Raw genomic sequence first — 144,179 nt, 5'->3', positions numbered from 1 at the left:
CCCATTTTACCCTTTCCCATTCCCATTTTTGCCCCATAGGGCATAATCGGAGTGGGGAAGGCGCTAATTACGCCACCGTAAATTATGGTGGCGTAATTACCACCATGGTCCCTTAGCGCCATGGATTTTAACGCCTGCAAAAAGCAGGCGTTAATATCACCATGGCGCTAAGGGACCTTGTAATCAGGCGTTAAGGGTCGGCGCCGTTTACGGCGCCATTAACCCCTTAACGCCTGATTCGTAATGAGGCCCTATATGTGTTATTAGGATTGTTTGTTGCATTTCTATGAAGTACTAACATTTGCAAACACAATTGGTCTGTACTGTGTAAGTATATGCTGTCAACAATTGGTGGTAATTGAAAGAGATTATTCATTGCTACATTTGTGTAGCAACTTACACCAATTATATTTGAGAGTTTAAATGGACCAGGTAATTCTGTATCTGAGTGATTTTTTTGAGTTTGTCTTCCTTCTTTGACGAAGTACCTGGTTTACTTTCCCTAATTGGTTCTTTTTTGCTTGTGGTACTTGCTGAAGTATTAGTTTCTTTTACTCTCTTTGGAGGATTTTCAGTGATATCCTGTTGTATTTCTGTTTGATTTAGTTTACTTTTACAACATTTTACTTTTTGTGGAACAGGATATGTTTTTAGATGGGGGGTGTATAGTGAACGAAGTCCATTGTATTCTAAAACCCAAGGAATATCAGCGTTTACTTTACTTGCATCAAAGTTGATTAGAAATAGACCGTCAAGTGTACATAAGCGTGATAGTGCTACGTAGCTCACGCCTTCTTTAAAGAGTGTGTTATCAATGTCTATTAATGCTTTGTCTAGGGTAAGACCTTGTGATTTATGAATGGTGACTGCATATGCAAGAGTAAGAGAAAATTGTTCTCTGCGTACATACATGTCTTTGAAGAGAAGGAATTGAGCTGTTGAGCCACCCATCCTTTTTACTTCTGAAAGTTTGTCAAAGAGAATATTGATAAACTGAATGTTGCTGTCACGTGGGTATGTTTATAAGCCAACAACAGTACCCAGTGCTCCATTAACTAGACCTTGGTCCACATCCAGGTTACGTTTAAGCATTACTCTGCAATTTAAGGATAATTTTCATATTTTTTCCAAACCAGCTGTGTTGGAGATTGAATTTTCTAAACTATTTAGTCTTGTTGTGGCTTGCTCACACATGGGTAGTGTCATACCATGTACGCCTAGTTTGTCTGTGGCGCTAATTTCCATTATCGGTTGCGTTTCTTTATTTAACATTGTTTCATTGAACTTGAAACAGCTTGCAAGAGTTGGCATTAAGGCCATACAATTGACATTTTTGTCGGCTAATTGTTCCATAACATCTGTAGCACATACATTATCGTTATAAAGTGCATGAATGTGCCGGGTGTTAAATATTGCTTGTTCTTCTTGAGATAGTATACCAACTCTAATACTTTTTAAGATGTTGGCATAAGTGAGATCTGCAGATTGCTGCACATTTTGTGTTAATTCTCTGTATTGGAAATGTTGCCAAAGGTTGACATTTCCAATGCTTCCAACAGTTTTACAGCAGAGTTTGTGTCCTAATGTTTTAAAAATAGGCGCACCTTTCACTGGTGTCAATTGAAGAAGATCTCTGAAAACAATAATGTGTTTTCCTGCAAAGAGCTCTTCCTACTTTGTTTTGAGTACTTCTTGTAATCTGAGGTGAATCAAAGCCAACATTATGTTGGAGACCATGCTCACTTCATCTATTAGCAGCATTTTCATTTGTTTTAATACTCTGAGTAGTTCCATTGTAGCTTCTGTAGAAAGTTTGTAATAGTCTAATTTGTTTTGGTGTTCTACTGGCAGGAGTAGTAATCGGTGTAAAGTGACACCACCTATGTTGTAGGCAGCTAAACTTGTGGGAGCAGTGACAACAGCTGACAGTTTGTTGTTTGTCAATTGTTGAAGGAACTTACTGATGATTTTGATTAAGAATGTTTTGCCAGAACCAGCTTCACCACTGACATACAGTAGTATAGGTTTGTAATTTTGGCAGGTGCATTCTTTGTTTTCATGTTGTACACCATGTGCAATTTCTTTTGTCGCTTCTTGAAAAATGCTACGTTGTTCATTGTTTAGTTTTGATTGTAGTCAAGTTAAGTCTTCTTTATCTTCATACTGACACATGGTGTTTTCTACTTCTGTCATAGCTAATTCTGCCTCATTTGTTATTAGTGGCTCTCCCTTTGGTTCTTGGCTGCCTGTTGCAGAAGGTTGACTACTGTCAGGAGTGTCCTTATCTAGTTGAGCCTGGAGTTCTTCTTCGTGTTGCTGTTCATTGTGCAACATTGTTTTGTACTGTGTAAAGTTTACATCAGTTATAGAGCTTTCATTTACTTTGAAAGTGTCTTCATATGAGTCATAGTTATCTAGTATTTCTTCTTCTTTTCTCCATGGTTTAAAGAGTTGTAGCAGGGACATGTAATATCGTTCTTTATGTTGAGGAGTCTTTAATGACAATTTGATATGATTAATTAAATTGTGTTTGGTGAGTTTTACTAAGCTGCCTTCGCAATTTGTCACTCTGTATTTACCTTTATTTTCATCAGGTTTAATATTATTTTTGTATGTGAAATTTTGGGATATGCGGTATAAACACATTGTTTCCAAAGTGTTACTTCTGTTTGGGCAGTATGTGTCCAGTAAATTGTTTTTTTAAAATGTCTTGGCTGTTGGGATCATGTTTGGCTATTGTTTCTATATCTTCGTATGGTTTTAGAACTCTTTTTCTAGATTTAGCAGGACCAAGACTTAGCCATACTATATTTTCAGATTTTCCATACAGAGCAGTACCAGTTAAACGATCTGCTGCTTCATAGGAGCCACATTCTCTATGGGACTCTATGGGAGAGCATTTTTATGCCCAAGCTGTATAATTTCTGAGACAGTGTTTTGTCTGATGACAGGTCATTCCAGAGGTCTTGTAGCTCTGTTTTTTCTGCTTTTGTTAAGTATGCTGTAACATATCGTGCAACTGCAGTGGAATTGTCTGCAATGTACTGCACATCTATGTGTTTGTTCCATAAGTGGGCAATGATTGCATTGTAATCATTGATATATTTTTCTTCTTCTGTTCTTTTTATGTAATATGTATTTATAGGTGATTTACCTTTAACCCTATGTCTAACTGAAGTTGTTCACTTGACCTGTCTTTGTAAACAGTCTAGGGAAACCAAAGCGGCATTTGGTGTAGTATTTCCCTTTGTTTTTGTATTTGCGACAACAATATTTGCCACATTTGTGTCTTTGAAATTGTAAAATTTGTGCATGAAGATCACTATTTGTTGCTTCTGATGGAATTTCAATAAACTGTAAAACAGTGGCATCACTGTCTTGACTGAATTTAGGAGCACCTTTAATCCATAAAAGCATGTGGATATGTGGTGCTCTTCTGGCTTGGTATTCTTTTCTCCAAGAGAAGTGTTGCACTTCTCCGAGGGGAGGAGTAGTTTTATTACAAATAAAGTGTAACATAGCAATGTAACGATGGTGAAAATATCTTGAAGCATTAACAGGATCTAGAGAACAAAGTTCTCCAGGTGTTAGTATATCTATGTTTGTTTTGTTTTTGTTTGATATGCGTAGGAAATCATGTAAATCTTCCCATGCATATTCTGCACAACTTAATGTAACAAACCAAGTGGGTGGGCCAAGGTTTCTTATCATACAACGTACATCTCCATGACGTCGAAACCAGTACTCTTTAGTACCACGCATATTTGCTAATAGATTTGTAATCTTTGATTGTAAATCCTCATCTTTTTGTTGCACTTTTTGTAATAATTGTGTAGCTGACATATTCCGAAAGTGGGATCCTGATTTTAATGTGTATGCAACTCCGTAACATAAAGTTGCTAGTTCACTTTCAAAGAGTAGGTGGAATATGTATTCCACATTTTGTCTAAATCTGGGATCTTCAGAATACATCCGTAATGTGCGGCATTCTGATGCTGTTATTTGAATAGGTCTTACATCGTACCGTCCTCCTTTGTCAGTAGGAAAGAGTAGAGGAAAAGCATGTGCTTCTATACTTTTTTCCCATATGCTGATTGGTGATGCTTTCGTTTGGCGCATTTGGTACGTTTCTAGTGCATGTTCTACAGTGTCATTAGAGTGCAATGGGTGAATTGTATAATGGTCTAAAGTATTGGATATTGTTGCAGGATCTAGGAGCTCAAATTACCCAGCTTCTTGTGTCTCTTGAATTATTTCAGTGGTATCCTTCAAGTTGTCTTCAATAGTAATTTCTTTGTAGTATTCATTATTGTCTTTTAGATATTGCAAGGCTTGTCTAACTTTATGTAAATCTACCTGCCAATTTGTTTTTGTCTTTTGTAGGCACACCATTTACTAAGATAATTAAAGATTGCTCCATTGGACGTTGCACTCCTAGAGTGTGCACATTTTCTTTTAGATCTAATGGTAAATACACTACTTTTCCCCAAATACCTTTCACTAATTCAGAGGGAGGTAATTTTGCTGATTTTGGTTGAAGGCATATTATTGCCTCAAAGGGGTGTACTGTTTGAATTATGATGCTCTCATATAAACTGAGTTGTTGTAGGGGTATTGGTAGTGGACATAATTCCAAATTAGTTGTGATAGCATGTGAAGGAGTTCGGTTGTTGTCAAGTTCTGTAGTGCAGTAACTGCAAAGTATTAAGGGGTCAGTTATTTTGTATGTGTTTTCTGCTATAAGGTAGAGAGCTAATTCAAACCATTTAGAATCTTCATTGTCTTCTATGTTGTATGTTGGTCTACAGTTTTTGTGTTACTTTTATAAAAGTTTCTACGGCAACATACACACACATGGTTTAGTACTTCAGCAGATGTACTTTTAAATGTCAGTATTTCTTTTTTGTATCTGTGTAGTAGAAGGTTGCCATGCATAGAATTGTTGCTAATTTGCTTTAAAGCTATTTCATTCTGTAAGTGGCTTTCACTTCCAAAATATTTTTTCTGGATATAGTCGATTTCTTCAAGAAGGTCTTTTGCTGTACCATGTAGAAGAATATTATTTAAATTGGCTAGTGCTAAAGCAGGACTTTAAGCATAGTGCAGTTTATAGACTAGATTTCTTATAGTTGAATGATATTTTGATATAATGGAAGGTGGTTTTGCAAGTAGGTCCTGAAATACAGGCCAATGAATCTCCTTGGAGTCCTGTGTACTTGCGCACTGGACAGGTATCCAGATTTTGCAGTCGTTTAATTTTGATTTTGATTTTGTCTTTGCCTTTCACATATTGATTGAGGAAATGGCGTAAAGACTTGAAAGATTTTTTGGGAATCTTACACATTGACGTGCACGGCCATTTGTATACTAGTCGTTCTGATTCAGTTGAATGGAGAGGTAACTCTAAGTTTTCTGGGGATATTTTTGTAAGCAGTATTTCTTGTTCCATTATGGTATTATTAACTTTTTCATAACCTCGTCCACTCTATGCATGGCAATTGTATGTGTTTGTTTTGTTTGTATGCTTCTTCATTAAAGTATGGTTCTGTGCTCGTAGTGTGACTCCACTCACCTCCACAGATACTTAAGAAGTTATTTCTGTTGACATTTCGTTTATTGAGAAGTCTTTTTCGTAATTTAGTCATTAGTTTTGTTAGTGGTTTCATTTTGTTTAACACTAAAATAAATAACTTTCTTTTCAGAAGGATTGCACTGTCTATCAATGCTTCTAAGATAAATTTCCTACAATAGGTTTTAAGAGTTGAGCCTGATTTCTCTTCTGTTTTTATAAGATTTTGAAGGACTCTGTGATGGAACATTTTTGCTAAAATACTTTTTTTGGTATGCTTACTTTGCACTATATCAAGATTTATAGGAGCAGTTTTATCTGTAGTGGTAGCTGATTTTTTGTTAATTGTTTTGTGGTTCGTTTTACATTTTGTTAGAGGATGTAAAGTTTCTGTACTTGAAGCTTGTTTTGTTTCACTAAATGACTGTATTAGCTGTTTTGTTTTAACTTTTAACACAAATTCTGCTAGAGATGGATGCTTGTTTTGGACACTTCTATTTTCATTTGCTCTGCTTCTCCGTTGCTTTCTACAGACTTGATTTTTGGTAGGCATTCTTTAGGGTCTGTTGAAAAAAATAAAGAAGGTATGGGTTGGGGAGTTCCTAATGTATGTGTGCGGTGTGCATGAGTGTCTGAGTAAGATGATAAAGATGTATGTAATGGTGTGTGATTGTGCATTGGGCAACTACAACTAGCTTGGATGGGCATTCTTGATTTTATGTGCTACTAAAATGGGGTTCAGATGACAGTAGAAAGTAAGCTAGTGGTGTGAGTACAAATAGTAAATCTAATGGTATACAATTAAAACAGTTGTTTGTTCTATAATACCAAAATTCTAGGGGCTGAGTTGGGTCATTTGTGTGTCGAAAAATAAGAAATTGTGCGCCATTCTGCCTGTAAATCTCTGTTTAACAAATGGGGATTTGTAGACAGAATGGTGCACAATCTCTATTTTTAGGCCCAGAAATAGCATGAATTAACCTTACAGTGTGTTTGAATAATAGTATAAATAATATGGTGGTATTCAACTTACTTTTTTTCTGAAATGAGCAGGTTTCTTCTTAGTTGTTCTTTGTACTTCAAATGTGGCTGCTTCTTTTCAGGAGAATGGTCTTCACTGCAAATGTAAAGGAAACAAATTAGTAATTTTGTTTGTATATAGCACTGTTTTTAATTTAGACATTGGGCCTCATTACGATCCAGGCGGTAAGTTACCGCCTGGGCCGTGACTTTACCACCATGGCGTAAACTACGTTTACGACCATTGGTGGTTGGCGGACTTACCGCCCCATTCCGAGGTTGGCGGGGCGGTAAGTCCCCAATCCCCATTTACCCTTCCCCATTCCCATTTTTGCCCCATAGGGCATAATGGGAGTGGGGAAGGCGTTAATTACGCCACCGTAAATTACGGTGGCGTAATTAACTCCATGGTCCCTTAGCGCCATGGATTTTAACACCTGCTAAAAGCAGGTGTTAAATCCGCCATGGCGCTAAGGGACCTCGTACTCAGGCGGTAAGGGTCGGCGCTGTTTACGCCGTCGTAAAACCCTTACCGCCTGAGTCGTAATGAGGCCCATTGATTTTTTTAATTGACATTGACCGTCAGCGCCTCCCTCAAAACCATGAAAACTATTTTATTCACATAAGATGCGTCGCACCAGTTAAATACATATCATATGTTCTTAATGCATAAATTGTATTGTAATGACTAACTGTACCAACCAAAATATCATTTCTATGCCTTGTGGAATTCATAATGTATCGCTGAATACCACTATTTCTGTAACTAGGCTCTTGTAAGTAACAACGCCTCAATGCCACGGGCTGCTTGTGCACTATATAAATATAAGTAAATAAATAAATTAATACATTTTTATGTTTTTGTACAATTATTGTTGTTTGATATTTGAACATACTGTGTGTATGCAATTTTGTTTGAGTATGCTAATTCTTCATATTGTACTTTAAATATGTTCGTTCATCATGCTTTGAAAATGTGTGTGCAAAAAGAAATTAAATAGCAGATAGGTTTGGAAGTGAGAGTTGATTTTAGGAGATGGAAACAAACACAGTAAATTAATTTTATAGATTACACAAGCTAAAAGTCAGTTAATCTGTTTATATGAATCTATAAGAATTGTACATGTACTATACAGAAAACATGCATACCTGTAGGATGTGTTCATGCATATGGATAGGCATGCAGCTGCAAGTAGAAATCTTAGAGACTTGTACAGTATTTCTTGTAGAAGGTGCTTTCCAATGATATGACACTTGTACTCAGAGAGATTAACAGTACATTTGCTACCTCTCTGTGCTACTTTGGAGACAGAGCAACATCCAGACATAATTGTAATTCATTGTGGAGGGTACAGGTTAGGACATGTGTCTGGAATTTCTTTGCAATTTGCAATGAAAGAAGGACTTGGGAAGGACCAAATTCTCAAGTAATTTTTTCACGGATTGCGCAGAGACGAATGTGGCTTCGTTCTTCTTTATTTGGTCCACAAATGGAGAAAGCAAGACACTTTTTTTCTCAACATTATAATAAGAATCCCTTATACAGACATTTCATGAAAAGTAAATTCATATGTGATGTCATCAGTGATGTCATCAATGACATTTGTGATGTCATCTTTGATGTCGTGGGTGTTAGTCTTAGCAGTGCACGGTGGTGGCGCTAGTTACGGTTGCTTAGCTTACCATAACTGGCTAATTTCAGGGGTTTTTCGGTTTTACTTGGAACCATAACATCCCTTTAACAACGTTTTTTCACTGAATTTCATAGGTTTTTAGTAGCGCAACTTAACCATAACGTCCCTTTAACAAAGTTATTTTACTGAATATATATATATATATGCATATATATATATATATATATACACACACACACACACACACACACACACACACACACACACACACACACAGGAAATGGCAGGTCGGTCACAGAATATAAACACTACCATACACCAGTACATAAACACTCCAGCACTTGGTCTTAAAGTGCAAAAGAAATTTTTTGATTCAGGAGCAAATTTGTTAAAATTCAGGAATACTTCAGCATGGGCTTACAGCATACATGTAATACTGCTCAGGCTGTCAGCATTCCACCACACATTCAGTCTCTCTTGAAAATACTTTGTAAGGCAATCAACCTATTCTAACTGCAAAGCTTTCTTTTATACCTATGATCCCTATAGCAGTTTACTTCCTGTAATGATTCACTCTCTAAACCAGAGCTAATGCTTTACAAATCTGGTGGGCATTTCAACATGGTGTGCATTCTTACTAACTTTTTTAAGTCATACAAAATCGAAATGTTTTAAATTTCAGTTTAATTATACAATAATTATTTTATAATTATACCTACATAATTATACAATTTTTTTTTAATGTATTGATATACTGGCAGCCGAGTGGCTTTGTATATACAACATAAAACAGGTTAAAATTAAACATGTATTACAAACATCAATGGTCACATAAGAACAATTCATCATATAAAAAAGTACATAAACCGCTGATATGCAAAGTGATAAAAACATAAAGAAGGTAGCTAATTGCTCACCATCAGGGCACTTAACTGATTAAAACCTTGTACAAAATATCAGAAATAAACAATATATTGAATCATTAAAACTCAAGAGAACAATACGTTAAGAGTATCAGCGCATTGCCAATAAAATTTGACCATATAATACATTATTGTGATCACAACCATCTAAGAACATTGAATATAGAGAAGAGAGATCAGCACAATTAAAGCCACTAATGTAAGATTTAAGATAGCTGAACCGTATGCATTGCAGACTTTCACAAACAATTAAAAGATGCTCAATGGTTTTGATCACTTGGTCCACATAAGCAAATGTATCGTAAATCTTGTGCTATGCCAAGTCGGGTACCTTTGGTGATCAATGCTTCACTCATGTTAAATTTAAGTAGCAAGTATTGTCTAACTACATAGCTATCAGGGTAGACCACAATGTAAGAGGGTGTAATCAGGCGGCGATAGATATGTTCACAGAATGAAGCACTATTACCTTTGGTATGCAGGATGATTACATTTTGTTCCTTACTAATTGTGGTAGTCCGGATTTCAAACAACATTTAACAACATGCACTTCTGCCTCCCAAGATTAATTAATACACCCATCATGCCACTTTGCATAGAGTGAAAGCAATGAGCCTAACATGCCCAATGATTTGCAGTTATCGAGCGATCGGAAAGCATATAAAAAGCTCACCATCATGGTTCCACTATGCAACCTTCGAAGATGGTCATAGAGCATTACAGTTTTCACTGTAAAGTCATAGATAACACTGTTAAGTTCAAGTTCTAGAGGTATTCAATGGACAATGATTGTGGCATTTAGGGCAAACTACGCAATATAGAACTTTCCAAGTGTTTCAATGCTGTTGCATATTGGTGCCCCCAAATCTCAATTCCATAAAAAAATAGGCAGAATTCTGTGGAATACAATAGAAGGATTGTCTCTATAGAGAGACCTCCTTGGTAGCCTATACAATGCAATATTAAAAGCCACACAAGACCCAAAACTGTTAAACCAGTTCAACATCCGACTTTTCAAGAATAAATATTTTAACAAGTTTGTTTGTTCTCACCAATGTCATCTTTTGTTGAGTACTAGTGGCTTCAGCCCAAGCACATGTTCAAAGAACTCCAAACGGTCATTCTCATACATAAATCATGTCCTCATGGATTTACAGTTAATTGCACCCTAGTGGGCTATCTTTTAGCAGAAACGCAATCATTCTAGCTAGCAAATTTATTGCACAAGTCCTATTAAGACTTCATTTGATGGTGCATTCTCTCACATCAATTTCATTCCTGAGCAACTGTATTTAATTAAGCCCTAGTGGGCTATCTCTTAGCAGCTACTCAATTGTGCAAATTAGCTCTCATCACTTGTGCACAATAACAATACAACTAATATAGTAATATTCCGTAATGGTTCCCCTTCTGTGCAAACCAACTATGTTTTGTAAACAGGTTCAATGTTGCCCCAGTGGCCTAAATCATAGCAGCTACATTATTGTGCAAATAAGCTCTCACAATGTGTAATATATCAATACCTCTAGCACAGTACATGATTCTAATCCAATATAACAGCTACTTTGGCCCCACAACCCTGACTCATGGTAGCAGTATGATTATACAAAGAGGCTTTTATATTGTGCACAATAGCAATACTAATAAAGTGCATCCTTCAAGACCATTCTATCAGCTATTAACACTATTCTTTTTTCAAGAATAATTCTTTAAAACAGTTGTGTAAACATGTGACATACTTGCTATAATACTACTGTGAAACACCAAGGTTTCTCTAAGGTGCACTGCCTCCTAAATATGGGTGCTGTACAGTGCGGTCAGAGTAAAACCGCTATAAAACAAACACTAAGCAATTGGCAGCTAGGTCACAGAATATAAACACTACCATAGACCAAAACTCCAGCACTCAGTCTTAAAGTGCAAAAAAATATATATTTATTCAGCAAATGTGTTACAATTCAGGCAAACTTCAGCATGGACTTACTGCACACAGGGAATACTCCTTAGGCTTTAAGCATTCCACCACGTGTTCTGTCTCTCTAGCGGAGACTTTGTCAGACAATACACTTCTTCTGAATGCAAAGCCTGCTTTTATACATATGATCGTTATAGCGGTTTACTGTCTATAACAGTCACATAACCTCTTCTAAACCAGAGCTAATTCTCTACAAATGTGGCGGCCATTATAACATGGTGTAAATTCTTATTAACTTGTTACAATTGGGCAAAATCCAAATGTTTTAAATTTCTGTTTCAATAAGTATTCCTACATAATTATACAATATAAAAAAAAAACACAGATCCAAAACTGTTAAACCAGTTCAACATCCAACTTTTCAAAAAATAAATATTTTAACAAGTTTGTTCATTCTCACCAATAAAATCTTTTGATGTGTACTAGTGGCTTCACAGTTTATTTTGCCCCAGTGGGCTATATTTTAGTAGCAATTTAATCATTTTAGCTAGCAAATTAATTGTACAAGTCCTCTCAAGACTTCATTTGATGACACATTATCTCACATCAACTTCACTGCTGAGCAATTGTACTCAATTTAGCCCTAGTGGGCTATCTCTTAGCAGTGATTCAATGGTGCAAATTAGCTCATCAGTTGTGTAAAATAACAGTCTGACTAATACAGTAACATTCTGGAATGGTTCCTCTGCTGTGCAAACCAACTATGTGCAAAACAATTATGTAAACAGTTTTTAAACAGTTTCAATTTTGCCCCATTGGACTAAAACATATCAGCTACACGATTATGCAAATAAGCTCTCACACTGTGCAGAATTTCAAGTACTGTACATGATCCTAAACCAATACATCAGCTACTATAGCCCCAATTGGATGACTCTTAGCAGCAGCATGATTGTACAAAGAGGCTTTTAGAGTGTGCAAAATAGCAATACCGCTAACAAAGTACATACTTCAAAACCATTCTGTCAGCTATTACAGCTATCCATTTTTCAAGAATTATTCTTTTAAACAGGTGTGTAAATGTTTGACATTACTTGCTATGATACTACTTGTAAAATTCTTTGTAATTTTAAACCAGCCATTCATTTATATTTATGTTTACTCATTATTCAGGTGAATGTCTAAATTGAGGCCAAAAGGTTTAATTGTATTGAATGTTATAATCGACTTAGACTCAAGAACCCTTGATGTCTTTCTCTATTTCCTTTCCATCTATGTTGTGGTTTATGTGCTAAAGCAAATAATTTAATAAGAGTAGCATCGCTTTGATGCAATTCAGCAAAATGCACTACTAAAGGGTAGTTCTCAACCCTATTTTTTCTAGCCCTATAGTGCTACAGAATTCTTATTTTAAGCATGCATATAGTTGACGCTATGTAAAATGTATTACATGGGCAACTGACTGCATAGACCACATACTTGGTCATACAGTCTATTCTGCTATTGATGTACCATTTCTTATTTGTGCAGCTACCATAGTTTATGCTTCTCCCCACATCAGCATATTCACACATTTAACATCCTTTACCTTTCAAAAAGCCTTTATTGATTAGTGTATGAGAAAGCCATTGTTCTGTATTTTTCTTTGAAATTAGACCACTGGTTGAAATTATATCTTTAACTTTTATATTATATCTTTTGTATATATTACATGGGATGCGGTTGTGGCCATGTAGTTATGGTTAAATTGCTCAACCCATAGGAAGAGCACTTTTTGGGTGGCTGTTAACTTTTCCCCTCCTGGACGAATCCTCACAAAACTTTGCAAAACATTGCAATGCCCTGTGAGATTAGTTCAACAAAGTCTGGTGAGCTTCTGTCCAGCGGGGGCAAAGCTATAGGTGGGTCCTAAAATGTGTGTTTTTTCCCATACAAGCAATGGAAAGAAATTGTTGCTCATTCCTATAGCCCAAACCGCTGGATGGATTCTTCACCAAATTTGTGCCAGGAGAGACAGCTTTGTCCCGAAAGCGTTTTTTGAAAATTTGGTGTAAATCTGTCCAGTACTTATTTCTAAAATGGGCAGAAATTAGGTAAAAATTAAGTAGTGATATCTGGTCCGTGGACTCACTTTTGCTCCGCGGACATCATGCCACCCTCTGGGCCCATCATGGGGATTGGATGGTGAAAAGCATGAAGTGCGTCATATTTTTTAGAAATGCTCGCAATATTGGATCCGCGAACAGCGCCCGTTGTCTACGAACTTTGTTGTAAACACATATTAAAAAACACAACATTGCACTTGTCAATCCAATGAAACAGTCTCTGGGGATTGATGGATGAAAAGGATGGGATTGGATATGGCCATAAAAAACAAAAAAAGGGTGGCTTTTCATCTTCGATGTCTGCGAATGGCCTGGGACAGCCCTGTAATGTTTGTGAACATCTCAGATGTTTGTTTGCATCCATACATATTTTGCATTACAGGGCATATAACTTTGGCGCCATCAATAAAACTGTATGGAATGTTGTGATATTATTCCAGACGTGACCTTGAATGGTTCTACAAAGTCTGGTGTTGTTTTGTCAAGAGGAACACCATTGGCATTTTATGTCCCATTTTCCACATCTTCAGAATGTACAAATGTGCAACATGAACTCCTGATCTATTTGCAAACACCACCCTCCATAGCTGTCAGGAGGTCCAAGACGTATCTGTTCTGCATTGTCTTGAGTCTTAGGGCCCTTAGTTCCACCTTGATGACGTTAAACCCCTGTTCAGTATCGTTGGACAGCTGAATTAATTCCATCGAACTATCTGAAGCCACTTGGCGTTGGCTCTTGTCTGGATACTGGGTCGTTGGGATGCAAAGTACTTTTTCTGCTGAATTGTAGAGCTTATATTCTTCAGGTATCTGTGCCAGCAGCTCAGATGATTCATTAGCGATGTAATTTGATGCTCTTTTACTTCTGTGGGATGGTTGTGTCCGTAGAGCTCCTAAGGTGGGGAGCACAGTGTGCGCTTTGAGCAGGAGTCCCCCCTTTAACTTCTTGTTGGGTACAACCAGTAGGGCAGAATGCAGCGTTACCAGCAAACATTAGCCCCTCAAGTAAGGTAGGAAGAGCAAGTACGCTTGCCTGCCGCAGATCCAGTACTAGTCTATTAGTGCAGCTGTGCCTCTCTTGAGGTCGGGCACCATGACCGTTTGATTGCATTGTTCATTTGACCCACCAGCCACTGTCCCCTCACTGAAAAAGCAAAGTTCATTTGATTTCTGTGGGTGCACCTTCACTTGTTTCTCGAGGGCAGCGACCCAAGTTAGATTTGTGACATGTTATGTCCATGTTTTCTCGGATTTCTGCTCCACTAGTATTGCAATTTTCTCTGACAGCCCCAGGAGTCCTTCGGCTCTGCATATGTATGTTGTGTCTTACCACTCATTATTGACATATCTTCTTCCCTCAATCAGTAGGTGTAATTCTTTGAGACATTTAGGGTTGATCAAACTTGTTTTGCACTTTTGGGATCAGGATTGATGATTTCAAGATGGGCATTGAATGCCTGGAAAGTGCCTTTGCTCCTACATAGTGCAAGGTTCATCAGACATTGTGTTTCTATCATGGGTACTTCTTGTGGTATTAAGACTTTGGGTGTGCCATATGTATGCAGTATTAAGGAGCAAATGTAGCAATTCCCATTAGCTGTCTGCCTTCCCATCGCACTCATGCCGGAGTACCAACTGTTCGAGTGTTCGGGGTGTCGAATGTCTCCCACCACATCTAATATTAAGCCATGATATGCATCATATTCATGTTGGCGCGCTTGCCTTTTCTTTCTGTTGCTTTGCAACGTAAACTTTTTCCTTACTGGTATTGTTTCTTTAGTACTGTTAACATTCAATAGGGTTTGTCTCATTTCTGGCATCAATAATTTGAGTATTATGCTATTATATATTGTGGTTATTGTGGTTTGGGGGCTGCTACTATTTACACAACTATTATTATTATAACCTGTATCATTTGCTGGCATTATGAAAACCTCAGCTGTTGCCACTGAGATACTCACATTCATCCTTTTGTTCACATCAGGAAAGGGGATAGGGTCAACCTTAGCTTTTGTAGAGTACATACCATTAGAACTGGGGATACTGGGTGGCATTGCAGTTACATTTAAGAACGATGCAGTAATATTTTGGAGCGTTTTTGTTTCGTTCAACTCTAGGTTTCTATTGTTCACGGTTTTACTCCCATTCCTGGTCCATTTGTCTCCATGACCAGCCCAGATAAAAGATGTTGTCCAATAAATACCCAAAATAAACATACATCATAACTGTAGGCCCTAGTAACACTAATTCTATTCCTACTACTATCTAGATTTGAAGAATCTCTCAGTGGTGCCATCTCCATCATCGTTGTATTTACAGAAATTGGTAAAAACGGGGAGGGTACGAGATGTGGAGGAGAGGAAAAAGTAAGAGAGAAAGAGGGCGAGAGAGAGCAAAAGAGAGTTGTTTTAATTTCTGTAGCTCGTGCTCAAGCAGCGATGCAAGTACTGTCATTTTTTAGACATACACAAATATGGCCAGCGTAAAGCTACTTCTTTGAGGTAGTGTTATTGTTTTCTGTATGGGTGGTTACTGCCGTGTTCTGCGGTGCCCTACGAACATCAGAGGGGTGTATCCAATATCTCAACCCCTTCACCTTTACTGCAAGAGGGGTGGTAAACACCAATCCATAGGGCCCGTGGGAACAAGGGTTGTTCCACTTTCAGACAAAGATTCTGACATAGACCCATTCCCCAGAGAAAAATGGTTGGGTGGGGGTGGTCTCTGCTTGTGGGATAATTATGTTCTCCCTGTCCTCGGTGTGTGGCGGTGCCATTTATTTTAAGATGCATCTGATCGCACATGTGATTTATTGCTTGAACTCTTCACCCAGAATTGTAGCAGCTCTATGAGCATCTGATGATCTTCTTACTGGTGACAGGGGTGTTTGCATGCATCGGCCAGTCACTAGTTAGTGGGGGGACAAGTGGTGATCCAAACTTGGTTGTGTGCGCAAGTGGAACAGTGCCAAGTGCAGGCAATACACCCAATTCTTTTTTCAGGGTGTTGCATAGTTTGGAAAGTCTGCTTTTAAGGAGGCAATTGATCCTCTCCACCACTCTGTTTGCTTGTGGGTGGTAAATGGAGCACATACAGTGTTTCATTCCCAACAAAGTAGTAACCTCCTTGAAGAGTTCATTGAAAATATGTGTCCAATTAGTTCATTGAAAATATGTGTCCAATTGTCTGATCATAGGACATCACACCCCCACACCTCCAATGGGGAAAAACCTCTCTGACAAGAAATATTGTGGCACACTTGGCATCTTGGTGGGCACACAGCCAGCCTCAACCCACCAGGAGAATGGACACACCACCACAATTAAATATTGTGCCCCATTGCACCTTTCTCTCATATCTGCAAAGTCAATGTGCAGCTCATGGTAGGGACCCACAGGGCAGGGCATTGTTCCTCTCAAAGTTCTCATTGTCATTCCTGTGCTGAACACTTGACACGTTGTACATTGGACCACCATCTTTGCGAGGTGCTCCTGTAAATTCGGGCTAAACTAATCCTGCTGTAGATCGGCAGCAATGTGTTGTTCAGAACTGTGTGATGGAAAATGTAACTGCTCAAAAGCTGTTTATAGTAACTCCACGGGCATCACTACTTTTCCTGTGGCCTGCTGTCTTCACAAGAGATCCGTGGGTGATTGGATACACCCACGTCTGAGGCATAAATCCTGCTCTTCTGTGGGTGCCCAATGCTGAAATTCGATAATTTGTACTATAGGGAGAGCTGTGTATGCATCTATGTGAGATGTTGCAATGACCTATTCTGCTGATGCTGCCGCATCAGTGGCTGAGTTCCCTAAAGATATTTCATCTGTCTTGTGGGTGTGTGTTACGCATTTAACGACCGTCATCACAGAGGGCTCTGCAAGGGTAGAAATCAATGAGTTAAGTAAGGCCCTGAGTTGCACTGGTGAGCCATCTGTTCTTCTGAACGCTCTCCTTCTCCTCCGTGACCTACCTGCATGCACCATGATGCTGACATAGTCAGAGTCTGAATAGATGATAACTTAGCACCCTTTTGAGCCCCGGAGGGTTTCTATGAGTGTGACGAGTTCTGATGCTTGTGCGGAATAATGCCTGGGTAGTCTTTTCTTGATCAGTGTTTTGTGTTCTCCCTCTTTTATTCACACGACTGCTGCCCCAACATGTTTTTCACCTGTGTCCTGACCTGGTCAATTGAAGCTGACCCTTCAATGAAAAGCACTTCTCCTTCCTCTAAGGGGCTGTCCTTGGCTTTTGGGCTGTGAAAGTGAACCCCAATTTACAGGGACGCCCCTTAAATATTTTGGGGTACCCCCTCATCACCCTCAAACACACACCACTAGGGAATTAAAAGCCATGAGTCTACCTTGCAAGTGATACCAAAACTTTAATCTTTACAGATCATGAGGATTGGGGAAATTCCACCCAGCATTCTGTCCTACGTGGCTGGCTCTCAAGTTCTGAAGACTGATGCTGGGCCGGGGGCTTAAATACTCTTGACTTGGTCACTGGATAACAGCAGAGCTCCTTCAAAACTGTTCTTGCCATACAAGGGTTGCTGCAGAGTCTCCTGTGTTGCATGGCCAGGTTCCGTTTGGGACAAACTGCATAACATTATGCTGCATAGGCAGGATTACTTTGCTGCTCTTGTTTAGTATAATTTACTATGTTATAAACATTCATACATAAACACATCTTCACGCCATGCTCTCAGCACTTAACTCAATAAACCTATATTTGATCTGGTCCAGTAATTCCTACAAAAAAACTTGTTTTCCCATAGTATCCTGTTGTGCCTTGAATCTTTTTTAGTCTCCATTGGCTTGTGATTGACAGGAACAGCTGCTGAGTTACCTCGTACTCTCTACCAGCCTGCCTGTAGTATATATTTAGCACAGCCTGACTTTACCATGTGCTTTGAGCAAAGCTAACTTACATTGTAACAGTTTTCCATGTATATATCCATCTGAATAGTTGATTGCACTTATGTTTCAATCGTAGCTATCTTTATTTAGTGACCCTCCACCCCACTGGACTTTTGTAGTGCTTACAAAACAGTTAACAGAATTCTTGCCTAGTTCTAAAGCGGTTGGAAAGTTTGGAAATGAAGGAAAGCACTATGCTCCTTCCCAGCAGATATCATCAACTTTCCCTTCATATGATGCGCAATCATGCCGTTATATGTCTGCAGTTGTGCATTGCTCAGTGAGAAAAGTGAGTACTCGACATATAGTGTCACCATGCATCCCATGACAATTGTGGAAATCTTTTCAGTGGCAAAGGCTGCGGCAGCAAGAGCATATTTGCAAGCAAACTGTCCCTGCATGACAGAATTGAGCATATTGCTCTAGTACGCAAGTGGTTTTTGTGTGAGTACTGCTGTCATGAGTGCCGTTTGAGTGGCAAAAATGTAAAATTCCTGTGTGTAATCAGGGTTGGCTATGACAGGAGCTGTTGTAATCAGCTCCATCAGGTCATTGAAACTGGTCATCATTTCTGTTGTCCATTGTATTGTGCTGCCCTCTTTCTGCGCTTCTTTAAGGCCCTATAAGAGCAGTTTAATATATGCAGCATAATCCAAGATCCAGGCTTTACAGTAATTACATAATCCTAAAAATGTTTGTATTTCACTGTGAGTGGTTTGGGAGTGGAACACACTGTCTGGGATTATCTTTTTGCCATCCTTGTAGATAAGTTGCCCTACGTAGAGCACTTCCAGTAAACAGTACTGGAGGTTTTTCTGTCCACTTTGTACCCTTTCCTTGCTGGCAACTGTAGTAGTGCAATGGAGTCCCTTTGACAGCTTTGTTCGCTGTCGCTGCATTTGAATGATCATGCCGGGCACTTGACTATTTCCTAAACAGTATTCTGTTAAATATATTGGGGCTATCACGGTACCCCTAGGGCAAGCGTTGGTGTACATATCGCTTTCCTCATAGGGTCTAATGCCGTAACGTATTGCGAGTCTGGATGGGGAGGCACTGAGAAAAACGCATTCTTCAAATCTACCACTTTAAAATGGGTGGCCTCATTGGTAATGCTGCACAAAATGGATGCCGGATTAGGAACAAGTAGAACATCTTTCTGTTCAATGTCATTAGGGGGTCTCAAATCTTGAATCATCCTCCAACTGCTCCCCGTTGCCTTTTTAATTGGATATATAGCCATATTGCAAGGGATGGCTGTGATCCCTTGCTGTAACAGGGCCTGCAGTGTTTCCTGAATTCCTTCTTCTGCTTGTCTGGACAGGGAGTATTGCTTAACCCACCGGAGTATTGCTCCTGGTCTGAGTGTTATTTTTACAGGTGTTAACTTTTTAACATACGAAGTTCAGGGCAATTTGTAGTTCTTGGAATCCGATTTCCACTGAAACACTGCGGTAACGCGAAGGTGCGGACGGGCAAAGCCAGTCTGCGGAAGTACAAGTAGGAATCCCTCTAGGCAGCCCAGTATTGACAGATTGTGCATTTATATTTAGATTGCTCACTGCTTAGCTTTCTGTTTGTGATTGTATCATTCATTTTAGATTGTTTTAAAAGTACTACATTGTTTTCTGTATTCTGGTGCACATTGTGTGTGCGAGCATACTTACAGCTAGAGACATTTTATTTATTTCTGTCTAAACTTTACCTTTTCCTGTGCGATTAAAAACAGAGTATGTCCTCTGCACGCACGTAAAACTGCAACTGGAATTACAAGTTCCAGGTACTTTGTAGTTCTTGGAATCCGATTTCCACTGAAACCCTGCGCGAACGTGCAGGCGCGGACAAGCAAAGCCAGCTTGCGGAAGTACAAGCAGTACTCCCTCGAGGCAGCCCGGTATTTATAGCTTGTGCATTCATGTTTAGATTGCTCACTGCTTAGCTTTCAGTTTGTGATTTTATCATTCATTTTAGATTATTTTAAAAGTACTGTGTTGTTTTAACAGTTTTAGGGTAAAACTCGTATTCTGGTGTATAGTGTGTGTGCGAGCGTACTTACAGCTACAGACACTTCTTTCAGTCTAAACTTTACCTTAACCCGTGCGATTAAAAACAGATTCTGTCCTCTGCATGCACGTAAAACTGCAACTGGAACTACAAGTTCCAGACACTTTGTAGTTCTTGGAATCCGATTTCTTACTGAAAACCTGCATGCACACGCAGGTGCGGACGGGCAAAGCCAGTCTGTGGCGAGCGTGGCAAGTGTTCCACTGTTTCCTTATGTATTCTACAGTTAGGTACCTCTCTATTAGTATGGGCATCAAAGAAGTATTAAAGACCTTTGCAAAGGACAGAGAGCTATCCCTGGCGAGGCTCCCGGAACTTGTGACCACCATAGTCACATCTCAGCCTTCAAAGTCGGAAGAAATGGAAAGTGCCGCTAGGAATAGAGGCGCGGCCCCCACTGGGCCTCATAAGACGCCCATACATACCATTAAAAGCAAGTTGCAATAGGGCAGATACTCTCTAGTGGCCCCTATGAGGAAATAATGTATAACTTGAGAGGGGGGGTGTGGGGGGTGTGGTAGCTGCCGGTTTTTAATTAGAATATACTTTTAGTAATGTATGTTATGCTATTTTGAACAAGCTAGATCAGTATTCTAAAAAGTCACCAAAAACCCAACATGTATTCTTCAAGACATGTAATCCCGTACTGAGGCCAGTTTGGAATAAATCACAATCCTGTTCACGGTCTCATCGGTATCAAAAATGATACATGAATTTAATTACATATTATGAAGTGCAATAAAATGATAATAAGACAATTAAGGTAATACATATCATTTCGCTATGCAGGTAAAAAACAAAGACAGTATGCATGTACAAAATGATCCATATCAAACCTGGACGTTGGTCTCAGAATTGTGTGTCATCAGATTATTTACATATAAACAGAAATGCCTTTACTTTGCTGTTGAAAGAACCATCCAATCGGTTCAAATGAACAAGAAGAAATGTGTTGCAATGTAGGTATTGAAGTAAATAGGTAAAACTCAAAAAAGTTAGTAACAACAATTATACCAAAGGCAAAATAAAGCAAAAGAGAAAAAACAGACAGACAACCAATGTAAACGTCTAATGGTGAACAGACCCCATCTTGTAGTAATTCTAAATGGATGGATGTTCTAAATGTGAAACATTATTCAAAGTCTGAGAAAACAAACAACTGGGTTGATGTCGTCTGGATTAGAGTACTTATTTGTTGTGGACGAAAAGGAAAGGGTATGTTTTCACATTAGTTTGTTAATGATCAATCCTATGAGGAGATATTGCACCGGCTCAGCTTCCGGTCGTACCAGAGCCACAAAAAAAAAAGTAATCTAGCAGCGGAGCAAGTAGGAGTTGTGGTAAACAATAGTGATCTGGGAGATGGCGCGCTTAAAAAGAAAGGGCAGAATATGCTAAAAATCTGTCTCTTGAATACGCGCTCTCTGAGCAAACATGCGCGCAATATACATGATTTGATTCTAGAGGATCTTCTAGAGGAAGAACTAGATATGTTGTTCCTTACAGAGACATGGCTAAAGGATCCAATAGGCCTGGTATTTGACAAAGCAGTACCGGAAGGGTTTCAAATACATCACAAGAATAGAGAAAATGGGGTGGGGGGGTTTCCCGTAATTGACAGAGACTATATCCGTTTGTTCAAAGCAATGGTAGTATGTACTGGCTGTCAAGCACTACATCTTAATTTCACTCCATCTCCAAATGAGTGCATTAACCTGATAGTTTTATATAGGCCTCCCTCCCTCACCTCGGACTTCTGTAGTGAACTCACGCAGCAGATCAACATCTTGAAGTCAACAACTCAGCCACACTATTAGTAGGGGATTTTAACAGGTGGCGTGGGAATGTGTTAGACAAAGAAGCCATTTTACTTGAAAAAACTTTGAAAAATATAGACTACCTAGTAAAAAACAATGAAGCCAAACTTCCAAAGGTAACCAGTTAGACCGGATTGTTAAGCATAATCTTAACACCAAGAACATGCTAACCTCTCCATGTATCTGGTCAGATCACTTTACAGTTACCTTTGAGGTACATTTGCAAAACCTCCCCAAAACAATCAAGAGCCCCATGTAAAAGCACAAAGTAGAAATTTCAAAAACATAGGGCCTTCTCAGTTGGAACCATGCTTAAAAATGATAGCTGAAAATATTTGAATGGAAATTTCCTGTGAGAGTATGCTTAAAATCTACTCCGACCAAATTTTAAACCTGGTGGATCAGTATGCACCTCTCAAGTCTAAACTGGGCAGGAAGAATACCACTCACAACCCTTGTTTTCACAGTGAGCTTCGTAAGCTCAAGATTGAAAAAAGAAGCCAAGAAAGGAAGTGGCAAAAAGACCCATCGGCAGCCAATAAAGAACTCTGGAAAGAAATGAATGCGAAGTATAGAAAGAGCATCAGTAATGGAAAATCTAATCACTACAACGATCAGATAGAAGCTGCCCCGAACTCTACAAGCAAACCTTTCAATATTCTAAATTTGGTAGAAAAACTGAGGGCTCTGCCCCCCGACCCCATTCATGCCATCGGAAGAGGATTGTGAACCAGTGCAGAGGGCATTCACTGAGAAAACTCAGAAGGCCAGAGAAGCCATCATTAAGGCTAGAGAAGCATCTAGTAAGTACTCTCCCACTATAGTTGCAGATCTGAGACAGAAAGAAATGGAAAGTTTTAACTTCCACTCGATCTCTGAAAAGGAGATGGTTAAAATGTTGTCAAACATGAAAACATTCCTGTGCACCGGCACCGAAAATATATTTCTACCTAAAATAATCCTGGATAATAAGGAACTGTTTGCCGCAGTTCTGACTAAAATAGTCAATGCCTCATTTCAAGATGGTAAAGTATCTCAATGTATTAAAGAAGTTACCATCACGCCCTTGGTCAAGAGCTTGGCCTGGATCCTAAGGACTCTGATAATCTGCATCCAATCACTAATTCTAATTTCCTTCTGAAAGTCATGGACAAAATAGAAACCACACAACTTCAAGCACATGTTGAAGCAAATGACATTCTCCATGAGCAGCAGTCGGGTTTCTGTGCTGCACACAGCACGGAAAGGGCTATGCTAGATCTTCAGAATTGTATGCTAGCTATCCATAACAAGGGTAAGACAGGGATTTTAATGTTATTAGATATAAGTGCAGCCTTTGATCTGGTTGACCACCACTTATTACAGCAGGTCCTGGATAAAAGGGCAGGGTGCTCTCCGGCAGCACTGGCTTTGCTGACATCATTTCTGGCAGACCGTAAATCAAAAGTGCACTGGGGAGATAAGTTCTCCAAGGTGGCTCACATAAATTCTGGGGTTCCGCAGGGAGCTAGTCTGTCCCCTCTACTTTTTAATCTCTATATGAAATGTTTGTGTGAGTTATTAGAAAGCGTCGGCGTATTTTTCACCAATTATGCTGACGATACCCACCTAGTGTTGGAGCTGGAGCCGGAAGGAAACCATTCACTTGACAATGCCAAGATCTCAGAGGTATATGGCATAATAGAAAATTGGATGGAGGGCAATTGGATGTGCGTGAACAGTAATAAGACAGAACTGATGATTTTTGGCTTGCGACTAGCACGGGCAAAGTTAGGAGCAGATTATGAGTACTTCAATATCAAAGTTGTAGTGCAGGTTAAAACCCTAGGGATGATGATGGAGGTGTCCCTGGGGGATGAGGCCCAGGTGAATTACTTGCATTAAAACAATTTGTATTTCCTTTGGCTGTTGAGAGCCATTCACCTACTCCTAAGTGAGGACAATTGTGCTACCATCCCGAGGGCAATCATGCTATCATGCCTAGACTATGGCAATCCATTGTTGCTTGGGGCCTCTAAGAAGGGTTTCTAGGCATGTTAGATCATGAAAAACAACCGGTACATGTCATCAAATGGATGAACAAGAGAAATCACATATCTGATGGTAGGGGAGCTTTGCACTGGCTCAGGATAGAAGGGAGGATTCTCTTCAAATCACTGACACTGGTGCATAGATGCCTGTATGACTCTGCCCCAGCTTACCTTAAGAAAATACTCATAAGATATACCCCTAATCGGACTCTGAGGTCAGAAGCTCAGGCCAGTATTCACATACCCTCTTTTAAGCGAGCACACGGTGCAGACAGAGCTTTCCCAGTTCGAGCGGCTCAGCATTGGAACAGGCTGACAGAACATTTGCACTTGGAAATGAATAATATAACCTTTAGGAAGCTCATTTGTTCAAATAAATCTGCCTATGGGTGTTGCTCCAACATGTTATTCCTGATGTTCTTGTCCCGTTCTGTTGTATGTTTTATCTTTTAAGCACTCTGATGCATGCATGCTGCCGGCAATATATAAGCATACAAATAAATAAATAAATAAATAAATAAATAAATAAATAAATAAGGATTGTGCAGATTTGTGGTCCACAAATGTGTAGGGACATATTGCAAATCACTTTCACGGAAGGGAGGTGATCCACTAACAATAGTTAGGATGGGGCTTTGCACTTTTCTCTATTGTACCATTATGTCACAAGGTATACAAATCTCAAGTATTATTTCCCCATCATTAGTACCATCTTCAAAAAGGTCCTCGTCAGTCACTTCTTGTAGAGGTACATTGGGTTTGATAGACAACACAGTGCACCATTGGCACCGTGGGGGTCAGTTCCTAGCACTATCATCCTTTTAGCAGATACAAGCAAGCCTTCCAAATCTAATGACAGGACTGTGCCAGCTACCACTTCGAGAATCAGCACAGGTCGAAAAATTAAATATGCAGGTACTCTCCATTCTATCCTGGTAATCTGGGGAAAAGCTTGGGCAAGTACTCTGATACCATAAACAAACATGCTTGGGTTGACAGGGATCTCTCTCACTACCATTTCACTGGCCACAGCTTGTATTACTAGCATCGATCGGAGGGAGCACATGCCAGGTCTGGCAGAGGCAATCCCCCTATCTGTGAATGATATTGTCATGTTCAGTTTGCTAAGCTGATCCCTCCCCAGCAAGATAACGAGGGAGCTCTCAGAGTAGAATTGGGGTGTTTGTACAACCTTCCCTCCCACCTTGATGTCTAAATTGTTTATATATTGAACCGTTAATACAGCCCCAGAGAATCCCTGCGTTTCGAGAGTCTTTCCTGATAGTGGGAAGTTTTCTTCACTAATTCATGACTTCTCCGTACTCGAGTCCACCATAAAGATGAATTGCTTATTTCCAATCTCTGCACCCAGAGTGGTTCCTCTTCTGGAAGTACGGTCATTGACAGTACAGGGCATGCAAGTGCTCTCTGTGGGTTGTCCTAATCAGGGTAGATGTCTGCCCCTGGGAATGGAAAAGGGTTCCCTCCTACCACTGTGGCTCCCTGGTATGGGGCTGCTGCTCCATTGCTGCTCAGTTGGGTGCAGTAGCAAATGGGTGTCTGCTTTTCAGGGCTTGTTGGTTGGGGTGGGGCTGATGTGGTCGCATAGTCTGTTGCTGGTGTGGTGGGTGGTAAGGGCCAGGTTTTGGGGAGGCAACTGTGTATATGCCTGACAGATTTTGTACAGGATTAAGGATGTCCCCTGAACAGACCCTTGTGGGCTACCTGTGTGGAGGCAACCATAGGGTTGTTGATTGTAATTATAATTTCCTCCCTGCCTGCTGTGGCATTCCCTTGAAAAGTGTCCCCATGGACCAACACTCCTTGGTCCTTGGCCACCGAATCCCACTTCCCTCTGCCCTCGGGAACCACCTCGTCCTCGTTGTGATCCTCCTTGCCACTGGGGCCCAAAAAGTGTTGGTTTTCTCACCACTGTCCTTGTCCATTATCTGCCCATACCGCTGCCATCCTCACTTGTGTGGCAATGGAGGCACATCCATCCTCTACCATGTGGTCTGGGGACAGTACTGCCGACAACGCTGCTACCTTCACTAGTTTATTTTGAACTCGTTTTGCTTCCTCTGCCTGCCTCCTCTGAATAGTTTCTTTGTCACACTCTTTGAGCCTCCTACAATGGTGCACTCTGATACTTTGAATCTCAGGCATTCCCTTTGACTCTGACCCAGCTATTTTATCTAGAGCCTTCTGCACCTCCTTAGGCAGCCCTCTTTTTACAATAAAGTAAAACAAAGACTTGGATATATCCCAGGAACTGCCCGATACTGCTCTCCAAATCTCTTGAATTCTAAGAATATACCATGCAGTGTCTTCCAAATCCCCCATTGTGCATTGCATTATCAATTGTAAATCTGGTGTGTCCGGGAATGTCAGCCGCAGTGGATCCCATAATCGAGCTCTAATCTTATTGAGTGATGCCCCATGATGGGCGTCATTGCTCAGTGTCACTACCGGGTACCCCGTTTTAACCCACACTGTCTCTGCCTGATCTCCTACTTCAGCTCCAAAACACCTTGTGGTGTGCTTCTCAAAAGCATAAATCAATTTTCCCACTCCTGCAGTGAGTTGTGGGAGGGTCTCGAGAAGATGTCTTTTGTGCCCAAAGGACATAATGGTGTCGCCCTGCGCTCTTATGAATTAAGGGCATCCTTCCTTTCCCTCCCTTTACAACACTTCCCTTTTTCTTTACCAATGCTCTTCTATCAAACCTTTCCCTTAACCTTCCATCACATAGACTTTCCACTCTTAGTGTAGTCGTGGGCGCCTGCTTGGCACCTCCCTCTATGTCTTCCTTTGTGTCATCAAAGTCGCTCCAATATTCCTCATCCCCTCATCGGGACCCCACATTCTAATACCCCAGGGTCCGTTTCTCCCTCCCTTTCTACACGAACAGCTCTTATGGGTGCACTGTCAATTCTGAAGAGGAAGTCACCTGACTTCCATTCGTCCCTGGGCGGCTGTGGGGGTGTTCCTGGGGGCAACATTGGAAAATCTGCCGCCCGTGTTGTTTCACAGGCTGCTCTCAACCTTGCCAATTCTGTATGTGTGGTGGCCAATGTCACCTCGAGTTCTCTCAAGCTCACCCCATATGGTTGGACACTTCAGGGGTGCAATAATCAGTGGGGGTGGGCCGTGCTTGGACCAGCCACCATCGTACCCCCGGACACATAGGTTGGGTTTGTGTACCCTTCTGCTGGCCTTGTGGCGAGCGGATAAATGCCCTTCATCTCCCCACTTTTCCCATTCTCCTCTGTACTCATTCTCTTACTTGTGTCAGGTGTCGCCCTGTTCCCCTCCGGGGCCTCTGTTTCTTCGAAAAGTTCCAGAGGTTCAATATTTCCCTTCTGTTCTTTAATGGTCTCCCCTATATCTTGCAGTTAAATACACAGACATATGGTCCAAGGCGCCCCTGTCAAAGGACCCCCCACTCTGGCCAGCAGTGGGGCATTCCTTCTCCTTTAGTCTCAGTCCCCCATTGGTTGTGGTACTTCTTGATTGTCACACAGTACAGGGGCAGGGCTTTACAAATATGGTCTATGGGTGCATCTGTCCTCATGACTATGCCCAGTCAGTATTGTGTGTCGGAAAATGTGCTAGTACATTTGTGCCCACAATGTAGTCCAAAAATGCAATCTGTCCAATATCACTTTACAACATATGTACTATAACGGTGTCTATACTCTCAGTCAATACTCTCAAAATGTTCATAACAAAAAACATCAAATTTGACCTTTTCCCCCATTACAGCATCTTCATTCACCCCCGTACACACTCCCCTGATGTGCTCACACACACACACCATCGATGCCCCTCTTGGGCCTCCTATGTACATATAAGAATGGTTGTGGCAGTGCACTGTGGCTGCCACCTTCTCCCCTCACTCGGGGGGCTCCCATATTCCTTTTTCCATATCCTTAATATATGTTAAAAAATAAAATGAATACAAATGGCTATAAAAACTTTCACAATCAACAAGTCAGCTATACAGTTACTTCCATTCACTGCGTGTTCAACTGGTTCACACTGCTACACATCCCCACCCGAACATTGTTATTCCTTGAAGAATGGGTTTGCTACCATGAATTGCGCACACAACCACGGTTATTAGAGCTCCTTGAGCATTGTTTAATACAAATATCCTTTTCTTGAATATTAATATGTGGTGTTTCTTTAACTATTGATTATTATTTTTTGTCAATGCATATTGATTTTTTGTGTTGGATTACTATTACTTCTTTCGACCATTGACCACCCCAACCCCCCCTTGCTGTTCGGGCCTGTTGGCTTTGTTATATTTTGTTGGATACATATGATGTTAAATAGGTACATTTGCAAAAAATTATGGATTTGACTGTGCAGCCTGGAAAAAGAGAGTTGAAGCTCGAAACACGTGTTGGATGTTTTTGATTTGTATTAAACAATACTCAATGAGCTCTAATAATTTTGGTTGTGTGCGCAATTCATGGTAGAAAACCCATTCTTGAACATTTTCTCTGACATAGCTACCTTGGCAGGGTAACTACAACTTGCTCCCATTTGCAGCCCGATAACACACCCCAACTCTGGGTAGGGCACCTAACCTCAACTGTCCACCACTGCCAAAATGTCTTAACTTGTTATTCCTTGCAGGCTACACTCACGCGTTCACGTTCTTCCAAAAGCCTGTGTTCACAGGGGATCTGCAACAAGCCTGGGCCTCTCCTTGGGGCCGTACCCTGCTTTAACGAGCAGGCGGGAACTCTGCAAAGATGCCACCCACAAAGGCAACTTAGCATACGCGTTTTGGTACTGGTCACCGTAGGTGGGCACGGCCCTTCCGGAGAGGCCGCCTGGATACCTCTGCAAGTACGGGAGCTATGGAATCACATTGCAAGGGTCACCAAATGAAGGCGACTCCCTTCTACACACACTCCAGAATAAAGACAACCCACTAGGGAAATAGGTCAGGAGATAGCGTTGCAATGGTAACCAGATTTAATTGTACAGAATACAAATATTAGCAAAGGACTCTGCTGCTCGAGAGTGCTCTCACTATTACAGTCACAAACAGGGGCTTAACAACCCCAAATGTCATAGAATACAGTACAAATGGGTGTCACTGATTGGAGGCACCCTACACATGAGCCTGCTCTATATGGGATGCCAGGCAGCAGGGCCGGTCTTACACCAGATTGTACCCCAGGCGGGAAGCATCGTTGGCGCCCCCTCGCCCCCAACCTGTGATCTCATGCATGCGTCATGGGCTGAGCAGCGGGAGTGGGGACTATGAGTTAACATAAATGTCAATGCAGGCATCTGTTGAATTTCATGAACCTCAGAAAACAGCAATAAGAGAGTCAAACCCGGACAGGCCTGGTTATGTTAGTTTGCTTTTGCTCTTCATTTTTAGAAACAATGACCAGTTTGCTGCTGTGACTCAGGTCAGAGAATCGACAATTTCAGATCTACACTAATGTCATTCGTATGACCTCAAACATTTACCCACTCTTAAAAGGCGGTGAACTGGTTTTGAATAGTGTTACTCAAACCTCCAAGAACAGGCACCAGCAACATAACCACTGATAGCTGTGCAAGCCCGTCTATCTCAGCATTAAAATACATTGCATCAAATATTTCTCGGGAAGTTAAGTATATTTAGGAGGGCCACACGTAAACAATATCACTACTCCATGTGAGTGGTAAAGTCTACTTTAAACATATGCAGAGAGTTGACATGCATGTAGAATTCAACATAGCTCCCAATGTAAATGTTGGAGAGGTGGCGTTCTAAAATTATGACATTACAATGCAGACTTTACATTGAAACACACTGCAGTGCATTACCGCGGCAGAGAAAGGACAGTTCAAGTATTGGAGTTTGTTTCGCTCATGCTCGTGAATTCTCAAAATTCTTAAATGTTTCCTTCGTGATCACTCATTTTAGCTCCTGACAGCACCATGAAACTGTAAGATCGCAAATGAAAATTATGTCTACCATCCCAACATAAAAACAAAAACAATCAAATTCTTAAAGGGTGCAAGGCAACCTTTTCTTGGGACTCGTTAAGTTTACTTTTTGCAAATTACTAGTCGCGTGCTGCTTAAATAACGGTGGCCCGTGCACATTGTGCAGTGTATAGTCAAATTTAATTTCAAGGGACTTGGAGTACTGCGGGTATCAGGGGCAGCATCTCCAGTGTACCCCAAGCATAGTGCGCTTTGCCCTCCACCCCCAACCCCCAGCTTTGCAGCCCTGCGCTTTTTCACATTCTCCATTATGGTAAAGAACATTGCCCCGATCTTAGGAGAGAAATGAACTATGCAGAAGGAGCTGCCTGCCCGGGGTGTGTTTAGCTGCTGGTGTATCAAATGCAGAAACGGGTGGCATCAAGAGCCCCACGCTCTGAAACATCTTTTGCGCACTGGTTGGTCACACGACAGAAAGTGTGAGCAGGTGATTCCCCAACACTTGAACCATTCTTTAGAGACCTGGCTTTGATTAATGTGGTGTTAGCTAGTCATGGCTATTTCCCAACGTTTGTGTTAAAGGAGATCAGAAGCTGCACTGTGTAGGGTATTTTAAAGGGCATGAATTGATGCTACAGCATGTCACCCGGACTGTAACAAAGAAAGTGAAGCATGCATTCTGCAGGTCTGGGTATTTGCATTATACGGAAGACGGGCCAACCGTCCATGGAGATGGTTTCTACTGTAGTTGCCGAGTCGCTTTCCTAAGCCAGCTGCTGTGCAGGCTTCGCTCAGCTTTTGGTCCAGCTCCTGCATCCATCCTTCTCACCATCATTCGCAAGGCGCGTTTGTGTAGGTGTTTGTTTATCTCGTTAGACTAGCGTGATTGCTATTCCAAACAAAAGAAGCACAACGACAAAGAAGAGTATAAGACAAGTCTGAGCGAACAGTGAAATGTATAAAACAATTGCACTAAAATAGAGTCATCAGTGCATGTCCAGGAAAGAGGGAACGATGAACAATATGCTCGGGAGATGGAACTTGGGGCCGTAGTAACCCCCAAACCGGCCCAAGCGTGGTACCAGCCACCACAGCCTAGCCCTCGAAGTGATTTCGGCCTGGCTAGGGCCGAATGGCCGACGGACAGACCAATCCACACCGCTGGAACTTGCAACTGTCTAAGACCTGCTGACTGTGACACTCTGCCCAGGTCTTCCGTGAACTGGCCCTTTGATCTCCTGAGGAGAGTCCACCACCAGTGCTTGCTTCCTTTTTCATGACTACTTGAGCCTTGACAAAAGTGTCTAGCTTTGTGGCCTCCAGAGGCCGTTCTTGGTTGGCCCAATCATCTCCGCAATACCATTTTAAAATAAATAAAACACCTATGCCGCAATAGGCCTCACCTGCGAGGAAGGGAGCAGGAGGAAAGAAGTGTGCTTGCCTTGGCATGCTGTAGTTATTGCTGGCCGGGGCCGACAACACCAGCCAGCCCCAATCAATCCTCACTTCACTGTCAGTGTCAGTGCGCGCGCAAAGCATGGAGGTGGGCACGCTGCACATGCGCCCATGGCCCTGGTTGGCGCCAGTGGCCCCGGCGCCACCTGGGGCTGGGGTAAATGAATAAAGCAACAAATGTTGCTCGTTTATTTGCCAATTGCCCTGCCCTGCCTGAGGGCTGAGTCTGCAGCAGTGCCAGTGGTAGAATACATGTGTAACACGTTCGTATCCTAACATTATAAAAATGAACAGGCACATTCACTTTTATAATGTTAGGAAACAAACATGTTACGCGTGTATTCTAGCACTGGCACTGCAGACTGCTGGTGCAGCACCGCCTAGAGGCTGACTGACGTCAGGCAGCCGCCTGAGCTGCCTGATGCAAAGACCGGCCCTGCCAGGCAGTAATTGGTTAGTTATTTCCCGTCGGTCTGGATCCACATGGGTCAGCTGGGCTCATCCTCGCGGTGAACGTGGGGGCACACATTAATACATTGGTTCTATCTGAGCTAAAGATGCTAAACCGGAATATTAACTCATCGTGGGAGGGACCTGGGAGGCACAGGAAACAGTGCCAGGGGGAAGGAGGATGAAATACAGTCATGCCAAACCACACATTCAGGGCTTCATTGATACTGCAGTTCCCTCACTCAAGGTCTTCACCCAGGGTTTTGATAATTAATGTATCCCTCCCTGTAACTCTTGTTATAAGGGATATGTTTTTGTGTTGGAAAGAAATACAGCCATGCATGCTTAGATCCTCTGTTTAGACTTGATTTGTGTTGGGACCTGGGGGTCGCTTGCTTAACAGGGAATGCAAAGGTGTGGGGGTTGAGTAAGTGGTGTGGGGCTGGCTCTGGCCTGGCTAGATGGGGTTTAGCGGCCTAAAGGCAGTTTAGTGGTGATGAATGGACACAGCATGGAGCCTGGTGTTGTCTCAAGCTCTTACAGGGCGCATTCCTGTGGAAAATACTAAGTATTTGCAACACCGGAGGAACAAGGGTAAATGGGCTTCTGTGGGAACAGCATTAATGTGGATTCAGAATGTTGTGCAGAAATTGGGCCTTGGGAACCAGGAATGTGACCAGCACAGGCCTGCAGTTTATCCCTTCTGGACCTAATGCAAAATGGAGTCATGGGATGTTGGTTCTCTAGGTCCGCGCATCTACCACTGAGTGCTATAGTGGCCCTACATGTTGCCTGATAGTGCAGATTGCTCCACCCTTGTACATTATATCACCTCATATTGTGTTTGCTTTACCAAATACTCTAGTGTCAGCAATTACTTAATATGCAGGTTGTCTTTCACAGCGTCGATAAGCAAACATGCATAATAGAAAGACGGCTGACAGAAATTAATAAAGCTCCCTGACAAACAGCCACTGTCCTTTAACACATCAGAAACTCTGTTGCATGTTGGCCACCTTCAGTTTCATTAAGGACCCCACCAGTGACCTTAAATCACTGCAGCCTCTTTGTGGTGCATAGGCCAGTAACTATTCATGTGTGGGTGGCTGCTGCTGGTGCATATGTTTGCATTAAATAGAAGATTGTTACATTCACAACTCTATACCTCCTGCAATGTTTCCAGATAAAACAACATTCTTGGACATAGAGCGCTTAACTGCACTTTGAGTAAATCCAGAAATAATTGTTGTAAACATCCATTGGTGGCTTTCACATTTAACAGGTCACTTTCCAGTAGGTGTTCATTTTTTATTTCCTGTAAATACATGCAAATACATATGAAGACATCTACAGTCTCAATTCTCATAGGTCAGTTTATGGGTCCCCACCCATGTTCCTCGACCATACTGTCTTTGATATACTTTATCCTCCACTTGCAAACTGTTTTGTCAAAGATGCTTCTAACACAAATTGGACACCCCTCTCTAAACTATTCCATTTTCAAAAGGGGGCTGTTCCCCAATAGTATAGCCCACAATGTTTTAGATACACGCCATTGCAGCCCATTGCCAACCCTTAGTTGTGTTAGTGCTGTATCACTCGCATAAATTCTACAACACATTTAGAGCTCAACATGTGACATATTTTACACAGCAAATTATCCGTGTACGAAATTTCGGGGATCATCATTTGTATGTCCTGAGCACCATCTGTGAGAGTGTTGTTTTAAACATGTTTTCACCACTATGGCCGTAAAACCTTGGATGGCCAGGATATCAATCTAGGTAACAGCCTATGTGGCCGTATCATCTTTAATTTTATCAGTCTCCATTAGCGAAACACAGGCCTTACATAGGCTATTATCACAATCCCATGGGTTTTCAATTTGGTTTGAATAGCAAACACAATAAATATTGATAGTCTTGCTACAGCCTGGGTTTCCTCACTGCCATCCACTTTATTGGTTAGAGGCTGTAAACAAAACAGTTATGCATAGTTTTAACTATGACTAGTTCTTACATCCTACATAATACAAATGCCTGCTTTAAAATATAGCCACCAGATAATATGCCATTCGATACGTGAGGCACTTAGACCCCCGTTTTTCCTGAGGACCCAATGGGGAGGGGTCTCTTTCCGCCCTCATAGCCGCATCCACATTTAAAACCATAGATTCATAGTCATTGTCTTCAGAGTTCACTTCACACACGGATGGTTGTCCAGGGACCATGCTGAATGGCTGGTACAGAACCACATTGTTATCATCCCAGGTACCCATTTCCAGATTAGCAACAGTTATGGGCACATGCTCCATAATGTTTTGAATGAACTCTCCAACAGACTGTCCCATGACAGTGACAGTATGCGGTGGCTTGTTGCCAACAGCTAGTGTAGCAATTTTCTCACAGAGCCCCCCAGCCTTGTGATCTGCCATCAAGTCCTGGGCATCTTTCAGCTCATCATGCCACATATGACAATAAGGGGTATAACTATCCTCTGAACTCCCAGGGCTTGCAGGGGGTGTGTTCCCTTTGTCGTAACTGTGGTGGTTCATAATCATCATTTTCTAGATACCAAGCATGAAAGCCCCTGGGAAGCTGGAAGAGCGCACGCGTTTCCCATGCCTACCACAAAAGCTATATAGCTGTGTTATAAGCCCCTCACCCAGAGTTAACATAGCCGTAGAACCGCCTCAGACCAATTTATAGAGCGATCATGTTTTTATCAAACATTCTTGGGAATCTTCAGCTTCCCAAGATTGAAACTATGGGTCAGGTCAAATCAGGAAGGCAATACAGAAAATATAGATTATTAATAGTGGTGTGAAAAGAGCCTCCAACCCCCACTGATGTAATTGCGCGAAGTTCCAAACTAATTGAAATTGAGACGCTTCCTTTATAAGTTTCTAATTCTGTCAACACCAACATTTTTTGCCCACACCAATCATTTAGTAGATGACATTTCCTGCCAGTTTAAATTGTGGCTAAAAATCATGGCACATATGTATGCGTGTATATATTTGTTCTGCATTGAAAATATGCATAACTATTTGCACTGAAATGTATTACTGATAAGGTGAATTTAGTAGTAAACAAAACACATCTAATACATTTGCATGTCATTCACGTATTTCCAACTTTCCCAAAAAAGCTCAAAATGTTAAAAAAACTACACTGGTTCTAATAAATGTGATTGGTAATTGCCGATCTTTCAGAATGGAAAAAATGAACCCTCACACAGAGGAACAAAGGGTATATCTAGACGTTTCCAAACAAGAGTGATGGAGGTCTTTAGTCAATCATCACTTCCAGGATAATCACAAAAGAAAAACAGGGCGTGGAAATGGTACACATTCTATCTTGATGCCTCGTGTGCATGCAATGCTTGTCTATCCAATACCTTTTTTGACCTAGAAGTAATTGGTTTGCAAGAAATAAGTTCAGCAAACAGTACTTTATAAAATTACGTCTTTCACCTACTTATTTGGTTTGATAGGTATCCGTTAGTTGAATTTGCTTTTCAATTAATGTTTGCAGAGGAGATACATGACTGCACCTTCAGAGATCCATTTATTGTGCCGTTATACCTTTTGCATACTTAAATACCTGTACAACCATATTTTACAGATATTTAATGTTTCCTGCAAAAAACTTTAAGTTTTTAAGTAAACATTGAGAAGTGTGTGAAGGCAAAGCCCTGCAACTTCGAAAGCCCTCAGGTTTGATGGCCTTCCTGAAATACAAGTGGCGTATAAGATGTCTTTGGTTGTCTGGGATTTTTTCCCAGAGGTTGTGGCTTACCTACCTACTCATTGTTCCTCAGCTGTGTGTTTTTTTCATAAGTGCGACAGAATGCCATCTGGTGAGGGAGTAATGGCCTGAGCTTTTTTGATTTGTTTTAAATTCTTTTGTTCGTTCGTTCGTTCGTTCGTTCGTTCGTTCATTCATTCAATAATTCATTCATTATTAAAGTTTATTTCGGAAATCCATATTCCATAAAACTGTGCAATGATATTTCATAAACAAATACATAAAACAATGCATTCCAAAGAGATAAAAGATTATATCGGCTAGCATACAAGTTTAAATAATATAATAATTAAAATGAATACTTCAACCATATAACCATATACATATTAAACATTCCTAATGGCACAAACAAATCCACGTGCAGTCTATACATGGCTTTATAATAGAGCCAGGAAACAAAAACATTAGTAAAAACAATAAAATCAGATCACATGTTAACATTTACCTCCCAGATTGAGTTCCTGTCTCAGATATTCCAATAACACCCAACATACACTTGGTGATTACATTTTTAAAACATATAATAAAGCAACATGGCATTGACGAACGCCTTGCACATTCAAAATCACAAGAAATATTCTGTGTCTTGGTAGAGAATAGGTGGGACAGAAAACAATATGTGCAACATATCCTTCACTGGTGACCCACATAATTTGCAGCTACCTGAGCCATTCAAATTGGTCCATAATGTAGTCACCACCATCAAAGGAAGATTGTTGAATCTGTCCCTTGTTAGGCTTCTTTCTTTAGTCCAATTGGTCCATGTAAGGCAGTCCTGTAAGCCATATGAAAGTAAAATGTTATGCTGACGATTGGAAGATTTTAGAAGTACTCTCTCTTCTCTGTCACAATCCCAAGCTACCACAAGATGGTCTTTTAGATTTTGTTTACCAGGTTTATGAATATTTGTGTGGTTACTAAAAACAGGCCCTAATGTTAAATGGTGATATAGCAGCAGCTGATTTGTTCCATTAGCATAATCAACAAAGTACTGGTTTAATTGCCAGATTATCTTCAATTATGGCAAATGTAGCTGCTTATGTGTGGTTTAATTGGGGGCAGAAATGCAAGGCCCAACATTTTCTTAGAACATTTTCAATGATTTGCAGATTGAATTGGTCAAAATAGCCGATATTGCTGAGCCAGAGCTGGCCACAGTGACTGGTTTAGTGTTGAATACTGTTAAACCCAATGAAACCAATTGGATTTTACATAATCTCATGAATCTGAAAATGCTTGCTATAGACTGTTGCATTCTCCCTACCTGTTTGCAGGCATGTTTTTTTCCGTGAACTTGGAGGAAAAGTACACTCCCAAACAGCCACATCAATTGACCCAACAGATTTTACAATCATTTGTATATATACCTGGTTGTTTTAGCTTGGGTTTGTCCTTCTGATATACCATTATGGACGGTTTGCTGGCATTAACCTGCAGGTCATGTGAAGACATACAACTGGTATACTGTGTAACCAAACATTCTCTGGCTCGAGCAGAACATCCCAATATCACTGTATCATCAGCATAAATTAGTGCCAGAAACAATCTATTCCTGATCTTGGGAGTGTCCATATGCATGCTAAGTAGTGTACCAGATAAGCCATTGATACACAATTTCAATAATGTGGAAATTTCTGATTCTGAAAGGAAGGTTTGCTAATCAGACACTTCCTTCATAAATGTTCCAAGCCAAAATTATGGTGCACATATGTGCCTTTGCCGAGATAATCTCCTGGCATCCTCAGTTCTAGTGCTCCCATGGCACAGGGCAGGTTCACATGTCTAACATGCATTTCTAACAGCTGCTGGAACACAAAGTGACAGCAGGCAGAAGTGGAGTTGTTAGTCTGCACATCTGACACCCAATATAATAATTGTGTAAACTATTCACCCCAGTGGCACACTAATGTGTACATATAAGCCATGGAACACGTTTTTATTAAAGAATAGAAGGCCTCACCTATCCCTATAGCTACAATGAGGGGTTTCCCTAACTTCAAAGATCACAGACTGATGCTTGTCAGGATGTTTCGCAAAAATGTTCCCACCACCAAACCTACACCACCCCCTCCACTAAAAAACTAAACAACGAAAGGTTAGCTTAATTAAATTTGCCCCCAACTATTCTTGACTTCTGGTGGCTGGTTTCCGACCCACAACCAATTGTCTCTTTGGTTCTCTCTCTCTTTTGTTCAGGTGTCAGTCTGTTTTTACATTTTCCAACTGATTCTTTTTATCATACATTATGTGAGTATGCACAGTGCAGGAAGAAAACTGCAATGTAGATAATGTAATATTTGTTGTTTGGGGGTTATGTTTTGATTGTGAAACTGCAGACTTGGGGGGTATAATTGTTGAGTGGTGTTTAAAGTTTAAAAAAAGAGCATTGAAGAGAGAGAGAGAAAACCAGATACCTCCGTCAAGAGTTGGGGAAGGTCATGCAACAGGATGTATATTCCAGCCTCTTTTGGGAGGCGTTAAAGGAGATAACTCATATAATGGGAAGAAGTTGGGTAGAATAATGTTTTTGTTTTATGATTGATTATTTGCCGTCATTGTTTCTGTATACAATATGATGGTAAATGTGTATTTGTTTGTGTGTGAGTAGCATAGAGGTTAGGTTTGTTTGATTAAGAAGTGTTGTTTATTTTGAATGGCATTGTAAGATATAGTTAGGATATATTTTGAGATTGCGGTAGAATAGGATTATTGTGTGGTAGTAGGGTCTTGGGGTATATGATAACAGGTGGGAGAGTGATTTGATTTAAGGGGAAGCAAGAGGATAAGGTGAGAGATGCTGCTGGAACAGTGCCCATTGAAAATTGATAAGTAGAATATTGTGTTGTATCATGGATTTATCGTTAGCCCAAGCTGAAATGGCCCAGAAGTTGTGTTGTATGTACAACATATTATGGGTGATTAAGAGTGTGTTGAAGGTGTGTAGGTGTAGAGAGGTAGAATGGGTATGAGGTAAATGAGGAAAGGTTTGTTTAGTGATTATAAATGGGTGATGTGTAATGTTCTTTATTGACAATATTTGAAGCCTTGCAAAAGTGAAGTAATTACAATTGGCATGTTTGTTCTAGATTTGTGAGTCAGATTGCACAAGGGAGGGTGAAGGGACCACATGATGAACATGAAAGGAAGGATGGGGTTGACTAGAATATGGAATATGGAAACAATGTGTGTGTTAAATTGTCACAACATATGGTATTGTTTCGTATATGTGATGTGTAAGTTAACAAAACAAACTATTGTTTTTGTAGTTAATGTTTGTGTAACATTAAAGCATAAAAGGGGAAAGATTTAGTGCCCCGCTGTATGTTGGATGTCAGCTGGATTGCAAAACTGCAGTCCTGGGGAAGGGGATGGGCATCTTCTCACAGCTTACTGGCAGACAGAGATCTGCATTCCTGAAAGAAAGGGAGGGAGAGTGTACTATGGTGAAGATAGATAAGTTGGCATAGGTGCTTATTGCTGGCTCACCACACATTTGGAGAACTGTAAAATAACATTAAACAGGGGACATCACTTATGGTTTAATGAGTAGTTCTTGCAATTTTAAAAATAGGTATAAATTACGGATTTAGAACCCAGTAGGAAAATCGGCCAAGTAGACACACTCAATGCCCTAAAGTCCACAGCAGGGGTATGTGGGAAGAAACTCACACCGATACATGCATACAAGTACTACTGTTCATACCCATATTGACACACTAAGGGAGATGTTTTTTATGCAGTGTATATATTGTTTCAGTTGGTAGGTATTGGTTGTTAACTGGGATGCAAGGGAGGGGAAGGATGGGGAGAGTGGATTACGGAACGATGGACCTCTTTTTATTATTGGCGACATCCTGGGCACAAGGTGTGTTTATAGGATAGTAGATTTGGGAGGCACACAGGAAATGTGAAATTATACGATGGCTTTGTTGTAGCATGTAAAGGGGGGGTGACAGGTTTGGATGGAAGAATTGATCATTAAAGCAACATTTATCAGCAACAAGTGAAGCACTTTGCACAAACATAGAGAGAGATACTTGAGGAAGGAGGAGAATTTTTGAAGTTCAGGTATATTTCTGGACAATAATTGAAAACAGGGAATTGGCTTGTACCATGATTTTAACAACGCCATGACGCATCAACAACTGGAAGAACTCTTGAATGTGCCAGCACATTTGTTTATCAGTATCAGAGCAGAATGGATGAAACAGAAACAAATGTCATCATATTGAGAGTACGATAATAAGGACATGCAGGGAGAGTGGCGCTTGGAATGGAACAGGAATGTCCTGATTGTTATTATATTGTATGCTATAGCCTCCCTGAGGATGTATTGGCACAGTTATGAAAGGTGTTAGGGATAGAGGAGAAACAATGGCCTGAAATATAGAAACATATTGTTGATTTTTGTATGTTGAAACAGGAGAAGGAAAGAAAGAAAGAAAGAAAGAAAGAAAGAAAGAAAGAAAGAAAGAAAGAAAGAAAGAAAGAAAGAAAGGAAGGAAGGAAGGAAGAAAGAAAGAAAGAAAGAAAGAAAGAAAGAAAGAAAGAAAGAAAGAAAGAAAGAAAAGAGAGAGAGAGAGAGAGAGAGAGAGAGAGAGAGAGAAAGAGAGAGAGAGAGAGAGAGAGAGAGAGAGAGAGAGGAAGAAACATTGGAAAAAGAAAGTAGTAAAGATTGCAATGAAAGAGGCAGTTAATATTAACACTGGTGAGCACAAGTACTAGCAAGTATACCAACAAACCGTACCAACAGGATATACTACAGGGATAGGAGAACAGGTATTATCTCAGTGGGAGGGGGAACTCGCAAAGACCTAGGGGAAATGGAATTTGACATACATGTGCAGAAGGATTTGATGGAGGGATACCTAGATTTGGTGGATATAATGTTGAACACGTGGAAAGAGAAGGCATTTTGCACAAACATGCAGAAGTAAAGGGGTACCACCTTATGGTTTTGTCAATTATGACCATAGAAGGGGGCCAGCACATCCCACGCCTATGTTTCTCCCAAAATATTAAATCATATTCCTATTATATTAGCATAGCTTCAAATTCACCAACAACAACCAAATGCCCTGCAGGCACAGCATAAGAGCACATGCTGAGTTAGCACATGTCACATCCAGAGTGCTTTTCGATTTCTTTCTAAATTACAGAGGTGGGGATACAGGGAATAAATTGACTCACAGGACAACATGCACTGCCACAGCCAAAAGGGAGGGGCTGCGGGTCAAGGTGAAGTATAGAGGGTAAGAGCATATCTGCCAGCACAGAGAAAACAATGTAGTAGAGTAAGTAACAAAAGAAGTATTTTATTTGTAAATTGGTGAATATAATGCCATTAACACAACCAGTGATTTGTATTATAGATTTTAAAAGATCATTATGCCAGATCCAACAAGATCCCTATAGGGCCTCACCAGTATATAGCTTATTAATGTAGTATGAAAGTGCCTCACAAGGAAAGCTTTATTGTTGGACATTAAGGGGAGGTGGCCAGAAAGAAAAAAGATAAGTAATTGTGGAGACGAAGGGGATGTGTTAGTTGCCCTACTGACCTTTATTGGAAAGAAGGAGGTAGAGGTAAGTAGAGGTAACGTAGTGATGTGCATACATATATTTTGGTTTTAGATTGATAGCAATTGTTACATATTTAGTGGGCTTATAGGTGAATTATTGTTATGTTCAGCTTGGCCATATGGCATTCCAGAAAAGCACTTTTTGAATGCATGTGGTACGTAATGGAGATCCATGGATCTGTTTTTATTTTGAGTATTGTTTTATAGATTAAAAAGGTATTGTGTAATGGTTGTGTTTTAGCAAAGTGACAGATAATTATTATAGTTAGTGATAAGTGATAGGCAAACACATGCACAAAGGACATCAAATGTTCTAGCTACAGCTCCAGTGTTAGGGGTATAAAAGTAAAGATATTTTAGGGAAGTAACAGAAATTGTTAGATTGATATTTTTCCAGGACAAACACAGCAGGAAAAGAACATGATCAAACGGAGTCTGTATTAGAGCTAAAAAGAACAGCACAAAGAAAATTTTGCAACAGATACAACCTTGTCAAAACAGGTCTGCCATCCCCACTGCAGACACAGACATCTCAGTACCACAAGAAAAGAAGCTTCACCTGGTAACATACCATAGCAGAGATGTTACCAGCCCCATCACCTTACAGAAGTTCACGGGGACAAGGCCAGCACCCTCCTAGCAGGAGAAGAAAGGGGTTTTGGGGCAACAGATGGGAAGTATAGGTGATTGTTTTCATGGCTTTTCAGTCCTCATTTCACTTCTAGGGGAGAACAGCAAGTACTCGCCGATGAATGCATCAGGAAGAAAAAGCAGGAGTGTTTTGGAAGGAGAAATATGTTTGTATTGTTGTTCCTTCTTTCCATTTGTTTAAAGAAGAAAGGGGACTGTTTATCCCCAGAAGTATTGATAACCTAACAGGTTGTAATTATTTTTTAGTTGTTGGAGATAGTATTCAATGTCAGTATAAACTGAGTAAGATAACGTGTGGTGAGAATATGTGAAGGAGGTAGGATGGGACAGATCAAAATGGCATGTTGTGTGTGCTCTCTCATCCTACATGTCACAGGCACACCCAAGCACAGCACAGAAGGGACCTGCTTCATACATTTGGAAATGTTTAGATTTCGAGGGCTGTTTCAGGGAGACAAGGTCCACATGCACTGGGTGGAAAGACAGAAAGGAAGATGATAACAAAATAAGTAAGAGAGGGGGCAAGGTGGAGTGAGCTGATATTTGCCACAGGGTACACAGTGCCATGAAAAGAAGAAGGGCTAGTAAGGTTTGCTGAGGAGGTAGCAGTGCTTATGAATAACAAACATATGGAAGTAATGATGTCCAGGCTCTGACCTGGAGTGATGATAAATAGAAACACTTATACATCAAGGCACGCACCCAATCGCCTTTAGGTTATAGATGAAAGGGGACTAACAACCTGACAGTAACAGAGCATGTACAGGAGTGATCCAGCAACCGAGAGCGACAGTAGGGACGGTGATCCTAATAAAAGTATCATCGGCCCTGTGGGACTCAAGCATCTGCCCGACCCTCACCAAGTATTGCCGGCTATGTTTTTGCTAAACTTCCACAGAAATGGGGCAAACAATGCTCCCCAATACTCCCCCACCATCATGCCCCCCACTTTGATATTGTCCCCTTCACTGACCATCCTGCATTGAATATCCAGCTTTTTGAAGCGGGGCCCGAAGAACAAACTAAGATGCCCCTGAACTTGAAACCAAGAAGAATGAGCAGTATGATGACAGAATTGAAGATATTCCAACAGAGTTTTAGCAAGGTGGCTGTCGGTGGTACCTAACTTTATGCACCTTGCATCCAAGCAGCTGGCAAATAAGACCAAGAGAGGTCTATGTGTTTTGGGGTGGAGTAACGAGAATTTCATTTCAGGTTAACCACACTTCAAGCTTGATGTGACTGCGAAACCAGAGACGCGCAAAGTGATTACTAAGATTTGCTTTTGTAATATATATGCCTGGGCCCCCACATGGTTGTCTAGCATCATTCAAGTTATGATTCTCGTGGTGGCAACAATCACTCTTTGCGCATGTCAACTGGGGGTGTGATTATGTATGGGGGGAAAGGGAAAGTTTATGATGACACTTTTTGTAAAAAATAAAATAAAAAAAATAAAGGCCAATTATGCCAAACTTTTAACAAGAAGGATACATACACAAACACTGCAACATCACATGGTTGAAAATGATATTGGTCCTCTAGGAGCACTCTCTATGCCACCTCCCACCTTGGAAAGAGCACTGGGTTGGAGGGGCCAGAATGCATGGGGTAATATGAATATGGATTGTGAAAGAAGGGGCAAATGGGAGAAAGTTTGCAGTATTGATCACTTATTTGATTGAAGGGGGGAATGTAAAAAAGTAGCTCTAACTTTGTAGAGGGTAAGCATGTACAAGCTAAAGAAGTAATGCAGTAACGCCAAATGTTTACTTTGAGGGTGACATCATGACACACTCACAATACACCCAGTGTGTCACATGTCAGAGATCAGGGTACAGCACAGGAGAATACACACACAAAGACACACAAGGTAGATGTATTCTAGAGGTATAGATAAATGTGATGTGAGAGCATGGTGATTGTGCAACAATATTAATCGTATATGTGCATAGGTTTTGTTTTCATTTTCTAGAGCATATGTGTGCAGGACATTTTGGCACAAGAACATATAGGATTTTTTTGTTGTTTATTTTTATAAGTACAGGTGGAGCATTGTTAGGGGTTCTAGCTAGAGGGAGTGACAGGAGTAAAAAAGGAGTATAGTAAGGTTTAGTCCTATATGTATTAATGCACCACAGTGTGCCCATGTTTTAGCAGGCACAAGGCAGACTTGTTAGAAGCCATTATTATTAGTGTTTCAGAGGCCACAGTATTTCTGCTGACATGATGAAACAGTGGCGATCAGCTCATCAAGGTTGAGGAACACAGTATCTAATTAATTGTTGCTAAAGGAAATGTTTTTCATGGAAAGAGAACACAAGCCGGACACAAGCTGCAGTTCCACACGATACGTTTCAAGGGCTCTGGCAGTGAATACAATAACAAATGAGAATTAAATAGGAGAAATCAAATTCATCAATGGTGTCCTGCAAAAATGTTCTGACTTAATTTGGTACAATTCAAGGGAAAGGATGGCGAGGACTAGCAGGGGCTGAGGGGTGAGGGGCAGCGAGCCAATCAGAAAGATACGATTGGGTGTTCTGTGGTTGCAACAGTACCTGAGAATGTTCTCGCCTTGTGCCATCTCCAAACACAGGGTCCAATTAACAGGCATCTGTGTATATATGTTGTATGTTCAACTGTGCCAGCTAATCACAGCTAAGAGTGTTCCTGCAGGTTAGCAGAAAGTGATGTAAGTTTGGGTTGGGATGTTATAGCCTTTTGATGTTATGAAATGGGTGTTCTGGGTTTTGTTCCAGGAAATATGTCATCCAATAGAATGACCCCAATGTATGGGGCACTATAGGGGCCTGATAATGTTTCCCCAATCAGCTTATTCAACCTGCCCGAACATGTAATTCCTGTTTTGTTGTATAAATAGTATCTCAGCAGTGGGTGTCTCTTAGAATTCTTTCACCCAGTTCCATTCTATGGGACTGTCTGAATTTCATCTCTCAGCTGTGTTCGTAATAAAACAGGGTGTTTCTTGCACTGTGTATGCTGGTCTTTGAGTTACTTTGTTGTACTGCATTTGGATTAATTATCAAGATGCCTTTCTTTAAAATATTTTAACTTATGACCAGCTTGGGATATGGCAATGGCTGCCTCTTCCTCTCAACCCCGGTCTCCTTTAACATATCTAGGATGTCTCTGGGCTCTTTTCCATATAGGTGTTAGAAGGGGGAGTATAACAAGGAGGATTGTTGAGTTTAGCACACTGCATAAAGTGCCCAGGGTGTTATTAGGTTCCAATTGCATCCATCTGCTTCCACCAGTTTGCGTAGAATATGTTTCAAGTCTGGTTGAAACATTCTATTAGACCATTGGTCTGTGGTGGTTAAACAGAGGTCCTTAAGCATAGTTTATGATATAAAGTCTATATGTATTATTAACCAATGTACTCACCTCCCCTCCACTCCAGGTCCGAGCAGGAGCTCCTGACCACCTGTGAGCTGCAGGAGCAGCTCCCCCACTTCACTTATCCCTGAAGGGATCGAGGTGAGCCCCTGTGTATATTAGGAGCTTTTCCATTGTAAATTGTTCCAACCACCGTGCCACGCTGAATATATTCCATTTTGCATTGTGCATCAGCTGGAAGATCTTATCCAGCCCCCTGAGGCCGCTGATTCCGAAGCAGCACATTTGCCTTATTCGATGCATTTGAAAAACACGATCATCGACCTTCTAAGATGGCCAACGTTGTTCAACTATCTGCTTTCCCAGTGCTCACTACAGCTACTGACATCTGATTGGCCAGCCTTCCTCACAAAGCCAATCGCGGGTCACCGGCAGGTGTTAGCTGGCCTCCAACTAAGGCTACCAAAAAAGGTTTCTAACTGAGCCTAGTCCTCACCTCTCCTCCACTCCAGGTCGGGGCAAGAGCTCCTGATCACCCGTTACCTGCAGGAGCAGCACCCCGACTTCACTCGTCCCTGGAGGGATTGCGGTAAACCCCTGTGTATATTAGGAGCTTTTCCGTTCTAAATTGTTCCAACCACCGCGCCACACTGAATATCTTCCATTTTGCATTGTGCATTAGATGGAAAATCTTATCCAGCCCCTGAGGCCGCTGAATCCAAAGCAGCGCATTTGCCTTATTTGCCACATTTGAAAAACCACGAGCATCGATCTTCTAAGATGGCCACCATTGTTCAGCTATCTGCATTCCCAGTGCTCACTACAGCACTGACATCTGATTGGCCAGCCATCCTCACAAAGCCAATCGCGGGTCACCGGCAGGTGTTAGCTGGCCTCCAGCTAAGGCTACCAAAAAAGGCTCCTGACTGAGCCTAGTTCTCACCTCCCCTCCAGTCCAGGTCAGAGCAGGAGCTCCTGACCACCTGTGAGCTGCAGGAGCAGCTCCCCCACTTCACTCATCCCTGGAGGGATCGAGGTGAGCCCCTGTGTATATTAGGAGGTTTTCCATTGTAAATTGTTCCAACCACCGTGCCACGCTGAATATCTTCCATTTTGCATTGTGCATCAGCTGGAAGATCTTATCCAGCCCCCTGAAGCCGCTGATTCCGAAGCAGCACATTTGCCTTATTCGATGCATTTGAAAAACACGATCATCGACCTTCTAAGATGGCCAACGTTGTTCAGCTATCTGCTTTCCCAGTGCTCACTACAGCCACTGACATCTGATTGGCCAGCCATCCTCACAAAGCCAATCGCGGGTCACCGGCAGGCATTAGCTAGCCTCCAACTAAGGCTACCAAAAAAGGCTCCTGACTGAGCCTAGTCCTCACCTCCCCTCCACTCCAGGTCAGAGCAGGAGCTCTTGATCACCCGTTAGCTGCAGGAGCAGCACCCCCACTTCACTCGTCCCTGCAGGGATCGAAGTAAGCCCCTGTGTATATTAGGAGCTTTTCTGTTCTAAATTGTTCCAACCACCATGCCATACTGAATATCTTCCATTTTGCATCGTGCATTAGATGGAAGATCTTATCGAGCCCCCGAGGCCACTGAATCCAAAGCAGCGCATTTGCCTTATTCGCCGCATTTGAAAAACCACAAGCATCGACCTTCCAAGAAACCCACCGGTGTTCAGCTATCTGCATTCCCAGTGCTCACTACAGCCTCTGACATCTGATTGGCCAGCCATCCTCACAAAGCCAATTGCAGATCACCGGCAGGTGTTAGCTGGTCTCCAACTAAGGCTACCAAAAAAGGCTCCTGACTGAGCCTAGTCCTGACCTCCCCTCCACTCCAGGTCGGAGCAGGAGCTCCTGATCACCCGTGAGCTGCAGGAGCAGCACCCCCACGTCACTCGTCCCTGGAGGGATTGAGGTAAGCCCCTGTGTATATTAGGAGCTTTTCCATTCTAAATTGTTCCAACCACCGTGCCACGCTGAATATCTTCCATTTTGCATCGTGCATTGGATGGAAGATCTTATCCAGCCCCCGAGGCTGCTGAATCCAAAGCAGCACATTTGCCTTATTCGCCGCATTTGAAAAACCACAAGTATCAACCTTCTAAGATGGCCACCATTGTTCAGTTATCTGCATTCTCAGTGCTCACTACAGCACTGACATCTGATTGGCCAGCCATCCTCACAAAGCCAATTGCAGATCACCGGCAGGTGTTAGCTGGTCTCCAACTAAGGCTACCAAAAAAGGCTCCTGACTGAGCCTAGTCCTGACCTCCCCTCCACTCCAGGTCGGAGCAGGAGCTCCTGATCACCCGTGAGCTGCAGGAGCAGCACCCCCACGTCACTCGTCCCTGGAGGGATTGAGGTAAGCCCCTGTGTATATTAGGAGCTTTTCCATTCTAAATTGTTCCAACCACCGTGCCACGCTGAATATCTTCCATTTTGCATCGTGCATTGGATGGAAGATCTTATCCAGCCCCCGAGGCTGCTGAATCCAAAGCAGCACATTTGCCTTATTCGCCGCATTTGAAAAACCACAAGTATCAACCTTCTAAGATGGCCACCATTGTTCAGTTATCTGCATTCTCAGTGCTCACTACAGCACTGACATCTGATTGGCCAGCCATCCTCACAAAGCCAATCGCGGGTCACCGGCAGGTGTTAGCTGGCCTCCAACTAAGGCTACCAAAAATGGCTTCTGACTGAGCCTAGTCCTCACCTCTCCTCCACTCCAGGTTGGGGCAAGAGCTCCTGATCACCCGTTAGCTGCAGGAGCAGCACCCCGACTTCACTCGTCCCTGGAGGGATTGAGGTAAACCCCTGTGTATATTAGGAGCTTTTCCGTTCTAAATTGTTCCAACCACCGCGCCACACTGAATATCTTCCATTTTGCATTGTGCATTAGATGGAAGATCTTATCCAGCCCCTGAGGCCGCTGAATACAAAGCAGCGCATTTGCCTTATTTGCCACATTTGAAAAACCACGAGCATCGATCTTCTAAGATGGCCACCGTTGTTCAGCTATCTGCATTCCCAGTGCTCACTACAGCCACTGACATCTGATTGGCCTGCCATCCTCACAAAGCCAATCGCGGGTCACCGGCAGGTGTTAGCTGGCCTCCAACTAAGGCTACCAAAAAAGGCTTCTAACTGAGCCTAGTCTTCACCTCTACTCCACTCCAGGTCGGGGCAAGAGCTCCTGATCACCCGTTAGCTGCAGGAGCAGCACCCCGACTTCACTCGTCCCTGGAGGGATTGAGGTAAACCCCTGTGTATATTAGGAGTTTTCTGTTCTAAATTGTTCCAACCACCGCGCCACACTGAATATCTTCCATTTTGCATTGTGCATTAGATGGAAGATCTTATCCAGCCCCTGAGGCCGCTGAATCCAAAGCAGCGCATTTGCCTTATTTGCCACATTTGAAAAACCACGAGCATCGACCTTCTAAGATGGCCACCGTTGTTCAGCTATCTGCATTCCCAGTGCTCACTACAGCCACTGACATCTGATTGGCCAGCCATCCTCACAAAGCCAATCGCGGGTCACCGGCAGGTGTTAGCTGGCCTCCAGCTAAGGCTACCAAAAAAGGTTCCTGACTGAGCCTAGTCCTCACCTCCCCTCCACTCCAGGTCAGAGCAGGAGCTCCTGATCACCCGTTAGCTGCAGGAGCAGCACCCCCACTTCACTCATCCCTGGAGGGATCGAGGTGAGCCCCTGTGTATATTAGGAGCTTTTCCATTGTAAATTGTTCCAACCACCGTGCCACGCTGAATATCTTCCATTTTGCATTGTGCATCAGCTGGAAGATCTTATCCAGCCCCCTGAAGCCGCTGATTCCGAAGCAGCACATTTGCCTTAGTCGATGCATTTGAAAAACACGATCATCGACCTTCTAAGATGGCCAACGTTGTTCAGCTATCTGCTTTCCCAGTGCTCACTACAGCCACTGACATCTGATTGGCCAGCCATCCTCACAAAGCCAATCACGGGTCACCGGCAGGCATTAGCTAGCCTCCAACTAAGGCTACCAAAAAAGGTTCCTGACTGAGCCTAGTCCTCACCTCCCCTCCACTCCAGGTCAGAGCAGGAGCTCCTGATCACCCGTTAGCTGCAGGAGCAGCACCCCCACTTCACTCGTCCCTGCAGGGATCGAAGTAAGCCCCTGTGTATATTAGGAGCTTTTCTGTTCTAAATTGTTCCAACCACCATGCCATACTGAATATCTTCCATTTTGCATCGTGCATTAGATGGAAGATCTTATCGAGCCCCCGAGGCCACTGAATCCAAAGCAGCGCATTTGCCTTATTCGCCGCATTTGAAAAACCACAAGCATCGACCTTCTAAGAAACCCACCGGTGTTCAGCTATCTGCATTCCCAGTGCTCACTACAGCCTCTGACATCTGATTGGCCAGCCATCCTCACAAAGCCAATTGCAGATCACCGGCAGGTGTTGGCTGGTCTCCAACTAAGGCTACCAAAAAGGGCTCCTGACTGAGCCTATTCCTGACCTCCCCTCCACTCCAGGTCGGAGCAGGAGCTCCTGATCACCCGTGAGCTGCAGGAGCAGCACCCCCACGTCATTCGTCCCTGGAGGGATTGAGGTAAGCCCCTGTGTATATTAGGAGCTTTTCCGTTCTAAATTGTTCCAACCACCGCGCCACACTGAATATCTTCCATTTTGCATTGTGCATTAGATGGAAGATCTTATCCAGCCCCTGAGGCCGCTGAATCCAAAGCAGCGCATTTGCCTTATTTGCCACATTTGAAAAACCACGAGCATTGACCTTCTAAGATGGCCACCATTGTTCAGCTATCTGCATTCCCAGTGCTCACTACAGCCACTGACATCTGATTGGCCAGCCATCCTCAAAAAGCTAATCGCGGGTCACCCGCAGGTGTTAGCTGGCCTCCAGCTAAGGCTACCAAAAAAGGCTCCTGACTGAGCCTAGTTCTCACCTCCCCTCCACTCCAGGTCAGAGCAGGAGCTCCTGACCACCTGTGAGCTGCAGGAGCAGCTCCCCCACTTCACTCATCCCTGGAGGGATCGAGGTGAGCCCCTGTGTATATTAGGAGCTTTTCCATTGTAAATTGTTCCAACCACCGTGCCACGCTGAATATCTTCCATTTTGCATTTTGCATCAGCTGGAAGATCTTATCCAGCCCCCTGAAGCCGCTGATTCCGAAGCAGCACATTTGCCTTATTCAATGCATTTGAAAAACACGATCATCGACCTTCTAAGATGGCCAACGTTGTTCAGCTATCTGCTTTCCCAGTGCTCACTACAGCCACTGACATCTGATTGGCCAGCCATCCTCACAAAGCCAATCGCGGGTCACCGGCAGGCGTTAGCTAGCCTCCAACTAAGGCTACCAAAAAAGGCTTCTGACTGAGCCTAGTCCTCACCTCCCCTCCACTCCAGGTCGGAGCAGGAGCTCCTGATCACCCGTTAGCTGCAGGAGCAGCACCCCCACTTCACTCGTCCCTGCAGGGATCGAAGTAAGCCCCTGTGTATATTAGGAGCTTTTCTGTTCTAAATTGTTCCAACCACCATGCCATACTGAATATCTTCCATTTTGCATCGTGCATTAGATGGAAGATCTTATCGAGCCCCCGAGGCCACTGAATCCAAAGCAGCGCATTTGCCTTATTCGCCGCATTTGAAAAACCACAATCATCGACCTTCTAAGATACCCACCGGTGTTCAGCTATCTGCATTCCCAGTGCTCACTACAGCCACTGACATCTGATTGGCCAGCCATCCTCACAAAGCCAATTGCAGATCACCGGCAGGTGTTAGCTGGTCTCCAACTAAGGATACCAAAAAAGGCTCCTGACTGAGCCTAGTCCTGACCACCCCTCCACTCCAGGTCGGAGCAGGAGCTCCTGATCACCCGTGAGCTGCAGGAGCAGCAACCCCACGTCACTCGTCCCTGGAGGGATCGAGGTAAGACCCTGTGTGTATTAGGAGCTTTTCCATTCTAAATTGTTCCAACCACCGTGCCACGCTGAATATCTTCCATTTTGCATCGTGCATTGGATGGAAAATCTTATCCAGCCCCCGAGGCTGCTGAATCCAAAGCAGCACATTTGCCTTATTTGCCGCATTTGAAAAACCACGAGTATCAACCTTCTAAGATGGCCACCGTTGTTCAGTTATCTGCATTCCCAGTGCTCACTACAGCACTGACATCTGATTGGCCAGCCATCCTCACAAAGCCAATCGGGGGTCACCGGCAGATGTTAGCTGGCCTCCAACTAAGGCTACCAAAAAAGGCTCCTGACTGAGCCCAGTTCTCACCTCCCCTCCACTCCAGGTCAGAGCAGGAACTCCTGATCACCCGTGAGCTGCAGGAGCGGCACCCCCACTTCACTCATCCCTGGAGGGATTGAGGTAAGCCCCTGTGTATATTAGGAGTTTTGCCGCTCTAAATTGTTCCAACCACCGTGCCACGCTGAATATCTTCCATTTTGCATTGTGCATTAGATGGAGGATCTTATCCAGCCCCTGAGGCCGCTGAATCCAAAGCAGTGCATTTGCCTTATTCACCGCATTTAAAAAACCACGAGCATCGACCTTCTAAGATGGCCACCATTGTTCAGCTATCTGCATTCCCAGTGCTCACTACAGCCACTGACATCTGATTGGCCAGCCATCCTCACAAAGCCAATCACGCGGCACCGGCAGGCGTTAGCCGGCCTCCAACAAAGGCTACCAAAAAAGGCTCCTGACTCAGCCTGACCGAGGCGCTGGGCATCTGTGAGGACCCCTGCCTGATCCACCATGCCAACAAAGGAACACCTTTGCCTGGAACTTTATCTCTGCTACCTCGACCTGGGTATACACTCATGATAACTCCAAGGTACTTTTTATCCCGCATGTTGAACATTACCTAGGAGCTACTACCTGTTCAGTGCCCAAAACATCCCTAACTGTGCTGTGCACTAGCTAAACTCTCTGCATCAACACTACAAAATGTTAAACGGTACACTTTGTTGCGTCCACTTACATGCTCAACTTTAACACCCTATCCCCCATTGACATCTCTCCCTCTACTTTGTACTAGCAAGCTATCGCAACAGCTGTCAGCATATCTGCCTCCTTAGAGTACTCCACTAGCCTATTCATAGGTCTCCAACACTGCCCGACTACAGAACATGCTGTAATTAACTTGGCTCATTTGTGATGAATATAATATTGAAACAATACTAGCCGGCATGATGTTTGGTATTGCCTCTCCCCCCGCAGCTGTCCCATTGTCAGACCCGCGCATGTGTGTGACTGCCCCCCTGCTACAGGGGTAGGCACCATGCATTCTCCCACTGCTGCACTTGGCATTGCAGCCACCTATGAGGATGTAGCCACCCTCTCACAGGATAACAGCCTCCTCCCTTACAGGTACACGGTCCTCATGCAATGCCGTAGCCGCCTCTGCTAACCACAAATATCCCTGTAATGTAACTAAGGACTCTTGTGATGGAACAAAAATAGTATGCATGTCATACAACTACCAACATACTCCTGCCTGTGATGTAAAATAGAAATTATGTTCGTAATGTAACTATAAGTATTCCTGTGATGTAACAAAGAAATTATGCTTGTAACGTAACTATAAGTATTCCTGTGATGTAACAAAGTAAGTATGCCTGTCATGCAATTAAGAAAAGTACCCTTGTAATGTAACAAAGGAATTATGCTCGTAACATAACTAAGAAAGTATCCTTGTTATGTAACTTAAGAAACCAACCCTACAACTACCCAATGTAACTAGCTCCCCACAAGTAACAGCGCCGCGATGCCTGAGGGCTGCCTATACAAATGTAAAAAATAAATGAATAAAATAGATGGTTGAAAAGGTCCCACTATATCCATCGTTATTCTTGAGAAAGAGACCTCAGTAACGGACAGGGGTTTTAAAGGTGCTCTCAGTACTGGGGTGTCCAAGGTCTTTTGGCATATCTTGCAGTTGACTATTTTGACATATTGCAGGTTTCAGTCACTTCTCCCAGGGGGGAGGGGAGAGCTATCCCTGTGAGGCTAGATAGTTGAGCATGCTATATAATACCCTCGCTGTGGGTAGAGGCAAGCAGGACCTAACGAGGAGAGACTCCCCACTTGGGGACATGGACTCTGGTTCCGATGAGGAACTTCCTAATTATTCCACATATAGCCCATTGCTAATTTAACCTGCTAGAAGAAAACATGAAGAACAAGCTGATGTGTGTTACTGTCATATAGAACCTCTGATAAAAAAAAATATGTATGTGGTAGAGAGATGAAGAAAACCACTGGAACAAAACTAAATACCAAAAAAACAAAGAAGAAGGACTTTGGCAATCCACCGGGAACGTCCAACAGTTGCATCTGGAATCTGAGAGAGGAAGACTTGGGAGAGAGAGAAGCCTGGGATTTCCAAATCAGCTGTGTGAGCTAAGCTAAAGGAAATGGAAATGCACAGCTTCCGATGTTGGGACGTAGCTGGCGTGCGAATCCTAGTGTGTTGCACTCAAGAATGCTTGAAGCAGAAGAAGTTCAAGGACTGGTACATTCTCCCTGGAGAAACCAAGTAAGAGTTGGTGGCGTGACCAAAACCTGGTGGACTTCAGAGTCCCTAAACCTCATGTAGTCGTGCGGCTTGACGTCCAGGTAGGGCTTGTAGGTCCTTTCCTCTAATATATATGCTGCGTGTGCTGGATTTTGCTACGATCACAGTTGTGGTTCTGTTGTCCTGCGGTCCTGTGGTCCGGCGACTCCAGTACACTTCAGTGGCCTTTGTTACCCCAGCCGTTCCTGCTTCTTCGGTTCCATGCCACGGTGCCTTGCAGCGCCTCACTTCGGATTCCATCTGCTGCCTCGGACCCCATCCGCATGTCGAGGTGGATCATCAATGGCCTTCAAAATGTTTGGATGGATACGAGGCTTAGGCATGTCGGCTGGAGGTCGGGGAGTCGAGGGGGCTCGGAGCACTTAAACAGCCCCTAAAACAGCTGGTAAGCTAACAAGTTAGCTAGTGAGCTGTTGTATAAGTTGGGATGATAAGTATTGTATTGTATAAGTGGGACAACAAGTTTGCCCTTAGGAGCATTGTCTATGGTCTCTGATGCTTAAATCCTGCAGTGGTGGCTTTAGTACTTTGCCCAGGGTTTTCACTGCTCTACAATGAGTAAGAAGGGTGGTGGAACGGACCTATTGTCTAAAAATATGGAGTTCACGGGTCTGCATAGCAGCACACAGGGAACTGGTGCTGTGGATTATGAGGACTCAATGGAGTCAATCTCTTCCTCCATGGTGTCCTCGCAATCTGAACAGTGGCCTCTGCTTATGGAAAGCATTGCCAAAGAGATTCTCCTTTGCACCAGCCCTTTTGACCTTGGTGTTCTTGTGGATGCCCTGGGTGATTAGGTGGTGGAACTTCATCAGACAAATCTGAGCTAGGTCTCTTTGATAATGGTGCACCCTAGCCTGCCTGTATTACAGCCCTTGAAATTGGACTTTGCATGCCAAGTCAAGCTGCAAAGGGAGTTGACAGATGGTGCCTCTCAAACTGCGTTCCCTACTGTGGAGCCCATAATGGCCAAGGGGCCTACCTTGGTGTCTAATGAAAAAGCTAAGTCCCCTAATGTATGTAGCAAAGGCTCAACACATGCTGTTTCTCATCCTCCCTGGTACCTGTGTCTGGCCTACAAGCAGTTAAACCTCCCTTATTGGTGTTTGAAAAACACAATGCTGTCTCTCTGTGGAATCTACAATCCCGTAAGTCACAATTTCCCAAAATAAAGGAACAGAGTATTCATGACTTTGTTTTGGATAAAAGGAACTTAGTGCTTACTAATATACCGAATGTTGAAGGCAAAGAGTCTAAACAATCATTACGTAACAAGGTACTCACCTGGTTACATCAGCGTACAGGTCCAGGGGCTGTTTGATGGTCCGATTTGCTGTTTCTTCGCAGGCTGGACATTAATGACTGGTGTACTCAACCCACTACGGATTGTGTACTGGTGGGTTGCAGGGGTAGCACCCTCCCTGCCTTCCTAAGACTTTGTAAATATATTCTGAGAGGATCCACTAACTGTGATTTGATTATGTAATGTGCTTGACTGCTGGGGGTTATCCTCTTGCTTTCCCTTTCTTCCATGTTATGCGTAAAGTCATGATACTATGTTATATTGTTAGTTGCCATGCCATGTATGTTTCTTTAGTGATTAATGTGAAGCTCTTTTTTTTGGCTTATGCTCATTTATTTGTTTTATATTGTTGGTTTTGTATGCGCTCTCACACCCATGAGTTTATGATGCGCAATATAAATGAAATAAAGTAAAGTAAAGTAAATGCTGAGACCACTTACCTGAAAGCACTGTGGAGCGTGCTGAACAGAGAGGAACCAAAGAGCAGAGAAGCCAACCTGACAATCACTGACAAAGGCCCCGTCTGGACCATAGAGCCAGTGACACGATCCCTGAGACAGAAAGGTAATAGGGAGAGAATTCCCTTCACTGTCCACTTGCCCTTCCGCACATCCCATAATCGCGTGGTTCCTCGCTACCCTTTGTTCACTGTGCTCGCTCCCTCACCAGGTTGTGGGCCCACTCGCGCACCCTGTGATCACATGGTTCCCTAGTTTTCCTGGAATTCGCTTGCCCCTTGTGTGCATCTCTACCTCGCGCCTTCCTCAATCACGTGGCTCCCTCGCTTTCCCTGATTACGTGCACTCACTCACCTCCTAGGTGGCGTGTTCTCCCACTCATCCCTGATCGTGCCATTCCCTTGTTATCCTTGTTTGTATTTTCCCACTCCCTCCCTAGGCTGCGTGCGCTTCTGTGCATCCTTCGATCACATGGTTCCCTCGCTTTCCCTGATCGAGTGTGCTCACTTGGCTCCTTGGCTGCGTTCCAGCCGCGCACCCTGGAATCGCGCAGTTCCCTTGTAATCTTGGAATTTGATTGGCTCCCTCGGCCATTGTTGCATGTACGCCCACACATTTTCAATCACGTGGCTCCCTCGATATCCCTGATCGCGTGCGCTCAATCGCCTCCTAGGGTGCATGTTCTCCCACGCATCCCTTGATCGCGGGTTCCTTCGCTGTCCTTGATTGCGTGTGCTTGGTCATCCCCTAGGCTGCATGTACTTCTGGGCATCTTTGATTGTGTGGTTCTCTCGCTTCCTTGGTCATGTGCGCTTTCGGACCTGGGGCTGCGTGCGTTCCAGTGCATCCCTCGATTTCGTGCACTTCCTTGCATTCCTAGACCAGCCATGCATCCTTGCTCCCTTGCCGGCCGTTACCCTCATGTTCCCCTACCCTCTCCCTCCTCCCAACTGCTTCCCTTCCCCTTTGTGTATTACTCTGTGTTCTGCTGTGCTCTTCCTACTTCTAGGTTTCTTTGGTCGACTGCTCTGTTTTTGATGCCCTGTTATCCTGATTGTCATTTACACCCCTGTGTTCTGCTTTGCTCTTCCTTCTACTAGGTTTCCTTCATTGACTGCTCTGTTTTTGTGCCCTGTTACCCTGATTTTTGTTTACATCATACTGCCCTGTGTCCTGTTGTGCTCCTTCTTACTCTAGGTCACCTTCTCTGTTTATCTTTTCTCCTGATTTCTGTTCATATTGTATTACCTGCATTCCTGTTGCTTCTCACTAGTTCCTCTAGGTCCCCTCAATTGGCTCTTCTTTAACTTGGAGTTCTACTTCATGGTGGTCTCCTCACATTGTACTGCTTGCATCAATTTGCGCACCTCTTTTCTTCTAATTTACCTTGGTTGTCAGCTCCTTTAATTTGGTCTTTGCTATTGATTGGCCATCTGTTGTGTACACTCCTCCATCTAGGTCCCATGTGTACTTAGTTTGTTTATTATTTTTCTTCTGAGTTGTCATTTGTCTACTTGCTCCCTTCAGCCCTAGTGTCTCCTCTCCCCAGTCACCACACCTCCCTTCCCCCACCCTCTCTCTTGCATTTTCTATGGTGCTATCTGTCTCAACTATCTTCTCTAACTGCTTTACTATTAACTATCCTGCCCTTCTCACTATGTCTGGAGGAAGAAGTTCAAAAGGAATATCCTGGTCTCCAACCCAAGCCTCCCTATCGCTGATAACTACACCAGTGCTTCCTCCAGACAGAACATCACCGACATCCTCTTTGTCATTCCCTCTCCAGGCCTATGGACCCTCCAAATGGTCTCTGTGCTCTCTCCTTTTTCCTCTTCACCCATTAATGGTGGCACCCATTGGGAGGCCCTCCTGCCCCCTTCCACTTTAAGACCATCATTAATGTTTACCTAAATGCCACTGTCTTGGTCCAAGGCCCTCAGGCCAACCTCCTCCTTCTTGATAGATGCTTCCTGTGCCTTATCAACTTTCTTTCTTCCACTGCTGTCCCTTCTTTTCCTCCTCAGGCTCCTCTGCCTCCTCCATCCTCTGACACCTCTTCAGCACCCTCTACTGCTTCTCTGGCCAACATTTTGCCTCCCTCTTCCATCACCTCTCTGGCATCCTCCTCCTCCTTGCCTACCTTGACCTCTCCTCCTCCCTCCTCTATATACCCTCAGGCTCTTTCTACACTTCCTCAGGGCATACCCCAGAACTGTACCCCCCAAGGAAGTCTTTCAAAGATGGCAACCTGTTTCACATTGCCACTCTCGACTCTTGCTCAGCTCTGTCAAACACTCCTCTGACATCTGTCACCTCCTTGAAGAAATCAACCTGGATGTTCTCGATCTTACCGAGACGTGATTCACAGCCAGATCCATCACAAGTTTTGACACTCTCCTCCCTGATGACTACAAGATCCTCCCCCGCACCCAGAACCAACCATCCCGCTACGGGTGTAGACTTGCTCTCCCTGGAGTCGATCCCTGCTTCTATCATTCCTATACAGGATTACTCCTCCTTTGAGTGCCTTCTGCAGGCGCGCTCTCTCTCTCAGCCTCTCTCTCACTGGGACCACTATCTACTGGCTGCCTGGCCAGGTAACCTCCCTCCTCTTTGAGTGAGCAGAACTTGCCTCCTCCCCCTTGCCTCTACCTCTCAACCTCTCCTACTCAGAGACCTCAACATCCATCTGGATGCTTCCTGTCCTTCTTCAGGACTCTTTATCAACCTCTGCAACTCTCTCTCACTCTCTCTCTATTCATCCCTCTGGCTCGATTCACTCTGCAGGGCACATCTTGGATGTTCTGATCTCCTCAGACCTTCCCCTCTCTCAGCCTCTCACCAGTCCTCTCTCCTGGGTTGATCACTTTCTCGTTTTTGCTCATCTCTCACTCCCTACACCTCAGGCCAAGCCAACTCCAGCTCGGCCACCAACCGTCTTGGTCATCCGTCCCATGAAGCACATGCCAGTTGAGGCTTTTGCTGCCACTTTCTCTCCTCCTTATGCACCTTTGGCTGACTCACACCCTGACTCAGCCCTTTCTAACCTTCACTGCTGTATCTCTGACACTCTTGATGTACTTGCCCCTGTCATGAGGAACCGCTTGAAGCCCAAATCCAAGTGCAAGTTTTGGTACGACTCAGACCTTGTCACTCTTAAATGCAAGTGTAGAGTGGCTGAGAGGAAATGAAGGGGAAGAGGGACACCCTCTGACAAACCGGGCTGCTGCCTTCTCCAAAGTCAATACAGACTCTCTGTCCTTGCTAAGAGAGAGCACATGCAAGCCTGCATCTCTGTGACATCTAACAACTGGGCCAAACTATTAAAATCTGCAAGGAGCTGGCCAATCCTGCTGCAATCTCTGCTTCTCCTGTCCCCTCCCAGGCCCTCTGCATAGCCCTGGCTTCTCATTGTATTACTAAAACCCAGGACATCGTGCCCACCCTCTCCTCCTCTACATCCTCCACGTCCTTCCCTGGTCCTCCTACACCCATTTCTCCTCCTCCCTTCTCCTCCTTTCCTTTGTTCACCCCTAATGAGGTTTCTAGATAAAGTCTGATCTATGAAAGTCAAGTCAAAACAGGTTCTTCCCTGTTCTTCCAAAACCATCAAGGACCACATTGACACCCTAGCTCCAGCATTGGCCGATTTCTGCAATCACTCTTTCACCACTAGATCTTTTCCCTCCTCTCTAAAGCACTCCCTTGTGCACCCCCTTCTTAAGAAACCTTCTGCTGATCCCTCCTGTCCCGCCAACTATCACCTGATCTCCATTACTCCTTTCCTGGGCAAACTCCTGGAAAAGCTAGCCATCTCCCAGCTTAACCTTCACACTGAATCTGTTGGTTGTCTCCATGACCATCAATCTGGCTTCATAGCAGCCAGAAGCACAGAAACTGCTCTCCTGAACATCTGTGAAGACCTGCTTTCATACCTCTATGCTAACGGTCCTTCTGTGCTCATTCTCCTCAACCTTTCCTCTGCTTTCAATATGGTCAACCATGCCGTCCTGCTCAACCGGCTCCATGATAACCTGGGTATCACTGATCAGGCTCTTGCCTGGCTGACCTCCTTTCTCACTAATCGGCCATCCCAGGTCCAACTGGAGTCCTTTCTCTCTTCTATCTCACTCTCTTCCTGTGGTGTTCCCCAGTGGTCTAATCATTCTCCCCAGCTGTTCAACCAATACCTTGCACCTCTTGCCTACCACATAGTAGCCTTCTCCTCCAACTTTCAGTGTTATGCGGATGAAGCTCAGCTCTCATTCAGGCTCCCCTCAGCTGCCTCTACTTCTTCTTTCATTCCTGACTGTCTTCTGCAATTCAGGATTGGTGTGCTGCCAATGATCTCTGCCTTAATGCCAGTAAGACTGAGATCCTCCTCATCAGAACACCAGCTCCCTCCTTTCCTCTCACCCTCTGGCCGCCCACACTGGGCCGTCTACCTGTTCCAACCTGTAAGGCTAAGAAAATCAGGATCATATTCGGCTCCAAACTCTACTTCTCTCCTCACATCTCTGACGTCTCTAAGAAGTCAAACTACCATCTGTGCCTCCTCAGAGGTATCTTTCCCTTCCTCACTTTCCCCCAGAAGCTCACTGTCTCCAGAGCTCTGGTACTCTCTAAGCTGGACTACTGTAACAGCCTCTTAATAAATCTTCCTGCCTCTACTCTCCGTCCTCTACAACTCATCCAGAACAGGAATGTGAAACTTGTCCTTGGCCTCAAGCCCAGGGATTGTATCTCTCCAGCTCTGAAGTCCCTTGACTGGCTCCCACTGGTGGCAAGGATCACGTTCAAGACCCTTTGCACTGTCCACAGGGCTTTCTGGGGCCTGGGACCACACTACCTCCAACTCTCTCTTCCTAATTATCCTCATTCTTGAGCTTTTTACTCCTCCACCTCCAACTCTCTGAGGGTCATTTGCTTTTCCAAGCAAAGTGTTGGGGGCAGCTCTCTTTCTTCAGATGGGGCCTCCCTCTGGAACAGCCTCCCTGCCTCTCCGAAACTTGAGCAGAACCATCTCTGGTTTCCAGAAGCAATTCAAGATCTTTCTCTTTGCTTCTGCCTTATTTCTTCCTCTTCCTTGGTGGTCACCTGTTTGATCCGTGCACTAGTCACCTGGTCACATCTGAATTCGGGCCCAGGTCCCATCCTGTCCATCTGCAATCCTGCACTGCCTCTTGGCTCACCTGCACTTGTGGTCTGTATCTGTAACCCTACAGTCCCCTCTCTTTCACTTACTTGCCATGGGTTGGTCGGACTCTTGTTTCCCCTTTGTCACGCACGTCTCCACCCTCCCACCACCCTCGGCACTCCCCCCCCTTCCTGCACTTGCGTGATCTGAATGACACAAGGCCTGGTAAGATCGTTGTTTTGTCCTCCCTTTTTTATCTCCCCCTCGTTGTCTTGTTGTGCCTAGCAACTCTTGTATACAAGCATGTTATAAATGCCATATCATATCATATCAATATAGCAGCAGACCCAGGTAGGTGACCAAGAATAATGAATGGAACATTCATACTCATCTCAGTTAGGACCAAGGGCTTCATTAGAGCATGCCGGTCCCGTAACAACGGTGCCGGTAAGCCTACCGGCACTATTGTTACATGACCAGCACACTCTGGAGGTCATTGCGAGTGCAGTGGTAAGGGGTTAACGGCACTGGTAAGGATGCTGGTGTCGTGAACCCCTTACTACCGCATTCCGAGGTACCTTAGTGGGACCCACTAAGGCCAGCTGGTAAAACTAGCCGTCCTTAGCGGGAGCCGCTAAGGCACCAGGGAGCTAATAACGTGCCCGTAATTTACGTGCCCGTTATTAGCCCCATCCCCATTCCCATTGAGCCCTATGGGGGCTCGAATGGGAATGGGGAATGGTTTTCTGAATGGGGACTTACCGGTTCCTCCAAGGTTGGAATGACCTGGTAAGTCCCCATTAAGAGAACCCGGACCCAGACACGAGTTTGGAGGCAGCCATGGCGCTAATAGCGCCATGGCTGCCTCCAAACTCGTAATGACCCCCTCTGAGTCTGCATGCAGCTGCCGTCCCAACAGCCTGGTCTGACTGGATGGGCAGAACGACAGCCCCTTGCAGACTTTTACCATTATTTACGGTGCCAGTGCCTCCGTGTTCCCCATTCCCATTGAGTCATATGGGACTCAAATGGGATTGGGGAATAACATTTTTCTGGCGCCTGACTTCCCTGAACAGCGGGGTTAGAATCCATCACTTTTACCGGCAAGCCAGGTGCCAGAATAATATTCACGAGTTCGGCGGCAGCCTGCCGGTTTTACCGTCACGGCTACCGTCGGACTCGTAATGACGCCCCAAGTATTGGAAGTATATAAGAGAGTGAAAATCATTACTGGAACACTCATACTGGTCCGAGTAAAGGCCAAGTGTTGGAGAAGAGTGAGAATAATTACTGGAACACTCATATCATACTCGTGGCAGTAAAGACAAAATGTTGACAATACCTAAGAAGAATGAGAATCAGTACTGGAACACTTATATTAGTCCAGTCGAAATTATAACTGGAACAAGTCTATTCATCCTAGTCAAGAAAAAGATTGAACTTTGAGTAGAGAGAAAGTCTCAAGTTTAACTAACAATGGAAGAATAGAACTTTCCTAGGGTAAAAGGGACAACCTGCATGTAAAATACACCATTGAAAAGTTGAAGAGCCCAATATCTGAACCATACGACTTGTTAAAAGTAGTTACCCAGAAATTTGTAAGAATACCTTACTAAAGTGAACTTGCTGAGAAACCAGCCAACATGAGAAGGGAGTAATTCTGCTCTTCCTTAGTTGTTTTTGCAGTGGTAGGGTCAGGTTAGATTAGTTTGGACAGTGGATTGATCTTCCGTTTGGCCTCACTGACAACTGACAAGCACCATAGTTTATTTTTCTTAGGTAGGAACAACCTGTAGTTTAGGGCAAGTTAGGAATAGTCACTTTTATTTTAATAAAGTACATACCTATAATGGAAGACCAGAGTTTATGTCCTTCCGCTGACCCGCCACACTTCATAAGCCTTAACATCGGTGTAGATGAATGGGCAGTAAAACTTTCTGAGAACCTGATCTTTGGTTTTGTCCACCCCTTGGTGACTAGCCGTTAAGTGCGAATGTGCCAAATCCATAACTATCCTACTATGGTTTCGAGGAACTACCAGTTGGCTTTTCACGGTGCCATCTTGCTCCCTATATCCTCAATATAATAGGCCCCTTTTCTTGATGAAGAATCCATTCTGATCCACTCCTTGATCTTCTGGGACAGCACTTTCGAAGGCCGTGGCAAGATTTGAATCAATCATTTGGGCAAAGGCAATATTTGGTAACATGGTGGTATCAAACCCCACATTTGTAGTAGGTGGGGTTAGGGTTTTATCAGCTTCCTCAGCCCCTAAGGAGCCTTGAAATGTTTGGGACAGATGGTGTACTACCTGTACAGATGTTTTCAGGGTTTTTTCTGAGGATTCCTTGGGCAATGGGTTGCCTTTCCTTTACAGTGTAACACTAGACCACTTAATTGTGAGGCACTACTTGAATCTCACTGCAATAGTCTGTGGAACGACCCCTGCAGCTACATCAAGAGAATACTGCATACCTAAACCATACTTGGCTGCCAACCTAAGATAGCTTCCTTTGGAAAGGGAGATGCTAATCCCAATAGGGATCAGCCATCTTTCCTTGCTTGGTATTTAAATTGCATGGGCGCAAGTTCACAATTGCATCTAAGTGTGGCACATGCTATCATTCACATTTCTATCTAGATGTGATGCAGGCTAAAGTTCAAAATTTCATCTAACTGTGGCGCAGGCTAAAGTTCACGATTCCATCTAAGTGTGGCACATACTATCATTCACATTTCTATCTAGATGCGACACATGCCAAAGTTCACAGTTTCATCTAAGTGTGGCACATGCTATCATTCACAATTCTGTCTACATGCAGAACAAGCAAAGTTAAGAATTCTGTCTAAGTGTGGCAACATTCACAATTCTATCTAGATGTGATGTGGGCCAATGTTCACAGTTTTCTCTATTTAGCATTGGCTAATATGTTAATATATAATGCATGGCAACATTTATAGTCCAGACATAAATAGATTTAGGCTGCTGGTTACAAATCTCTCTAAGTATGCATGAGATAAGTCTATTGCAGTCTACGTTCTGGAAAGATAAGGTAGAGTGACGGGGGCTTTCAGGACTACAGTAATTACTCTATACCCCACCACTGCCATGCTTACAGTTTTTGTTGGTGTCTTTGACCTGCTGGTTTCATTGGTATCCCCTGCAAACACCTGCAGGCACGTCTTGGAGTCCCCAATGTAGGAGCTGCCCTTTGCCTTGGGGCCCTTAGCCGCAGGGGCTGCCGGGCAGAGGGCTGCCCTAGGGAAGGCTAGTTATGACTGGTAATCTAGCTATCAGGGAACAGGGGCAGATGGGGAGGCGGGAGCTGTGTGCAGGGAGGAAGCGAGGACACACGGTGCACGAAAGGGCTGGGTGGGACTAAAATAACAAAAAAGGATATCAACAGCAAGGCCAGGAGGCTGGGCCAGGACTCACTCGCATGCAAGCACCGGGACCTGAGGTGGCGCGCAGGTGCTGGCAATACACACCAGGCCATCAGGACTATTCTGTCAGCCTATCAGGGGACGGGGCAGGCAGGGAGGCGGGATCTGGGTGAGGGGAGGAAGCAAGGACACACAGTGCACGAAGGGGCTGGTGGGGACTAAAACAACAAAAAAGGACATCAACAGCAAGGCCTGGGGGCCGGGGCCACGACTCACTGACCTGCAAGTGCCGGGACCTAAGGTGGCGCGCAGGTGCTGGCAAAACACACCAGCCCATCAGGGCTATTCTGTCGGACTATCAGGGAATTTTTTTTTTATTTATTTTACATTTATAAAGCGCTCACACAGCCCGAAGGCATCGAGGCGCTGATACAGGAATTGTTTGTTTTTCTTAGTTGCGTATTTTTTTTGTCTTAGTTACGTATTTATAACGCGCTTAAACACCCAGAGGTTTCTAAGCGCGGACCCGGGGATCAAACCTGTTGTTGCTTCGTGTCGTCTTGCTTCCAAGACGCGCACGCTGCCGCTGAGCTATCCTCCCGGGACAATGGGGCGGGCTGGGAGGCAGGAGCTGGGTGCGGATAGGAAGCGAGGACACATTGTGCACGAAGCGGCTGGGGGTACTAAAACAACAAAAAAGGACATCAACAGCAAGGCCAGAGGGCTAGGGCGAGGACTCACTCACTTGCAAGCGCCGGGACCTAAGTTGGCGTGCAGGTGCTGGCAAAACACACCAGGCCATCGGGACTATTCTGGCAGCCTATCAGGAGACAGGGGCAGGCGGGGAGGCAGGAGCTGGGTGCGGTGAGGAAGCGAGAACACACGGTGCACGAAAGGGCTGGGTGGGACTAAAACAACAAAAAAGGATATCAACAGCAAGGCCAGGAGGCCGGGCCAGGACTCACTCACATGCAAGCACCGGGACCTGAGGTGGCGCGCAGGTGCTGGCAATACACACCAGACCATCAGGACTATTCTGTCAGCCTATCAGGGGACGGGGCAGGCAGGGAGGCGGGATCTGGGTGAGGGGAGGAAGCAAGGACACACAGTGCACGAAGGGGCTGGTGGGGACTAAAACAACAAAAAAGGACATCAACAGCAAGGCCTGGGGGCCGGGGCCACGACTCACTGACCTGCAAGTGCCGGGACCTAAGGTGGCGCGCAGGTGCTGGCAAAACACACCAGCCCATCAGGGCTATTCTGTCGGACTATCAGGGAATGGGGCGGGCTGGGAGGCAGGAGCTGGGTGCGGGTAGGAAGCGAGGACACATCGTGCACGAAGCGGCTGGGGGAACTAAAACAACAAAAAAGGACATCAACAGCAAGGCCAGAGGGCTAGGGCGAGGACTCACTCACTTGCAAGCGCCGGGACCTAAGTTGGCGTGCAGGTGCTGGCAAAACACACCAGGCCATCGGGACTATTCTGGCAGCCTATCAGGAGACAGGGGCAGGCGGGGAGGAAGGAGCTGGGTGCGGTGAGGAAGCGAGAACACACGGTGCACAAAGGGGTTGGGGGGACTAAAAAAAAAAAGGACATCAACAGCAAGGCCAGGGGGCTGGGGCCAGGACTCACTCACCTGCAAGCGCCGGGACCCAAGGTGGCACGCAGCTGCTGGCAAAACACACCATTTGTTGGGAAGCAGGGGCAAGTGGATCTAGGTCATCTGGCCTAAGCACTGCCCACCTTTCAATCACCTTAAACTGTTTGCATCTTCCTGTTGGCCCGCCCTTTTCCCATACTTTAGCAGCCCTCCATCCTCTATCCTTTACAGTTGGGGAGCAGGTGCTAGTAGATCTAGGTCACCTGGCCTAATCCACAAACACCTTCTTAGCCCTGCAACATCTTTTCTGCTCTTACCTCTTAGATCAGAGGTGTCTCGCAACCAGGCAGCCAAAGTGAAGGTTAGATGAAGAAAAGGACAATTCCTGTTTGGACCGGGAGAACCCGGGTCCGAACCCATGATCAGACAACAGGTAAACACGCACCAACATGTGTTATCCCCCTCCATCCCACAGAACATCCCCACCATCACCAGGCAATGCCAAGGTCATCAATATCTCCCCTCCTCTAAGGCATTGACTCTGCAATGCAGCAACCTCACCCACATCAGCCTCATGCCCATCAACACCACCTTACCGTCCACAATACGGTCTTTGATGCTTGCCAATGTCTGCTCAGCTATCACCCATGCAGCAGACATCACCGACCTCATAACTACACATGCCACCTTCATCACCAAGACCTGGCTGACACCCAACTCCACCTACATCCTTGACATCCTTGTACCCAACGGCTACATCATCCAACACAGAGACCAGCGGAACAAGACAGTCGGAGGTCTTGCAGTCTACACAACACCTTGTGGCCCTGCACCAGACTTGACATCGACAAAATTGGCTCCTTCGAAGTCCTCTCCTGCCTTTTTCCGCTGTCCCCGACAGACACAGTCACCTTCCATCTCATGTACTGTAGGGAAGACATGGTATCACAGGTATGACACTGACACAATGGATACAATGTATAAAACATTTATTTGAAATGTTGGGGTTGGAGAAAATCCCATTTTGCCCTACAACTAAGATGGGAATAGTCTCGACCATCAAATGATAAACAAAACAGTCCTAGTGGAGTCTGTCAACTCATAATGGCCCATGCTAACAAAAACCTAATGCCTGCCCTATTTCTTGTACAAAAAAGTGAAAAAAGGAGAAATGTATGCAACGGAAAAATCAGTGCTCGAAAGAATAAAGGTAGTTGACCCAGCTCTCCTCCTCACATTAAACCTCAAAGAGTAAAGCTGTCCCTGTAGGAAGGATGACACACTCTGGCTCGGTTTCCAAAACTTTAAGCAATTCCAAACTGAGGATTGAGGCCCATATGGCCATCCAGGTTAAAGTCTCTTTCTTGACTTGTCTTTCAAAAAAGTATTTCAACGTAAAGTTCACAAAGGGCCCCCTCTGCCGGGCTCGGACCTTACAGAACAAAGTTCCTGTATGTTCCCCTCTGTCTGGCTTAGACCTTACAGCACACAGTTCACCTAGGTCCCCTTCTGTCGGGCTCAGACCTCTCATGTCACAGTTCAACACAACCTTACAAGGGGGCTCCCTTCCCCAGGCTTTCGGATGTCAATTATTTCAAATGTGCGTGGCTCTTTTCACAGACCACCACATTACCATTTCGACTCAAAGTTCACATTTACTGTCGCTTAATTCACTTTTGCTGTTTGTTCACTTTAGTGCTTCAAACAATGTACCTTCCACAGAGACTTTAGAATGGGCTACTTCCTTTCAGTGGACCAGTCCGTTACCTATTGTCACTGATCTCAAAGCTGCCTTTTACTTCAAAGTTCATTCACAGGTCTGCCTTTCTTCGCATCTCATCAATATGCTTGCAGCCTTCATTAGTGATATTATGTTGCTACTTCATTCACTTTAAAACACATCAATCACTCAGGTCACTTGCCAACTCACTGTGTGTGCTTCTTTTTTTTATGTTGCTATTTCCAGTTTCATGAGTCAAGGTTAGTACCACAGGCTTGGCCATGCCTCCCCAACTCCGCCATTCACCCGAGAGGGTCGCTGAAACACAATGTAATCTTCACTTGTGGAATATGGCCTTCTCCATATGTCTTTCACGGTCTGTCAGAAGCAATGGCCTCCAGTAGGGAAGCCTTGGGATTTTCGGCCTGCTGCTCTCGTCCCTTGGTCCGTTGCTCTGCTCCAGTAGGTGTGCGTTCATCTCAGAAGTTCTGCTCATACTTGTGTTCTGCCTTGCTCAGAGTGTGTCTTTAGGTGTTGCTTTTTATTTGTGTGAGGAGAGCTAACTGGTATCAGGTGTATGCACTTAGTGTAAAGTTCCTGACTTTCCCTGACCCGATTAACGGAACATGTCCGGTGCAAAGTGAGAGAGTTAGTGTGGTTATCCTCAGACACCCTCTTCCTCTGCCCAGTGTTTGTGTAAAAAGGGTGGGGGATGGGACTTCAGAAAATCCTATCAAATAGGATGCGGTAGATGAACAAAAAAGGGGGTATTACTGCATCTCACCATCAGCTGTCCCCCCACTCCCTGAAAACCCCTCACCCAGGTGCTCCTCCCACACTGGTCACCCCCAGAAACTGGATCCAAAAGTGAATGTCGAGTCCGGGCCACCTGAATGATAAGTTCCCGAAGACTAGCGGGTGAGACACCCTTTGTATCTCACATTATAGACAACCTAAACCCAACACCATCTTCATCAGAGATGTCATTGACCTGATATCCAGCATGTCAAAATGCAAACAATATTTTCCTAGGAGACTTCAACCTCCCAGGCAACAAGGCCACCAAACCGATGAAGGAAGCTCTCCTCAGCCTTCTCGACACTCTCAGCCTCACACAGCACATGAAAGACCCAACACATGAGAAAGGAAACATCCTTGACCTAATCATCACTGCCTGCACTGCCTACCCTCCACTACAGCTCTCCTCTCCTGCTTGACTGGTCTGACCACCTGGCTGTGCCTTTCAACATCCTGCATACCACCCCAGTCAAGCAATCCCAGAAGAAACTCAGCAGGCAAACCATTAGGTCCTTCAAGAACTTCCCAGTCAAATCCCTCCCAGAAGACCTTGCCAATCTGCTCCTTACATGGACCAAACACCCCCAACCGAACTTCATCTATCTACTGAAAGCACTCAATGCCGCTCTCTCGGCCTCCATCAACCAACAAGCGCCTCTGAAACAAAGCACCTGCAAACCGAAACAGTCAGCACCGTGGAACAAGCAAAAGCTCAACCACAGCAAAAGAGTCATCAGGAAACAAGTGAAAACGTGGTGCAGCTTCAGGACTGCATCTGACCTGCATCGATCAACCCGATCATTGGCTTGACTCAATGGAGACAACTGATTTGCACACAGATTCGATCTGCTGGAAGCCATTGACTCAATCCAGCAGAATCATTATCTCACTTCTGACTTAACCGCCATTTGGAACTGTTGGAAGCTATCTATTCAACCATCGCAGCCCTAAGGGAGCCCTCACATCAAACTGAATTAACGCCTGATTTGAAACTTCTTGACATTCTTGACATCTGCTTGACAGCAGCAAAAGGACTTAAAAGCACAGCTCAAGGCTGTAGAGCACCCACAGAGATTAACTAAGGAATTCTGAATGGGCCATGTCCCTCCTGGTCCATTTTAAAGGAACATAATGTTTTAAACCCTGCTTCTATACCTTGCAAAGGTAAAGGCTTGAACAAGGGACATTTCTGCTAATCCTATTGCCTGAGCACCACTGCTTATTAAACCAGAGTCCTCATTCACATCACAATTCTGCATTCTATGCCTTTATTTTACCGGGGTGGGTTTTTACTGTTTATAATTTGTATGATTTTATTTTATTGCTTTTAGCGCGGATCAAGCATTGTATGCAGTAGTGCATTACTTTTCCTGGAGAGAAGGCAGACTTTGTATTCAACTGCAAGGTACTGTTTACATGCCTCTATTGCTTTGCAGAACTGGGGGATTATAAGGGCATTTTGAACATCTGCTGGAATGGAATTCCATATGGTCATTGCTGGAGAAGGACTGTTTGCAAGTCTTCTCTTTAAGGGCTAGCTTACACTCAAACCTTTTGCTATTCTTGCCATATGAGGCATGAGAGCCTCCAGAGGCATGGACTTTATTCAGCAAATATCTTAGTGCTCCACTAGGGATTGATTTGTAGATGATACATTATTAAAGTTTATATTTGTTTGGAACCTTAATTAGGTATTCTGTTATTTAAGATCATTTTTACTGAAGCTGTTTGGGTTGTTAGTGTTATCAGCTCCAATCCCGCCTGAAGATGTATCCTGCCCTCAGCCCACATTACCAAAAGAGGCAAATGAGGTGTACCTTTCAGGCTGTGCCTGCTTCACCCCTACGATTGTGATCTCTGCTTGTTTAAATAGTACTGTGGCGCTAGGTAGGTGATTTGGCCACTACTCATCCCTGTACTCCTGCAGAGCAGTAGTCATTTCATCATAGTAAGCACATGCATATGTGCCCACTGATTGCTGAGCTATGTTTCCTAACCGGCGTGATCTAGTGGATGTCTTTGAGCAGGTATTTTTGAGCCCTCACTGCAGATGGCCAGGTCAATAATCCATAGTCTCTTGAAATACACACCTACTTCTATTGGGCACAATAAATTGCTTTCAATCTGGATGTGATGTGGTTCTTTTTGTTGTTTGTTAGGATTAATCGTGCTGCTCTATTCTGGACGAGTTAAAGGGATTTCAAATAGCGATTCAATAGTCTCCATGTTTGGTGCTTCGACAATCCGGCCTTGTGAGAACCACTGACCCTGTAACATCCACTTTCTGACTAATTCATGGAAGGGCAAGATTTTGCACAATGATTGAAGTTGAACGTGGTGTACCTCTTGGTGATCTAAATCTGTGGCTGGATTGTTATTCTGGGATCAAAGGATTATTTACCCCTAACAAAGCAAAAAAACATAATACCCCCAGTTTCTTTTCAGTTTCTTCTGGCACATAGGAGGGTGTCCAAATACTGGGGCTGTGCAAAAGAAAGGTTTAGCTGGGCCTAACATACCTTTTTACTATCTTTCTGGTATAGAATTCATGTTGCAACTGCAAACTAGGAGCATTTGAATATCAGGCGGCCACTGGACAGTGTGTGAACTTAATTTGCTAGATTTCGCTTTTCATTGCATAGTAAACTATGACATTGAATAGGACCCGGTAATCCTCCTTGGACTAAGCAACAGTAGTCTCTTTGCTACCCTTCCACGTTACTCTATTTTGCATGCAAGTGTGGCCTTTGTCCATTCTTTATATTACTGCACTGAATCTGGCCTACCCACTAAGAGAGTACAAAAGAATCATGGATTTCCTTCAAAAGTACTGAGAGACTCCATGGTGGACTGATTTATTTTGATTTGATGTTCTATTTTATATTCGAGAATATTTATTTTAGTCAACATTTTTACAGCACATTTATTGTATTTTAATACATATTTTAAGGAAGATTTGACTCCCTCTCATTGCACATATGAACAGTTGATTTGGTTGGTTAGGTCACTCCTTTAGTTACATAGGTCGGAAGACTTTTACAGTGTTAAATGCTTGGGATTAGAGGTTGTGCCGGATCCTTTTTAGGCCTCGCCAACAAATATTACATCATGACACATTGGACCCCCACCCCCTTGATGCTAATCCCAATTAAATCACTTTGTCCGACTGTGCTTAGTAAATGGGCATGCTACACATCTCGTCTGACTTTTCTTTGTAGAGGTGGGCTGACTCTCAAGGAAAATATTAGATACTTCAAAAGTCTTGTGGGTGTCAATGTGTGAAGCCAATGAGCATTGTCAGCCAGTGGGATTGGCCTGCATCTGACTCTGCCCATGTGCCTCTGTCTTTATGAAGGCCTGTCAATTCATTTTCTAATTCCAAAGAGGGCAGCCTACAGCAGGTTCTTCAATACATGAGTTCTCCACAAAATAAATGAGGTTAACTTTGGTTTGTACAGGAAGCGAATATTCACACAACACACACAACTGACACACCACAAACAAGTAGCACACACACACACACACCTTAAGCCCAATGGTCGAGAGAAACACACACACAGAAAACGACATTGCCTCATACCTCCCTAGCCCCTCTACAAAAACATATTCACTTTTGCCTACGGTGGCGAACTTTGCAAAATAGTTTTGCAGAACACTTTAGATGTGGGGGCGCATAAGAAGCAGGTTGTGGTGTGTGCAGGCCGTACGTGGTCATTCGGACCCCTTGTTCTCCACTATCCACTTTTACGTAACATGAGTGGCATAGACATTTTAACAGATACATAGCACAAACAAATACAACTGTAGGATTGTTATGCATACAGGAAACTGACTGGCTATATGGCTTGAACACCCGCCCAGGGATTTCCAAGGTCCTATGTGGCAAAATACCTAATTTGCATACACATTTACCTGACAGAAAACAACATTCAAAGGAGTGACATCATTCTTTGATACTCTAGAACATCATTGTTAGTGACATTAAAATAAGTTTCCATGTGTAAGTCAAGAGAGAGCTACATTTGTGTTGTGCAGTATATAAATAGGCGCTATCATTATGTATGTAGTAACTGTAGTCTTTTAATAGCAAAAGTTAAAATATGCACCACTTCCAGAAACTCCGAAATTTGGTAGTTTCAATATAACAGATTGAATATTTTGCCCAGGACCACACACTCTGCTTAACTGGTGACACCAGGATTTGTTCCCAGTCTGCTATTTAAACACTTGACCGCATATCTATTCTTCCTTCTAAAGTTTGATAAATATGTTTTATGGTTTGGATTTCAAGAGCTTAAAATGTTTTTTTTGTTCAAGCAATGCTTTGAAAAGTATACACATTAAGCAACTAAGCAGACCAAATATAGGGCCTGATTCATGGAACATTTTCCTATGGGATCGCGCCATTATAACACACTTCCATGAATCAGGCCCATAAATTGGTACAGAAACAGGTTGAGCAAAAAGAATAGGATTATAGATTTCATTTCCACATCCTTAAAAGAATATTACGGTTACATCCTGAAAACATGTGTGAACCTAAACGAACTTCGTTTGGGTTTTAAAACTATTTGCATTGAAAGAAAGCATAACACATCTGCTTGAGTCATGGCACACAACATGCCGCGTTACGCTCCCCTCCTATGCATTCAAACATTCACACCTCTTAGTGGCAAGAGCCCTTCCTGAGGCTCCGAGTGCCTGGGAATTCAGCCTCTAATTGCTCTTATTGTATTGCGTGGCTAACAGAGAACAGGGTCTCGGGATAGTGTATTGGTTTTCCTGCGCTTTGAACTATTTACTCGAAAACTTGTGAACTCTGAGCCATGAATGTGTTAGGCTTCTGATAATGAGAAAAGACAGAACGCGGGGACTCTTCGCTGACCCCAACAGGCTGTGTGCTGGGCGCGGGGCACGTGTGTCCCTTTACATTGGGACAGTCCTGCAAAAATGGGACAGTTCAACGCACTACTGGTGCCCCTCCCGTACCTCACGCTCACCACTCTGCTGACGGCTTCCTCCGCTCCTTACTGTACATCCCACTGTACAGTGTCCCCCTGTGCCCACTGTCACTAGCACGTCGAACCTTCTCATTACATAAAAGCCAAAACTACTGGCTTTTTCTACATCTCCCTAGCTTCGAATTTGGCTGACTTGATGCACCGTGTTATGTGTACAGTCGCCTTTGACGTGATAACAAATGCCAAGGAATTGCAATCCAGTCCATGCCTACATGTGCCTTCCATCACCGAGCTTCACAACAGGGCATGCACAATTTGTCCGGGGAGGGCAGTCAGAATATGCAGTGAAATGGCTAAAGGAAGGCCGCCTTCATTTCCATTGCCCAAATAAGATTGCCTTTACATGTCTGTTTACTCAAGGGGAACATTGCCGGGTTTCCCTAGCAACCGGCGGCTGACAGAGCGCCTGCTGGACCAGCCTGGCCCAGCGCAGAGCTGTTCTCCAAGAAGCAGCGGGCGCCGCTGCCGCACACCGGCTTGTCACAATGCCTGCACGGCGCCGCGTTAAAGAGATGACAGCCTGCTTCGTCATAGACGTTAAGGAGTCTTTTTCTTGTGTATGTGTGGAGAACGCGATTGGTCTGGGCTGTCATTTTTGTGATGTGGTTTCATGACAATAATGCTTAATGAAAAAGTAGCCGGGAAATATTGTTTTTGGCACCATGGGTGACTGGAGCGACCGAGGGAGGGAGGGACGTACAATTGTTTTGTTGCTTGCTGGGCCCATTTAGGGCTCAGTATGTCACAGTCGGTGTGTTGTTGATGATTGGGATGCCTGGGGCTAGGCAATAGGTCTAGGGAAAGGGAAAGGGATAGGTGAGGGTTTTGTGTCAGCCTTATTTTTACTGTATACTTTACTCAAACATTGTATGCAGGGATTCCATCAGTCTATTGGTCTCCATTGTTGAAAATGTACAATGTCTATTTCAGACACCCAGCTATACATTTAGGTTTTGGCTCATAGGTGTCACTTTAGTGACATCTATTTGAGCAATAATTAATAGTCTGGCAGGGACATATTATCAAAATGCCAGGGGTAGTGGAAGTGACATCACACGACCCTTGACCCCCTGATGACATCATAGGAAGTGATGTAATTTGACCCCGTACCCAAGTGCATCAGAGGAAGTGATGGCACACGACCTTCAGATTTCTCAGATGCTTCTAGCCCGTGTTTCCAAGTGCTCTCAATTCAGCCAGATATTTGAACTGAGGCACAGAGAAAGGCATGATTTGTCCACAATTACATATTTAGGGAATGTCATTTTCCAGATTTGATGTAGAGTCTATATGTGAAACATACCTAATGCAGTATTTGTAACTGGGTAACCAAAATAATCTCTAACACAGGCTACAGCTAGTGTATGAAACATCTATAGTTACCAAAGTTTATTTATTCTGTGTGTGACTGATCGTATGAAAGAAGTAATTAGACAGGGCCATTACCGAAATATCTACTTTCTGATTGCCAGAGTGTGCCTGAACTGTACAAACTCTGTTGAAACTATCTCTACATAAAGCATGGCTTTTACGCCTTGTCACATCATTTCAGGAACGAAATGTAATTATTGCTGATTGTAGAGTGGAAACCTACATTGCTTACTCCGCTAGACTTGAACACTTAAATTGTTATCTAGTACCGTAAAACTCTTTTTGAGGGACATTATTATCTTGTAGCACATCTATACCTTAAAAAGTTTGAATTCTACGCTCCAGCGTTTTCGTAGTTCTTTCAAATTACATTTCCCTGTGAGCGCCGGATTTATATTTGCATTTTCGGCATGTTAGCGCCGGTGTGTTTCGGCTGGTCTGCGCTGGTCCGCATTGGACATGGGGAAGGGGTGCCTGACTTCCTCTCTGCTTCTTCACCCAGGTCAGCCCTGTTTTAGCACAACTCAAGTCCTTATTTCTTTGACTATTGGACATGGGTATCCTTCATGAAAACACTCCCAAGGCAGCAACATGTGAAAAACAAGGAATTACTGTGCCCATGGGAACACTAATCTCTACTGCCAACAGACCTCTCCTTAAAAACGCTCCGGAAAACAAGCTAGGAACATCACACTCTGCAAACATGAAACTAACGTCTGACACTCTAAAATGATCCTTAATCAAGGTCCCTACCTAAACATTCTCTCGATATACATGATTATATCCTTGAAAATGAGATTGATATTTTATGTCTCAATGAGACCTGGCTACAAGAAAGCAGTGGTTCCAGTATTGATTTGGCAATCCCACAAGGATATAAGATGATTAACAAAAACCGCTTACAAGGAAAAGGGGGTGGAGTTGCCATTATTAACAGAAAGGAAATTGGCATATTTGAATCCCAAATTGAATGTCTGGGATGCAAAGCACACCTTGGTAAAATAACCCCTACGGCCAATACCTGCATTAATATCTGCTTAATGTATGGGCCACCTACTGACATGCCCTCATTTAACATAGACCTTGTATCTCTACTTAACACATCAAACCACCCAAACTCCTCAATTATACTTTTAGGAGACTTAAATCACTGACAAGGATACGTAAAGAACAAAGAAGCTGTCGAGTTAGAACAACATCTCACTAATGCAGGACTAACTATTCATAACGACAAACCAACTCACCCCAGAGACCACATCTTAGATTGGGTGGCAACCCAAAACATAGATATATGCAACTTTAGCACCAACCCATGCATCTGGTCCGACCACTGTAAAATTGAATGTTCTAGCTCACTACCGGCAGCTAAGAAACAGCAACGTGAACCACCTAAGAAAATCTCTAATCAAAACTACAATAAAATCAAAGCAGAAGCTTTAGAGATTTGTATGCAAGCTATCATGAATTAAACCTCGGTCTCAGATTCTCCAGATAGACATGCAGATCGGTACAACATTAGAATCTCTAAAGTGCTGGAAGACTTTGCACCACCAAAGACAAAAACCATCAGGGATCACCCAAACCAGCACAACTGGTTCATGGATGATTTAAAAACCATAAAACAGAGAAAAAGAGAAGCAGAACATGTATGGGCAAAGGATCCAACCATTGACAATAGAAATATTACAAGAAAAGGACTCTTGAGGCTAAAAAAAAATACTGTGATGCACAAATAGTACAGGCAGGCCAAAATATGAATAAGCTCATTGAACTTTATAGATCGTGGGAATAACCCAGAGCCCTCAGTCAATGCATCAACCCTAAAAAGAGAGACTGTGAAAAGGTACAAGAGGCTATACAAAATAAAGTCCTTCTGGCCCGGGAAAAAATTCAAAATTCACAAAAGACCAGAACGACTTCTCTAAAACAAGAAAGCAAAATAAATATAGAGAAAACTAGCACCGTGCCAATCTTTAGCTTTCAAGTGATAACTACGGCTGACACCTTGACTATGCTTGCAAACATCAGACCCACTACTTGTATTGGGCATCCCCTCCCATCTAAGAATATACTCAATCATACCAACATCTTTGCACCATTTCTTACACGTATCATAAATTCTTCCTTTTCTCATGAAACTTTACCTACCTCAATAAAGGAAGTGGCTGTTACCCCTATTGTTAAAAAACAGGGCTCAGTGCTACAGACCCTTCCAACTTGCAGCCAATAACAAATACCCCTTTCTTATTAAAGATACTGGATAAGGCAGCTACCATCCAACTTCAGGCTCATTTTGAATCTGCTTCTCTGTTTCACTACAAACAAACTGGCTTCCGTCAAATTCACAGAACCGAAAGTTCGCTATTAGATCTGCAGACGCAAATGTTAAGATGCATGGATGAGGGTAAAATGGGCCTCCTTATTTTATTGGATCTCTCGGAGGCGTTTGATCTTCTTGATCACAGCAGACTACTGGAAACATTAGCGAATACCAGTAAATGCTCAAACCAAGCCGTGCTATGGATCAGCTCTTTCCTATGTGATATAATATCTAAGATATGCTGGGGTATTGTGTGTTCAGAACCTATTGCTATCAAATATGGAGTACCACATGGGGCTTGCATTTCTCCCATCCTGTTTAATATCTATATAAGACTACTGTGTGATAAATTGGAAAAGATGGGTTTCCATTTGACTTACTACGCCAATGACTTCCAACTTGTCATGGACCTTATTGGTGACCACACAAAAGACCCAACAACTCCAGGAGTGGATGATTGAAAACTGGATGTGCTTAAATAATTCTAATACAGAGCTCATGGTTTTTGGATCTAATCAGGCTAGAAAAAGACACAATCAATCCTATACTGGCTTTATGATTGACACTTGTGCCATCAAGGTAGTGGAAAAAGTAAAAACCTTAGGCACTCTATTTGAGGCCTCACTTAATATGGACGCAAATGTCAACTACGTGACAAAAAAATGCACATTACCATCTCAGAATTCTTAGGCTGATTAATTGTGAATGTGAAACTTTAGTCAGAGCCATTATTATGTCCCGGCTGGATTATTGAAACACCCTAATGGCCGGAGCAAGTAAAGAGAACATCAATAAGTTGCAGTCAATTCAAAACGATGCTGTGAGAATAATTTACAACACAACTAGAAGGGATCATGTTTCACACTACCGTCGGTAGCTTAATTGGCTAACCATAGAAAAAAGAATCACATTTAAGACGTTAGCTCTCACTCATAAGTCTCTGTATGGAGAGGCTCCACAATATCTGAAACAAACATTGAGGAACTACTCTCCTAGCAGGACTTTGCGTTCAAGCACCACACATCTTCAGACTATACCTCAAATCCAAAGAGCCAGAGGATCAGGAATATCCTTCCCCAGTATTGCTGTAAGTAACTGGAATAAACTTCCTGTATCTATGCGAGCAGAGGTAATTTATGGTGCCTTCAGAAAAAATCTGAAAACCTGTTTGTTTGAATAAACCAATTCCACAGACTATCAACATTCTATATGTGGTATGGTGTGCGCCCTGATGCCTGTAGGCTATGGCGCGGTAGAAATAAATAAATAACAGAAATAAATATAGATCAATGAACACAGAAGTATGAGTTAGCTGTGGCATTGCTGTGTTAAACAAGCTAAAAAAGCACTGACCTGGGAGGCTTGCGCTGCTGTCTACACAGGAGAAACATGCTGCACTAGCAAGGCCTGAAAGTTAAATCATTTACCAGAATTTAGTATTAACAAAATTCCCTGGATATAAATGTATCTATGAGTCAGCTACATATACAACAGAAGAAACCTTCTTGGCTGGTCTGTGTGCACACGAGTGCACCTGATAACATTATCTTTGCTGGAGTAGAATACCTGGGAAAGGTTCTTTCAATATACCCAAGAACCCCACATAGTTTTGATTATCTAAGCGTGGGACTGGGAGCCGACGATTTACAAAGAAACCACCATTTAATGTAATATCAATGCTGCACACATAAATCCATGGCACCACACAGTTATTTTAAATTGAAAACATCCATGAGTTGCTCCTCACCAGGAGACTCGCTGGCAGTCTTCGAGGCGTAACACTGCACACTACCCCTTTGTCAGACCCAGTGGTACCCAATGGCGTAACACATACTTTGGCAGCTCCCCCGCACGCCATGCTGTGGGGCCCCCTCAAGCTTCTGAACAAAGCAGAGGGAACGCCACACCCCGCCGGTCCGGATCACCACATGTTTTCAATGTCCATGATGATTATGCAGCTGGAAGTGAAATAAATAAATATGTTTTTCAATCAAAGCTTAAATGTTTAACGTAAGATAGAAAGAAGGGGGTGGTGCATGGTATGCAAATATACCAGCCACCAGCAGTGGCTGGTGATCTGTTTTATGGAGGGTGTAAATATTTGCCACAAGAATGTGAACTAATGAAAATTTGTTTGGGGTGGTGTGTGTGGAAAATTCATATCCCTCCCCAGAGAACATTTTCTGAATAAAGGGTTAAAATGGTGCATTACACAGCACACGTCTGGGAACATTTGGGTAAAAGGCCAACAATTTGGTTAAACCGCCAGCAGAGTTTAGAGTAAATCATTACAAAAATATATATAATAGATGCAAGTCACCAAAAGTGCACAGGGAATTCCCCAAAGTATTTTCATATCGGTCCCTGCAATATATGGCAGGATAAAAAATATTTTTTATGCTGGCTGTGGCCATACGTTTCCATACAGACTCCACCACCATATGCTAGTATTCCCACATAAGACCATACTCATGTTCGCTGTAAGATGTTTATGCACTGGGCACACAATTGGTTCTGCCAATATATACCAGCACTCCTATGTAAGAACAAACTCCTGTTGGTTTGGCCGTTAAAAGTGACATGTCACAATATGAAAACCTGTCAAAAACTGGTTCCAATGTAAGCCAGCCTAGACCCTAAGAAGACGTATCATGCTTGATTCATCTTAGATGATCAGTTAATAAAAAGTAATGCTACAGTAAAAAATATACAGGCCGCTACACCAAAACATCAGTCTAGTGAGTTACTTATCATCCTTGCTTTTTTAAAGATGCAGAGGAATAAATGGCATGCCACAGTGAGCAATGGCTAGACTCACTGCACCAAAATTCCAGTCTAGCCAGGGAATGACACACATGAACTCGGCTCTGCCCAAAAATACCAGTAAAACATGCAAAGTCAATAAAGCATGTGGCAAATATGATCCAGTGATCCCCAGTCTCCCACGGCCTTAAACACACATGCATCTCCTTTTACCAACTGGTCATTCACCCATACATCCCCACTCATATTCACTCACACAAGATTCACCAAAAAGGCACCCACTAAACCCCACCCAGGACATTCAAACACACACTACCACATATATACTCATTCACCCACCAGTCATTTACTCACACCTTCTCTTACATGCACTCATTGCATTCTTCACACAGGCACACACCAATCCACTCATTGCATTCCCTACACAGGCACACACGCATCCACCCAGAACATTCAAATACACACATCACTTCTCATTCACCCACCAGTCACCCACACCTTCTATTACATCCATGTGTTGCATTCTCTACACAGGCAAACACCCACACACTCAGAACATTCAAAACACACATCCCATCACATCACTTCACTTCTCATTCACCCATAAGTCACTCACCCATTTTCTTACATGCACTCATTGCATTCTCTACACAGGTACACACCCATCCACTTATTGCATTCTCTACACAGGCACACACCCACCAACCCAGAACATTCGAAAACACAGACCACTTCTCATTCACCCACCAGTCACCCCGACCTTCTATTACATCCACTTGTTGCATGCTCGACACAGGCAACCACCCACACGCCCAGAACATTCATAACACACATCACATCACTTTACATTCACCCTCCTGCCACTCACACCTTCTATTACATCCACACATTGCATTCTTTACACAGACACACACCCACCCAGAATATTCAAAAAACACATCACATTACTTCTCATTCACCCACCAGACAAGCACACCTTCTCACACATGCAAAACACACATCATCTTACGATAAAAAACATCTTACCTTTTTCTTGCAGCTTTGCTCCGTCCGTAAAAGGCCCCTCAGCTCTTACGTGCTGCTCAAAAATAGGAAACAGGAAGGTGCGAGAGCTTCCTGGTTCCTGTATGTGTTGCTGAGAGAGAAAGGGTTGATGCTGAACGTGTCATGCTACACCAGGAGACCGTGTTTTTTGTTAGCAACATTTTGTTTTACAAAAATTAGAAGTTGGGGTTGCAAGGGAGTCCCTAGGGGTTGCAACTGCAGGTGCCAGGGGTCGCACTTGTGACCCCAGGCAACCCACAAATGACGTCCCTGTTATCTAGATTGTGGTAAATGGTAAATATGCACTCTCTGGCATTGTGCACTGTCTACATTCATGATGTGTCATTATTCACTCTTTCTGTGTGTTTCTGGCAGCGTGACCACCTTTGAGGGTAGGGAAGCGAGCACACTCCGCAAGACTCTGCCTAAGTGTCTGGGAAAGTGGGACCTCACTGGAGTGAACCACTGGATTGAACTCCCCCTTAGAGGACAAGGACTCTGGTTCTCTCGAGGAACTCCCTAGATCAAACTCCATCTCTGCATATATGGGACTTCCTGCAATCAAGAATGATATACATTTGGTTATTATAATTATATTAGTATTTTTATTATGTGCTTAATACTGAAGAGGTTTCTAAGCATGGACCTGTGATTTTAACCTGTGTTGCTCTGCATCATCTTGCTTCCAAGACGAGCCTGTTGCCACTGAGCTATACTACTCATGCATGCAGTCAATGCGGGATCAAACATATCCTGAGAAGGAAAAGCAGATTTCTCTTTAATGAGAGACATGTTGCACAGGAGCATACGTATACATCTGGAGGAGAGCCCGCCCCCCTACCTCCTTTGTATTGGAGACATAAGACCGTGCCTTGTCTTGCACAAGCTACTGTGCCAATAATGCAGTGAGTATTTGGAAGGAGATATCCATTGAGACAACCCTATCGAATGTAACCTTGAGTTGATGACAGCGTACAGGAGGAACCCCTGGAAGGAATATGAGAAAGAGCTAAGAAAATGAACTGATAGCATCATATGAAAGTGTGCACGACATCCCGAGATACTGAGTGAAGTTGATGTATGCATTCTAGAGGACAAACGACGAAGTAAAGAATCGAGTGAACTATCAAAGTGGAAAAGAAAAAGATTATGCGTTAACAAAGTGCTGCAGAAATGCAAGGTAGATCAAGTCATCCTAAAGGCTAGCAATGAGTAGTGAATAGAATGCAGTCAAAGCGACCATTGCATAGCAACTGGACATTGCTATCATGAAATAAATAAGCCAGAAAGCATGAAGGGGGAATGACAAGCTGCGTTGCAGTAGAATGACAGGAAACTGTGTGGCAGGGCTCTCTGGCCTGATGTCAAGATCCTAGAAATCGAGTTCAGCTATCTTCTCTGAAGAGAACGAGTGTGCAGATGATGAATCTTCTCACGTTAAGGTGCAAGAAAGAATATAACGGATACCAAGTTTTAATTCATTAAAAGCATTTAAAAGCTACAGAATGGACCAAATTGTGGTCTCTTGTCACGCGAGCCAAGGATGGAAATAGGGTCTGAACTTGGTGTTCCAGACATGATAGCGAGTGCCCTCACTCCTGTGCATTCCCAGGATGAGAATACTCTGCAAGGCCAAGTACAAGACAATTTCATGGCAGAAGGCATGGGTGATGAGAGATGTTGGGTTAATTGGGTGGTGAGGTAGCTCCATGTCTTATCTCCCTGCACCTGGGTCTAGGCTTACATGCTGCTAAATGAACCAAATGTTCCAGACTTGGCATAAGCATGCCAACAAATTGTATTAGTCCGTATAACGAAGGACCTTATAGTATAATAGCTTAGAAGTCCAATGAAACACAGTCTAACTATTTTTACTTAAATTACATGTTTGAAGAGGTAGGCATACGTTGTCCACCTGATAAAGGACAGCCAATAACAATCCTATCTCCTATATGATTGCATATCTAGATATGTGCCTTAACCAACCACGACCCTTGATAGGTTTTTTACTATTGCCACGTAGTATGATGTCACTCTCACACATAATGGAGTATATGAATCATATTCTCTGTTGAAATCATTGAGAGACTGAGCATACGTCCATTGATGTTCGTTGTAACCTCCCTGTTTTAGATAATTGATGATAAAACAGTAACTTGACATCTTCTTGAGTTTGTCTGTTTATTTGGACTCTGTAAGGTACTCATGTAAGCTGTAATACTCGAGACTCCACTGTAATCGAGGTGGTCAGGTCTGGACCATAAATATGCACACGGCAGCAACAGAGGACAGAGAGAACAGGAACCGTGACAGACTCAGAATTATTCTGGTGTAATCCCATCCATTAACAGATGCACGTTACAAGGCTCAGTGTACTTAAATGAGATGAGTGGATTAAAGAGGAGTAGAGATTATGGTATGCAGGGGAATCCCCCTGATGTGATTGCACCTTGGAGAGGCAGAGCTAAGGTAAACCGCGCTGCCCAGGACTTTCAAAGAGGCAGAGAAATTGGATTTGTGAAACCAGAAGGCCAGCAAGAGAAGCAAATGAGAAACAGTTACCAGAGCCGGGACAGGATTCCCATACCTGGTAGTGGCATGACCAGGAACATCTCATGGTGGGCGTGTAGCCCGGCGAACGGTGAACAGACACTCGCAAACAGGAGCGCCATAATCTCCATGTTGCCAGCATACGTAGATGAAAACAATCTACAGTGAAACCGAGAAAAGAATGCCTGTGAAAGCAACTGCGAAGTAGTCAGACAACAGAGTTGGCAACACGAATGAGTGATGAGTCATGCAAAGTTGCCTTGCATAAAAGGTGGTAATGGGGTGAATGGCAAAAGCAGTAGGTGCCGGGGCAATACTATATGAAGAGAGAAACCCGTCCCAGTTGTAAGGACGACAAAAAACGAACAATAAAAACAGTTTGACTGCGAATATAAAAAACACCAATTCAAAATGTAATTTGTAGCGGGTGATCATCCAATGCACTTTATTGGGAGACAGGTATAGATGGCCACACAACAGACAGCTTAACCCTTCACTTATAACTTGCCCCCTCTTAACTGTCTCCAAACCCTGATCTCCTGGGTTCAAGACCACCCCTGTGTGCCTCGCTATGAAGATGGAAAGGATAGGGAAGATCAAGAGGTTAGGGCAGGCAGGTCACACAAAGACCCCTAAGGAGTAAATACAAGGTTAGAGTAACTAGAGCGCAAATGGAAAGACAGACAAAAGGAATGATCGTGTATGGTTCTTCAGTTGTTATAAGTTAACTTTTCCTCTTCCAGTAAACCAGTAGATTTTTTAGGTATTTTATACAAAAGGGAGAAACCACAAAACGCTAATTCCAAGTTAAAGAAAAGTTAGCAGCCATGTTGCTAAAGCAAAAAATATAAAAAGAGTCATTTAAATTAAAAGAAATTAAGTCTTTAATTAAAAAAACAAGTTATAAAGACCTTACTTGCAAGACAACCAGGCCAGCATTGTCTCATGGTCCTTGCTGCTCTCTTGATCATCTTTATTCTTGCAGTCTGCTGTGATGGTTCCGATGGCAGTAGGGGGCAGGCAGCAACAGTGTGGTGGATCCCCAAAGTCTTTATGTTGGACTGGGTTGCAGAGCAAGCAGCAGCTCAGTACTTAGATGCAGTGTGGGGAGCCCTCCCCCCCACAGCCCCACGTCTCTGCCAGGTGTGGACAAGGGGGACCAGGTGGGCCACCTGACAGGGCGATTGCCCCTCCAAAAATAGGCAGCCCAGGAGGGCATAAACCAGTTGGCGCTCAACTGCTGTGGAGAGCACCGTTAATTCAATGTGCCCCGGGGCCCAATAGTGATTATAGGCAACTTGGGGGACTGTCAATGATGTAGGGAAGTACCAAATTGGCTCCGGCTAGCAGCAGTAATGGGTGCAGAGTGGAGAGCCTCCAACCCTGTTGAAGGATTCTCAAACTGTCAACCGGCGTACTGCTCGCACCGGTGACAGTGGGCCTCATTACAACTTTGCCTGTCTGGAAACAACGGTGCCGGTAATCTTACTGGCACAGTTGTTTCCGGACTGGCAAAGTACAAGTCAGACCCTGCTGAGCACAGCGCCCACAGTAGGCAGACCGCCATAGAAGCACCGGCAATGTTATGAACGGTGCAGGTGCTTCCGTGGTCCCCATTCAATATGGGATCCTATGGGAATGGGGCCCAACATTTTACCGGTACCTGACTTCCCAGATTGGCAGGCTTGGAATCCCCCAGTTTTACCAGCAAGCCAGGTGCCAGTAAAATTTACAAGTCCGGCGGCATCCTGCCTGCTTTACTGGCACGGTTACTGCCAGACTTGTAATGAGACCCAGTGTTTGTTTTTTAGAGCAATGGGACCATCACGTGAGGGTCTCTTACTCGAACGTTTGTTCCATTCACAGGTCCCCAGTGCAGCTCTTGCACCAGAGATCCGATTCTTTATTCTTTTTTTATTTTGGGATCCCAGAGGCAGCTTATCATGTGTGGGATCCGTTCTATAATTCCGCTACATGGGATACAAATGAATAAGGAGTGGTGGGGAAGGATGAGTGGGGGGTTAGAAAGGGGGAAATGGCCCGGGGGATGAAGCAAGACAGGGGGAGGGAGGGGAGTGCCAGGCAGTCTTGGAGGAAGACTTAGAAGGGAACGTAGACACGGGGGTAGTGGGCTGTTCTTACTTGAGGATAGTTGCAAGGGTGACATATACTTCATAGTTGGGGAAGAAGTATGGGGAGTGTTGGGGAGGTACAGCAGGGAGAAAGGAAGGGGCACAAAGGGGGAGAACTCAAGTTGGGAGTTCTATTGGATGTCAGAACTGGTTCACAAGATGGATTGGGCTCAGGAAGGTGAAGGTTGGGAAACACAGAATGAGACAAAGACATAGAAACTGGCAGCACAAATTTGGAGCGTCACTGCATGAAAAGGTGTATGTCATGGAATGGGAACAGGATGAACGACTTGCTTAAGAGGAGTGTAGTCTTCCAATACCTGAAGAGGCACAAACAGGATGTGGTCTTAGTCCAAGAGACCCACCTGATGGGAGAAACATGTAAGATACAGACGAGGGGTCTGTACAAATGTGTAGTGTATGTGGGTCTCACCAGAGGGTCCAAGGGAGTGGGTATACTCATGAAATGATTGCCGGTGTTAAAAGTTACTACAAGATTCAGAACAGACGGGGAAGTGTAGTGGGGTTGGAGCACTACCTGGGAAAAAAGGTTATCTCCTTTAAAGTCTACTCCCCACCAGTAGTGTTGCAGGATATGCTAGAGGAGGTGAAGATAAGGATGACAGGGGGACAACCAGGTCTAACAGTGGTTGCACAGACTTTATCGATGTGATTACACCATCAATGGACACAATATGTAGAGGCTTCCTGGATGCAATGGAAATGGTAGATCTTGGGAGGGAGGCAGACCCAGAAATGAGTGAATTCTGACTCTCCTCTGCCTCTCACAATTCCATCTCTAGAATAGATTATGTTTTCACATAAGAAGCCGGGGCAGACAAGATGAAGAGGGCAGATTACTTAACCAGGGGCATATCGGACCACACACCAGTGACATGGGAAATTGAAACCCATTGGCACATCTCGAAAACCATCTGGAGGATGAATGCCTGCCATCTACAAGATGAAAAGGAAGGAATGGTGCAGTACTTTAGGTGTAATGAAGAGACAGTCAGGTCCAAACAAATAGTATGGGAAGCCTACAAGGCAGTACTGACAGGAGAGCCATGGCAATTACCACCACAACATGTAGGGAAAGTGAAAGAGAGCCTGAAGAGAACGAGGCCAGCGTGCTAGAGTTGAAAGCAAAGCTGTGGCAGACACAGTCAGAAGAGGTGGCATGGGAGCTCAAAAAGGTGAAAGAGGAGTTTAGAGGGGGGCCTGTATCTACGAATTGGTGGGCAAAACTGAGAGGCTAATGGCCTGGGTGGCAGGGAGGGAGGGAAGGATGAAATTAATAGTGTGGTCTATGAAATTAAAAGGAGGAAGGGGGAAGAAATAACATGGGAGCCCATGGAAATTGTGCACGCCTTTGCCTCGTACCATAGGCGGCAGTGCGCGACACAGATATTTGGGCAAACATTGAGATACACGACTTTCTGGATTGGTTACTGCTGGTCCATATAATAGGGATAGGTGTATAGAGAACCAGTAAGGGACATTGTAATGAGATGTGAAAGTCCGCCTTATGTCCCCCACCACTTGACACCACTTGACATCCAAGGTAGGGAAACCCGATTCTATCCCCCATTTTTCCATTTCTAAAATTCCATTATGATTATACATAATTACCCATAGATCACAAGAATAAAGAGACTGCTCCTCCTCAAGAAACCACGAATTTGGTGTCACAGACATCTCTAACGAAAAGTAATTTTCACATCTCCAACCTGAAGCCTTGAAGGTGAATGACTAGATTGGTGTCATGAGAGATGATATATTTAATTGAGCATGATTTGTATAAATCTATGAATCACAGTAGAGTAACCCATTCTATACCTGTTTTATCTCACAAAACAGATCATGGTGAAGATTGAGTAAAGAAATACAGTGGAACATTTGCTCCAAATGAAGGGGCTAATGTCCCAAAACACATTGATTACTCGTACTAAATGAACAGAAAAATGTCATATAGTGCACATATTTTTCATAGGTATTTGACATAACTCAAATTCATTAATTGTATTGCGATTAGAATGAATATATGTATTGACTGTAAGTTATGCTGATTCCTATAATAACAGTTCTTTGATAAATGTATGAATGAATCATTTTTCCTTAAATTTACGTTTCAACTACATCATAAATACGGTTTGTTTAACAAACACAAATGGTGGGCTGGGGACGCAAGTGTTCCACAGTTTGTGGATACCGGTTTCTTTCACTTATTGGTGGTCCAAATGACTGAGGAGCAGAAAGGTGCTCTCAAGGGGGAGCTACAGACAGAGGAAATAAAAGAGGCAATGGTACAGTTAGGGAGGGGTAAAACCGCAGGGCCAAATGGATTCCCATTGGAGCTCTGGCTGAAGCTGAAAACAAAATCCTGGGACCACTGTGGGAAATTCTCCAGGAAGGAGGGAGAAGGAAGCTCTCCCGTCGGACCTTCGGGAAGAAACACTAGTTTGATACCTAAGGAGGAAAAGCAGAGGGAACTATGTGGGTAGTATCAACCCATTTCATTAATAAACAACTGTTTGAGTAAGATCATAGCGAACATAGTGAAGGAGGATCAGTGTGCGTTCATCCTGAATGGATCCACTAGGATGAACATAAGGTGCCTCCAATTAGATCTGGTGCAGACAAAGAAAACACAGCAGACACTTGATATCATTGTATTTGAATCCCAGAAAGCATTTGATTCCATCGAGTGGGTATACCTATTTTTGGTGCTGCATAGAATGGGCTTCCGGGATAGTTTCATCAGGTGGATCCAGATACTATGAAACAGCCTGGCGGCTCGGGTGCAAATCTGCGGTATGGTCCCTGAAATGTTTGTGCTATAGCGCAGTACCAGGCAGGGGTGCCTGCTCTCCGCCATGCTATGTGCAGCACCAATGGAGCTGCCGGATGGTTGGAATAGGGAAGAGCCCAAGCTAACTGGATTTCCGTGGCTAGGGGGAAGGGGAGAATGCATATCCCCAAGAGTCATGGCCATCCTGGAGGAATTTGGGTCATACTCAGGCCTGAGAATGAACTGGGACAAATAAATCCATCATCCGATGGATTGGGCAGAGCAGAACCACAGAAGGTACCCACCGCTTACAATGAACTTGAATGGATTTAGGTAGCTAAGGGTGTTTGTCCAGAAGGTCCAGATGTTTTTTGGTGGCTTCAACATTTACGTAGCGATTTTGAGGTTTGAACAAAATGTTAAGCAGTGGCTAACCCTACCGATCTCGCTGATGGGAGTTCCTATCAGAGCAGAAGACTCCCAGCGTCAAACTTAAAACACTGTACAAATTCCACTGAGTAGGGAGACTAGGTCTCCCGAATTTAAGACTGTACTATTGGGAATCCCAATAGTCCTTAGTGAATGGGTGGACATATCAAGCAGGTAAAGACCTCCTGCAGACATGACATTGAAGCTAATGGGCAGGAAGGAGTGGGAAAGCCTCCTATGTGGGAAGACTGCACTGTTGGTAAATCTCCCTGTGCAATAGCAAAAGGAGTGTTCCAAGTGTCGAATGAAATTAGGAAAAAAATGATCTTAGGCCAGATTAACCGGACAGACTCAAAGATCATCGCAAAAACGACTTTATTATCAGTTTCAATAAAGCAGGGACACCTGGCGAACAAACAAATTGTAGCTCATATACTCTCAGCGCATTTCCATTACACAAAAGGCTTTATAACGATGTATGTCAGCACATGTGAAGAGACCATGATTTTGTACATTCTGACCTTTTATTTAGTGCTATTTGATACAATTATATCGTGGGCTATTACTCCTCTTGGCCTCTGGAGACTCTGTTGCTCCGTCCTGCATGTAGTTTCTGCATCTTTGATTATTTAATATGTGGCACCCACAATTCTTCACTCCTTTACTTATTCTATGAGAAATATGACTGAATTACATGGCTTATCCTCTTTGACTCCTTTAGTTCCTTGCAATTGCTTCTTACACAGGCATCTTTGATCCTGAGCCAAGCAAATACCTGTTGTTCTTGCACATAGCTGTATTCCAGCACCTGTCATTTCTGCAGCATTGGTCGTTCTCCTAGTGGCTTCTCACTTACTATAATACGATTCCGGCATCCATTATCTCAACATGGCTGCTTTACTCGCGTTACATTAGCAAGCTTCTATGTTGTCTTGTCTACCTTGCTTTTCTGCGTATAAAAATCTACTGCATCTCGTGTCAGTTATCTTCTATGTGTATATGGTTTGCTTCATGTTTGTATGTATGTCAACCTAGTTGCTTCAGTTACATCTTCATTCTTCAGACTTCAGGTTTCATGCATCAATGTATTTTCTCTTCTTCAAGAAGTCACTTCACACCTGTCAAACTTTACTCACAGTTCTTCTCTGTCCTATGGTGTCTACAGACTCATGTCTACCACCTCAGTTTGTGGGTACATTTTGTATGCTAGTCTAATTGCATAACATCTTTCATACTTTCAATGTGATATTGGGATGATACCAGGTTTCATACACAGTGTTCTCTTGCTACTCTTCCAGTATGATGGAGGTGAGAGGGTGGGCTCTAAAGATGATGTTTACATCTGCCTCTATACAGTTCCCCCCTCTGGTCGAGTCCTCAACCACCTCCTCAATTTTGTTCACCTTTTCCTCACACTGTGGTTTCTTTCGGAAACCATATCTTTGTCACCCCATCAGGTCACCTGCATTATGTATATGTTAATCCACACATATGTACATCCAGGTCATATTGCACCACTCCCCAGTCGGTTGACAGAACTCCCAATGTCCCATTTAGCTCTTATGATCCTTGGGATAATAACACATTGTTCCCTGGGGTGCCAGTTTACTTCCTTTCAGGTGCTCACGGGTGGTGTTTTTGGTCTCTGTGTGCTCATCAGCCACAGCATTGACATCGATCATTATCCTCAACCCAATAGCTTTCTTTGCGGTCTTCTTCCATTGTCCTATGATTATTCTTCTAAGACAGAATTCCAACAATACTAACACTAGTATTGCTTCAAACAATTTGAAGGCATTTTCCATCAAGGTTGGAACCCATTAGAACAGGGATAAAAAACAATTTTCATCTTTGGTCTCATCTACTTCTAACAACATTTTTCGTATGCAGAATTGAAACAGAGTTATTGCTTCTGTCAGGGTTAAATTTTCTTCATCATGGGCAAGTGTGTATGTACAGCAAGAAGGCTAGATCTTGGAACACATGCCCTCTTCCATTGCTGTAATTAAGTTCAGGACATTCCTGTTCTGGAGGTTCATAAGTCTGATTATCTTCAATTCTTCTTTAATAATATGAAATCATTATATTGTCATATTGCTTGTAGAAGCTCTCATGTGGTGATTTGTAACCACTTGGCGTTCACTGCAATTTGAATTCCTAGCATAAATATGGCTGTAATAATTATTGCCGTCCTACTGAATAATTTGTGCTCATCTGGGATGCTGTGATAAGTTTCTATGGAGTTTGCTAAAAAATAGTTCTCCCTCTTCTGCTGGATGAGGTTGAGCAACCTCCTCTTGCTTTCGTGTGTATCCTTTTCCTGACAGTTGTTGATATGAATATCACTTTGGTTGATCACCAGTGCCTGAACATGTATTATCACAATAGAACATATTTGTCCCCAATTTTTAGTTAGCTTCTTATAAGCGTTGGTTCCACAGGTCCAACAGTGGTCCATCAACATGGCAGTTCCTCCTTTCATTCCTTGTACATCAATTATTTGCTTGCATCCTTTATTTTCTTCAACTCTGGTCAGACCGCTGTTTCTTAAGCACAGTGTTGCATTCTTCATCAGCAGTATGGACACAGGCCCTGCTTCATTTGCAACGCATTTTAATAATTTCAAATACTTAGCCCATTCCTAGCCCATTCCTAAAGACATTAATCATTTACTATTTGCACTATCTGTACTGGTGCTGTCATAAATAAGTGTGCACTGCATCCTAACATTACTTCTTCCCATTCTGTATTGGTGGCTACTTGTCCATAAACCAAAAGCTGAGGTCTCTCCCAGCATCCTGGAAATCCTGTTTTTTCCCATGTGTCTGCACAATCCAGTCTCTTTTGTTTAAAAATCCTCATTTGTTCTCCCATCAGACCACTGGATGAGTACGGGAGCATTTTGCTTTTCAAACTTGGGCCTTTTATCATCTTCTGTGTTTTTATGTAAGCATCTTCATATGGGAATTTTCTCTTTGACATACATTGTAGGGTTGTCCATTTTCCTTCAAATGGTCCTCTTGTCATGCATGCTGCTAGATGACTGAGACAATTTGCATCATGTGTAGCTATTTCTCTTGCTATAAATGTACTGGCTGTGACCATGACATAAGGGATGAGAGAACATACATAGCAACTCTCATCTGATTTCTCGTCCCCACTTCCTTCATGTGCTGATACCACTTGTTATTTAAATGGGCTGAGTTATCTAGGTATGTATTTATATCCTCATGATCTTCTCCAACATCCACCTTAAATCAGTTAATTTGCTCGGAAATATCAGGGAAAATATCACGCATGCTTGTTTAGCAATAGAAATACATGTCTCATTGTTGGGCTCTTCATCTATATTGTTAAACATCATTTTGCGAAATCTATAAGCATAAGAAAATAAAGACTGCACATTGAAAAAAACATAGCTACAAGGTAGATTGCAAAATAATTAATATGTGTTACTACATTTTGTGTATTAATAGGTCTGCTTGCTAGCATTGTGTCTTTCACAAACTGGAAAATGGCCATTCTTTTTTTTATCAACGTATAATTCCTGTTACTCTTTATATTAATCACACTTTTGAGAACATAAATTGTAATATTATTGTAATGATGAGGCTGTCTTAGGATTTCCAAACAAGGTGTAATATTAATGTAGTGTCGCACTTCAGCTGGATAGGATCGAAGTATATAAGTGAAAACAGCATACAAGAATCTGTGCAACGATATTGGCAACATAAAATGTTGTGTGCTCTTGTGCATTGTCTCTTTAACCTAATAGGAATATTTCTGTAAACACTGCAAAGTTTGTTCATTTCATTTTAAATTTTGGAATAGTCGAAAGCTCATATTGTTTGTATTTTGATCATTCTTGTTGGCTCTTTGTAGCTGATCTAGTCTGCATTTGAGTAACTTCTTCTCTTACTTCACTGTCAACGGATGCCAGAGGTGTAAGGATTTCTCCTTTGCAAGGCTTTACATCAGTCAGATGCAGCCAGGCTTGTCTTCCTTGGATTTTCACAGCAGTGGGGGTGGCCCATTCTACTAGGTACGGTCCTTCAAAACAGGGATTATTCCAAGTGTATCCCCTGGATACAAGCTATGTGGCTTTCACAGTTCTACAGGACTGATCATTCTTGGCTGCTGTCTTCTTCAGTCTTTGTTGACCCTTCCGGCCGATTTTCTATCTGTTTGGAAATAAAATAAACACTACCAGTCATATTTTTCAAACAATCATGAATCTCATACCCTAATGTTTTTGCTACACTATGGGCATCAGTTCATATTTGAGTGGGAGGAGCAAGGAGCACTCTCATGCAGCATCCAGTCACCAAGACATGAGTAGTGAGGTGGTGATCTGAGCCTGGCTGGTTTTTCAATGGAGCAAGGGGAAGGCAATGCAGCCATCACTTCTTCAAAGTCATCTTTATGTTAGCTATTATCTCTTTAAAGAGTCTGTTCAAACACTCACAAATACCATTCACAGGTAGGTGATAAGCAGATAAAAACATATGCTTTATGCCTAATAGAAGAGTAATTTGCTCACACATCTCATTCACAAAATGAGGCTCATTATTAGACCACAGGATGGTACATACATCTAGGAAACACCTCATGTATGAGAAACCTGGCATCAAATGTAGCATTGGGTTCATGCATGGACCTGCCTCAATCATCTGGATAGAGGACACACTACTGCTAGCATATATCTGTAGCCCTTTCATATTTGCAACACATCCACATAATCTATATGCAGATGCTGAAATGGTCCATTGGGCGGAGTATTGCTCCTCTCACTGTTTACAATTTACAGTAAACTGTGCAACGTGTTCTAACAAATTTGTTGAAAACCGGTCTTCTGCAATCATGGCAGCAAGCCTCTCTCTGGTCATATGTGCAGGATAATGAAGCTGAGCCAGCACAACTCTCAACAATGCTAGAGACATAACTGGCTTTCCAGTACTATCTTATTTCCATATAGCCTCTGTGGGGGAAAAAGAACACCCCCATCTTTTCCATAAATCCTGTTATTCTTGTGGAGCTCAACCCTGTAGCTAAATTAATTGTACAATAATATATTACAAACTGTGTTCATCACCATGCAATGCTCTGACATTTGTTTAACTATTTCTAATTTCAAAATTAGAAATATTCTGCAAATATACTGCTCTTTTCACTTTAATGTCTGCGGCTTTGTTAGCGCAAGACATGCTTGCCCTCTTAGTATGGGCTGAGCACTGCACCATGGTGATAGTCAATCGGAGCTTGTGTACCTTAATAAGGTTGTCCAATAGCAGCGCATGTTGCACGGGTGTGCCATCTGCATGGAGGAAGCCCCTCCTTTTCCAATGTGACAGCACTGCATGAGTCAGAGTACACTGTCACCTCCTTATCCTCATATCTCTGAAGCGTGGCAATAAGCACAGATAATTCTGCAGCCTGTGCTGAACAATGTGAAGGCAATCTTGCACTTGTCACTACTATAAATTCACCATTCTTTTTTAACTTCATTACTGCCAATCCTTTATGCCTTTCTACTGTTGTTCGGTTAATTTTTGAAGGGCCTCCAATGAATAGAAGTTCTCCCTCTCCTAAAGCGTTTTCTTTAATGTGGGGAATATCATCATAAAACAAAGTGCATGGTTTCCAATCATGTACATAATCCTCCTTCTCTACTGGTTCTAATATAAATGTTGCTGGATTCACTACTCTATATCTAACAATTTTGATGGCTATATTTGAAATAATCACCTCATAATCTGACGCTCTTTGCATAGTCAATGTGCTTTTAGGTTACTCCAAATTGGCAAATAGGGAATGCTCGAAGAATAACATTATTGAGCACCCATTGTAAAACTTGCAACTGTTTCGATTGCAAAAGTAGCATCAGCTAATGCTTGTTCGCAAGTGTAATGCCCTCCGATTACTGGGTCTGAAATACCACTGTAATAAGATAATGGTTTTTGACTGTGTCACAATGTTGTCTTCTGAAAAATGATTGCTGTCATTACCACTCCATTTGAATGCAAGAATAAATAAAACCACTCTTTATGATCTGGAATCCCCTACCCTGAAGCTGTTTAAATTGCCTTTTTCATGTCTTTGAATCCGTCTGTCATCTCAACATGGACATCTCATCTGTCCATGTTATCTCACTTTTACCTATGTGTGCTTCCTCAAGTCCTATCAGAAGTGGTCTAATATATATGCTCTAATTAAAAAAAAACAGGCCCTGCAATAAATAAAAGGCCTGCAAATTGCTGCAATGAGTTTTTATGATTGCTTCTGCTCTCTCAGGTGACACTTTTGGCTCTTGTTTAGAGATTAGCTGTCCAATATACAGAACTTCTTCCTGGCAACACTGTAGTTTCTCTTTATCCACTTTGTATCCTTTTTCTGCTAATACCGTCATTAGCTGGACTGAATCTTCTTTGCATTTTTCTTTTGTTTGGCAGCAGACTAATATACCATCTACGTACTGAATTATTGTACTCCATCTGAAGAACCCTATTAAAGATCGATGGGGACTCGCAGTACCCCTTTGGTAATCTTGTATGTTTCCATCACTGATTTCTATACGAAAAGGAAGTGTAAGGAAGGCATGGTATCAAGTAGTAGACACAAACACAATAGATACAAATTTTGAAAAAGAAATTGGGGGGATTTTGGTTGGGTTGGTAGAATTCCTAACTGTCTGTAACTCTAGTCTTGACCATTAAACAAATAACAAAACAAGTCAAAGTCAGTTTATTCAATATAAAAAGGTCTATACAAAAAAAAGGAACCTTGCCCTCCTTCTCAAAATGACAAATGTGTTAACGGAATACAAAAGGAAAAGAGTCTCTCAAAAGAAATGTCCAAATGACTTACTTACCAACACCCTTCCACACCTTCAGCATCACAGGGTCTTGAGAGTTTCTTAAAAAGGATTGGTGGATGGCACAATTCTAACAGTCGTGCACACTCTGACTTGCCAGTACAATTCACCAGTTCAGGTTTGGGCTTCAAGCTTCTGGTAGGACAATCACTTCTTTAGGCTTCGTCCACCTTGTCATAAATATACAGTTCTACTTTTGACCTTTACTTTCCCATAATTGAACACAGGCTTCCCTCCCCCAAGCTCGAGCCTGTCTCTCCTTCACATTCACTTTCTCACGTTATCACAGTTCTGCACAGGCTTCACTCTGCCTGGCTCAATCCTGTCTTTTCACATTTTCATTTTATCACACTATTTTGCAAAGGCCTCCCTCTGCTGGGCCTGAGCCTGTCTATATACCTTTTCACTTTATCACACAGCTCTGCACAAGCTTTGCTCTGCCGGGCTGAAGCCTGTCTTTCTCTTTGTGGGGGTTCCCTTGCACACGTTTAGTCTTATGTATTTTTTCCATGTCCAAGATATTTGAAACTGCCAGGCTTGACCACTTCGACCTCTCTTCAAACAATTCTACAATCACCAATCTTCCTCATCTTGCAACACCAATGTCTCTTGGTACTTGTAGTTTCTTATTCTCTTCATTTTGCCCTCTTGGCTACTTTCAAAGTTCATATGCTTTGCCCTCTTGACGTATTCAGAGTTCTCATACTTTGCTTTTCACTTATTCAACTTTCTTTCTGGATTGGGGTTCGTTTCTTGCCTTTCGTTCCCATTGTAATACACTTCAACTCAGAACATTTCACAGAGACTTTCGAATGTTCGATTTTGCCTTAGAGGACCACTCTGTTACTTTGGATGCTTTCCTATTACAATTCAGCAATTGTCCTTTCCATTACACGTTTTATCGGCACACGCGCAACATTCAACTTTTGGGCTACAGTAACTTTTGCTTTTAACACAAACTGGGCTTTTGTTGCCTACGATAACTCACCAGTCATGTTAATTGCAGTAGTGAAGGTCATTATCAACGCCTCCTGTATTCCACCCAAACTCTGCCGTTCACCCAGGAGAGTTGCAGGCCAGTTCCAAGCACCTTGAAGGGTCCTCTCTTCCGCTCACTCGGGTTCAGTCTTGGAATGCTTACAGCTTCCCAAACGTGTTGAATCCTTGCCTGGTACTCTCTTGTTCTTTGCACCTGTGAATCAGCCCCTTGGCCTTCCAACTTCCATAGCCTGGTTTTCATCAGCCCGAAAAGAGCTGTTCCTTCTCATACCCAGCCTTGCGTGTCTGTGCGTGCCACCTTTTATCTTGACAGGGAGTATTAACAAGTGACAGGTGTGTATAGTTTGGATTCTGTACCTGACTCTGCCTGGCCTCATTACAGGGACGGAGCCATTGCGAGTCAGTAGGGGTAATCTTTCTGGCCTCATTCCTCATCTTCCTCGTCTCAGTGATATTGTCAATGTAAAATGGGGAGGAATTATGGGAGCTGTAGTTTCCCATAAAATAAGCAGGGATAGCGGTTAGATGGGTTGTGGAAACAGGGGGATACCATGTCCCACCATCAGGTGCTTCTCCCCCTCTCCATGAGGACCCACTACCCAGGTGATCCTCCCTCGCGTGTCCACCCCCAGGGTAAGGATGCAGAAGTGATGGCCTTTCCCTTGCCACCTGAGTATGGGATCCCCAGGGACTAGGTTGTGAAGTCCTTGTGAAAGGGAATTGAAAAGAAAGCAATTTTAAATCTACTGCTCTGAAATACTTAGATGTAATAATGTTTAGTGGACGTAGATCCTGAATAAATCTCCACAGCCCCCGTTGATTTTTTTACTGGGTTGACAGCCAAGTTACATGTGGAGTCTGATGCTACCTGTATTCCCTGCTGTACTAAAGCGGAAATGGTTTCAAATATACCTTCATCTGCTTCTCTGAACATTGGGTACTGTTTTGCTCGTGGTAAAATTGCTCCTGGCTTAAGGTTAATTTGAACTGCTCCTGCTCTAGTCAATAGACCCATGTCATATGGACTGTTGGTCCATACAATGCTTGGCACTTTTTCTAAATCTTCCTGAAAAAATGATGATTTATTTCTTACCAATGCCATTCTCTGTGGTATTTCCCTATTCTCAATTTTTATCCAATCGCCAATGGCTTATGTAAAATACGAGTTCATTGTCTGAATACTCATCTCTGAACAACCTTTATCTGTCAAGTCTGTCAGTCTATACCCTTTGTCAAGAGCTCTTACTGTTCTCCATGTTCTCCCTTCATAATCCATCCCAATAATAACCACCCTTTCTTCTCTTACTACTGCTGCCTCTTGTTCTAGGGGAACAACCTGTCCTTACTCATCATCCATAGGTATTTGTGGCCTAAACAAAAATTCATCAGGTATCCTCAGTAATTTACTGATCAATCCAGTAAGCAAAATAACAAAATATTTACTCCATACAAAAAACCTCTGGGTCTAAAGGGACACCTCGTAATGCTATTTGGCCTGTAAATGTTAATATAAACTCTCTTATATTCATGTACTTTATCGCTGGAGTTGTACATATTTTCTTTTTTGTCAGTAAAAGATATTGGGAGTCATTCCAACCCTGGCGGTAGGGGGTTAATGGCACCGGTAAGGATGCTGGTGCCGTTAACCCCCTACCGCCACATTCCGAGGTCCCTTAGCGGGTCCCACCAGGAACGGCTGATCCAACTAGCTGCCCTTAGCGGGACCCGTTAAGGGACCAAGGAGCTAATAACGGGCATTTGCGGGCCCGTTATTAGCTCCTTCCCCAATCCCATTGAGCCCTATGGGGAATGGTTTTCTGAATGGGGACTTACCGGGACCTCCAAGTTTGGAATGACCCGGTAAGTCCCCATTCAGAGACCCCGGACCCGTACCCGGGTTTGAAGGCAGCCATGGTGCTAACAGCACCATGGCTGCCTCCAAACTCGGAATGACCCCCATTGTCATGTTAACTTTTTTCATTAAGTCACATCCTAATATAATAACCGGTGGCTGCTGAGAATACAATAGTCACATAGATACATCATGTTCTCCAACTGAAATTGGTAATTTATCAGTAAAAGGGACTAAACTCATAGCCCCAAAATATCCCTTTGCATTCATGGCAATGCCAGACATTGGGTACTTTCCCTCTCGAACAATGGAACGAGTCGCTCCCGTGTTTACAAGAAACAAAATTGTCTTGCCTCCGAGCGTTACCCTAACCCTTGATTCATCTTGGGGTCTGGTGTCACAGATAGTACTGAACACATCAGGTTGCTATGTGGGCTTTCCTATTGTGGATGTAAATTCATCCCTGTACCCGTAAAAGGATTTCCTCCCACCACTGTCACACACCCTATCCTGGATGTAGTTGTTTGTGGGACTACTGAAATCTCATTCCATTTTGGCATTGTTGACTGTTGTGTCTGTACTTGTGTTTGCATGGTGCTTGCTATGGTTGCCCTTGTGGCGACTGTAATTGCAGCAGAACTTGGTGCATTTGCTGTGTTTGCAGTACACATGTCTGATAAAGTGTTTGATCTTGGGCATAGTACTTGAGTGGTTCTGTACTATACTGTGAAAGAGAGACCGCCCCGTCTTTAAACTCACCATTTTTAATGCATGCCCAATCTACTTCTACAAGTATGGGCCATATGTCCCATTCTCCCACAATTCCTACACTGTTGCATTTGTCCTCCATTAAATCCCTTGAGGGTTTTGAAATCCACCTCCTCCTCCTTCAGGTCCATTCACTCTACCTCGTGACCAAAAATGGTACCTGCCTTGATTTACTGGGTGTCTTGCATTGATGGCTGTATAGGATGTAACTCAGGTTTGCCCACTGCTTCGCCGCTTGTCAATACTGCTCCATCTGTGGCAAATTGACATTTGTTTCTGAACTAACTTTGCTTCCTCAAGTTTTCTATTCTCAGCTTTTTTCTTATTCTTCTCTTATAACAATCTTCAATGATGTCCAATAGTCAACTGTTTTTCTGGCCATGGCTTTGCTTCATCCGTACTTGTTTTATCATCTGCTGTTGCACTGGCTCTGGCAGTCCCTGACATGAAATATGATAAAATAATGTTACTGTTTTATCCCATGATTCACTTGTCTCAAGATGTCAACGTTCATGAATCTCTGGAATATAAGCAACAGTATCTTCATTCTCTCCCATTGTCCTTGTCATAATTGTGCCCATGTCTGACACATCAAGATACTGTATTCCAAGTGGCCTCCATACGTCTGCTCTGCAAATTTTAAAAGCCACTCCATCATGTGTTGTGCTTTGTGCTGTCAAACTCGCATATCCAGCTAGTCTCTAAATGTCATCAGCTCTCGCCCCTAGGATAGCTGCAAGAAGACCTTTTATGTCCGCCACTGATAATGTCACTGCATCATCTTTTCTAAAATCCATTTACCCGCTCCTGCAGTCAAACTAGGTCATTTGCATGTTAAATTATCCTTATCCATCTGCGGCCACGTTATATATTGTGGTTGTCCTCTTCCTTTCTCTCATAACGGGAATTGTGTGAACCCTGTTTTACAATTGTAACCACCTATGCTTCTTGTCTTCCAGGTGGGGCTAGTTTCACCCACTTGTCTTTGTCCTGACAATTACCTCAATCTACCTACATAAGGTGGGGACATTTCCCCCCATAAACTGTGATCATCCTTGTGGTTGTTCGGGATATGAAATAGGTTCACGCTCTCTTGTTTTCTTTCCTTTCTTTGTCTGTCATCATTATACTCCAATGGTTTTAACTGTTGTTATCCCTTTCCTCATCATCAAGATCTAATCTGATTAGGGACTGCATTCTATCATTGACCATCATTCTGTCATCTGATCTATCTCTTGTTTCTCTTGGTGGGGATTCTTTGATACTCCCTCTGGTCTCATAAATATCTTTTTACCTCATATGTCTATATAATTCGGTAATAATTTTCCCTATGCCTTCTGCCTCATGCTTATCAGCCCATGTGGGTGCTCTAGGTATTTCGTGCAGCTCCCTGCAGTGCTGTTGTGACCTTCTCTCTTTCTCCCATCATTCTCGTTTTTCAACTGGTATTACACATCTATTAACAATGTGATCTATTTCGTCCTCCCTTTGTCCTCTACTTCTTTTAATTTCCTTTTGTTCTTCCTCTTCCCATTTTCTCATCTCCCTCTTCTCTTCTCCCACAAACTATTTCAATCTCTGTGTTTCTATTTAATCACATTTCTTTTCTTCCCCATCTTTTCTCTTTCTCTTTTATGTGCTCGTCATACCATCTCTGCTTTTTATTTTTTCTTCTCATCTTTGTATGCCCTTTCTCACTCCTTTTCCTTTCTTTCCCATTCCGCTCTTTCTTCTCTTTTTTAACTTTGTCGATACCCTTTCCGTCTAACTTAAGAAATATTTGTCCTCCCATCCAATCATTCTGTACAAGTGTCACTTCAATGGCTTTGTATTTATATCCTTTGTGTCTCTTGGTCTCTTCTTCTATCTCTATCATTCATTCCCTTCTCTTGTTACGGCCCTCCCTTTAACTACGTCTGCGATGTATATGCGTTGCTTTTTTATTTATTGTTATTAATACTATACTTTATTTGATTTGGTTTAATCATTTTAACCTTTTCAAAACAGATACATCATTTCATTAGAAGTACACTAATTCATTACATTCCAGTTACATTCTAATTACAATCAATAGGTTAAAACAGTAAAACCTTTTTAGAAAAATTAAAACTATGTTAATATTCTAGAAAATGTCATCATTTTCCTTATACTACATTTTATATTCACACAAGTTAAGATACAGCTGTTATATTCAGTGATATATAATCTGCACTAAATATCTTAGACCACATTTCAACTTGCGAAAGTAATTTGAAACTTCCAAAAAATGTATAAAAGCTATCCTTCCAAGATTGCAACAGGGCTAGGCACTCAGTAAACAGATGTCCTAGAGTTTCACTCGCCAAGACATCACTACAAAAGTGGCATGTATTGTTTTGTTCACAATCATTGGACCTTATTCCCAGGGGCCACAAGTAAAAACAAATTTGTGGCAAGGCATTCCGGTAGTTTGGCTAAGGAATCATTAATAGATATTTCAGAACTTGTTTCCTTGCTTTAAGTGTACAGCAGCCAATTTTAACTATTGTATATTTTTGTGATATGTCCCATAGATTAATCCAATCCAATTGATATAGCTTCCTCTTTGAACTATCTGGATTCTATAACAACATTTTTACCTCAATATCAGGTTTAGACATTTACTAGTACACAGTGATCTTTCCAGAGGTTAAAATAGTTATCCTGGCCAGAAGTTATGGCACCTGTTATTATTGGAATGAGGGCGTTCTTCCGTTCTGCTTGTAGTAGGCATTTCCTGTATAAAAAGACAGAGGGCCTCATTATAAGTATTGCGGTCCGGTAACAATGGTGCAGGTAACCGTTGTTACCGGACCAGCACACTACATGTCTGCGGGCGGGTGCCGTCCCACCGACCAGGGTCAGACCTGGCGGGCGAAATGGCACCCGCTTGCAGACTTACACGGAAGCACTGGCACTGTTGCCCACAGTGCCAGTGCTTCTGTGCTCCCCATTCCCATTTGAGTCCTATCGGACTCAAATGGGAATGGGTATTTACATTTTCCGGTGCCTGACTTCACGGACCACAGGGGCTGTAATGCCCCAGTTTTTCATGAAGTCAGGCGCCGGAATAATTTGAAAGTCCAGCGGTAGCCTGCCGGTTTTACCGGCAAGGATACTGCCAGACTTAGAATGAGGCCCAGAGTCTGCCAATCTACCACTGTTTGCAGTGATGTTATGCAGAGTTCATACCTGATCACCTGCATTGGTGTGCTCCCTGGAAGACCCAAACAGATTTCCAGAATTTTCCCTCAAGAAAATACCATTTTGGTTGATCAGATTTTTTTTAGAGCGGACACCATCAGTGACCACCAGTATTACTTTTTGCACATAAAATATCAACATTGGTTTACATGAGAATTGACAGTATTTCCGAAATAGGACTTTTGCTTGAGATGTTAGGTTCAGCTAGTTATTTCACACATCATAATTTGTATGGTGTTTCTCCCAGACTCGTGTTAATATTTACCCCTAGGTATTTATATTCTTGAACCACTCCCAACTTGTCACTTCCGACCCACAATTTATATTTTACTAATTGTGGTTTATTTGTATTTGGGAGTACTAGGATGTTTAACTTAGTGGTATTAACTGAACGTTGATTTTTCGCTGCATAATTTCTGGGGCTTCCAGCTGTCTCTGCAACCCAATTAGTCTTTGGTCAATGACCACTAGGTGGTCAGCAAAAAGCAAGCATGATATTTTCACATTACCTATCATTGGGAGAAATGAGCTTGTGGATTCCAGTGCTTTCCCTATATCATGTATATAGAAGTTAGAAAGTATCGCTGCAAGGGCAAAACCTTGTTTCAGGCCCCTAGAAGTTGGTATCTCTTCTGATAACATCCCCTCTTGGTTGAGTCTGACTCTTACTGAGCTCTTAGTATATAGCTGTTGAACAAATAATAAAAGGGGTGGGGGACAATTAGCATTTTTCAGTTTCTGACACAGTACATTTCTAGATATTAGGTCAAATGCCTGCCTGAAGTCGACAAATGCTAAATAGATATTCTGGTTACACTTCAGAGCCTGGCATTTTAATGCTGATAATGTTATCAGGTTTACAGCTGTACCCAGGCCTGATACAAAGCCTGATTGACAGAAATCCATTACCCAACTAGTCTTCAGTCATTTTGTCAGTTTTGCCAGGACCAACCATGTGAAGAACTTTCCTGGGATGTCAAGAAGGGCAATAGGCCAATAGTTGGTAGGATCATTCATATTGCCCTTCTTGAACAGCGGGATGACTGAGGTCTGCCATGAAGGTGGAACCACAACCCGTCAAAACTATTTTCTGAAAAATCTAATAAAGAGTTCTTGCCCATTCCTCAAGGTGCGTTTTTAGAATGAGATTTGTTAGCCCATTTCGGCCTGGAGCCCTCAATGAGCTTAATCGCTTAATTAGTGTTGTAATGTCACTAGGCGTAAAGGTGATTGAGTTCAAGTTTACATCATCCCTTGACAATAAGGTAACATCACCAGCATTTTTTACAAACACTTACGAGAAATGTGCTATCCAGGTAGTTTTGTTGGTGGTATTTGGGATAGTAGAGGCAGTGGCATGTAGGGAGATGATTTTAGCAGCCTCCATATCTCAGAGCTGGATTTAGAGATTATAGTCATAAGCATTTTTTCACCTGCTACTTGTTTTAATCACACTCGATGGTAATATAGTTTGTACCTAGTAGGCAGGTTAATTATCAGCTCAATCATGTTATTAGGCCTTAAACACATAATCTTTCTTACAGCTCTTCTTTTTTAATTTTTTTTAAGCTCGGACAATTGGGTCATATCTAGATTTGTGTGTTATCTGAAATCGGCCTCCCTTTTTTTATATTTGCTGAAAGACCTGTAGGGCATCCGTATAGGTTTGTTGTTCACTTTGAACAGGATTCTGCATATCATGGGTCAGGAGTTCATTCACCTTTGACCATCTGACTCTATTCCTCTGCTGAAGTTCTATAGGGTAATTGTAAGATGTACTCTTTTTATTGAAAACTAGTGACCACAAGATCACTAACATATCGTGGTTGCTAGCTATAGTGGGGTGTATTTCAAAGTTTTTCACTCTGGGTAGCGCCTGTTCTGATACAAAAGCGTAATTGAGGATTGCGATTGATGATTATCTTGACCATATGGGTGGAGTGTCACTCTCTGATGAACCGTTTAACATTTTAAAACCTCTCATCTTCATTAAGTCCATCTATGATTTAGCCCCAGTTGATAGCCTGGAATGTATAACTCCAATACATTTCAGATTTAGATCTCCTACAATCAGGGACATGCCTATGTTGTTGTCTTGGGCAATCAAGTCAAGGATGTCTATGGTTACATGCAGAAAGTGGATATCCAATGCCATCGTGGGATTCCAGTATAGATTTAGAATCACTATTTGAGATGTTATGGTATTGATAATTGGAGACTCGGTGAGAAGAGGCCTAAGCTGTCAACTTGGCATTCATATCTAATTTAGCTGCTGTCAGTAGTCCTGCTGAGGGTCTTCCCTTACCGTGATGAACAGCTGGTACCCATATCAGTTCATAACCGGGAAAAGGTGGTTCTGTCAGCAGCCAGGTTTCTTGTAAGGCAATGATTTTGACATTTTCTAAAGGACCTATATTAGATTTATCTAGTAAATGCTTATGGCCTTGGGTGATCCAACTCACTAATTTAATAGTATGTGCATGAACTTGCTTTCGGCATTAATTTTTATTTTGAGTGTCCATTTTGTGAATTGCCTTCGTTAATCATGTCCAATCGGAATGATTAGGTAGCTGATCATTTGATTCGATATATACGATTCTAGCTAACTTGCCTGAATTGCCACTACAATTTGTGTATATGTCATCTCTATTAGGATAACTATGCTCACTATGTGACTTATCAAAGTCTTTTATGGCCACTGTTAGTTGTTTCACCTGTAAATGGAATTCTGCTTCTCTCAGGCTTTGCGTTCCTTCCATATTAGGACTTTAATAATCATGTAAGGAATCATTGGAGTAACAGTGTCCATAGCCCGATTCTTCTGGAACTGCAAAGTTTCAATGTTGCAAGATCTAATTAGCTGCAGCTTCGGGAAAGTTTTAAATTAGGTCATTAGAGTGGTTCTATTTGGAAAAGGATCTCCTCCATTGAGATTGCTCATTTTTACAGTCAATTGATCTGAAGGCATCAAGTGGGTAGATCTGAGTTTTTACTGCAGTTTGTTTTTCTGTTTTTTTTAAAGATTTCTGCTCTCCTCTAACGTGAGAAACTGCGACTCATCATAGTCACTCAGGACATTAAGGCTAAGATCATCTAGTTGATAGTTGTTAATGTCTATGTTGTCACCTTCAATAAGTTCCTCCTCTTCATCAATTTGTGGTGGATAAGATGAGAGAGAACATGTCAATAAGTTCATTAAGGCCACCTCATCTAAAGTAAGAATAACAATGTTTTCATTATTTGCTTTGTTACTTTTGGAGTCCAGTGCTATACCATGTTCAACCAGATTCTGCCCTGTTTTAATTTTGGATTTAGTTTTTTAATTTTGGTGTTGCACAGGTGTTGTCAATTACCCTATTTATTTTGTGGCACTATTAGATCTATATTGTTTGGTTGCTTGCTGTTTTTTTTTGTAGGATTCGAACCTTGGTCACTTTAGGTTTCCTCCTGTGCCTTTTTCGGATTCTAAAAACCTCATACAATGGTTCTTCTTCTTGCGTGGGGCTGGCACAATTATATTACTTGTATCTGGTATAATCTCTTTGGATTCGAGTAATAATTGCTGGGTAGTTGAATTTTAATCTGATTGTAAACTCAAATTATCAACCATAGATATATGGGGAATGGTCAAAGCTTCTGTCAACATCCATGCTTCATTAGTTTGCATACCCACATCATTTGAACATTTGAACTGATGTTCCATTGGTTTGGTGTTATTTAATGTATTTTTCGATTTTAGTTTTAGGATATTTCTATCCTGCTTCATTTCATGGGTTATCTTATTGATCTTTGAACACAATAGACTGGAGATGTCTTCTTGTACCGATATTTTACAGACAAGTGTTTCATATAGTTTTGTTATTGCAAATAAGCCATTGTTTATGGCATTCAGGGTGATCTCTTGAGATAGTAGGGTAGAGTCCTTAAGCCAAGGATGGCCTTGGTGTGGGTTTTACAAAATATTCTTGCGAGGATGTTGACGCATCTATTGAGGTGTTTCTCTGGTTTAGATAAAGATTTGGGGAATGTGAGAGGTTTCATTCATTCCTCATCTGCTGCATCTCATTTTGGGTTTCAAATAATATACTGGTTTCATTACCTTGGCTAGTGTTGTGATACATATGATTTATAATTTAACTTTCATTTTGTTCACTGGGTGGATGTTGGTCACTAGGCACTGCCACTTTACTTATGGTTATGATTTTGTAATACTACCTGTGAGTACAACATGGGGCAATCGGAGGTGTCGGCAGCATAGAACTGAATCTTTGTTAAGGCGGGGGTTCAATCATGTCTTGTTCTAAATCCTTACACTTTTCATTTGTTGTTTGTACCTTTGGATCAGTTAAACAATGAACACATTCTTCTATCGTTATGGACACATTATTAGGTCCACCTTGGGTACTCACAGCCAGTAGATCGACATCGGAAATTGTGGCATTTGCTACATCGATCCAGACATTTGTAGCCTCTCCAGCAGGATTATTCACAAGATTCAATGGGGATTCATATCCCGTTCCAGCGTTGTGGTTTAATTGACACTTTTCTTTAGAGGGATTCACACTCCATAATTGTCTGACATCCATCGTGAAGGGTTTTGAACGTTTCATTTTTTGTTTCATATCACTCTGTAATTGAGTGATGTTTCGTTTATCCGACTCATGAAGCTCACTTTCCCCCAAGTCTTGTTAATTTTCCAGCGGCATAGTGGTGTTAGTTTATACATCGCCATTCACAGCTGCACTGAAGAAAACAAGAGGAGGAGTCTCTCTAGCCACAGGTTAGAATAGTGGCGGACAAGCATTCCCAAAAAATCACGCTTCTCTATGGCAAAGTGGGTGCAGCGAGGGGTTATGCGGTTGACTGTGCCATGTGTGGTGCAACCAAGTCAGAAAATAGCTAACAACACTCCTCAAAGCACTCGTGCAAACGCGCGCACATGCCTGTTGAAGTAGGCATGTTACAATGGGGCGTGGCCTACACAATCCAAGGTTTAACTTGAACGGTCTTTGTGTGTATTTCACACTCATTGCAGTTCGGGAAGAAAATCAATACTTAAGCAGAGTAACATGCCAGAGCAGGAGCAGGCAGCCAACAGCAATCCTCAAAGCACTCACTTGATTGTGTTCTTTAGTCTTACTTTCTTCTGTACTGTTTTCACTACTATAAGTGGGGGAGCATATATCAGATTAATATACCCCACCACTGCCTTTAACTCTTTTGAAGGATAGAGTCCCTGTTTCTCAACGTCTGTACTCTTTTCTTCGTAAGGTGAAAGAGGAGCAGAGAGCACTTTGCACTCTCCATCATGCTGATTAACCATTAACTCCATCTCAAGTGTGTCTTCTCGCTCACTCTGATACATTTTCCATAGCTCTAGAATAGCTAACCTTTTTTGTACATTCTTCCCTGTGTACACAGTATGTAAGTATGTTATCATGTGCTGCAATACTGTTGTTGATTGGGAGCCCTCTTCAGGTCAAGGCATGAACATTTTGTCAGCCGTGCCTCTTACCCATTAAGCATGATATTTCCTGATCTTAGGTGTGTACCTCAGTAATGTGTTGCACAAATGTAAAAGAGGCATGTCCTCCATGATGACAAGTTATTTTTAACTGTCAATGCTTACTGGATCTTTTATTCTGCTATTACTTTAATTAATTATATCACAACAATCAATTTGGGGAAGCATCTTCAATCGCTGCCCATGTCCCAAAAGAAATTCTACAATCGATGTTCAAACCTACACAATAATATTCTCTTTGCTCTTTTATTAAAGTTCTATTAATTCTCGCTATCCTACTATCTAATAATTGAAAATCTAAGAATATTATTTTATCTATCAATTTTCAACTGCTTCCCTCCTATAATTGATTGATTGACACAAATCCCCTGTTTTTAAGGTCTGATAAACGGCTAGATTTTTACTATTGTTCAATATTTCTAGTTGTACAACCTCTTATAACAACTACACTAACAAACCCATAAACCCAATAAAATGTGCACAACAATTCCTTCAATCATCTTTCTTTACTGTCTCTAGTAAAAGTATCTTATCTCTGTTTTTTCCCATTTTGGTGTGTGTTACATATTCTTCAAATCGGCCTTGCCTCAGCAATACCTAAAAATACCTCAACTTAGAATGTAATGAATCACCTTCTATCTCCTTGAGAATAGGAATGGAGGTAATCTCTCTCTCTTAAAACAAATCCTGTTCTTCTTTTCTTATTATAGATTGTCACACTTGTAATGAAATCCCACCCCTTTTATATGCCACTCCGATGTTCTACTTACATCTGTTGCTCAGTTCGAGCCCATTTGTATCGACCCTTCCCCATTCGACTAGTTTGCCTTCAGTCTGCAGGGCGCCCGTGGGGGACCGAACAGGAATTTCTTCAAAGAGGCACGTGCCGACCATCTTGTTTCTCCATTCTCCATAGCAAACTCTGCTATCATTTGGCTAATGGTGGAAGATGGCAAAAATCAGAGAGCATGGATCGGAACTATTCACACCGCTACCATAATGTGCAATAGCACCTGGAGCATTCCAAGTGCTGAATGGGATTACCAAATAAATGATCTCAGGCCAAAATAGATAAACAGACTTAAATAATATGGAAAAATGTTTACTTTATTATTAGTTTCAATAAAGTAGGGAAACCTGGCAAACAAACAAAGTGTAGCTCATGCACTCTCCACATATTTCCATTACGCAAAAGGCTTTATATCTTGATGTACGTCAGCTATGACATCATCCTACATGGCAAACAGTAAAAACCTATCTTGTGGAGGAATAGATTAAGGGAAGATATACACCTATAGTTCATATATGTGTTAGTATCATCATTGGCTGCCTCTTCTCTTGTTGGCACAACTTAAACAACCTCTAACCACGTAAAATAAAGATGATAGCACAAAAACAGCAGCCGATAGGCTTCTACAACAATGTATGGTTCATCATTACTTAGGCCCACATGATTGGTTGGCACTCTCTACCAACCTTGGAGATTAGCAGCACATAAGCATCAAAAACCTGGCGCAGGGGAACAGCGTCAGGCAACTGACCTCCTTAGATAATTAGCCTACCATCTCTGATCAGTTAGGCCCTTAGCCAGTGGTCTTCAAACTTTTTTGGCCTGGGTCCCCCTGAGCAAAAGTTGGGCAGGCCACCCCCCCACACAAAATGGCAAATGGACAGTATGTATTGCGCGCTGTCACTGCACCCTACTTCCAGTATAGCCCCTGGGCTCCCCCACCTGCTCCGATCACAGTCGATGGGCTCCCTCATCCCACTCCTACCCAGTCCCTGGGCTTTTCCCACCCCATCACATACCCTGGGCTCTCCCCCACCCTGCACCCACCACTATCCCATGGTTCCCGCCCATCCTGCTCACACCACATTCCTTGGGCTCCCCCCATCCCGTTCCCAACACAGTCCAAGGGCCAGGGGCGGCTGGTGAATTTTTTAAGTGGAGGGGCATAAGTATTTCCCCCAAAAATGCCATTGTGACCAAGTGCAGTGAGGGAGCCCGAACCAATCAAGGGGAATCCAGGGGGATTTTCCCCATGAATTATTTTTAAAATAAGGGTTAAAATGTTGCATTGTAGAGCATACTTTTAAAATAGAAATGGGTAAATATCCAAACAGTTTGCAATTGGTGCTGGGTGGCCCTGGGGGCAGGCATGGTATTTTTGACTGGACATCTATGTAAGAAAATACCATCCCTGTCCCCTGGGCTCCACAGTGCCTCAGAAGGAGAGCTAATTTTGCAGGTGGGTAGGGGGATTGTGCAACAAAGGCATTTAGGCATTTTTAAAATGACTTTGTTGTACAACCCTCCTTTCCCCCTCTATACACCGCTTGCCAAAATCAGCCCAACGGACCAAAACAAACTAACACACACACACACAAACACACACACACACACACACACATTCATACAGCAATCACTCTATCATTTGCACGAGCATCCATCACCATACACTCAGTCATAACACAAGCATACACGCATCCATACACATGTTTAAATAAAAAAATAATGAACATAAACGTACCTTCTGCATTGGCCTACATGTGGGTGCTGAAACGCCCTGCTCCAGGCTGCTCTGTCCGTATGTGCGAGGAGGTGCGAGAGCTCCCCCTCGCACATACAGACATGCAGTGCCCCAGCCAGAATTCCCAATGAGCTATGCAATGCTGGCGAAGCAAAACGCTCCTGCACTTGCATGGCTCAGTGAGCATGTGCGGCTGGGGAAATAAACTGAACTGTCAAAGGGAAATAATATTTCCCTTTGACAGTTCAGCCAGCCCAGTAGCACTCCTTCAACTGGAAAAAGCAGCTCAGGGAGTGCTCATTGTTTCACTGGGTTGGCTCCTTAGCGCCTCCATAATGGGTGAGGGGGCCACTGGGTGGGCGCCCCCTTGCCATTATGGATGAGCCGCCAGGCACAGACTGGCCTATAGGCAATAGGGCAATGCCTGTAACAAAAATGCAAAATACTAGTGTGGGCCAGTCAAAATTGGCCACCTTTTTGGCCAATGTGGGCCAGTTCACTATGCAGTTTGTAATTTTGACCATTGTTGCTGAATAAATATTCTTTAAATATCACAATTTACTTCCATTTTGGCACAAAGCACCTTCTTAGTTACTATTCAAACAGTCTGTAACTAAAGGAATGAATATCCATTTACAACTGTGGGCCACTTTTTCATTGGTGCGTGAGACAGTTTCATGCTTCATCCCTACCATGGGAGCTGCCCCTGCCCATTTCTTCCAATCTAAAAAGAAAAAGAAAAAGTAGAAAAAAAATATTTTTTATTTTTAAATTTCATGCTGGGCTCTCAAGGACTCCCTGGGATGCAACCGTGGTCCCCTGTGGGCACGCGACCCACAGTTTGAATACTGCTGCCCTAAGCAGAGGCATCCTCTTTGTAGTTGACCTTGCTGGCTGCTGTTGTCTTCTGTACTGAACCCACGGATGGGCCCTTTTAAATCAGTAACATGTCATACAAGGATGGGGATGCAAAATAACTCTGACAGCAAATAATAAGGCCGATTCAGGAAGTTGGCAAAATGTCTCCTCCAACTGTTTTATTTTCCATTGTCTAAAACAGGGAGTTAGAACATACATCAATGGACGTTCAATCGTACTCTCAAACATTTTGCATAATAAACACATTTAAATAGCAAAATTTCATCATACATGACTTCATAATACATAACAAACTAGAAAAAACGATGTGAGATTGTGATAGGCTCAAGGGGAACATCTAAGTTTACTTTCTTCAAGTGATTGGGTTGTTATTGGGTCTCCACAGTCAGGTGGACAACTTATGCCCACCCCTAAAAATCGATCCAATAGTACTGGATGAAAAAGGTCAAATTGTAACATTCGATAGATTTTTGTCATCAAAATGGGCAGTACTTTGAATAGAATCGCTCTCCCGACAGTGTTCTGCAAGCTCCCAGCGCCTTTCACAGGGACAGGCCCTCCAGTTGCGTGCCGCTGTAAAATGCAACCCAAAAAATGCATTTTTATCCTGTTTGAGGAACAGAAATGCAAGCGACACTGCAGCGGTTCATACCTTAAAACAAATGCATGACAGGGTCAGGAAAGATCCTGTCATGCAGTGGCAGCCCCACATCCCGTGCGCGTAGGGTTGTCTACAATTTCTGCACATTTAAAAGTGCATATTGCTTGGAAATCAGGGATGTGCTTTTAAATTGACAGAAACACCACTTTATTTGATCAAGAAGGTGAAACATGCATCTGAATGGGCGCACATATAAAATGTACCCCTTCATGTGTCCCTTCTGGATTGGGCTGCACTTTTTTGGGGCGCAAATGATGAGATGTGTTAGCGCATTTCATTTCTTGTGTAAAAAAAAGTTTAGAACCTGGCACCATGAGCATTATTTTTTTTTAAAACAGTAATTTTTTTAGATTACTTTAAAAAAAGCAAAACAAATATATATATATTTCTTAAAAAGATAAAGTTTTTGCACAAAACGGCTTTTTTTGCGGTATTTTGTGCAAAACAGCCATTTTCGCGGCATTTTGCAGGATCGCTAAATCGCTATAAGCTGGAGGGTCTGTGAAGTGATAGGAAAGAAAGCAGAGGGAGAGCAGTGGGTCAGAGGAGGAAGCGCTGCACATGAGAGCAGAGGAAGCAGTGATCCAGTGGGCCAGAAATCTGAGAGCGAGCAGAGGTACAGAAAGTAGAGGGAGCGTGTGGTCAGTGAGCCAGAAAGCAGAGAGGAAGTGGTTGGCCAGAAAGAGGCAGTGAGCTGCAGATTGGGAAAAAGGATGAGGGAAGAGTGCGATAGATTGGGAGAAAGGATGCAAGATGCAGAAGCAGCACAAAAGAATGAAGGACTGTATATTGCGGGAGGAATTGTAGAGTGTGAGTTGGGAGTATGATTTGGAGTGTGGCAGGGGCTGGGCAGTGCAAATTGTGACTTGACAGTGTGACATAGCACGTGAGTATTTGTATGAAAGAGTGAGAGGTTAAGGAATGTAAGTTGTGATGGAGAGCTGGTGAGATGTGTGTTGGTTAGAGAGGTGTGTGGGTGTTTGGGGGATTGGACAACATAGAAGGGGAGTATTTTCAGCATTACAATTGATAATGATCAATTTAGTTAATACTATTAAATAGGCTTGAACATTAAACCAGAAATGTAGCCAAATGAAACACTGTTCTGCCAAGCCAGAGACATCTGGGACTCTTCCTATTAAATTAATACATTAATTCTGTTTTTTTAATGGCAGAACAGAAAAAGAACAATTTACCACAAAGTGATAGCACAAACAGTTAACCACTCCCCCCCCTGCAACAATGGAAACATGGGATCTCAATGATTCAATACTACTGCTATGGGACAGCACAAAAGAGTACTTCAGGCTGCTTAACTAGAGGACAAATTGGGCCTCAAAACAGATGAGCTAGCCCACTTAGGAAATTCGATTAGAACACAGGCAGCACACGAGAAAGAAAATTGAAAAAATAAATGGAATGCAATTCAGAATCTGTGATCAGGCTATAGTAGAGGAAGAGAAATAAACTAGGAAAAAACTGTTTTCAAAGGTTAAAAGAATATTTTTAGAAAAAACAAAAAGGCAAATTGCACTAATTTTCCTGGGGCTCTGAAGTGACAGGCACGCTCTGAGGAATGATAAATGGAGGAAAGGCAATTCAAAATCTGCACTCAGAATCTAAAAGAGGAAGGGGACTACTCTAGGAAAAACTCGTTTTAAAGGAGGAAAAGACATATTTAGAAAAACGAAAATTGAAATAACATAAACGTTTCTGGGGCTGGAAATGACACACCCGCTTTCAACAATGTGAACGGCACATAAGAAAATTGTTTTTTAGTGGAAATGACAGGGGTAGCTAACAGGTAGGCATTTGGCAAAGAGATTACTCACAATGGTAACAATGGTTTGGGTTTAATAGGACATATGCAAATAAGAATGACACTGGCAAATGAAAATTTGCTTAGCAGGGCATCATTTTGACACAAGCACAAATTTAGTTTCCAGCTCACAATGGCAATAATTCTTTTGAGGCAACACTTTAATGACTATAACAATTAAATAAAAACACTAGACAAGGATGGTTGGTTTCACATTTCAAGAATCCTGATCCATGAAATTCAATGGGAGAATTAATTGATTTACTTACACAAATACTAAGGATTTACACAGTGAAATGGGGGGTTTTCAATGGAGATATGCTAACATACACAGGCAAACAAGATAGTTCTATGTGGAGATGACTGGATTACAATGGCAATTTAGGGTTTTCAATGGGGACATATTAAATGCAGTGCTACCCAAATTGAAGGGCTTATGCAATTGAGAGCTGAGGTTATTGCTACTTACATAGCAAGCCTTTGTTTAAGATTCAGGAAAGCCAGCTGGATCTCAGGGCACTCTGGAAAGATAGGGCACTGCATGCTCAAAGGTGATAAGGTTCAGCAGCCTTCTCTCCATCCTTTTCTCTCTCCCCGGTTTTTGGTGTGTCCTAAATCCTAGTACAGTCCCCCTTATTTAGCAGAAATGACATCACTAATTTTACAATCTAGGGGAAGTACCCTTCAATTATCTGTGTTGGCAGGAGTGGACAGTTTCTTTCTCTCTCTATGCCCCCAGTCAGGATTGGACTAGGATGTTGGAGCACCATCTGTCTCCCCCGCCCCATCCTTTGTTCTCACTTCAACTTTTTGGTAAAAAATGAGTTATGTATCAGAACTTCAGAATTGTACTAGCCACTGCCATATAAAACATATATTCAGATTGAGTTTACCATGGGGAATTAGATAAGCCAAACACCAAATTTGTATGAAGTAGCATGGCCATGTGTCACCTTTTTGTTGTTTTAATAAAATGTACAACAGTTATGAATATGTAAGTAGTCAAGCATGTTCCTAATTTCATTTTCCAACTTTTCCCTAACTTTTCCATTTGTCACATGTCCAGATCAGCTAGAAACTTAGTCTAACTGGCCTTTACAGCTCCCAGAGTCCCAGGTAAATGCAATTTAAATGCCCAAAACTGCCTGGAAATTACATGAAAAATGGCATAACATTGAAATCAATTGTCAGTCTGATTGCTGTGCAAAATGCCTAACACAAAAGAGTCTTTTATCATAATGATGAGTGTTTCTGTCAGAAAATGGGATGGCCACGTCATCCCCCAGAGCCATCTGTTCCCCTAGGCTCAGCCCGTGACCAGAGATTTTTATGAGTACCTTTGAAGTGATGTGGAATCTTTTGAATGGGGTGCAACAAGGGCTCACACCTTTTTGTCATGTTTCAATTAGTGATTGCCTTCTTTTAAAATCTCTGCTCTCCTGCCAGCCAGTCGGCAGAATAGGAACGTTTGATGCATCGAAGAGCATCACATTTTATTGCAGGGTTGTTAGCTAGGAGGTGTGACGTCCAGCTGGAAGTGGGCATTTCATTGTGAAGTTTAGAACTCAGCTCAGGTTTTTCCGGATTAAGTGTCTCTTCACATGTTTACCAGAGTTTTGTGGGTGAAACATAATATACATTTGCTTTTGTCACTCCAACACATCAGGTTTTTCTTTCCTGACATTTTCCTGTGAGCCGTGGTATATTTTTCTATTATGGCTTTTTAAAGCTCTTTTTTATTTGCAAGTACCAGTGCAGGCCGTTTTTGCTTTTAATGTTTAAAAAGCCTGTTTTCCATGTCACAGGCTTCTTTGATTCCTCCTTCTTTGGTAAATTACATTGCTGCTGATCCATTGATAATGGCAGGTAGGCCCCTTTCCCCATGGTTGTTTCATTTCCATTTTTGTAGCAGTGTTTAAATTCCTGCCACTCAGGTGAAATAAAAGCAAAAGTCAGGCCGTTTTTGGTTGCAGTGTTTAAATGCTGCTGCTGTTCAGGTGAAAGGGACTTCTGTCTGGGGCCTTTAAAGGTACCCCACAGGAAGAAGGAGAAAGGGCCCACAAGCTCAGAGTGGGAGAGTGGAGAGAACATGGCATACAGGCAAGTAAAACGTGTTGTGCGATAAACGTGTCAAGTGAGCAAGATAAAATAAGAGACAATCCAATAACATAATAAAAAGCCAGGAGAGGGAAAGGCTTAATTTGGATAAAGACAGAAAAAGTCTGGGGAAGGTTGAGTTTAAAGTCTGGGAGAGATATTCAGCAAAGATAAAACAGAGAGAGTGTATCTCAAGGAAAACTGTCCTAATCAGAACCATAAAGAAGGGACAAGAGACCAGAGCATGTTTGAAGATCTACAGGAACTAATGTAGGAAATAGCTAGACGTTATCAAGGAAGGTTTTGTTAAGAAACGTACATTCTTTGACCAAAAGTAACAGAAGAAAAGACAAGACCTGGAAAAGAGAAATATTCTCTTGGCCTAATGTTGAGTTATTTATATTAGTGGTAGTGTAAAGTACAACTAGATTTGGTCCAAGGATATTTATGTTTTGTGGACTTATTGATGAAATATGAGCACCTTTAATTCTTTAGATAGGTAGGGTAATCCCTTTAGTGATAGGAGAAGATAGGCCTTTATGTTATAGTTTAATAAAGGAATCCTTAAAATATCAACTAGGTGTCCGGCTCCTCCTTCTGACTAAGTGCCTTAGTTGCAATTTGCTGACCCTCCTATCGATTTGATAGAAACAAGTCCCAGATGTATGGGGTTTGAATGGCAAGTGTTTTGTTCTCCATTTTCTTTTTGAAGTGTGTGAGCCTGTTTATCTTACATAATTGGCATTGCAGCCCTTGAGGTGGGTGGGGAGCTCTAACAGGTGCTACCATCCCACACACACTTAACATCTGACAGCCAAAATCAGCTGGCTTTGTCCACTCTCATTTTCTCTTTTGTGTTTTGGTTGGATTTTAATACGGGCACAGAGAGTAATGTTCAATCCTGCTGTGGAGGTGGAGTGGAGTCTGATATTACCAATTTAAGATGTAAGCATTATTGCCTGAAGCCTCAGGCAATTATGATTGTTAAGCTTGACGTGTGGGCCAAAAACAATTAGGAGGGCTAATGGCTCTTGACAAACAGTATTAGAAGGGGGTCTGAGTGCTATAAGCACCTGTGCATGATGGTGGGTGTTAAGTGCACCCCCTCACCCCAAGAAGTGTGTTGGCATAATGTTTGAACTTTGAAAGCCACTGTGTCCTGACTGCCAAGGTCCTGCTACATTCTGTCATTTCGTATGGGCATTGCAAAGCCAGGCAATGGAACACATTCATTGAGAGAGTTGGATTATGGGTAGGGAGGAAGCCAAAGGGCAGTGGCCTCCAAGGTGAGCAAGGGAAGATGCAGTTGCTGGAGAGAGCAGTGAAGGTTATTGGCACTCAGTGTAACTGTAGTATGTGTCTTGCATTGAGTGCACCAATGCAGGCATCAGAATGTGGCCGAGAAACCTGGAACCCTACAGGACATCAAGGTTCCAGGAATGACAGTTAGGGACTCAGGGTGAGAGATGTAACTGGAGAGGATGTGTATATTTTAGCTCCTGCCTCCCTTTCACAACTTGCCCTGTAACTTAATAAAGACAACTTCCTTTTGTACTCACCTGATTCCCGTGTGATCTCTGTCTACCTGTACCATCTGCCTGAACCCCAATACTACAATAACTCATATAATCCTGTGAGTACGCATGATCCATAACTACACAGGTGATTATTTCTGGGGAGCCATGGATCCTGACTGGCTCAGAATATTCTAGCATTCCATTCTGGGTGCTACTATGGTGTTCTTAACCCGTTCCACTGGTCAATGCGGGGGTAACAGCCCGGAAGCTTGATTTAATGGCTCAAGTGAAGCCAGGGCGGCTAACAATGGAACTGGGATGTTACCCCCGGTACAGCCCATGGCACAGGTTAAGAAATGCTGTTAGCACACTGAATTACAAAAGCAGCAACCCCGGGTGTTAAAAAACAAATCGTTTTCATTCATTGAATGGTACGCCGCCGCATCCCGTTCAATAAATGAAAATGCTTTGCCAAGATGGTCGCCATGATAGTAGAAGACGGGGCTCCATATGGAGCCTCTCTTTGATCACCAAGGCAGCCAGAAAAGATTGATGCAGGGGAGTGGCGGCAGTACTTAAGTAGGGTTGAGGAGGGGAGTTGGGATTACAAAAAAAGTTAACAGAGGTTGGTGGGAAGATGGCGAGCTGTGGAGCCAGCCATCAGGTGGCTTAGAACATGATCTAGATGTCCAGGCTCCTGATTTGCTGACTCCCACCCGCAGGGTGCTAATTTTACTTAATGCTGTGCTTAACATTTACAGTTTGGAGGCAATAAGCTTTCTGTTTTCATGGGCCTGTGTGACACTGGTGAAATGCACTTCTCGAGCACCAAGAATGCTCTTCAATAGGTCAGTGTATGCGAGTACAGTGCATTATGTTTTCCTCTAGAGATTTACTGGGGCATGTGATGTGACTAAGGCAAGGCAAACATTCTCAAAAGTGAAACGCCCATTCATGCAGGTAAGCATCCCAAATCTTTGGCGACCAAAACATCTTTACGGGCCAAACACCCACCCAGCCCACTGCAAGACCCTCCTATATCCTTCTGCGGTGCTTGACTGTTTCCCATGGCCTCTCTCTCCCCTAAGCACCATGAACATATTTTAAGGTATTTCTTCTATTTCTAGAAAGAAAACAATTCACTTTACACACTACACTGAATGCGTAAATGTGACAAAACAATGGCACATCTGCCAAATAGGGAGGAAAGAAAAGACCACCATCTGATGGATTATTCTATGTCAATGGAATAGCAGAGGATAGCACAGGGTCAACACCCTGGTCTTGGAAGCAAGTCCACCAGAGCAACAGAGGTTTGGATCCCGGATCTGCACTTAGAAACCAAACTCAGTTATGGTATTATGTGCGTTACAAAAATAAATGCATTTTACCCTATGAACATCATTTTTTCAGTGAGTCCAAAATAAGTATTACATTTTGGATTATGTGTGATTTTAAGTCTGGACCAACACAGTGTCAAACCTTTCTTTGCACAGTGAATACTAAATTGCAGTGGATGTAATGGTGCATTTACCCAATGAGGAAAAAAGAATAACACCATCTCTCTCCAGGATTTCGAAAATGTCATGTATTTTACCATTTTAGCACAATATTTTGAGTGCGACCAATAAAAGACACAAAAACAATATGGCAGTGGGACATTTTGAATAGCCCTATGAAGGCTAGCTGACTTCCCTCCATGGTAAGGTCATAATGTTAGAACTCTGGGTGAAGTCTTACCGATGAATCGCCAGGGATAAATACCTACAGCCTCTGAGACCAAGACCCGTATGAAACCTATGCTGACATATGTTATTACATTGCACATTGGCTCAGGACTGATTCCATAATGGGCTCTAGATGCCAGGAGGGTAAAGAGGGGCTTACTGTGGATGAGAAGTCCATCTTCTTGAATCCAGGCTTCATGGGTATGGAAAGTTTCTACCCTTATTCAGTACTTGAGCTGTTGTCCGAAGAAAATAAAAGTATCAAATTGTAAGTTCCAGCACTTCAAGAATGTAAATGTGAGGACTCAAATGGGACACTGATGTAAGTAGGGTAGGTGCTCTTTGAGGGTATTTTTCTTTAAATAGTGCATTTTAAAACATTGAAGTAATGACCCGTGGCACCTTACGATTTTCACTATACTAAAGGAATTACAAAACCCTATCCCTGCACCTGATAATTGGATTAAAGACAAGACACGGTGTACTGATATACAGAAAGCACTCACGAAATGTACAAACACCCACCACCCAATTTAAAAATACTCTAATCTCACCTAAACCAGATCTTCGCTTTAACTTCAATAAAACCACAATATTAGAAGTTGAAAAAAATCATACTCTCTCTTAAGCCTTCCAACTGTCGATGAGACCTATGCCCTGCCCAAATTATAAAAGACGCAGCAAGATTTCTCCAACCCTTTATCACTAAGCTTATTAATGCGTCATTTACCTCAGGCAACATTCAGTGTACTCTTAAGGAATCCTGGGTCCTTCTTCTGCTAAAAAAACAAACTTTCGACCCGGCTATACCTACAAACTATAGACCAATCACAACGGTGCCCTTCCTCTTTAAGATACTAGACAAGGTGGCATACTTACAGATTCAGCAATTTTTGGAACAGAATAAAATCTTGGGTGTCCGGCAATCAGGGTTCAGACCTCAGCACAGTACTGAAACGGCACTCATCGATCTTAAAGCCCAGGTTGATGAGTTGAGAGATCAGGGTAAATCTCTCAGCAGCATTTGACCTGGAGGACCACACTGTCCTTTGCAACCACTTAGAATCAGCTGTACAATCCTCACAACATGCCATAACGTGGATCCAATCTTTCCTGAAGGAAAGAACTATGAGAGTCTTCTCAACCTCAGAAGCAGCCAATCCTATCCCCATTTCATGTGCAGTCCCCCAGTGCTCTTGTGTCTCACCCACTCTGTATAACATATTCACCAGGCCCCTCTTCGATGATCTGGATTGTCTTGGAGTCACCTACACTAAATATGCAGATGACACTCAGATTCTCTTCCCACTTACAGGGGATTACAATCGGGACCTGGCCTTGGTGTATAGGATATACCTCATCATCCAGGCATGGATGGCTCTCCATGGCCTTTGCCTGAATGATGAAAAAACTGAGCTCATCATCCTGGGGACCCCACCTAATATTAACAAACTCGGCCATAAATATGCCTCCTTAAACGCAGACGGCAACACAATTCAAGTGATGAAGGAGGTAAAAACACTAGGTTTTTACCTTGACTCTGGTCTCACCCTGTCAAAACAAGTAAATGCTATGGCATCCGCCACGGCTTACACGTGTAAACTGATTAGATCAGCTAAACCATTCCTCTCTACAGGTAGCTGTTGCACATTGGCAAGAGCACTTGTGCAATCTAAGTTGGACTATTGCAACACCCTTTACATTGGCGCCAACAAATATATCACTAAGAAAATACAATTACTCCAAAACAATGCCTTAAGAGCGGCGCTAGGAATGTCCAACAGAGACCACATCTCATCAGCAAAGAGAAATAATAACAGGCTATGTACTCTTGATGAAATCAAACTTAAAACTGCCTCCCTAACCTTCAAAGCCCTCAACAATGCAGCACCACTTACACAAACTGCTTGACAGTTCCACCTTTCAAACGAGTTACCATTGGGGGAAATAGCTTCCCTGTCAAAGCTGCCCAATTTTGGAATTCCCTACCTCCACACCTGAGGGAAAACCAAACATACCGACACTTCAGGTGTAACATTATCAATTGGCTTAAATTCAATGATATCTAAATATAGACTAGCAAGAGGAGGGCCTGTAACCCCTCCCAATACCCCTACCTTACATTACTGCCATCCTACCGACTGTATACTCCTGCTAACTCAGTCATGCCCTGTACTACTTCCTGTACACTGTATACCTTAAGTGGGACTATGTAATTCTGTTAATTCTTCTGTGCTACACTATGTAACTCTGTAAGTCCTCTACATCAATTTGTAATATGTAAACTTGTAAACTTGCAAATCCCTCTGCACTATATCATGGAACCTTGTTAGCTACCAACATTAACATGTAAGAAGCACATTTTGTAAATTCTACTGTACTATACTAAGCAACCTTGTAAGCTTAAAATATCCTTTGTCTCCACGCTCTGATACCTCTGGGTATGGCACGCGCTACAAATAAAATAAACAAACACTTAAAGGGCATGATTTCCAAAAATGTGCCATTGAAAACATTTGTATAAATCAGGGCCAGAAACTTCAAAAATGTGCTAAATAGCCCTAAAAACGAGCCCTCCTAGTCGGCTGGTGAGGGATGCAGTCCTTTCACCTGACTCACGTATTGCAGTGGCTCTTGTTACAAAGTGTCATTAATAGCTTCAACTGATCACTCGAGGGCAATGTCTACAAAAATGAGAGACAGTTTGCAGTTCAAAAACATTCTTAGAAAGCTCAAAGAACCCTGAACTATTCTAAAAGTACACACTTCCAGCAAAAAGATTCAAACAAAGGCCTGAATGAAGCCAACATAATCATAACAATACTTCAAGGTGCAAGTGGGGTAGCATACGATTTCAATTGTGATTTTATTTTTTATTTTTTATATCAAGGGGATTCGGTTCAGGATCAAAGATGCCCTCTAAGCGATTCGAGGTCAGAGCATCCTGAAACAGATAGGCTTTAAGAAACATTTTTAAAGTCTGAAGTTCAGAAGTGTTTCTGTCAACTTCTATATGTCACCTATTCATGTTTTTCTCTCACTTTCTCGGAACTCAGAGAGCAAGAGTGAGCGAAAGAAGTTGAACAATAAAGTAAGAAAGAGGGTAACCATGAATCTAGATAAAAAGGGAGAGAGAAATAAGGAAGGAAAAGGGAAATAGCAAGAGAAAGTAAGAATGAAAGAGAAAATAAAGCAGTGAATATGGAAAGACAAAAAGACAGAAAGAAAGCAAGCAGGAAGGAATAAAAACGATTGCAAGAATGAAAAAGAAACAAGTCAATGAGAAGGAAGAAGGAAGGTAATAAAAAAGAGACCGAAGTAAATAGAGGGATAAGCAAGTAAAGGGGAAAAACAGAGAAAGAACAAATAGAAAGAGAAAATGTACAAGAAAGAAAAAAATGAAGAAAACTACAGATATGAGAAAGACTAAAAGAAGAAAATAAAGAGTTAACGAGAAACAATGAAGGATGGGATGAAGAAAAAAGTGAAAACGCAAGTGTGAATTATTAAAATGACAACAAAGGGAAAGAAAGATGAAAGGAGCAACTATTGAATAAAAGGAAAGTTAAATGATTAATGGGGGATGATGGAAAGGAGAACAGGCTGAATGAAAGAAAGAATACTTAAAATAATCAAAGGAAGGACAATAAAGAGAAGAATGTTAAAAAAAGAATGAGAAAAAAGGAAATGGAAAAACGGAATGAGAAGGAAATGGGGAAAAATAAAGAGTGCTGGATAGATGGGAGGGAAGTGTCTGGGTGCCAATGCCTGCTACATCATTTTTTAACCCGAAGGCTGTGTTGGGAAGATCCCCTGGCCCCCACCGTGAGATGTGCATTTGGTAGTGGCTTGTCACATTCATTCCCTGCGTATACTAAACCCCTTTAAGTAGACGCTAAATGTATAGGGGCTCAGCCTCTGGCCTGAGAACCCATGGCCCGTTTGCCCTCAGAGTTGTTAAAGAACTTACACCTCCTGTGAAACAGGTGTGTATTTCAGGGTGCAATGCAAAAAGTGCACCTTCAAACAGGTTAACGATTTGTTGCTTCCTTCTGGATAGGAAATATCAACACAATAACACTAAGAATGGAGAAAGAACTGTTGCATGTCAATTCACTCACTTCTCGCCCTTTAACTGCGAGGGACCGCAGACTGATAGAGTTACCTTTCATTCCACCATGGAGGGTGAATTATGGAGCCCCCACTGAAAGAATTCTGCTGCCCACAGTGGATGCTAGTTAATTCACGCATAAGACCATATATCAGCAGGGATGAGGAAAATAAATTGGCACTCAACCCAGAAACCCGAACAAGACAACTAAACTGAGTTTCTCTATAATGAATGGCCCCACCAATTATTATTCAGCAAGGGCATGCCACAAGGGCTTGACCATGTCCATTTTGAAGCCAGGACCTGGAAGAGAAGATTGAGGGAGATTGAAAAAAGAGATGAGATGCTGGAGAATATTTCTGTAGGACAGAGGAATAGGAAGAGGGGGAGAAGGAGTGTGGATACAGAAGGAAGATGACTAAGAGAAGAGAAAGGAGGATAAACAGGAGGAGAATTGTAACAGGAGGAGGGAGGTAGGGAATAAGGAGCAGGTCTGGAATTGGATCAACAGAAGAAGGACAGTGGTAATCGGAAGAGGTATTGGAGGAGTAAACGATACCAAGGCGGATGCTGGAGGTAATATCTGGTAGAAAGATGTAAAGAGCATTGAGGTGAAAGAAATACAGGAGGGAGATGAAGGCAAAGCAGATGGAAAGGAGGGAAAGAAGGAAGAGAGAATTGGGGATTGTGAAGATGTGGGTTTAGCAGTGAAGAATAAGGAGCCGGAATGCTGGTAGCCAATGAGACAAGAATTAAGAATGGGTGGAGCAACACGCAATTGGTGAAGTGACAAGGTGGTGAAAGAGTGAGATAGTAAAGAGAAGGAACAGGCAAAGACACCTAAGTATGTGTTTGCTATAACCCATTCAAAAGTTATAGGAAGACAGCCCAATGGCAGAACCCAGACACTGATTCATGGAAAAAAAAGAATGCCTGCTTGCCCATCCCTGCAGAGAGGAAAAGCTGTTGTACCACCCAGCAGAAGATTTTGGGCCTGTCCACCCACCCAGCCCTGACCTCTACTGGTGCCCTAGTATATTAAGGAATTGCGCATAAGGACACAGGTCCCCAGGTGATTGGTCTCTCACAGGAAGTAATGATGAGAAGCAGGGGACATGAGGCAGTTAAGAAAAACGCGTGGGAGCAGTTAGCCCTGATGACGCAGTGGTTAAAATACCTAATAGGGATGCAACCCTAGACTGAAAAGTGGAAATATAGAAACAGTTACTTGTTTGTTGAGTTGCATTTTCTCTAAAGTTGGCCCACTTACGTAACATCCCTAATAATCTTCCATGTTTCATTCAAAGCCCATCTGTCACTCCTCTTTTTGGCATCAAGACAATACACCCATTTTCACTTACACACTTATGAAACAACACTTACAACTTGAACAGTTAGATCAGTCAAGGAAGAGGACATTGATTTTAGAAGCTTCATATCATTTTCAGTGACAATCATTTTACCTACACTTTAGTAAATGGAACGACCCTTGACACACCCATTCCAAAAAAGCAGCAGCACATTCACTTTGAGTAGCAAAGTTCGACCATGCCCCATAACTAGTGTGTCTGATTGTGATTCAGTCATGAGCATCTTCATGAATCAGTGTAAGATAACATAAGTAACACCAATTTCCCAAGTGTAATTTAAACTTACAGTAATAACACTCTTAGTGAATAGGTCCATAACTCCTGATTACTGGCCATGGCAGAGCATACAACATGGGCCCACCTAAAATTCACCTAAAAAGGAACAAGTAAGGTTGAATCTTACCAGTGTGGGCTCCCTATAGTGAGGCAATAACCAAAACAAGCTTTGATAAATACACATTTGAGTTGGGGTGGAAAGGTCAGAGCTGGCAAGTGGGAAACAGAGTAGTAAGGTTATGTGTAGCTCAGCAAAATGTTGGGGTGGGAGTGTAGCAATAGAACAAGGTTCTGCAGGAAGCTTGTTTTTTAACTGTATGTGAAATTGAGGGATGGTTTGACACGGATGGATGCAATAGAGCAAACTTGTTTGACAAATGCGGACTTGTATGGTATGGTGATGACTCAGCAATTATACATAAATAGACATCCTAACGTTGGCCCATTAAAACCTAGTAATCGAATCCAACAAAGCTCCTCTACTTTAAAAGAGAGGATACCTCTCACCCTACTAGTGCATCAAATAGGACGATTGCTGAAGTGTCTGTTGGTGTTACAACTGGGTCGAGGGGTACACCACTGGAGACCATAGAATCAACCATAATATCAGAAAATAATCAATGTCTTGATGGTTATTGGCAATGGCTACCAGTGGCGTTTAAGCCTCACTTTGGCGCTGTGTGTGAGTGATGTAATAAGGTGGATATGCTCTACTCTTGGAATACTAGAGGGCATGCCCACCTATTTGAAAATGATGGATTGGTGAGTTACATGGATATATTTGGTGTGGTTGCGTTACAAGAAATCTGGTTGCTTGCTGAAGTGCAACTGGACGGTAGAAGTACTGTGCACCAGAGGGCCACTAAAGGTCATTTGGATCGCCCGAAAGGTGGCCTTCTGGTGTCGGTTACACCTCCGTGGCAGATTGAAAAATTAAAACAGTCATCTGAATTCATCTTGGTCACCCGTATTTCTAGACCAACAATAGACATCATATTAATCAACGTATATGATCCACCAAATATGGCAATGACACTTGTGAATATAGGGAATGTCAATAATGTATTATTGCAATACAATCAAGTCTTACCTGTATGGATTGTTGGTGATCTTAATGGACTCATCGGAAATCTTCCTTTAATGAATGATGGTAATTGGAATTTCTCATCATCAGTGGGGCCTGTGCCGAAGACAAACCGGCAGGGTTCTAAATGGCATTCTATGCTTGCTGCACATGGGATGGTGAAATTGAATGGCATCACGCCTGGTGATCGCCATATGGCATTTACCAGAGTTGAGGGTCGCTCAGCATCTACTATTGATTATGCTCTCTCTAATATTAGTGGAAGGACCTACATAAAAGACATGAGCATCGTAGTTAGACATGAAAGCGACCATGTCCCTATGTGTTGGTTACTAAATTTACCTAAACTAAAAGAAATTGCAACTGACTATGATGAAAATGGTCAGTTGTCAGTCAATGAGGGTGGAAATCGCATTAACTGGCATCCACGGAATATCGCTAAAGCAAATACTGTGGTGACGGCACTATTACCTCATTTCATTCAAACTGAGTATGACGGGGACAATATCACTGTTGCCATTTTGTCTGACCTCTCGAATATTATGTCGACAATTAAAATTGAAGTGTCTGTAAAACGCAGACATACCGGTATGTGTGAACAATCAAATATGCCAACTAGGTGTTGTGTGGGGTTTGACGCCGCAATCAGTAAGGCAAAGGCAAGTATGAGAAACGAAATCCAAATGGCACCAATGGAGAATGTTGCTCATCCTAAACTAGAGGATATCTCTTTCCAAATCAAAATTGTGAAAAAGAAATACAAAAAATGGTTATCAAACCATAAGTTAGCATGTGGAGCTCGTCTATGGCAACAGATCGCCGAGAAGGCCAGGTCGAACGATTCTGTTGGCATATGGCAGCTCCTTCAACATGCCAAACAACGCCCACTATCGATAAATTGTATAACAGAAGAACAATGGCATTGTCACATAGCCAATACCTTAGGTAGGGTGATCCCTAATGATGTTAACCTGGCTATTCTTGGAGAGCCATGGGTCTGTCATGCAACAATTGCAGACATAATGCTCATTATCTCCAAACTTAAAAACTCCAGAGCTGCAGGGCCTGATGGTGTATGTAATATACTAATAAAACAACAGCCAGAAATTTGGGCCATGGCCTTACACCGCCTGGTTACTCAAATTGGCTTGTCAGGAATAATACCTCAATCGTGGCAGTCTAGTCACATACTGACTATCCACAAAAAAGGGGCATGGGATTGCCCCAGTAACTTCAGTAACTTCAGGATGCTTGCCATGCTTGATACTTGATCAAAAATATTTGCAAAGTTTCTATTGCAGGAACTGAATGTGTGGATCGTGGAGAAAAAAATACTTCCACATATTCAAATTGGTTTCCGTGCTGAATCAGGAACCTTGCATGGGCACTTGCTCTTATCCACTGCAGTTGAACACTTGTGGACTAGACGCAAACTTAATGTGTAGTGTGTATTTATTGATTTCTCTGCGGCATTTCATACGGTGCAGAGAAATAGGCTGTGGAAAATGCTGTCTGTCTGGGGTATTCCTCCAGGCCTTTTGAGAATGCTAATGCTGTTGCACACCGATACCACAGTGCGTGAGCCTGAATGCTGCTGGGAGATTGTCAGCCTCTATGATGACATCTAGTGGAGTCAAACAGCGGTGTATGGTTGCGGCTATATTGTTTAATCTGTATTTAGCAGACATGGAAAAAGCCTTTAGTATAGCAGCAGCAAACCCGATGAAGATTACTGAGGTGATTCTTGGATGGTTAGCATACGCTGACGACCTAATTCTGCTTGACTATACACCAGCTGGTCTCCAGTTGATGTTAGATGCATTAAGTAGCTATTGTATCGATAATGGACTACAGATCAACTTAGATAAGAGTAAAGTCATGGTCTTTACAAAAAAATGTTGCCCGAAAAAGTATGTGTGGACATTGAACGGTGAAGTTTTGGAACAGGTAAAAACCTACAAATACCTTTGTATTATCGTAGATGACTGTTTAACTTGGAAGGCACACTGGTCTACGCTTCAGGCTTGGTGCATGGTATCTACCAATGCGCTGAGCATCTTCATTGGAAGAAATAGTGGCTACTCAGCATCTGCGGTATTGACAATCTATATCGCAAAGATTAGAGATATACTATTGTATGGAATTGTCATATGGGGACATAATTTAATCCAATTAGTTGAGTAATTTGAAGCGCGTTTGCTACGCAAGCTGCTTCGTCTACCTCAATGTGTAAGTGTAGAACACATATACCTTGAATTTGACCTGGTGGGGATATCTCATATATATATTTGTTAACCATAGTGTATTACATTTTGAGAAACTGATACGATTAGAAACAATCACTGGTGCCTATATGCTTGCTTATTTGCAACTCGTGAGTAGTTCCAGGTTTGGTATTATGGGCAAACTGCAAAAACTACATAGTAAGTGGGATTGTCCAATTTCCCCATATGGCCTGATGAGTATGCCCTTTATGAAATCTAAGTTAAAGAATGTGCTGAAAGAAGTTAGCTATGAACAGCAGATGGTAAATCTATCTACAAAAACAAATAGTGGAACTTATTATCATGAGTGCATATCACGATGCAAGCTTCCAGGCTACATCAATGCCTACCCAAGCCCACAAATCGTGCAGCAATATCTGTTACTGAAACTTAATATATCTGAGTCCCTGGAAACACATGGAACAATAACGGGTATTCCGCGTGATAGACGTTTCTGTTGACTATGTGGTCATAATGTTATCGAGTCATTACACCATCTATTAATTGTATGTGATAGTCTCTATGCGCTGCGATACAGACATATGAAATCATATAATAACACCATTGAGCCTGACGAAATCGAGACATTGTGGTCATTATTCTTGAGTGGCAATGACACAAATCTAATATATTTCATGGTGATATTTTATAAAAAGAATGTACTGATTTTACACTGTATTGAATGACTATGTAAAGTATTGTAAGACTATTGTATGAAATATGTTTTTAATGTCATGGTTTTAGTAAAGTGATCTTAAAATTGTATGTGTACATAACGGTACATAAAACATTTGTTTTGTTATATGTATACCAAATAAACTATAAACTATTATACAGATGATGGCAACTAGTTTGTGGTTTAAACAAGATGTATAAGTGATACAATATTCAATGTGGACTTTGGGCCAAATGCCTATAGTTATTAAGGGATTTTCTACAACTAAAAAGGGTGCATTTAAATATGAACAGTGTCAAGAAAGGGCCAAAGGAAAGTGGGTAGTGTAGAGGAGCAGTTAAATACCTCTGCAGGCAACCCTGCCCCAATTCCATCCATATATTGGAAGAATGAGACAGTGCCGTGTTTAACACCAGCAGTTGTGCCAATATCACAGCGTGTGTTTGAGAGAAGATACCCGTTGAGACAACCCCATCAAATGAATCCCCAAATTGATGACATTCTAAAGGAGGAATTCCCTTAAGGGATATAAAAAAGAGCAAGGAAAGAAGCTAGTGACCTCACAAGAGACTTAAAACGACATCCTGAGATGCTGGCTGAAGAGGATGGATGGATCCTACAGAAACTAATGACAAAGTAAAGAGTTAAGTGAACTTTTAAATACGAAGAAGAGGAATACAAGGGCACAAAGTGCTGCAGAAAATTAACTGTTCAACAATTGTACAGATGCTGAAACACAAGTAGACTAAGTCATCATAGAAGCTGGCTATATGTATTAAATAGAATGCAGGCAAAGCAACCATTGTACAGGAGCTGGACATCGGTATCATGAATTTAGTAAGCCAGGAACCATGAAGATACAAGGACAAAACTGTGTTGCAGCAAGAATAAGCTGAATCGTGAAGCTGCATGGTGGGGTTGTCTGACTTGGAGTTAAGAACAAAGCAAGGAAGGTCAGCTATCTGCTCTGAAAAGGAGCGAACATGCGAAGGATGAATCATCCCTTGTTAAGGTGCAAAGAAAGAACATGTGATGCTGGAAATGCATCAGAGGGACAGGGCCTCTGAATCCTTGTCCTTCACTGTTTTTTATCGTGTGTTCTGTCGTGTTTTCTGCCCAGGAGTCCATGTGGGACTCCTGGCAGTGCAGCTCTCTTTTGGTTTGGTGAACAGACCCATGGGATACCCTTATGGCACCCATGGGTAGGGGTACAACCCTGTGCCCCTAGTGTATGTTTTTGGGCACCTGTGGGTGGCCCACAGAGCAGGGTATGGGCTGGTGGCAGCTCCATGCTGAATTTGACAGGTGCTCTGGGTGCCCTCCATATTGGGATACCCAGGCCCTGCCATTGGGATCATTTGATTCCTGATAGGAAACAAGATGGCCCCTGTGGCCTCTTGCTTTCTATTGCCTGTTACCTTGTTTTCCCAAAGTCCTGGGAAGCCCTGACTCTGTCCCTTCCCCCTGACTGGCTGTTGGGTGGAAGTTCCATATATGGTGTTGTTGTGAAGGCCCAGCTAGACTGACTGGAGCCTTCCCTGCTACTGTATGTTGTGGGTACCTCCTGTGGGTGGGACCAGGGTGAATGGAGTGTGTGACCAATATACACTCCTTGTTGTGGTTGTCTGGTTTCTGGCATGAGAGACAAAGACTGAGACAGCCCTGCCCGAAACTGGCCTGAATGCAGTGGGTAGTGTTGAATGGCTGGGTACTTGTCCCAATCCACATTCCTTGTTGTGAGTGTCTGAAAAGGAGGAGTGTGGCCTGAATGCACTGTGTGCCTGATTGGCTGACTGACTGCATGAATGCCCTTCTGTAAGATTGGCTGCTGAGTGTGTGCCAGCAGTGTGGATGAGAGAGAGAATAGTATATCTGGGGACCTCTCACCACTGGTAATTGTTCAGAAGCGTTCTGGAGCTGAGTCTCCATTCTAAGAGTAACTGGAACTGCTGATCCTCGACGTCCAGCTAGAAGAAGAAGACTTGCTGCTGCATTTGCTTCGACCGATCCGAAGGCTGCCCAAATCGTCGAAGACTGACCCAAGAGAGGACCTGGTAAGGCGCCCTCTTCCCATGCTCTGAGGGACCATCGAGCACCGCTCCATCTTCGCCGAAGCGCCCTGGAAGACAGACCCTCGAAAGGCTGCCGACCCGAGACGGGACCGCCGAGGAGATCGAAGTGAAGCACCCGGACATCGCCGCCGTCGAACTCCATTGCCGTCGACCAGGGTTCGCAGGTCTGTGTAACCGCTGGAGGCCCGTCGAAGTTGTGTTGCCCAGCCGTGGGAACCATTTGACGCCGTGCCGCCAACGACCGGAGCCGTCCGCTCCTTTGCCTAAGAACATTTGAATCGAAGGACTCCCTCGTCCGCACCGTCGACCGCTTTATCCTGCCGGAGAAAGTCGAGGACGACCAACGCGCCGAGGAGAAACCTGCCAGTGGGTTTCCCGCCACCCGAAGACTACAAAGACTCGAACGACTCGACGCCCTTGCTGGGACCCTGTCTTCACAAATCTTTGCGGTCCAGAACAATTGTCGTCGAGGTGCCCCGCACGCCTCTGCCTTGCAGGACACCAACTCTCTGTCGTCGACGAGCACCGGTTGGATCGAAGCTGCCGCCTCATCAACGCCGTTCTACCCTGTTTGTCGACGGACGTTCGACGCCCCGTGACTCCCGCTTGAAAGGGAAGGCATTCAAGAAGGGCCGTCGATTCCCCACCGCCGAACGCCGAATTCCTTGACGCTTCTCGACGCCTCTCGACGATCCGTGACTCCCGCTTGAAAGGGGGTCGCTCAAAAAGGATCTGTCGACGCCTCTTCGGAGAACTCGACTCCACCAGGTACATTGGGGGGGTAAAAACATTATAGGAGGGAATAAGACTTGCAGAACAATATATGGACTGGGCTTGTGCTATATCTTTATTTTACAGGTTGCCCGGGTGGGGGGAACTCCACACAGAACTGTGTCTAGTGATAGGGGCCAGTATTCTGCCTATTGCTCAACCATCTTATTTTCTCTCCTCTCTCTATTGCTGGTTTCACTCTATTGATCTGTGTGACATTGTTACAGTATTGTTGATGCACTTTAATAAGATCTAATACAAAGGGTGGTACCACTTTAGAATTGTATATATTTGCCATTGTTGATTTTCCTAAGTACAAAGTGAGTTATTATGATAAGTGTACATAACCTTGAATATTGATTATATAAAGACTGTGTTCTAACCAATACAGTGTGTGGACATTCCTTTGTGGGGGCTTGGGGACTAGACTGTACTTAAGAACCAGCCCGCATCACCTCCTGAGAAGCTAGGCCTTGATTGCTCGTCCATTGCTACCGTAATAGAGAATCTTGGCTGGGGTCTTCTGTGCCTCTCTTCTACCATATGGAGAGCAGAGGTACAGACACCCCCCACCGGTCCTTTACAGCTGGTGGCAGCGGTGGGAGGCTTATGGTTTTAAGAATCAGTGTATAACCGTGCCACTTACAAAATATGTGCACTTTATTAAATTAAGGTTTAGTTGTGTACAAGATAACTGCATTACAAACAATGGAGTCTATTGCAAATGGCAAATTGACTCGGATGAGCGTGGAGGCTCTCCAGAGCGTGAAGCCAGGGAGTTAGACTTTGTGGATAAGCCTAGGGCTGAGCTGATAGCTGCCCTGGTGGACTACCAGACTGATGGTGAAACTCTTGATGAGGGGGGGAATGCAACCAATGAGGACTCTGCCCCTGGGGTTTCTGCTGAATCTGTTTCTGGGAATGCCGCCATTCCTGCTGCCTCTGTTCCAAACCCCAGCAATTCCTTGGAGCTTGAGTTATTAAGGATGAAATTGGCCTTTGAATACCGCAAGTTGGAAATAGATGCTGAACTTAAGAAAGAGGAGTTGGCTCAACAAGTGGAGCTCAAGAATAGGGATCTTGAACTCAGAAATAAGGACCTTGAACTCAAGAGCCAGGACACTGAATGTCAGAGAATCCAGCTAGAGAAAGCTGGAGTGGAGACTTCAGCTAAAACCAGTGAGAGTGTCAGGTCCCCAGCCACCAAGTTTGTGAAAGATTTGGTTAGTGTATTTGTGGAGGGTTCAGATATCCTCCAATGGATTGAAGCGTTTGAAATGGCTTGTGCGATTCATGATGAGATTGGGCTAAGTGTTTGTTAAGCAGAGTGCCTCAAACTGGATATGACTGTATTCTGAAGCTGAGTGTGGAAGAAAGGGGTCAGTATGAGTGTATGAAGTCTGCTTTGATTGCCAAGTTTGGCAAGACACCTACCCAATACCTTAGAAGGTTCAGGGATTTTAAGAAAAGAGAGAATGTGTCTTGGGTTGACTGGGTGAGTTCTGCGCACATGAACATGATGGGGTGGATTAATGGATACAAGGTTAAGACTTTTGTTGAATTGTCCCACCTCTTGTTTTTTGAGCATTTTTCTGAAGCCTGTTCACCAGAGCTGCATCAGTATGTGGCTGACCAGAACATTTTGGACCCCTTTAAGCTGGCTAGGTTGGCTGACAAGTGGGTCTCCCACGGGTGTCCCCTAAGGACTCCAGTGGGAAGGACAAGGACAAAGAAAAGGGTGCCTCTCAGAAAGCTGAGGAGTTCCACAAGCAGTCACAGTCGGGTAAACCTAAACCTTCCTCTCCCAAGACCGAACAATCTAGTGGGGATAAGTCATCTGTGGGTGGGAATAAGAGTAGTGGTCCACCCGCTGCAAAGCAGGCTCCCAGTGGTTCCAGTACCGTACCCCGCACTCCTGCACTCCTGGCACTTGTTGGGACTGTGGGGCTCTGGATCACAGAAGGGGTGACTCCAAGTGTAAAGGTAAGGCACTTGGAGTACAGGCTGTCAGCCTGACCAACCCTTACCCCGTGTCTGAGGTGGAGGCCACTGTCCTCCCCTCCACTACCGGGATCACATTTGGTGCTCCGGTAGAGATTTCCTTAGTGTCCCTTGGGGCCTGGGACCAGTATGCAGAAGTACTGGCGACTATCCCACAGAACACCCATAGGTTTTTGAGAAGTGTCCTCTTGAATGGCCAGCCTTCTACTGGTTTGAGAGACACTGGGGCAAGCATGACAGTGGTGGACAGGACCCTGCTCAAGCCAGAGGACTATGTAGGTGCTCCTCTGAGAACCACCAGGTTAGCTGGTGGGCCTCCCAAATTATCGCCTGTAGCCTTAGTCACACTCATGATTGGAGACAAGACAGCAAAGCTTCCTGTCCTGGTTCAGGACAATGTCCCTGCTAACATTCTGTTAGGAAATGATCTAGTAGAGTTGGGGTTGATCTCGGATGGTCTTCCCATGACTGCTGCTGCAGTCACTAGGTCACAGGTGACACCGGGTCTGGCTGTGAGTCAGGTTCCGAGCCAAAGGCGAGGCCTAAGGCAAGAAGAAGGAAAACCAAGAAGGCCACCTCTGTGGAGGGAACACCTTCTCTTCCTGCTGTTCTGACAGCACCCATTGGGATCCATGCTCCGGACGGGCTGGGTCCAGTGGAAAACCCAAACTCAACTCCTGTGGGAGAAGAGACGGAAGACTCTCCTGTGGGAGAGGTTCTCAACCCGGAGGATCATCCCGACCTTCAATGCTTGTTAGCTGAAGGGGGACCCTCCTGGGCAGACTTCTGTAAGGGTCAGAGAGAGTGCCACTCTCTCGAGGGACTGAGGAAACATGCACTGTCTCAGGCACAAGGAGAAGTGCCTAGGACATTCCGGATTTATTGGGAGGGTGAGCTCCTTGTTAGTGAGCCCACTAAGCCTGAACCTGGTGCCCTCAAGAGGTTGGTGGTACCCCAGATTTACAGGCCCTTCCTACTGCAGTTGGCGCATGAGGTGCCCTTGGCTGGTCATCTTGGGACCAAGAAGACTAAGCAGAGGCTCTCTGCCCATTTCTACTGGCCACAGATGGGAGTAGAGGTGGAGTCCCACTGCAGGACCTGCCCAACTTGTCAGTTGTCTGGCAAGACTGGAGGCAGTGTCATTGCCCCACTGCAGCCATTGCCAGTAGTTGGCACACCATTTGAGAGGGTGGGCATCGACATCGTCGGTCCCCTTGACCCTCCCACTTCAGGTGGACATCGGTTCATCCTGGTCTTGGTAGATCATGCCACCAGGTACCCTGAGGCAATACCCCTTCGGACTGTTACTGCCAAGGTGGTTGCCAGGGCTCTCCTGGGCATTTTGACCCGTGTTGGATTCCCCAAGGAGGTTGTCTCTGACAGAGGATCCAACTTCATGTCTAGTTACATGAAAACCATGTGGAAAGAGTGCGGGGTAACCTACAAGTTCTCCACCTCTTACCACCCCCAGACCAATGGTCTGGTTGAGAGATTTAATAAAACTCTCAAGGGCATGCTAGGGGCTTTGGAAGAACCCCAAAGGAGGAAATGGGATCTCCTCCTGCCATGCCTGCTGTTTGCTTACAGGGAGGTACCTCAAGAGGGTGTTGGTTTCTGCCCCTTTGAGTTACTCTTTGGACATCCCTTGAGGGGGCCCCTCGCCTTGATCAGAGAAGGCTTAGAAGCCACCCCTCCAGGTCCCGCCAAGCAAGTGGGGGACTATGTGTTAGGCCTCAGACAGAGGATGACACAGATGATGCGTCAGGCAACCGCAAATCTCAAGGCCAGCCAGGAATTGAATAAGTACTGGCATGACCTTAAAGCCTCGCAAGTGGATTGGACTCCGGGACAGGAAATCCTTGTGATGGAGCCTACCAAGCCTAGAGCTTTGGCAGACAAGTGGACTGGACCCTTCAGGATCATCTCCAAGATGGGCGAAGTCAATTATCTGGTTGACATGGGAGCCTCTGGGGTAGCCCCTCAGATATTCCATGTCAACCGGCTCAAGCCTTTCCACCGGAGAGCAGAAGTATCATGTCTCTTGCTAGCGTCAGGACAAGAAGAGGATGAGAGTGAGCCCCTTCCTGATTTGCTGGATAGAAACCCTCAGGATGGCTCAGTGGAGGGAGTACATCTCTCTCTGGATTTGACAACAAAGCAACAGAGGGCCTGCAGGGCTTTGCTCCAACAGTATGCCTCTCTGTTTTCACTGACGCCAGGCCTTACACCGTGGTGTAGGCATGAAATTGACACTGGTGACAGTGTGCCTGTGAAAAGCAGGTGCTACCATATGACAGATACCGTCAAGAACCACATCCAGGCTGAGGTCGCCAAGATGTTGGATCTGGGTGTTATTGAACCCTCAACCAGTCCCTGGTCGAAGTCCAGTGGTCCTTGTCCCCAAGGCAAGTTCCCAGGCGGGTACCAAGGATTGGAGGTTCTGTGTGGACTACCGAGGAGTCAATGCCGTCACCAAAACTGACGCGCACCCATTGCCCAGGGCTGATAAGCTCGTGGACACCATAGGTGCTGCCAAATTTGTGAGCACCTTTGACCTTACCTCAGGCTATTGGCAAATAGCTCTGACAGACCATGCCAAGGAAAAGACGGCCTTCTCAACACCTGAGGGACTTTACCAGTTTAGGGTCATGCCTTTTGGGTTGAAGAATGCCCCTGCCACCTTGCAGAGATTGGTCAACCATGCGCTCAGTGGGCTGGAAGCCTTTTGTGTGGCTTACTTAGACGACATTGCCGTCTACAGTTCCACCTGGGAAGAGCATTTGACACATCTGGATAAGGTGTTGCAGGACTTGAAAAGGGCTAACCTCACTATCAAGGCCACCAAGTGCGAGATAGCTCAGGGGAAAGTTACCTATCTTGGTCATGAGGTAGGAGGGGGTCAAATCCAACCTCTCTCCAGTAAAGTACAGGATGTACAGAACTGGGAGACTCCCACTACTCAAACCCAGGTGAGAGCCTTTTTGGGCCTCACTGGGTACTATCGCAATTTCATGGCAGACTATGGAACCATAGCTGCACCCCTGACAGCTCTAACTTCACCCAAACAGCCTAGGAAGGTTAATTGGACCGAAGACTGTCAGAGGGCATTTGGTGGCTTGAAAGAAAGTCTGTGTAGGGCACCTGTGTTGTGTGCGCCTGACTACAGCCGACCCCTTATTGTCCAGATGGATGCCTGCGACACTGGAATTGGAGCTGTCTTGTCCCAGTTAGATGACAAAGGGAGAGAACATCCTATCATATTCATCAGTAGACAACTCAAGGGTAGAGAACTTAGGTGGGCTACTGTTGAAAAGGAGTGTTTTAGCATAGTTTGGAGCCTTAGGCGTTTTAGGCCCTACCTTACGGGGTCTACCTTCAAGGTCCAAACAGATCATAAGCCCCTGAAGTGGCTTATGCAAATGAAGGGTGAGAATCCGAAATTGCTCAGGTGGTCCATTAGCCTGCAAGGGCTAGACTTCACCATAGAGCACAGACCAGGGAAGAGTCACGATAATGCAGATGGCCTTTCCAGAAGGTATGTTGACCGTCTGGATGAGGGTGTCTATCCCGTGGGAGATTAGACACCCTCCACCTCAGTCTGGGGGGGGCGACTGTGATGCTGGAAATGCATCAGAGGGACAGGGCCTCTGAATTCTTGTCCTTTACTGTTTTTTATCGTGTGTTCTGTCGTGTTTTCTGCCCAGGAGTCCATGTGGGACTCCTGGCAGTGCAGCTCTCTTTTGGTTTGGTGAACAGACCCATGGGATACCCTTATGGCACCCATGGGTAGGGGTACAACCCTGTGCCCCTAGTGTATGTTTTTGGACACCTGTGGGTGGCCCACAGAGCAGGGTATGGGCTGGTGGCAGCTCCATGCTGAATTTGACAGGTGCTCTGGGTGCCCTCCATTTTGGGATACCCAGGCCCTGCCATTGGGATCAGTTGATTCCTGATAGGAAACAAGATGGCCCTTGTGGCCTCTTGCTTTCTATTGCCTGTTACCTTGTTTTCCCAAAGTCCTGGGAAGCCCTGACTCTGTCCCTTCCCCCTGACTGGCTGTTGGGTGGAAGTTCCATATATGGTGTTGTTGTGAAGGCCCAGCTAGACTGACTGGAGCCTTCCCAGTGACTGTATGTTGTGGGTACCTCCTGTGGGTGGGACCTGGGTGAATGGAGTGTGTGACCAATATACACTCCTTGTTGTGGTTGTCTGGTTTCTGGCATGAGAGACAAAGACTGAGACAGCCCTGCCCGAAACTGGCCTGAATGCAGTGGGTAGTGTTGAATGGCTGGGTACTTGTCCCAATCCACATTCCTTGTTGTGAGTGTCTGAAAGGGAGGAGTGTGGCCTGAATGCACTGTGTGCCTGATTGGCTGACTGACTGCATGAATGCCCTTCTGTATGATTGGCTGCTGAGTGTGTGCCAGCAGTGTGGATGAGAGACAGAATAGTATATCTGGGGACCTCTCACCACTGGTAATTGTTCAGAAGCGTTCTGGAGCTGAGTCTCCACTCTAAGAGTAACTGGAACTGCTGATACTCAACGTCCAGCTGGAAGAAGAAGACTTGCTGCTGCATTTGCTTCGACCGATCCGAAGGCTGCCGAAATCGTCGAAAACTGATCCGAGAGAGGACCTGGTAAGGCGCCCTCTTCCCGTGCTCCGAGGGACCATCGAGCACCGCTCCATCTTCGCCGAAGCGCCCTGGAAGAAAGACCCTCGAAAGGCTGCCGACCCGAGACGGGACCGCCGAGGAGATCGAAGTGAAGCACCCGGACATCGCCGCCGTCGAAGTCCATTGCCGTCGACCAGGGTTCGCAGGTCTGTGTAACCGCTGGAGGCCCGTCGAAGTTGTGTTGCCCAGCCGTGGGAACCACTTGACGCCGTGCCGCCGACTACCGGAGCCGTCCGCTCCTTTGCCTAAGAACATTCGAATCGAAGGACTCTCTCGTCCGCACCGTCGACCGCTTTATCCTGCCGGAGAAAGTCGAGGACGACCAACGCGCCGAGGAGAAACCTGCCAGTGGGTTTCCCGCCACCCGAAGACTACAAAGACTCGAACGACTCGACGCCCTTGCTGGGCCCCCGTCTTCACGAATCTTTGCGGTCCAGAACAATTGTCGTCGAGGTGCCCCGCACGCCTCTGCCTTGCAGGACGCCAACGCTCCGTCGTCGACGAGCACCGCTTGGATCGAAGCTGCCGCCTCATCGACGCCGTTCTACCCTGTTTGTCGACGGACGTTCGACGCCCCGTGTCTCCCGCTTGAGAGGGAAGGCATTCAAGAAGGGCCATCGATTCCCCGCCGCCGAACGCCGAGTTCCTCGACGCTTCTCGACGCCTCTCGGCGATCCGTGACTCCCGCTTGAAAGGGGGTCGCTCAAGAAGGATCTGTCGACGCCTCTTCGAAGAACTCGACTCCACCAGGTACATTGGTGGGGTAAAAACATTATAGGAGGAAATAAGACTTGCAGAACAATATATGGACTGGGCTTGTGCTATATCTTTATTTTACAGTTTGCCCAGGTGGGGGGATCTCCACACAGAACTGTGTCTAGTGATAGGGACCAGTATTCTGCCTATTGCTCAACCATCTTATTTTCTCTCCTCTCTCTATTGCTGGTTTCACTCTATTGATCTGTGTGACATTGTTACAGTATTGTTGATGCACTTTAATAAGATCTAATACAAAGGGTGGTACCACTTTAGAATTGTATATATTTGCCATTGTTGATTTTCCTAAGTACAAAGTGAGTTATTATGATAAGTGTACATAACCTTGAATATTGATTATATAAAGACTGTGTTCTAACCAATACAGTGTGTGGACATTCCTTTGTGGGTGCTTGGGGACTACACTGTACTTAAGAACCAGCCCGCATCACCTCCTGAGAAGCTAGGCCTTGATTGCTCGTCCATTGCTACCGTAATAGAGAATCTTGGCTGGGGTCTTCTGTGCCTCTCTTCTACCATATAGAGAGCAGAGGTACAGACACCCCCCACCGGTCCTTTACAGAACACCATAAGTGTTAAGTTTAATTCCTCTAGAGCATTTAAAAACCTGTAAAATGGATCAAATCGTGGTCTCCTGTCACATGGGCCAAGGAAGGAAATAGATTTCAAACCTGATGTCCCAGAACAGGATAATGAGTGCTCACACTCCCATGTATCCTGTGGACAAGGATACCTTTGCAAGGCCAAGTTCGAAGACAATCTTTATGGCCGAAGGCCTGGTCGATGAGAGATGCTGGGCTAATTGGGTGGGGAGGTTGTGTCATGCCCCATCTCCCTGCACCTGCATCTGGATTTACGTGCTGCTAAGTGATCCGAATGTTCCAGACATGGCACAAGTGTGCCAACCAATTGTAGTGGTCCATGTGATGGAAGACCTTATAGTTTGAAGACCAATGAGAAACCGTGTCTCTAATGTTTCTGAATACAACATGTTTGAGAGGTAGGCATATGTTGTTGTCCTGACAGTGGACAGCCAATCACAATCCTACTTCCTATAGAATGTGTATTTAGATGTTACCTTAAGCCAATCCTGACCCTTAATAGGTTTTTCATTATTTGCCACGTAGTATAACATCACCTCTGACGTATTTTTGAGATATAAACTATTTTTTATGAAAAGATCACTGAGAGAACCTGAGCGTACATCTGTTGATGTTTGTTGCAAACTGTCTGTTTTAGATAATTGATAATAAAACAGGAGTTTGCCATCTTCCTGATTCGGTTTGGTCATTTGGACTTGTAGTTATTCTGTGTGATACCATCCATTGCATGCTAGTTCCAAAAGGTTCCTAAACTCAGTATTCTTCCAGTACCGACCATCCCCTGCGGCCTATAGCAAATTGATAAAGGTCAACATATTCTAGTAATTCATTGCTACTACTCCTGGGTCTCCCCTAATCACGAATCCCAAGGATGTGTCCAAGAAACCCTCCAGATCCTCAGCCTCCTGGCTACCCTGATCTATAACAGAAAATGTTTCAGAATGTGGCCAAAAAAGGGTTCACAATCCCTACTATGTACAAGACAAGCCTAACACAGCATAACACAATGAACACTCCATATAGAAAGGCTCTTCACGGGTTGCTGGACATGTCTTCAGTTTTCCTGTATTCATGATGCCTCTTAAAATCTCAGGATTCACTTTCTTATGATTCACCATATCCTCTGGTGCTTCCACATTGCATCTGCTTTTCCTGTAGTACTCCATGCTGTGTTTGTTGGATTCCAGCACAACCTCAGATATTTCAGATTATCAGATGATCTCTCTCATACCATAGGTTTGGGTTGTCCAATTTCACCAATTCTGTCCCTTTCCAAATGTAAAGTTTCACAGCATTCACCTGTCGATCTCTCCCAGAACATGTGTTTCTCAGCATTCACTTCCAGTAACAATGGGAATTTCTCCCCAGTCGTTGAAGGTCCTTTTCAGGCAGGCAATATTATTTACTCTCTTGCAAAAGGGTTTTCTTCTTAGAAATATCAAGGAAGTCCCCTGTCTTGAGGTTTTCTTCTGTTTTTACTGCTGAGCTCTGGGAGGGTTTCTCTAGCTCCTTTCTTCCATTCAAAATGGCCTCTTGTGGGTGGGTCTCTGGCACACCACTTTCAAGAGAGACTGCTGTACTGTTGCTAACAGAGGCACTACCTTGTCCAGGGTATGGGTCTCTCTGTTTATTATGACATTCCGCTAGATGACATCACTTCTCTCCAGAGGGGAGCCCCTTTCCTCGAGGTTAGGGAGGTGAGGCTGCTAGCTGATAAACCTCTATGGGTGGTAATATGCAGGAGATTCACATGGGGAGGCACTTCCCTCCTGGGGGCCAGGGCATCTGGGGCTCATCTCCTTTATCTCCCTAACACATGGGGGTAAAAACATCACTCAACCCGTAAGACCATAGTTATATGTTACTGTAATGTGTCAGACAGTCTCACTATGATAGGTACTGGGATGAACAAGAACCCAAGAACACTACTGCCAAGAATGAAGAGGGTTCGACCAGGCGTTGTCCATTAAACTGACATTATGCTGGGTCAGTCCCAGCTACATAAGCTAAAAAGTAAAGAAGGACAAGCAGATCAACTTCCAGGGAAGGCAGGAGCAACAACCGGAAGATGAAATCATTGAGCTACGAGTCTTCTAAAAAAGCCAGCAAGTTGGAAACAGGGCGTTCGAAGACTGTGTCAAAGCAGCAGTGCAGAGTATCGAGAGAGAACCGAGGGACATCAGAAAAGCATCTAATCTAGTCGGCTGGCAGTCAACAACCTTGAAGCTGAGAGTCAATGTGGTGGTGGCGTGACCTGTGGTGGGTGGACCGTGCAGTACAAGAACTACGCCGAGACCACCAACACAAGCCTATTGCGAGCGGCGTAGGTGATTGTATGGGAAGTACGAGGAATCACCTTGCATGGGAAGTACGAGGAAATGCAGTGGTTGTGTGATCTGTAATGGTTGAACCATTTGGTCTGAAATGTGCACCTAATCCACCAGCCGTAATGGGCCACAAAGTCAAGTGGGCAGAAGAAGGGGGAGAAAGAATGAACCCTCGGCCCCTGAAACCGGTGAAGAGTTCCCTGAGAGAAGGTAAGGGGAATGGTAGGGGACGAGGCCGGGAAACCTGAGAAGGTGAAATCAAAAGACACAAAATAAGTAGATCATATTGTGAGGCAATTCCTGGGTCAGTTCCATAAGACTGTGGTATTGAAGAGTCATGGAGGACTCAGGGTGCCTCTTCCTCGTCCCACTGGGGCCAACTTGAAGGACAGTGTTCAAGTAAAGATAACACTAAATCATTGGAGAGAACTTAAAGAATTGATGAAGAATCTAAAATTTAAGTAACTCATGAAACCACTGAAGAATCAAGTAGAGCTCGGGAAGTCTTTTGCTTGTCCCAGTGGGGCAAGTTCAAAGACATAAACTAGGAGAAGGGAACCATTCTCCTAATACAGTGTGATTTCTGAAACTTTGTGACACACAAACTGTAAGAGACTTTTACCCAGGAGAAGGGTGTCATTCTCCTGGAGTATAATATAAGAACTTTTCCGTTAGCTTAGTAATTTGTGTTTAAGTGACAGGGATAGAGCAGGAGTTTGATAGGACAGTACCTTTGCTTTGGACCTCACAGACTTCCTGATAGACCCGAGTTTCAGTTTTGGGAAACCACCTCTAGCTTTAGGGATAGATAGGATTGCATTTATTTTTGATGAATGAAAGGTAATAGCAACAAACATTCCTGCACTTGGTCAGACTCCTCATTCCAGGTCACCCCAGTATACAGGTAATGTTAGAAAGTGTGTCAGCTTTCTCCCAAATCATCCACTCTGTTTGGGTTTACCTATTCGCTATTATAGTCCCTCAGCGGTTTTGATAATGGTTTTGTCTCTTGGGATTGGATTGAGGCCATTTATGGTTAGTTTCTCTGATTTTGTATAGATTTCACCTTGGTCATCTGCTTAACAGTATTTAAAATCTGTCTAAATGAATCTCTGCATTGGGTAATTAGGTGATTCATCTCACCTGCTTGTTCCATGTCTTTAGGCGCAGCTCATGATGTTTATGTGATCTTCAAATTATTTCTGCAAGTGTTTGTCCACTGGCAGCAAACCCCTGCACAGACAACAGGTAAGCAAACGCCAACATGTGTTCTCTGTCTGTCCCACAGACCATTCCCACCAAGTCTCAGACAGCACATGAAAGACCCAACACAAGAGAAAGATAACATCTTCGGCCTAATCATCACATCACTGCCATCCCTCCCCTACAGCTCTGCTCTCCCGCTTGACCGGTCTAACTAACTTACTGTGCCTTTCAACATCCTGCATCACCACCCCAGTCAAGCACTCCCAGGAGAAACCCAGCAGACACATTTTCAGGTCCTTTAAGAACTTCCTAGTTGAAGCCCTCACAGAAGACCTAGCCAAACTAGCCAAACTACACCTCCAATCAAACTGCGACTCTCTACTGGACGCACTGAAGGCCAACCTCTCAGCCTCCATTGACCGACACGCGCATCTGAAACAACACAACTGCAAACCAAAACCATCAGCACCCTGGTACATGCAAGAACTCAGCAAAAGTGTCATAAGGAAACAAGAGAAAACATAGCACCACTTCAGGACAGAATCTGACTTGACACTCCTCAAGGAACTCCAGGCAACTCTCCATCAACTAATCAACAAAGCCAATGCCACGTACAGAATACCATAGCAGAAGACAACAACAAAATCAGAGCCCTCTTCTAAGTGGTCAAGCATTGCGTCAACCTGTTACTCAATCCTGCCATACCACACTCCATTGAAAAAAAACACTGCCATTCACACCTTCTTCATCGACAAAATGATCAAGATTCGCCAGGACATAGATGCCAGT

Source organism: Ambystoma mexicanum, chromosome 11, assembly GCF_040938575.1.
Source record: "Ambystoma mexicanum isolate Mex_15411 chromosome 11, UKY_AmexF1_1, whole genome shotgun sequence".
Lineage (NCBI taxonomy): Eukaryota > Metazoa > Chordata > Amphibia > Caudata > Ambystomatidae > Ambystoma > Ambystoma mexicanum.
This window is presented reverse-complemented; position numbering follows the sequence as displayed.